Below are 144,179 nucleotides of genomic sequence, written 5' to 3'. Positions count from 1 at the left end.
TGGGCAGTAAACAATGATCAATTCTGGTATGTCATTTATTTATTACAAGGACTATGTAAAGCCTTTTTCATTAAGATGTTTTTAATCCTCATGGTTCTAGCTACATACAAAATTACATTTTAGTGGATTATAAGCTGATGTGTGTTTCATTATACTATATCAATCATCATAAATGACTAATGCATAAAAGCAAATTTAAATTTGCAATATGAGTGTCATGCTTTTCTTTGGAAAACATAAAAAGTAATCACTTTCGTATTTCACTTGATAAATGGTCTCAGTTGAAATGAATGTTTTAATGATTTCAAATATGAAATATGTACTAGAGTCACGATTCACAGTTAAATATATTTTTACTTCTGATAAACTTCTGGACTTCTCAGAGTAAGTGAAGACTGTATTACAGAAACCCATAATTACACAATTTCTCACTGCAAATATCCCACTGAAGTGCAAGGTACTTCTATGAGGACAAAAAAAAAATAACTAAAGGTCGCCTTGGACTGGTAAATTGGTAGGGTTTATAAACACTTGGCACATTTCCTATGGGGCATTAAGAATAAGGACTTTCCAGACTAAATTTTCTTTCCAGTGTTGGTTCTGATATGGGATATAGTTTACCCATCTCTAATTTAAAAAGAGAAACATGACTGTGTTTGGAGGTGGATCTCTAAGGATGATATCAAGCTTAAATGAGGCCAAATATTCAAACACACACACACTATATCTATATCTATATCTATATCTATCATCTATCTATCTATAGGTAGATAGATAGATAGATAGATAGATATGAGATAGAGAACATATTTCAGAGTTCCATTCTGATCAGTCTTGTCTTCTCTGCCCGCTCCTCTCTCGCTATGTCTGTTACTTTCTCTCATCGCCCATCCCCCCACTCTATATTTCTCTTGCTTCACTCCCCACATGTGAGGAAACATGTGTGAGGAATTAAGAAGGTCTAACGATAAAGAAATCGCTCACCTCATGTGACCTTGCCCACACCCACATTGGTTGTAGATTCTTCACCTTCAGAACAGTAAGAAAGGCATGTCTTTGATTTCAACAAAACAGTCTATCTGTTGTGACAAACAAGATGATCGATAACAGGTTTTGAGTAATAAGTTTCTTGTAAACCTATTAATTTCGTGAACAAGAATTAGTTTCTATGGAAAGGAAGTTCAAGGACATTTGTTGTAGTTAATGTATGAAATTTTAACACAATGGGGTTAAATTCTCTCCTTGCAACCATTATCTTCTGCTTTCTAAAGTCTTCAGCTGTCTCTGTCTTGGCGTCTTTCCAGGAAATGTTTTATCACACATGCACACACACACACACACACACACACACACACACACACACACTATGAAACATTGATTGAAGCCCATGTAATTCAATTCTGATTATTCCTACATAGCTATATAATTTTGTAACTACTGTCTCCTAAAACATCATGTGAAATTGTTTTTGTTGAGCTATATACTTTTTTTCTCCTCTCCTCCCTCCCCTTCTACCCTTGCCCATGATCCCCATGCTCCCAATTTACTCAGGAAATCTTGCATTTTTCTACTTCCCACGTAGATTAGATCTGATGGATCTAGAAAACATCCTATTGAGTGATGTAATTCAGACCCAGAAAGACAAATCTACTATGTACTCACTCACGCAAAATTGTAACATCAAAACAACAAACCTTTGACCATGAACCCAGTTAAAAAGAGAATGCATTATGCATTTGAGAAAAGCAAGTTTAATATCCCTAGGTTCTTCCGATCTCAACTTTTAAAGAGCCCACAGGTGTCCTGAATCATTTAAATTGTGACTTGTTTATTTACAAGCTCATCCCCTTTAAAACAACAAAACACTTCATGTTTTCAGGCGAAGAAATTTAATCTCTCTCTCTCTCTCTCTCTCTCTCTCTCTCTCTCTCTCTCTCTCTCTCTCTCTCTCTCTCTCTCTCTCTCTGCCAGGGTTTGTTTCCTCTTGATTTGCTGTGTTGGCCCTGGGATTTGTAGCTGGCAATGGAAATATCTCTGTGCTGTTGTGGTGCATACTATGGCTCAGATTCTGCCATTGTATTGTTCTCTTGGATCTCATGGGATCCTGGGAGCACGCCTTTGCTCCCTGTCAGAATGCTTGTGGTCAGAGAGTCACTAGTTTCCTCAGCCTTCCCACAGCAGAACCGTGGGAAAATTAGGCCCAAATAGCTCACTGCTTACCATACCTATAAATGAACCTAGGCAGGATCAGTGGTGGAACCCCTGAGTTTGAAGAAACTCTGAACTGAGTCTAGAACAAACTGCTCAGATGAGCTGAGAGCTACAGGGGAATTATGTTAATATTCAAATTTAGGAGTGACTAAACCGAAAACTACACTGCTGTTTTCGTTTTCTATATGACTGACAGACGTAGTCTCTCAGAATCATCACTAATGGCTCTCAGGTCAATTTCCTGCCTGGAAAGTGATCAGGAAAATAGGTTGTTACTTCCCTAACACTGTCAGAATCTCTATGCATGGAATGAAACTTTCCCACCACCACCAAGCAACCAGAAAACCAAAAAAAAAAAAAAAATCCACTAGAACCCCACAGAATATAAAGAACTGCCAAACAGAAACTGCGTGCAATATTCCTGGAGGAACACTTTGAAATAATCTTGAAATCGAGAAGCAGTGGGTTACACTCCAGCCCCTACTTTTCTGTGTGTCAGCCTGGGCACGCTGGTGTAATAACACTCTGGGTTTTTGTTTGTTTTGTTTTCCTTCTTTTGTAATTACATACTGACCACGTTTTTCCCTCCCTCATCTCCTCCCATTCCCCCTCCAATCTACCTCCTTCCCATTTATTCACTCCTTCTACATCTCCATTCAGAAATTCCACCAGAGCAGTGGAATTCCACTAGATTTAGGGGCAGGGACCAACTATTAGAGATGGGGCAGGTAGGACCACTGAATGTGCCCTGGAGCTTAGGGTCTGAAGGTTGGGGTAGTTCAGTTGGGAGGCCAGTCACTCACCTGTTCTTCCAACTTGTGTGGGTTGTGCCTCTGCCTGTGGAGTCTGCTTGATTGTAGGGGAGGACTGGCCAAGGAGAGGATAAAGAGGTGGGTGGGTGAGGTGAAGAATCGTGGGGAAACCTAAATAATTCATTTTAAATATATTTCTATTTTACATGTGTATCTTCTTGTATGAATGTATATCACTTTCATCTTATGCCTGTTGAAGTCAGAAGAGCACATTGGATCCCCTTGAACTGTAATTACAGATGGGTATTAACCACCATGTAGATTCTAGGACCACATCTATCTTTCCAGTCACAAATTAATTTTTAGAGATAAAACAGCTAATGAGTTTAAAAAGTAATTGCTAATATTTTCCTGGACTGGAAAGAAACATCATTGGCAAAGTATTTTCTTAGCATGTATAAAACCCTAAGTTCAATTTCCAGGAGAGGAAAAAAAATAATTTCAAAGCACAAATTATTGCTGCATATAATAGAGATGTCAGAAGGAACATTAAGTACAGAGCAGCTTACATTGTCAGAATGTCACAGGTGAATAAGATGAGACTTACACATCCCTTTGTCCCCGTCATTATATATTGAGGCAGAGATGTATCTAGGAATAGACTTGACACCATAAATAATCACATTAGCCTTTTTCTAGTGATTATAAACTAAACACAATAGTAATGATAACTCTTCAAGGAAGGCCTTAAAATTGTGATAAAAACCTTCACGTTTCATTTTTTTAAGTTTGCAGTAGTTTTCTTATAACATATATCCAGCAATGGGATACAGCAATGTTCCACCTGCTGAATAAATCTACTAAAAATGAACTAGAGAGAAGGAAACCCTTCCATTTCAATGATTTTTACACCCATCTATTGAGCATAATCACTGAATAATTTCTGGAGTTCTCTGAAGCTAACTGAGTACCTGAAATGACTGATTCATAACTTCTAGAGAAAATGGACTCCCCATTGCAGATCTGAAAAGTAAATTCTAATAAAAATGTCCTGTGTCCAGTCATTCAGTTTCACTGAGAGAAAGAACTGTGTTTGGGATTTTTTTGTGGGGTCCCACCCCTAGACAAATGTAGGCAACTAATTTCTACTGTGAGTAGAATTTATCTCTCCCAGGGATGAGTCCTCCTTTTTGGCTCTCCAATGCAGAAAGGTCAGTCCTGAAGCTGTATACACACAAACAAACAGGTAGACTCAGTGGTTTGTATTTGTGTGTGTATATTTATAGGCATATATAAATACATATGCAAATATAATATATATATATGCATGCCATTTATACAAGTAAACATATACATGAAAATAAATATGCAAATATATCCTCATATGATCTAGCTTCTTCTATAACCTCTTAAAACATATCTATAAGGTTTCTGAATTTATCTGTAATAAAAGGCATGGGATATAAAGCATACCAAGGGAAATAATTTCAAACTGAAGATGCAAATACAACAAACAAAAGAAGAAAGGGAGAAACTTAAAAATAAAACCTTCCATGTGAGCCAGAAACATCACATCTGCCAAATCTATTTCTTTCCAAAAGATCCCACAGAGTTAATGCCTCAAAATTAATTCATTCCCGTTTAGAAAAGAAAATGCTGACTCAATATTGGCTGGATACCTTAATCACTCTCAACATTACTTTCACCAGTACAGAAGAGAACAGCTCAGACATGTAAACCATGTGTCATACATGAACACATACACTAAATTGTCATACCTGACATGGTAGTTTCTAGTATTAACCAGTCTGCAACTTGGAATTACAGCAAAGCAGAAATCAATTTTTACTGAACTTTGTTGGTTCAAAACTTGTAATTTGCTGTCCCACTTTACTATAAAATTATTAATAATATTAACTTTATTTTTATAACAACATCATCCTCAATGTCATAGACATTGTGAAACATCTCAGGTATCACATTTTTTCTTTCATGAATGAAAACTTCTGTTGCACATTGATTTCTGGTTATAAAAGGTTATTTACTTTTATAGTCATTTTGAAGGACCAGTTCAACATTTATATGTGCACATGTGTGTGTGCGTGTGCACTCTCATGCGTGCACACACACACACACACACACACACACACACACACCTGTGGTGTTGGCTATTCCAGTAACCGAAGTCCTAAATTCTGGGATTATAGGTAAAAGATGTGACACATAAAAGTTAAATTCTATTGAAAAGAAATTTCTTTATACATTCTAATATCTCCCAAATATTACAGAAACATTGCTATCTACCTCACTTGTTATTAAAATTTAAAAGAAAGCATTGTGTCTGGAGAGATGGTGTCTTAGAATTTCTATTGCCATGAAGTGACCCAATGACCACAGAAACTCTCATAACGAAAATGATTGATTAGGGCTGGTTTACAGTGCAGAAGATTTAGTCAATTATCATGGTCAGAAACATAGCCACATGCAGGCAGACATGTTACTGGGCAGGTAGCTGGGAGTTTTGTATCTTTATCTGAAGGCAGCAGAAGAAGACTGTGAGACACACTGAGTGGGTGGCACTTGAGCGTGTAAGACCTCAAAGCCATCCTCTACAGTGACGCAACTTCCTCCGACAAGACCACACACTAATATCGCTGCTCTCTATGAGCCACGCATCCAGACATATTCATCTGTTGGAGGCATTTCTATGCAAACCATTACATTTCCCTCCCTGGCCCCCATAGTATTACAGCCATATCATAATGCTGAAGTGCATCCAGACCAGCTTCAAAAGTCCCCCTAATCTATAACAGTCTCAACGCTAAAAGTCCAAAGTTCAAAGTCTCTTCTGATATTCATGCAATATTTTAGCTACATTGCCCTGAAAAATCAGAATCAAGAAGCAGATCACAGACTTCCAACATGAACAAGCAGAGGATAGTCACTACTGTTCGAAAACAATGGGAAATGAGCATAGTGAATACTGGACAAAAGCAAGACCAGAAACAAGATGGACAAACTCCAAACTCTGCATCTCCATTTGTGATGTCAAAACACTCTTCAGACCTCCAACTCTTTCATCTTTGTTGACCTCAACCTGCTTATTTCTCTTGTTCTGTTTCCATTCCCTGTTAGTAATTTTCCTCAGCATGTATGCCATAACTCCAACATCTCTAACATTTTGAATTCTTCAAGTCAATCCAGGCTTCATCTTTACAGTGTCATATAGTGACTTCTCTGGGCCTTGATACAGGAACATGCCTACCCCACACCTGACCTCAGCAGCTTTTCTTAGTATAGGAGGGAGATTCTGCAAACCCTTTTTTCTGTCCTTGACTCTAAAGCCAGAACCACATGGCTGAAACTGCCAAGTTGTACTGTTTTCTGGGGATATAACATGACCCCCACGTTCAATTACATCTTCACCAGCTTTCTAATTGTGATGGCTTACTTCTCTGCCTAAGCTTTACTATTCTGGAACTTACTCTGTAGGACAGGCTGGTCTTTCACTTAGAGATCTGCTTACTACTGTCTCAAGAGTGCTGAGATTAAAGGAATGTATCACTACCTAGACCTATACTGTTTTTTATTTACTTTTCACAGAATGGAAGCTTAGCAGGGTGGGATCATGCCCTGAGACCATCACTATTTTTTTTCTATCTATCTCTTAATCTTCGTACCTCCTTGAACACAGGATGTAGCTTCACTCTACTTCCTTGTGCCCCCTCTCTCCTCAATCTGTACATTCTGTTTTCCTTGCTCAGCTTGCTCCTTTTCATTATAGATCCTCATAACAGTGAACAGTAACTACAACACAGCAAAGTCAATAGTAGGCTCTTTTGAGATTTTTTTTCTGCCAGCGAATTTTTGAACAAGGATAAAAGGTAGCCATATTCTTCAACAAAATATCTTAAGAACAGTCACTCAGCCACATAGTAATGTTCTTCTTCTCTAAAACCTCTTGATCCAAGACCTCACAGTTCACATAAATCTTAGCACCGTGTTCCATGCTCCTACTGGTAGGGCCTATTAAACCTGGTTAAAGCATTCCACTTCTTTTCTAGCCCAATGTCTGAAAACCATATTCCTCCAACCAACAATAAGGTCAGGCCTATCACAGCAATAGCCTAGTTCTTGGTACCAGCTTCTCTCTCAATGGGGGTTTCCATTGCTGTGAAGAGACACCATGATCACAGCAACTATTATAAAAGAAAACATTTGTGCAAGCTATCACCATGCACAAAACTCAAGTCCAAATGGATCAAAGACCTCAATATAAAGCCAGCCTCACTGAACCTCATAGAAGATAAAGAGGGAAGTACACTTGAATGCATTGGCACAGCAGACCATTTCCTAAATATAACCCCAGTAACACAGACACTGAGAGAAACACTTAATAGATGGGACCATCTGAAACCGAAAAGCTTCTATAAAGCAAAGGACATGGTCAACAAGACAAAAGCCTACAGAATGGGAAAACATCTTTACCAATCCCCACATCAGACAGAGGTCTGATCTCCAATATATACAAAGAACTCAAGAAATTTGTCATCAAAAGAACAAATAATCAAATAAAAAAAAGTGAAGTACAGACATAAACAGAGAACTCTCAACAGAGTAATCTAAAAAGGCTGATAGACACTTACTTAAGGAAATGCTCAACATCCTTAGTCATCAGAGAAATGCAAATCAAAACATTGCATCTAACACCTGAACGAATGGCCAAGATCAAAATCACTGATGACAACTTATGCTGGAGAGGTTGTAGGGTAAAGGGAACAACACTCCTACATTACTGGTGGGAATGCAAGCTGGTAGAGCTGCTTTGGATATCAGAATGGTGATTTTTCAGAAAACTGGGAAACAACCTTCCTCAAGACCCAGCAATATCACTTTTGGATATATACCCAAAAATGCTCAATCATACCACATGGACATGTGCTCAACCATGTTCATAGCAGCTTTGTTTGTCATAGCCAGAACCTGGAAACAGCCTAAATGCCCCTCCACTGAAGAATGGATAGGAAAATTTGGTAAATTTACAATTTCCACAATGGAAGATATACACAGCACGAAAAAATAATGACATCTTGAAATTTTCAGGCAAATGGATGGAGTTAGAAAGCATCACATTGAGTGAGATAACCCAGACCCAGAAAGATAAATATCATATGTACTCACTCATAAGTGTTTTTATACATAAAGCAAAGAAAACCAGCCTACAATTCACAATCCCAAAGAACCTAGACAACAAGGAGAACCCTAAGAGAGACATGCATGGATCTAATCTACAAGGGAATTAGAAAAAGACAAGATCTGAGTAAATTGGGAGCATGGGTACCATGGGAGATGGTTGAAGGGGAGGGGAGAGGAAGGGAAGGGAGCAGAGAAAAATGCATAGCTCAATAAAATCAATAACAAATAAAGGGAAATATTTAATTGAATTTGGCTTACAGGTCAGAGATTTAGTCCATGGTCATCATGGTGGAACATAATGGTGGCAAGCAGGCAAACATGGTGCTGAAGGAGTTGAAAGTTGTATATTTTGATCTGCAGGAAGCAGAAGGAGACTGTGAGCCACAGCCACACTGGGTATAGCTTTAGCATATGAAACCTTAAAGCCTATCTCTCCAGTGACACACCGCTTCCAACAAAGCCACACTTCCTAATAGTGCCACTGCCTATGACCAAGTAATTATTCAAACACATGAGTCTATGGGGGCCATTCCTATTGTGTTATAGATGGCTCTATAGTTAAGAGTATTTATTGTTCCTTGCAGACGACCTGGGTTCATTTCTCAGCACCCATGAGGCAGCTCACAGCCATCTGTAATTCAAGTTCCTGTGGAACTGATGCCCTCTCCAACCTCCATGGGTACTTTCACACATGTGGTATTAACTCATGCATACATGTAGGCAAAAGACTAATACACATATAATAAAGTATACAAGTATCAAATAAAAGATAAACAAAAGACTATTATTTGCTTGTACTAATAATTCATATACCTAACACTTGGAAATCTAGAGAATTAATCTCTAAGGCAATCAAAGTTCAGTTCCTCCTCGTCTTTATAGATCAGAATGACCTATTTGAATTAATTGTTCCAGAAACAAAGAGGCAGATTCTTTGCATAGAACGTTAGCACTGCTCCCTGCTTTCAGGGCTGTTACCTTGAGTAAATTGCTTTCAAAAACCTGAGTTCCTATGTTATTCTGTTATTTTTTCAAGCATCTTTGAGTGGAAAGGAAAGCTATGTGCTCCCATGGGCAGACATGACCACAACTTAAACAGCTTCACATACAGAGTTTGAATTCAACGCCTTTGCCATTTGCTACTGACAACTGACTTAACCTCCTATGGCTTGATTCTGTCACCTATTAAATATAAACAACATTATATTCATAAATATAAATACAAACCTACTACAAATTATTTATCTAATATTGTTATAATACATCTTTGGTTATTTACAGTAATGCCTAAGAACCCACATATATCTCCTGACTTTAAACAGAGATATTCTATTACAGAAACGCAGCATAGTTCCTATATAATTACTTGTTTCATATTGCTCCTCTGCTTCACTCTGCTGTGTTGTTCTGTTCATGTGAATGGTTTAAATGAAATAATTAAAACAACAAAAGAAGTATTTGAGACATGCCATGCATGTGTTTTTGTCTATGAATATACAGATTCTAGAATCCACTAACAAGATGATGCAGAATCTTAAACTCATTTTAAAAAAAATGTGTGTTACCAATCTGAACTCAATTGGTTCATCAGAAATTTAATTTGGTTATTGGTTGTGTGGATAGGAACTGATGTTGGCAGTTGTTACTGTTACCATTTCCTCCTTTTACCTGTCCAGTTCTTATCAATTGCATTGGAGTTCACACTTTTTAAATACCTTTTGCTACTTGGAAGGCTCAATTTTGGAAGGAAAAAAAATCCTCATTACCTTGCTACTTCAATTCAGGCTTATTAGGGAATGTAACTATCTCTGATGGTATTAAAGAGTGAATACACTAGGATTATATATGGTTGTACTTGGTGGTTTTGTGTGTCAACTTGTCCCAAGCTAGAGTCATCAGAGGAAGGAGCCCCAGTTGAGGAAATGCCTCCACGAGATCCAGCTGTAAGGCATTTTCCTATTTACTGATCAGTTGAGAAGGAGTTAGCCCACGGTGGGTGGTACCATTTTTGGGTTGCTAATCCTGGGATCTATAAGAAAGAGAGCTGAGTAAATTGGGAGCATGGGGATGAAGGGAGAGGATTGAAGTGGAGAAGAGAGGAAACAGGAAAAAAATGTATAGCTCAATAAAATCAATTAAAAATTCTAAAAAAAAGGAAAGTGAGCTGAGCAAGCCTTAGGAAGCAAGCCAATAAGCAGCACTCCGCAATGACGTCTGCATCAGCTCCTGCTTCCAAGACCCTGACCTGCTTGAGTCCCTGTCCTGACTGCCTTCAGTGATGAGCAGCAATACTGAAGTGTAGGCCAAATAAACCCTTTCTTTTTGAACAATGGAAACCATAACAAAGACATGTATATAAATTCATTATACATATATGCATGGATTATATACATATATATATATATATATATTCCTTTTATAGTTTTCTTATGTAAGATCTTAATTTAGTTCAATGATAAACCCATGCTATTTAGGTGATGGGCAAAAGCACATTATAAGAGGTCTCTGAATTATTTTATAATGAGAGATTAAGGTACAGTTTCTTAAAATGTTAACTGTGGCCTATTTGTTGCTGTGATAAAACACCAAGCTTAGAAATAAGTTGACTTATTCTCTCACACAGTTAGGTCCATGATAGCAGAACAAAGCCATGACATAGGAATGACTGAGCACTTGCATCTTGATCCTCAACTCTGTGGCAGAGAAAAACACTGAAAAACCACACCAGTCCTTTGAAACCCCAACGCCCAACCCCAGTGACACATTTCCTCTGCGAAGACAACACCTCTCAGTCTTTCCCAAACAGTTGTGCTACCCGGAGACCAAGCATTCCGACATGTGAGCCTATTGGGCCTGATCTCTTTCAAACTACCGCAGGAATATTATTATCAGTTATTACCCACAATATTTCCTCATGAATGCTGCAAAGTTTTCAAGCAGAAATCACTAATTTATTAGCCCATTTCTTGAAATTAAGTCATTTGGGGAAGTATGTAAATACTTTCCAGTAAAACTACAATGAGCCAAGGACATTTTGTCATGATAATTCTGGGCAAAGTATCAGAATCAAGATGATTTTTAGTACAGTGCGAATGACTCTAAAGCTGTCATTATTGAAAATTGCCAGGGTTATCTTCACACTGTTTAGTGCTGTGATGAAAACAGCTTGTCAGGAGTTCCCAATTAAGGTAAAATTAGTTGCATTTCAATCCAAGAACGTCAAGGAAGTTGGGATAAATGCATCCGATTATATAAAAGCACGAATTGTCCTTTTTTAGTAATAAGGTACTTTTATTCTTTATCTTGACATAAAATCTTATTTAAATTATGAATATTTTAGAATGGGATATAAGATAATATTTGGGATGCAATTTCACAGGGAACAGTAAACCTAGAAAATATTAGAGTTTTAGTTCTTAATTTTCAGTGTGTGTTTGAGTGTGTGTATGTGGTATGTGTATGTGTGTGTAAAAGTTTGTGTGTGAGTTTGTGTGTGAATGTGAGTGTGTGTGAGTGTGTATTGTCAGGAGGCCACTTGTTCATTTCCTGGACACCGAGGCTCACGATATAATCACACAGAAACTATATTATTTTAATTACTGCTTGGTCAGTCACTTAATTATATTGCTCTTACATCTGCTATTAACCCATTTCCATTATTTTATATTTTACCATGAGGCTCGGGGTCTACTGACATAGTTCCAGTATGTCTATCTCTAGTTGTGACTCCATAGCTTCTCTCTTGACTCTGCCTTCCTTCTCCCAGGATTCAGTTTAGTTTTCCCTTAGCTCTGTTCTACCCTATCAGGCCAAGCCAGTTTCTTTATCAACCAATGGTACTAACAACATACAGAGGGGAATCCCACATCAAGTGTGTGTGAGTATGTGTGCGTGTGTGTATGCGTATATGTGTCTGTATGTATATATGTGTGTGTGTCTTAGCTGGTAAGAGCACTTTCTGCTTAGTCGGAGCTTTGAGAGCTCCAGCGCCAGGAGATCAAGTTCCCTCTTCTGGCCTCCAGAGTTCTTAGAATGCACATATGCACACACACATACACATCATTGAAAATATAATTAAATATTAAGCAAAAAGAACTTGCCAAGTAAGGTAAGTTCTTCCTTGGTTCAAAGAAAAAAATAGTATTTTGAAATACACTAATCACTGTAAATTACTGACAGTTTGCCACTGTGTGAAGAAGAGACCAGAAACTTCTCAAAATACCAGGGAAATTATTGTTTTTAAAGAAGATACTGTTTCTATTTTGTTTTTTCTAATTTCCAGTAAAATCAGAGTGACTCTCCCACGCAGAATAAAAACCATAAATCTAATATACTATAAAATATTGGCTGATATGAATATTTTATTTTGCTGAAGTTGAGGAACAAAGAAGAGAATACTAGTAGTAAATTAAAAATTCCTCTCCACCCAGACCCAGAAAGACAATTATCATATATTCTCACTCATAAGAGGTTTTTATACATAAAGCAAAGAAAATCAGCCTACAAATTATAATCCCAGAAAACTTAGATAACAATGAAGACCCTAAGAGAGACATACATGGATCTAATCTACATGGGAAGTAGAAAAGACAAAATATCCTGAGTAAATTGGGAGAATGGGGAGTATGGGAGAAAGTTGAAGGGGGGGAGAGAAAAGGAGGGGAGCAGAGAAAAATGTAGAGCTCAATAAAAAATCGATAAAAATTACTCTCAAGACAAGCTAGTGGTATAGTCTGATGTGCTTCAGGTGAGGGCCCTGGACTGCAGTCATCCTTCATCCCGACACCCAGAGCATCAGAGACAAATCTTCTCTGGGGCATGGTAATAGCATCCTAGCTGGAAAACTACTATATCTTTAAACACAATTTGACAGTGACTGGCAAGAAATAAACAAAGCAGAGACATTAAATAGTTGTATGGTGAGATATGCCTAAGCAAATAGAGATCTGCAAACAGAGATACACACGGGTCACGAGAGCCAACTATCAACTTCACTGGTTTTCACATACTCAGCTTTGAATGGATAATCAGAAGATTTTCTTTTTTTTTTCACACAAGTGGCAGCCCTTTATAGCTTGAGCCATCTTTATTTATACTTCAAAAACAAACATGTTTTTCCCACCCCAAAGCAGCAACCTCAGGCAAAAACAAACATGTGTCGCCCAACTTTTAAGTCAAAACAACTTTTAAACCAGAAACAATGCTCAGTGTTTTGTTAGCTTGGCTAAACATCTAGGCAGGCACATCCTGTCCTAACAAAACTAAAAGGTGGATAGACATAGGCCCACGTTCCCAAGAGCAACAATATCATTAAAAATAAAAAACCCCCACATTTACAGAAATAGGGTTGGTTTGCATAAGCTGTTTGTATACAGTTAACTCGCATTTCTCTAACTGTTCTCCTGTTCTATAAAAGCATGCCTGAACCTCTCAATAAACTCCTCATTGAAGTTTACCGATTGCTAAAGAAAATACATACAAACTCACTGATAGAGAGAGAGAGAGAGAGAGAGAGAGAGAGAGAGACAAAGAGAGAGAGAGAGAGACAGAGAGAGGGAGAGAGGGAGAGAGAGAGCCCAACAGCTAGCATTGCTGCCTAATCATGTATACTGCATCAAAGAAATGTGTTACAGACTCTCTCATCCAGACCACAGGAGCACATTTCTCATATTCCAGTGAGTCATTTAACTTGAAGCCTAATCACCAGATGGTGAGAAAGAATGGACATGTGACTAGTATAAAAAAGTACATTATTAGCCGGGCGGTGGTGGCACACGCCTTTAATCCCAGCACTCGGGAGGCAGAGGCAGGCGGATTTCTGAGTTCGAGGCCAGCCTGGTCTACAAGAGCTAGTTCCAGGACAGGCTCTAAAAAAGCTGCAGAGAAACCCTGTCTCGAAAAACCAAAAAAAAAAAAAAAAAAAAGTACATTATTAGCACCGAGAATGGAGATATTGATAAGAGGAAGCTGGGAGGTAGGCTTGATAGGTTTGATTTTAGTGAGTCATGAATTTATTGTAGCATTCCTAGTCTTTTTGAAATTTATTGGATTATGATAAATTATTAAATGCTTGATTAAATGTTCAATAAAATTTTTGTAGCTATCAATAATACATTTATTCCACTTTGCATAATGTCATGTAACATAAATGACATTAAATTAATGCATATGTTATTATCTGGCATATAGAAAATCTAGAGTTTCTTTGTACCCATGATTCTTCTTTTAAACCTATTTAGGCTTATTCAACCAAAATACCAAGTTCTTTTGAATGCTTGTTATAAACTGAAGATTTGTCTTTGTGTCTGAGCACATATAACTATGAGTCTCTATTTTCTTCCTGACTAGATTGTCTGCACCTTCACCCTCTCCCTTAATTATTTTTTATTGTCTTGATTAAAACTTTTGTTGATATTAAAAGTACAAAGTCATTTAGCTTTCTTTGAAAGTTGTTACTGAACCCAGTCTTACTTTCATTTTATGAAAACATCTTTCTTTTGTAAAAAAAAAAAAAATCTCCTCACATGCTCACTTCCCTGGAGCTTGGTACCCAGAGTGAAGGTGTTGATAGATGATGAGGAACTTCATCACAGAGGAAGCTACCTTAAGAGAATATCACAGTACTCTCACGGACTCTCCAAAGTAAGCTGAGAGTAAATTGTCAGTGAGTCTAACTTCTTGTTCCAAAAGTTCAGCTATGGTCTGTTCTTCTCACAGGTTTAGCCATTGTTATAATACCACTTACCAGTATAAAACCTACCATCATAATACCATCCACCCCTATGGCAAAACCCATCACCCTAATGCCACTGTCTTAGTTAGGATTTCTTTTGCTGTAAAACAACAAATCAACAAACAAAACCATGACCCAAAATAACTTGTGGTAAAAAAAAAAAATGCTTATTTCATCTTACAACTAACCTTCAGGTCATACTTCATCACTGAGGAAAGACAACGTAGGAATCGAGACAGAAACCTGGAGTCAGGATCTGATGCAGGGATCATGGAGGAGTGATGCTTACCAGCTTGCTCATCATTGTTTGTTCAGCTGCTTTCTAACAGCACCTATGGCCCACCTGCCCAGGGCTGAAAACTGTCCCCAGTCCCAGAGAAATCAGTCATCTCACATCAATCATTAATCAGGAAAGGCACTAAAGATTTGCCTAAACAATGTGACAGAGGCATTTTCCCAAATGAGGCTCTTCCCAGAAAACTCAGCTTATAACAAGAGACCAACCAGGACACCCAACACATTAAAATAGCATCTGTGATCTCTCTCTCTCTCTCTCTCTCTCTCTCTCTCTCTCTCTCTCTCTCTCTCTCTCTCTCTCTCTCCCGCCATAACACCCCCAACATTCTAGCACCACTTACATTCAGTACGAATCACCTTGCTATACCACGTACCTGTTCAAACAAAACTCACTCTCCTCTTGTCCACCCTGCACAAGTACACATAAGCACACACATACAGACTCAGAGGGCTGAATATTCATTACCCTAGGTCTAAAGTCAAGTCTTGCATTCACATTTATTTTATTTATTATGGTGCTTGGGTATGGTGTATATGGGGAGACACATGGAGGTCAAGAGACACACTTTGTGGCATCAGTTCTGTCCTTTCTCCTTTACCTGGGTTCCAGGAATGGGATGGAAGTCAGGTTGTCAGTCTTGCTCAACAAGTGCCTCGATGAGCCACCAAATCACCTGGTTAATTCTGAGTTACTTACCTCATGAAGGCATTTTTCACAGACTGGCCCTGAAAAACCTGTCTCTATCCTTGGCCTCATTTGAAACTCTTGCTTTGCTTTACCATGGAACATTGGTCATTACATGAATTGATACTGTATAGCAAGGTTTCTATTTTCGGTCTCCATTAGTAGAGGGTAAACACCAAGATGTTCTGGATTTTCTGAATGTGTTCTGGCATACACATAAATCTTCATCTACTGGAAACAAATGTTTCCTACTATTAGCTCATGGATAAATGTCAATGGTGAATGTTTCACTAAGGGATTTGTAAGCTTGCTGGTGCACTCGTGTGAGTATTCTCCGTCCACCTCGTGTTCACCGACATTCGCAGAGCAAGACCCACATCTTCCACTTTCCCTTCCCTAGGAAGCTTTAACTAAAACATGCTTAGAGTCTCTTACCTCTTCCAAAGCCTATCTGAAGCTCTGACTGTGACTGCTGTTGTGGGCTGAAGATCTTCTACACTCTAGGATTTAGGATTTGTTGTTGCTGCTGCTAAGATTAATATTTGGCTTGACTTTCCCCTATCATTCTGGCTCACAAAAGATATGGATAGAAATAAATGGTGAATAGATGAGAAGCAAAATATACTCTATTAAGATTTATTAGAGAGCACATCTGAAACTTATTCTGTATAGAGTTTATTTCTCAAAGAATTTGAATAATTTTCTCTCTGTGGGTTGTGGAGGCTTTGATGAACACATACATCTTTACTCTGGGAATAAGAATTTAGCATTTCAAGAAGGGGTTGTCCTGTCCTTTGCTGAGAGAGGTATGTTTTCATCATTTTAAAATGCTAATGTCTGTCTAGAGATGATTCTTGAATAAGATAAAGTACCTTCATATACGTTTGGGCCAAGCAATATGCCGAGATTCCATTAAGCCTGGGAGTAAATAAGAAGTGCTTTCCAATGCACTGCTTTCTCCCTGGACAGGAAATTAAGATCCATGGAATGTGTATTGATAAGTTGTCTGCTAAATATTAAACAACATATCCAGGCTTGGTGCTGCTGGCTTGTAATCCCAGCTATGTACGAGAGGTTGAGGCAAAAAGATGAAAGGTTCAGGGATAATCTTAAAGAGAGTTTGTAGCCATCCCAGGCAAAGTAGTGAGAACTTGTCTCGAGGTTATGGAAATAGGTTAGTGATAAAGGGCTTGTCTTGCATGGACTAGGTCCCAGGTTCAATTCTCAGTACCACAAACAAAACAAAGCAATTCATGTTCAACAATACAAAATGGGATTAGGTGAAATTCTCAAGAATGTTTCCTCACTGTGACGTCAAATTGTAATGCCTATGTCCATATCACAAGATAGCAAAGGTGGATTTGAGAAGATCAAGAGGTAAATATTGAGCTGGATTATACAGAGAAGAAGTTAATTTCTTGTCTGTTTGTATTGCAGTAGAGTTGTGAAGATTTTACTCAGTATGTTTATTTGATCTTTCTCTTACAAAGCAACTGCTTATGAGACTTAATATTCGGAGCAGTTTAAAGGAGAAATCTGTCCCAAATAGCTCATTTGACTAATCGTGGGTGCCTTTCCTGTCATTGTTCTGAGAAGGAAAGAGTGTGTCCCTGTCTAGCAATGCTGCCTTGTGAACACAGATTGTCTCTCATGGCTCATCTACAGGCAAGGTGGTCTATGTAAATTTCTTTTAAAGCTGGACAAATGTGTAAGTAGTTGTTTGCAGGTGACTGATCTATTTGCTGGCTACTTGGTTCTGCTCTATAGTCCTCGCTTTTGTTTCAAGTTTGTTTATGGTGTATACTAGCTACCCCCGCCCCCCCCCCCCACTGTTGGTATTGATGAAGTCACTGGGAGATTTAGTCCTTGTTTAGATTTTCATTTTTTCTTTTAGCCAACATGGTCCAAGAGAAGATGCCTGGGTCATGATCTGAAGACTGTCAACTGAGATTCTAAACGGGTGTATTCTAGTTCCAAACAGCAGAGATGGAAGCCACAGCCATAGAATAATTACAATTCAGGACCAAAGGACACGGTTTAGAAGCCAGTACCATGGCCACCTCTGGGGAAGTCCAATATTAGGGCACTCAGCTACATAGTCACAAGGAGCTCATTAAAGGGGAAAACCTAGAATCAAGAATCGTCTAGAGGCTGGATATATGTCTCAGCAGTCAAGTGTATAAACTAATCTTGCAGAGAACATGGGATCATTTTCCAGTATTCTCATCAAGTGGCTCATAGCTGCCTATAACTCCAGGTCCTGAGTATCTGACACCCTTGAACCTCCAAGGGCAAGGCACACATCTGTGTACATAAGCTCAGACAGGCAAATACACACACACACACACACACACACACACACACACACAACATGCAGAATACATCTTTAAAACAAAACAAAAATGAGATGCTAGTACAATCTCAGAACATCTGGTGGATCTCTTCTAGCATGATCATTTTTCTGATTTTTTAAATAAAAAAAATAAGTTTTTTACAATATATTTTGATCACATTCTTTTCCCTTCCCCAATTCTTCCTACATACTCCCACCCAAATTCATATCCTATCTCTTGCTCTCTCTCAAAAAGAATAACCAAAAGTATACAATTAACAAATATTAAAACAAACTAAAAATACTCAGTAAAAATTTTAAAACTAACAAAATTAATAACTGTTTTTTAAAAAGGAAAACAAAACAAATTAAACAAAAGAATACACAGAGAGAAAATTCAGTTTGTGTTGACCAAATTCTCCTAGGCCTAGAGCCAACCCAGAGTGTCCTTGATGCACCCACTGAGCTATTCCAAAGGAGCTAATTTTCTGTTTTCCATCAATTATCAATTACAATTATCAATTATCAATTACAATTAGCTTCTTAGTTAGAGGTTGCACTCTGTGTCCAGTTTCCTTCTCAGTGCTAGGATTCCATCTGATGTGGATCTCTGCAGGTCTTGTGCATGCTCTCACAGTGTCTCTGAGTTCTTACACACACGAGTCCTGTTGTGTCTGGAGGACTTTGGTCTTTGACTTCATCTGTCACCTCTGGCTCCTGCCACCTTTCTTCTTCTTCTGTTTAGGTCCCAAGGCTTGAAGGGAAGGCTTTGATGATGACCTCCCAGTTAGGACCAAATGCTTCAAGGGTGCTCTCTGCATACTGCCCAGCTGTGGGTCATTTTTATTTTCTTTTGTTTGAAACACTTGTCTTTATTGGAGTCTCATGATGCCCTAGTAATGAAATTATATAGAATAAGCAACTGTTGTTAATACTAATGGAATGATGGGCACAGATGAGTTTTTAAAAGCATTTTTGATATGCAAAGCTTGCCTAGGTGGAGTGGAGAGGCAAGAGGAAATTACATTTAAAGAATTAGAAATTTGATTTAGCTCACACTTGCTTAGAAATGATAAGGATGAGAATGATGGTACCTTTGGGTTCCACATGAAGACGATAAGATGTTGATTAAATTGCATCTGTGAACTCCCGGCTTCCATCTGTAGCCTGATCTAATAATTCACAAAAGCTGATTACTCTGAGAATTGTGGGACGATCCATGTGAAGTCCCCTTGGTTATCGGCTGCTTCAGAGTCACATGAACCTAAATGTTACTTGAAGTTTACTAATCATTCCTACCGTCTTCGTGACCCATACACGGTTGTAGAATAAGTATGGTTTCGTGTGGGAATTCAGTTGATTTAAAACCAATTTGAAAATAAAGTACTACTTCCTAGAGAGATTGTTTTTGATGTTAGATACATACTGTGCATTTTAAGTGTGTTCTCTTTGTTTCCACAGAGTTTAAATGTTTGAGGCATAAACATTTTCTCTGAATTTTTCGTTTAGGGCTTTGTCCTCTGAAGTCCTTTGATGAATATTGTATTTATCGCCTCTGATGTCAGCCCATTTAAAATACAGTTCCTTTAATGGCCTCTTTCAACGGTGGCATTAGGGGCATTCTGAGACAGGCTGCACAGACCGGTGCATTTCACATCCTCTGCACAGTTTGTACAGTTAAACTTTCAAGTCCTAATGAAAGGTCATAAAATTGTACAGAACTGACCAAATAGATTTCCTAGAACGTTAAATCCCCCATGAATCCTCCCGCACCACTTTAAGCACAGTTAAAATTGCAAATCATAAATACTGAACGCTTTCTTCCTTAATGTACGCTCACAGCTGTAACCTTTCCTGGCAGGAACTATCACAGAAAGACCGCCAACATTTCCATTACCCTCCATTTATACAAGGAGCGGGCTGTGCCGTTCTTCTCTTTTCTAGATGCTGAAAATGCTTGTTCTGATTTTCACTGAAATCAGCTGCTCTTCCAGCTTTTGGGGATTCCATATCACACACATATATGTAAGTGGTTCTACATGTATTTACATGGGCATGTGGAAGACAGAGCTCAGTGCTGGCTGTCTTCCTCAATCACTCAGTCAGGTCCTTCCCTCATTGAACTTGGAGGTCACTAATTCAGCAGCCTGGCAGGATAATAAGCTCCAGAGATCTGGATGTCTCTGCCCGCCCAAATCTGGAATTACAAACATGTACTAGCTCACCCGGCATTTATATTACAGGAATTCTAGGGGACTGAACTCATGCTTGTGTGACAAGCCCTTTAAGGATTGAGCCACCCACCAGCCCTACTTGTAATTTTTATGAACATGCTAACTGTGCAGCTTTAACCTGATCATATACTTCGTTAGATCACCGTGTGCATAGCTATATATGTAGTTCTGTACATAAATGGATATCTATATGAGAGAACAAATACTATTTCCTCAGAGCTTGGTTTTCTTCATGTAAAAAAGAAAAATATTGCATGGAAAATTCCTGGAAATACCTCTACAAATTTAACTCCTTTGATTGCCCTTGAAATCTACTGTCCCCCTAGTATGGCAGGAACTTGAAGTATATTCCAGGTTGTATTGTTCTGTTCTGTTTTAAATGCATTTGATTCAATTGACGAGACTATACCCAATGGCTTTGGGTGTGTTTAAAGTTAATGGCAATCCACTTTACTACCATGTCTTTCAGTGTTGTTTAAAATGTACTTGTTCTTTGCAGTGTCTTGGTGACCTAGGGTGGGGCCAGTTTATAGGAACTGCCTTTCACTGTACTTGGCAGTAGGAGTGACTTCCCTATATTGAGGCAGCAGAGGAGAAATGCGGGTAAAGTCCAACTGGGTACAGTCTAGAAAGACTGCTTAGTTTTGCAAACCTATCCCCTCCCCCTAAGTCTTCTTACATTTAAACCAATATCTCTTGTCAATATTCTGAGCATTATCAAGATGTTTCATTCCCATCACCCTGACATTTCCATATTGGCCAACGTTCTTTCTTGCCCTTTTGCCATTATTCCATCAACTTTCTTTGGGGTGAGTGGCTAGATATGACTTGCGATCTCCACAGCAAAGCTTCTAGTTTAGGTTTTTGAATACAGTTTCATCTCCAAATTATTAAGTGTTTAGTGGAAAATATTTGTGATTAGGGATAATAAACATAGCCCCTTTTCTTTGATCCTTGTGTACTGAGAGTAGTTGGAAAGAAGACATGGTATGATCTGGCATAATACGTTATAGCATTTTCTCAAGCCTCTCTCTGTTCCATCTGTGTTTATCATAAATGCTATATAGTTGGGGAAATTGCTCATGATGTCTTAATCCAACTCCTCCCTTTCCTTTGATACTAAGAAGTACCTAATAGCCACAAACCTTAGAAGGATTTTCACACTCCATATCATATATTTCATGGTAGATGGTTGTAATAATTATAGATGGGACCTACACATATAGGACACTTTCTTTTTATAGCAACTGTATTGAATGACCTACTTTATTACCATTAATATTGATTTTGGGAGGCATCATTATTGACAAAGTCTTGGCAATACTTGAAATATTCTTAGTTACATGCCAAAGGGGCTGTATTTATTTTCAACTATTTCTGAAATAAATAAAATTTAAAAGTTTGTTTATTACTCTTTTATTAAAACCAGATTATTTTCTCATATGATATATCATGATTACAGTTTCCCTTCTTTTATTTCTTCAAGTTCCTTTCCACCTCTCCTCCTAGCCAGATAATCTTCCTTTCTCTCTTTTATTAGAAAAGAACAGGTTTCTAAGAGATAAAAATGAAACATAACAAAATGAAATTCAATATGATAAGGCAAAAACCATCACATTGACATTGGACAAGGCAAACCAACTGAAAAATAAATGTAGAACTAGGTCCTAGAGTAATGGCTCTTAGTTGGTCTGGGGTCTATAGAGGGGACAGAAAGAGATGATGCACAAAGGATGAAGAATTGGAGGAACCCTTAGGAACATGTTCAAGAGAGACATTTAACAGCATGCTGACTGCAGCCAGTGTCTATATACTGCGCTCTTCATATTTCCACCAGAAGATATAAGGGTTATTTTCATATAAATCTTTAGTAAATACATGATAATTAGCTCAAATCAGCCATTTCATGGCACATATAACTTCAAACATGTTGAACTTGTGATGCATGTATAATTTTATTTATCTATGATTTTCAGAGACTGGGCAAATGGATAAACACGTTAAATCCTTTTACGTGCTATGCAAGATTCAAAATGTTTACCATTATCAACTTTGAAATCAAACAAATTACTCAGAGAGTTAAAGGATTGTGTAGGTAAGTGAATGACCCCCTGCGGGAGTAATCCATTCTTGGCCGTCTTCCAATCTTGAGCAAAGGTGGATCCTGAACAACTGAACACTGCACAGCATAGTTGAGCTGTGTTCCAGCTGAGTAGATTCAAACAATTTCCAAGCATATCTGCACGTTTGAAAGTTCAGCTGCAAGCATCTGCTAAAACCATGTTTGACTGATGGACTTTGACAATCGACAGTTGGCAAATGGTTTTCTGCAGGTGACCTCTGAGTTTCTAAGGTGTTCCCATCATTAATCTCTGTCAATGAGGGGCTGAAATTTATTAGGACATAGATTGCCATGGTCCCTCAGAGTTCATAAACCTAAAATATGAAACAGGGTTTGAGAATTTGCTAAGAGGTGCCTAACTGATGTTGCTGCTAGTACCTTGTCACAAGACTATTTGACAACAGGGATCCTTAGATCATTCTTGTGAAGGAATGGACAGAAAGCAAACACCTTCTCCCTTAACAATGAAGTTACCTTTTAAACTGAATATTTAATAATAGATTCCCTCCTCCTGTGGAAGCCGTTGACCTGGTCACAGTCTTTCTTCAGACTCTCCTGAGATCTTTTCAAGAACTAAGCCTATTGGGGCTTGTGGCAGCACACAAATTAGTTCACTATGTTATTTAAAAGGATGAATCCTTGACTTTTAGTAAATAGTACATATGTGTATAGCTACCTATTTTACTACATATCTATGATATGTTTTATCCAATTTTAATTTTGGTAGTAACACATGCTTGGAAATTATACTATTATATATATGCCTCTCTGTAGTCTCAATGTTGGACTCAGTGATTTCCAATGATTATTGATTTTGTAATGTTGCTGAATTTACCTTAAGCAATTTTCTAATACTGCTGATTCTGAGCTGTGAAAGTTCCTAGAAAACATAGCCCTTTTGGCATGCCTTCCTAGGTTTTGCCCCTTTAACACCTTCTTTTCTTTAACTCGACTGCAAATCCCAGACATCTCAGACCTTGTACTTCCAGTTTTACATTTATAGACTGTATTAATTGGTTTTCTGATCAAAGTCTCACACGCAGAAATACCCAGCAGAAGCAGCCAAATGGAAAGAGAGTGTACTGTGGTTCAGAATTGACAGGCAAAACATGCCAAGAAGAGCTGGTCAGTGTATGATGCAAGGGTAGCCGAGGACAAAGAACACAAAATGGAACTATAAACACTCAACACCAAGGACATTCCCCAGCTACCTAGTTCCCCAGCACTGTAACGCAGCCTTAACTTGTCCACCTCTTGATCGAATCATTGGGTTCTGAATTCAGTAAAGGACTCATCTAGTGTTGGGTCAGAAATGGCCTTGCTAAAACATCCAGATGGAGTTTAGAATCCTGTAGACACTTATAAACCCAGTAATGCTGAGGGTCAAATTTAGCTATCACCTGTGGTAAGTCATCTCTAAAGCATAACATATTTTTGAAAAACGCAGTCAAAAAGCAGAACTGACATCCTGTTGTCTTCTTCACGTTTCCCTGTAAACAAGAGAGTTGCTAGCAACATGTTTACGTATTTGAAGTAAAAAGTTCAGAAAGCTATCCATGGGAAAGATACAATAAAAAGGAAATGTAAGAAAGTTAACTTTAGCATAAATTCATTAAAATTAATATTATATAAGATTTCTCTTAGCAAAGGAGATGCAATGGGAGCACAGCGCCCTTCTTATTCTACAGAGATATATATATCGATGCTATTTTAAGCCTGCAGAACCATTATGAAATAATTAGCTTAATGAAGCCTATTTGTTGTAACACTAAGGGAAATATTTCACAAATTAAATATATAGTCTACAATATACTACACTTGCATCCATATAATTAATATGTGACTATGTGAAACAGAGACTGAGCAATGATTCACCATAGCAACTGTTAAGCCCAGACAAGTGTAACTGGCTTAATCAGGCTTAAAGAATGGAGAGCTGAAACCCCCACTACCACACGCTTATAATTCGCCATTAGTTTATGTGTAAGACTAACGTTCTAAAATTAGACTGGAGACTTCCTGCAGGCATATGCTCTTGATTTTATTGCTCAGTTTTGCTGCCAGGTTTGAGTCATTCTTGGAAAACCATTCGCACATGAGGATGAACTAGCTAAGTCGCGATCACTCTCCACCACCTCGTCCTGCCTTTTTGCCTTAACGGCGTCATCCCAACCTTTCCTGTCTAATTCAGATGAATTAACAGTGTTCAGCATCTCAAACCCGATTTCACACTTCCTCAGGAGTTCTGTGAAATTTCCACGCCTCATCATTACAACAACTCACAAAAGTTAAGTGTGAAATAACTGTGAAGGCATGGCAGAAAACGTGAGATTCAGCATTCAGCTACGAATAAAAAAGACACCTGTATACATGGTATAGAGACAGGATAGACTTGTTCCCTTGACATTCAGTTCCAGCGCAATAGGCTTCTCTGACTGAGAAACTGAAAAACGAATTCCCCAGGGCTGCCAAACTGAGCTGACACTCTAATTACCAGTGCTTTCTAAAATTCCCCAGCTTTCTCCACTTACTGACAATGGCATAAGCATAGTATAATCATGTCTTATCCAGCTGAATTATATGTTTCTCCCCTTTAAGCTTTTCAGCAACCCTTTGTTAAGCAGCAGCTTCAAAATAATTTTAAAATCTTATAATTTATCGATTTCTACCTCCTTACACTTAACTTTTTGACAAATCCCAGGCACGCAACTGTAGGCACAGCTTTGAGAGGCATAATTGGCACAGTTATTTACGAGCCTTCATGCCATACAATTTGCACTCCTGTGAATGACGTAGACATGCAGAGGGAGCCATCCCTCTTCCTTGTGATTCTTTTCAACATCTTTGAGGATGTCATCATAATTCAAGCAGGTTTATTGAATGCTACTCAGAGAGAGAACTGGAAGCTTGATTCCAACTATTAATAGAAATTTTCTCCATTCAATTTCTATTAAAGTAATTTTGATTCATCAAGAAATAATCACACTTCATTTTCTATTTTTGACTTTTTGTACGGTCAACACCTACAGAGCCGTTGAGGTGTACGATAATCAAAGACTCGTTCATGGCTGAATAAATTCAATACCCTCTTTCATCAGTGTACTGCATTAAAAAGTCCCTCGGCATATTTAGCTTGATTGTTTTAGATATTACAGCGGATTTCTAATATTACAGTCCTCAAATACAGCATGAGCAAAGTAAGAATCTGTTTTTAGCCATCTCTTACATGCCATGAAAATTGGATCAAAATAATTTTCTCTCTTCAAAACAAGCAAATGTATTAGCAAGCCTGTAATCTAATCTTTGCATGATAAAGGGAGAGTAAACATTAATTTTTCTTTCGGGTAAAAAGAAGCACTCTGATTAGGTTTTTTTTCTATGTCTTAGACAGGTACAAATTCTACAGGGGTGGAAGGACTGACTGAATGCTATTGGGGGAAAACACACCATTGCTCAAATACCATCTACCTAGGGTGATTTATTTTATAAGTTTAACTACTACCAATGTTCCACATATAATCAGGGTGTATAAATATAATTCGGTAGTGCTATGTAAGAAGATGAGTACCGTTTCTCAGAAAGCTCATGTTAAGTATGTATTAATTATAAATATTAGAAAGACAATGGCTGTCTAAATTAACACATATTTAAGTACATATTCTTTCCCTCTATACCCTTTCATAGAGTTATACATGCAATGTATATTTGCTTTGCTATGTGTTTTTACCTCAGGTGATCGAAGTTCTTTCAAGTATAAACTGTATTTTAAAAATATACACAATTCCAGTGGAAAATTAATATGTTCGCATAGGAAATACTTAAATTGATAGCATACTGATACTTAAGAAACTTGGGAAGGGCTAGAAAAAGCGAATAGAGATTTTAAAGTCTAGGCATTTTTGGTGGATTGTACTTGGCATTCTAAATATATGCTGTGATTAAAACTCTTTTTAGGAATACTTGGAGTGACACCAAATCTGCCCAAACCCATGTTTAGGGTGTCTATCTTGCCTATCATCATCTAGTTGACTAATAGTCATTAAATGTATAAAAATTGACATGCTATCTACCAACCAATATTCATATAGTATATTTGAATATGATGCTTAATATCTTAAGCCAAAAATCAGTAAAAAAAAAAAAAAAACCTAGTTCAATAATAAGTAATTGGATAACTTCATTACACTGAGGACTTGGACATCCAGGACTTAAATGTGTGTGATGTCTGTCTGTCATCACAGGGATATCTAATGATACTTTACTGGGAACCTAAAGCTGGGGGGCTCAAGAGCATGTCCCGCGCATGGGCTCACATCCCATTTCATTACAGTCTTGGTACTTAAATGTTCTTGGAATGAGGTAGAGAGACACCTGGGGGTGGTTGACTCTTCTTTCTAATTAAATCTGCCCAATATTGACTACTGATCTATGACACAGGGATGGGCTCATCCCTAGACATCCTGCTTTGTGACTGTTCAATTGGTCCCCTGCACCCTGTTAATGGTACTGTTTTCCAGAAGCTCACACCTTCCTACTGTGAGAAAAATACTTTTGTTTTTATTTTGGCTGATTCTCTACCTATTACTTTTTTCAAAAAAGCTCCTTCTTTTAGAGTGAAGACTTGTCGAGGTTTAAACACATGTGTGCTTTCTATCTACAAAATACCCTGGGGTCTGGAAAATTGCATCATAATAAAAGAAATCTATAAAACTCTTCATTCTCAAACTGACCCATACATGATAAAGTCAGAGAGAAGGGGGTGTTTGGACTTTGAAGAAGGACCTTTGTGATAGTGTACCCTTCATCCTGGATTGGGTTCCTGACAATTTCCTTGTATATCCATTGGACTGAAGAGTTTGAAGGCCTGAGCCACATGGGGAGATCGGTTGGAAGGAAGTAGAGGAGAGAGGGAAAGGAGGAGAAAAGAGGAAACTCAATGGAATTAGAATACGATCTGACCTTTGTCTACCAGGTGATAAAACGTTTGCCTTTCCATTGACTTAAATTCTAGCTGATTCACATTCTTTCATCTAAAGTGAGTATTACGAGACAATTCATGACTTTACTTGGGCTAGTCACATAGATAAACCATTTGGATCAATATTCTAGTTAGTATGATTAGCATATTAATTTATAATTTGTTTGTGATTGATGATCAGAAAAGCAAGATCCCATTTACAGGCTCACACTTTAACCTGTTGCTGTGGCTTGATTACTATAATTCTCATCATTGTGTTGCTCTTCAGGGAATCTCTGTAGGCAGGAAATTTACCTTCTTAAGCTATGGCTTTTCTCTCTGTGTCCAGCTTCTTTCCCCAGGATGGAAGGGATTGTAGTCTCCTTTCCCTCTGCAGACCGTTCCTCTTGTCTGCCTATCCCTGCCTCACCTGACCGGCCATATTCCCCACCCCCACCTTAAGAAGCTAAGAGGTTTCTCATCGTGAGCCTCCTTTGCTACCTATCCTCAGTGCCTTTCTATTCTGTCACTTTTTATGATATTACACATCTGATCCCGCAGCACCTCAGTCATCAAGCCCTTGAGCTTCTCCCATTAAGGATCTTCCCCCATTCTCAGGTGTGACCACGTGATCCTAATTTCACTCTTCCTTTGTCAGAGGTTCGCACCCTTCATGTCACCTCGCTTCACACAAAAGTAGCGCAGTCTAAACCTCTAACTGTTGATTATAATACATCTGCCTTTCTTTTTCCTCATCCAGTAAAGTCACCCGCCCATGTCCAGACACACCCATCCTACCTATTCTTCTCACACCCCGGCTCTACATCTCCCCCACACTGAAATTTGTGGTTGATCATTACACGTGCTTCATTATCTTGTGCCCTTCACTTACTTTATTTGCTGGATAACAATTTTTTTTTTTTTTTAGTTTAGATAAATTCAACTTTCTGCTGAACTGCTATTCACTGTTCTATTCTGTTTATGGCTTTAAAGTTTGTACTGATAATTGAATTTATCCAATTACGACTGTCTTAAAAACTTAGCTTCAGTCTTCTCTCCCCAGAGTCTCTTCCATCCTTAGTCTGTCTTATCAGGGTTTCTCAACTTTGCGACCATTGACTGTTTGAACTGGAAAATATTGGTTGTTGGAGGGTGGACAGCTTAGTACCATCTTTGATCACTATCTACTAAAGACCAGTAGATACCTCTTCTAGCTGTAGGATCAAGTAAGCTACCAGCGACAGCAAATGTCCCCAGGTGGGAGTGACCCATGCTCTCGCTTGTGGAGAGTGACAGACCCCGAGGAACTCCCTTCATTCCTTACTGAATCTGAATCTCTCCTCTCCTCTCAGACAGTTTGAAGGTTAACTAAGGAGAAGAGGCTGACATATTACTCTCCATTTTCTTTTATCACCTATTTTTACTCCCATACTTTTCTGATACTGGGGACTGGACTCAAGGACTTGCTCATGCTAATCCAGGCCCCGGCCACAGAGCCGCACACAGTGTATATTTACTTTGATTTTTGTAAGCATCTCACTCAAGTTGGAAAATCTTAATTGTGGGTTATCTTCAAATATTTACTGAGTTTTTCTTTTAAAGATACAAAATAAATGAGAAAACGGGGGGCGGGCAGGAGAAACCAGAGGTAATTATGTGCCAGTTTAGTAGTGTGTGTAGAAGAGATTCAAACCTTCAGGCGTCTAGCAGTCGCTTCACAGGGACTGTTTAAACAAAATGGTGTATTGTTTAAAATCAGAAAGTAGTTCTGCTAGGGTAATATTTTGGGTCAGTGTTGACTGAAAAACCAAATCTATTCTTAGCAAAAACCACAGGGGTTATTTTTCTTTTGGATGGCTCATCCCAGGATGAAATATTTCCTTTTCTCTTGGAATGTAGGCTGGGATGGAAAAATCTTGCCAGAGTAATGAAATTTACTAGCTTGGCTCAAAGTACTGTCACTTTTCCCCCCTCTGAAACAAAAGTTCTTGGAACAAATGCACTGCGAGCTGCTTGTTATGTCAATTCCTCCCCTTCCTTTGATCCCTTCCCACCCTTACCAGTCCACAGAAGCTGCTCTCCCTTGGAGTCAAGTATGTTGTCTACTTTAAATCAGTCCTTCTCAGTCCCTGCTTGCTATGGCCAGCAGCAGCATTTGAAACCTGATTTTCTGCACAGTGCTTTCCTTACAGAGTTAGCTTCCATTAAGCCAACTTGGTAGGTTTTAATCTCATTTCCTCAGCTGCTCCCTGGCACTCTGCACTGTAGGTCAGTCTCTTTTCCATGGCCACTAAGTACTGTAGACTCTAGAGCTGGTTGCTTATTCTTATCCTTTTTTCTCTAGCCCTGTTTTATTAGCATCAATAAATTAGTGGCTCTCAAACGCCTTTCTCCAGAACAGCCTCTCCTAATATAAATATGTTTAGGTATACTGGGCCTTCTATCTGTTTGAAATATTTTTGCTTGCTCAACGTAGATGAGACTCATCATGTTGCTTAGGTTGTCCTCACAGTTCTGGACCCAAGAAATCCTCTTTATTCCTCAGTCTCCAACATAGCTGAGATGACAGTGTGCACCAACACCCATAGATCCTCTTTCTTGATATCTCTGCTTCAATCTCTGACCCAAGTCCTGAACATATCACCTCTAAAACCAAACTCATTGACACCTTTCTTCTCAGGGAAAAGATTGAGGAAAAACTGAGTGCCGAGTGTAACATCTTCCCAACACTCCTGGCATTATCTTCAAATCACTGTAAGGTTTCCACTTTAATCACTATCATTGATTTGAGTTAGCAGCACCTATATGTTTTCCAGCAATACCTATTTTTTTTTCAGCTGTATTAGAACACATTCTTCTTCATCACCCATGTATTCCACACCCTCTCTGAGAGTTTTAGTCATGTCTGCCTGTTTGCCCAGGTTTGCAGTGGGACCAGCTCCAACACTGTGCAGCCCCATGTGGTTTAAGTGATCCTAGTTGCTATCTGCATTTTGATTATAATCTAGGCATCTCTGGTCATACAGTCTGCCCTGCTAGCCTGTCCCCTCCTTGTGGCAAAAGCCTTGCCTGAGGAGAGCAAGAGCATAAGGTGGTATTCCTAGGATGAACATAAAAAGAAGACTTGAGGTGGCTACATTTGTTTCTTTGGCGTGTGACTTGAGACTGATGAATCCAGATGTGGCATACTCACTTATTCGGAAACTTACATGATGGTGATTCAGAGACAGCACTGTCGTCAGCCAACATATAACATAATTGGGAAAAATATCCTTTTTTTTTTTTTTTTGGTTTTTCGAGACAGGGTTTCTCTGTGGCTTTGGAGCCTGTCCTGGAACTAGCTCTGTAGACCAGGCTGGTCTCGAACTCACAGAGATCCACCTGCCTCTGCCTCCCGAGGAAAAATATCCTTTTTATACTAACAATCAGACTAAGGTATTACTGCCTCAGCCTCAGCTGGTGGGAATGACTGACAACATTTTATGTTTTACTCTCATGCCGCTGAGGATATTAGAGTATCTGCAATATGTTTAATTTGGGGGATTAAATCATAATATTCTATGCCTAAAACTAGACTGACCTTTCCTCCAAATGAAAAGCTGAGATGCTCTCAATGCAAACTTGAGTTTCTTTATTTGCTGGCTTCGTCTCTTCGCCCCTCCCAGATTCCTTCTCACCACAGTGCATGCATCACCTCCCATGATATTGCTTGAATCCATAAGGCACACGTCAGTTGCAGTGGTTACACTCATTCTCAGTGACACTCATATTTTATTGTGCCTTTTATCCATGCCCTGTTTTCTTCTATTAGAATGGAAATGTCACATAGACACAGATCTGTGTTTCACTAAGACTTTCCATGAGGTCATGAAATATTGTGAGGTAATTGGCTCTGCATAATTGTTTATTGAATAATTAGTTCATTTTACAAAGACACAATTGTAACCTGGTACTCCATCTGTCAAATCTCCTGCTCCTCTTTTATCTCTTCTCCGTCTGAGTTGGCGGCCTATGTCTTAAGACTCACCTTGTCTGTTCTTTGAGTAGCCATGGTAGCTGAATTTTCTGGAGAAAAGCAAACAGGCACATTGAACTAAATGATCTAAAACCCAGGGTTGTGAAACTGCAGGGCCTGTTGCTTGTCTGAGCAGGTGTTAGCCATCTCCTGTTTCATCTGCTCTCCACTGAAGATAGATTTGTTATTTTGCCTTTTGTTCTTTTCCTATGCATCTAAGCACTATTTCTTTATCCGTAGGATTGCACAAATCCTGTTTTCCATTTTCATTAACAGAAACTCTTGTAGGAGTACCACAAGCAACAGCAGTTAAATCAACAATAATTTTTTTGTGCCCACATACTTTGCCTTTCCCACTTGTTTTACTGAATAAAATTCCCCACGCTCCTCAAGACCACCACCTCCAATTAGTCAGTACTCAGTGAGTACGGTTCGTTCTTGGATTCTCAAGGATATCATAACTCAGGCATCCTCCTCTTCTCTTCCCTGGTACAATCATGTTTCCAGTCCTTAGAGGTTACATTCATCAGCTTATACCAGCACTGCAATTCTTCCAGAAGATGAAATATTTGTACCCAACACTGCCAATGAGTTACACATCTCAGCTCTCCATTTTTCCTTATAATGAAGCCACTGAGGAAGGTGTCTATCATGTGATGTTTTATTCTTTTGGATTTTTTTTTTTTTTTTTGGTTTTTCGAGACAGGGTTTCCCTGTAGTTTCTAGAGCCTGTCCTGGAACTGAGCTCTTGAGGCTGGCCTCGAACTCAGAGATCCGCCTGCCTCTGCCTCCTGAGTGCTAGGATTAAAGGTGTGCGCCACCACTGCCCGGCCTCTTTTGGATTTTTGAGGGACCCAACACCCAGCTCCCAGAAAAATTACACAAACAGGCTTATTCTTAGTGATGAATGGCCAACCTTAACTTGGCTTCTTTCTAGCCAGATTTTCTTATCCTGATTACCTTTTGCCTTTGGGCCTTTATCTTTCTCTGTTTTTGTATACCTTTCTTTACTTTGTTCTCTGTGGTGCCGTTCTGTAGTGTGGAGCTTCGGGCTGCTTCCCGCCTGGCTCCCAGCCACCCGCTAACTTATGCCCCAAAATAACAACACACAAACTGCATTCATTTAAACACTGCCTGGCCCATTACTTTCAGCCTCTTACTCACATCTTGACTAGCCCATATCGAATAATCTGTGTAACACCACAAAGTGGTGTCTTAACGGGAAAGATTCAGCATGTCTGACCTGGTCGCTGGCTTCATGGCGACTGTCCCAGAGAGCAGAGGCGAGGCAATTGCCCTAGGCATCTACCTCACTTCCTTCTTCCTGTTCTGTCTACTCTGCCCACCTAAGGGCTGGCCAATCAAATGGGCCAGGCAGTTTCTTTATTAACCAATGAAATAAACTCAAACAGAAGACCCTCCCACATCAGGTACCAAGCCACCGTGGCTAACACAGACAAGAAGTATGGGTTAATATGTAAGAGTTAGTTAATAAGAAAGCCTGAGCTAATAGGAGAACCAGTTTATAATTAATGTAGGCTTCTGTGTGTTTCTTTGGGACTGAACGGCTACAGGACTGGGTGGGACAGAAACCTCTGTCAACAACTCTCGATACAGTCTCTAGTATCTACCCAAAAGACTGAAGCTGCTGCAAGGTGAGATTGCCACTCTAATCTGCTCACGTGTTTGGTTTGCTTGTTCTGCTTTTCTCTGATATTCTGTAATCAGAAGCCTTACTGGAGAGTTGAAAGCAGCACCTGACTCCTCATTTTGAGACATTGACCCACCTCCTCATTTTTCAGGTGAAAGTATGTCCTTAATTCTTTTACCTTCCTTCTGCCCTTTACCTTCAGAGCATTTCTCATTCCTAGAACATGGTAGCAAAGAAAGAAAGAAAGAAAGAAAGAAAGAAAGAAAGAAAGAAAGAAAGATAGCTTGATGATATCTCACTTTTTTTTTTTAACTGTTAGTTATCAGGAGGAGTCTCCAAATCAAGTCTTTTTAAATAAATTAAATAAAAAGAGATTACCATTTACTTATTATTAGCAGATTAACTGAAGAAGGGGCAACATAACATTAAAATTCCGTCCCCCCAATTTATAGCACATGGGCTGTTCTGTTGTACTTTTTCTCCACAGTCAAATGTTTTCCTCTTCCTGTAAAATATTTCTTAAACACTTGATAGTGAGTATGGACTCTACACTGTGCATGTCTCTGAAATATATAGAATACAGAACGTTAGTACAGTAGGAGAAAGAATTAAAAAATAACAGTACTTGAAACAGACTGCTTTCTTTTTCATATCCCTCCAGGAAGCACTGACCCAATATATTAAATATATATACTTGGGTTGTCACATTCTCTCTGTCTCTCTCTCTCTCTGTCTCTCTCTGTCTCTGTCTCTGTCTCTCTGTGTGTGTGTGTATGTGTGTGTGTGTGTGATTTTATGTATCAATACCCAGATATAAAATTGAAAACATTTTCTTTTAGTAAAGAATAAAAAGGGAAAATGTTTTGTATGCAGCAAAATTCTTTACCCAATTCTTTGCCCCCCTCTGAAGTTCCTGCACAGTCAGCTGCTAACAGGGATAGGTGCTAACTCTTAGAATTCTACGGATTTCAGCATTTGATTTGATTTTGCAGCCGTGTGGCTGACCCAGAAATGTTTGCTCTGTTTTTCCTCAAAAGGATTTGGAACTATACCAAGTAGGGCTGAAGACTGTGGTCTTGTGATACCTGACTTAATGGCTGACTATAGATCATTGCATAGATCATAAATTTGAATGGAGACAGATAAATCACACTTGAAGATATCATTTTATCTAGTGGTACCATAAGCTAGGATTTAAGAGCTGAGGGCAGTCAGGAGATATTTCATAGAAAAATCATTATTTTACAGATTTATCCTTTAAAATGCACAGAGGAAAAATGATGGGAATCAGGTCCCGCAGTGAGTTCTGAGTGGTCTAGGCACTGTAATAAGATGCCTCGTCTGCATCTTGTGATGGGCAGGATATAGGTGATGGCAGCGGGATGTCCATTCTGATTCAAACTCTTGCTAGGTCTCTGCTAAATTGCCTTTTAAGCCTCAGTGTGTACATCCACATAATGTGTACCTAACACTCTACTGCCCTACTATACGATGAACATGACAGAGGGCAAGCAGCCAGCACTGGAAATAGAACGTTTGGGAGCTGTTTTTTAGGGTCCAGAACTCTTAGGTTTTATTCATTTAAGAAATATTGTCTTCTTATTGTCCTATGTTAGTGTCTACATCTCAGGAAAATAAGGAGCAGAAAAGTGTTTATTTTAAACTACAAAATGTTTATTATTAGCTTAATCATAAAGTATAGATAGGATTTTCATAGATTCTCACAAACATACTTTTCATTGAGAAATTCCTTTTGTAGCACCCAGATCCCTGTGCACCTTAGTCAGGTATAATGATGTTTTCAAATCCCCATGCAGGAATTTATAAGCAGTTACAAATGACAAATCATAAATAATAATAAAGAAAGAAGTATAGATTTTTGAAAATACAGGGGTAATCTGGTTTTCAGTGAATTCAAAGCAAGCTGTTTTACAGTCTCAGGTTATACGGAAGGAGGGGAGGCTACAATGCACTCTCTAGCACCTGACCCTGACACCAATAATGAACTAACTATGCCAAAATACAGCTTGAGGGGTTGGGGGGGGGACAAAATGGCATTAAAACTGGGGCATCCGCTCCAATTTTCAGGCTTGCATTGCTCAAGCAAATATCAAGGGTCTAACAATTTGATAGGCATACACAGCTCAGAACCCTCCAATTATACCATGTGTCATGACACCTTTGCAAATGCTACCCTTGACTTGATGAGAGAAATGAAAGTTTAAAAATATACTCTAATGTTAGTGCATTAACCTGCTCTTGTGGTCCAGCAAGAGACAACCTGTGTGTCAGTCACGTCTGATAGAAACCTCTGCTTTTGTGCTAAAAGGCCTATTAGGTTAAATACACTCATCATAAGGAGTTATTTAATGTTAGTTTGAAGCCTGTTACTGAGCCATTACTCTCAGTTAATGAATTCTGTTACTGTGCGAATGTCTTAGGCATGTAGGTACTGCAGAAGACTTATCTACGGGACCTAGATTTAGAGGACAACATATCAGAACAACTTTAATTGGTATTTTCTGAATGGCCTGGGTGTGTCCCTTATCAGGATGTTGTAGTTCCTTGGCAAATCTCAGGAATACAAAAAGACCCCCTCAAAGGTGAAGAAGGAAGCTAAAATAAAATCCCACACTAGCTCAGAATTGAGTATAATAAAGGGTGTTTATTTAGGGGTAGACACAAAGATCACAATCCTCTGCTGGAACAGGAAACAGCAACCAAATCCTGCAACTGGCAAACAGGCCAGATGTGCTTTACATTGGCATACATAGTATAAGAGGCCATGCCCAAGTGGGTGGGGGATAACTTAAAGGCTAATGACAGTAGGAATTCCTACAGCACATCCCCCTTTTGTTTAAATAAGAAAGTTCTAAGCCTAATACAAAGTTATATACAATAAGAACAAATATCAGATATAAAGATTAGAATTACAACCATCATAAACAATATCAAGCAAGAAACATGTAATAAATATTAAAATAATTATCCTATCCTAATGAGTTTAAGTCTTGTATAATAAATAACTTGGCCAAGTCATGAGAGGAAAGCAACTACAACTATCTAGTCTTCAACCCCAACAAAGACCCCAGAAGGGAAATAATATTACTTGAGTGAGCAGGAAGTGCAATCAAGCAACATCCAAAATGTGCAGCAAATGACAGAGACAAAGACACATTTGCAAAGGTGGAGCAACCAACTTTGGCTAAGGTCTAGAGTAACTGACAGAGCATTTTCAGTGGCAGGAAATGTTCAAAACCAACCTACCCTGTCTTGGCAAGGTTTGGCAGTCTTTTTTCTAGTATCCTGCTTGTCCTGTCCAGACATCATGCATTTTCTCAGTGGTCAATGCATAGGCAGTTCCTTGCCCAAAGGCCAGTTTTGACAAGAAGAAAACAAGCTCTAAGTGGAGTATCTTCAGTGTTCAACATTCTCTCAGGAATAGATCAGTACTGCCAGAAGCAATTGTGTCTCTCTTCAACAGAACCCAAAGTTATTTAAATGCAATATTCTAAAGTTCTTTGAAGTGGTTGAAGATTACCTATCTATGCAGAATACAAGCTCTATGTATCTAAAGAACCTGAGTGGTCTAACTGTAAGTGTGACAAACATGGATGACTATTGACCTATGAATCTTAATACCTAGATAACTTAAAGACTAAGACTTCATATTAGAATATTAAATAACCTTTAAACAACTGTGCAACAAATGAGGACAATGATCTCAAAATGTAAACAATATATATCTTGATCAGACGTATAAATGTATATTGTAATATAAGAAATATGTCCTAAAATCCTATCAATATAATAATATCTTAAGTAGAGATAGGAGCATGCATGCATACAATATGATAAAATAACTTTGCCTAGTTATACAAATATTGTAGATAAAAATATGAACATATTCAATATAATTTAAGCTTGTGTCAATATACGAGAATCTATACCAATGTAAATTGCCTATAAATAATAGCTCACAAGTATTCACTCTATTACTCACTATTATTATTAGTGTGAGTAAGCTCACACTAATCTACTATCCTATCCAATTTCCCTTTTTTTTAAGAGATACCTGATCCTACATAATTTCAAACCCAACCCCCAACCCTATACCAGTTTTATAATCAACCCCTCAATGATGTCCCTAACCCTGAGGACAAACTTTGTGGGAGAGGGGATGTCCATGGCTCTGACAAGAGCTAGAATACTGTCCTTCTTTTTGCTGTTTCTCATTTTACTTCTGTGGCAGTCAGGGTGCTTAAACTGCCTTCTTCTCATCTTCCAGGCTCGCCATTATTTTCAATAAGAACCCTTTAAGATACAGATTCTTGAAAATCAAAGAAACATTTCATTAAACAGCTGTGCCCTAATAGAAGGCTGACTAATTTCAGATTCTCTTTAACATAACTAAGTAGGGCATCTTTGCTGTCTCAATTGAAAATCCTTTTCTTCTGTCACCAAATTGGCATTTATCTAATAATCATAATGAAGGCAAATGCTACTTGTTAATATTTCTGTAAAACTGAAAAGAGCTTAGGAAAAAATCAAAGTAGTTTTACTTAACTTGGAAGAAACATGTTTCTGGAAGTTTTCTCAGAACTTTAAGGTAATTCAAACCTATTGAACCTGAGTTACTATCCTTGTGGTTTCTAAAATAGCTTGTGTCTTAAAGAAACCACAAGGGAGTGGAATTGCTGTACTGTAACAGGCCATTGTTCTAGCTAGTCCTATGTTTGCTCTGTAGTCAAACAACTTTCTTTTTCTCTCTCCTCCCCTTTTTTGGGTTTTTTGAGATGGGTTTGTCTATGTACCCTTAGCTGTCCTTGGCCATGCTCTGTAGACCAGGCTGACCTTGAACCCAGCGATCCACTGGTTTGTGCCATTCAAATTAAAATTTAATTTTATTTAAAAGAAATTTTTGGAGGTAAAAAGAAAGCAGTATCTATGAACTAGATGTACAAAAGTAAATTTCTTTCCAATCACTTTCTATAACATAAAGCTTATACTTTAAAGAATTTTGACAATATATGAAATGATGCTCAAGATTTCTGTACTTGAGGAGCTGAGATGACTCAGTGACTAAGAACTTCCTTGTCTCACAGAGGACTCAGATTTGATTCTTGCTCCCCCATATGTTGGCTGACAAATGGATGTTACTCCAGTTCCAAGGAATGGGATGCTCTCTCCTGGGCTCCATTGGCACCAAGGCATTCAACCTTAGACATATACATATGCAGACAAAACATCCAAGCACATAAAAATAAATAAAAAGTAAATAATAAAAAGAAAATAGAGGCAGAAAAATAAATACTTAAACAAGCAATAAGAATTCTGCATTTTGGCAGAGGCAGGCGGATCTCTGTGAGTTCGAGACCAGCCTGGTCTACAAGCTAGTTCCAGGACAGGCTCCAAAGCCACAGAGAAACCCTGTCTCGAAAAACCAAAAAAAAAAAAAAAAAAAAAAAAAAAAAAAAAAAAAAAAAAAAAAAAAAAAAAAGAATTCTGCATTTTCTTGGTTGTATTTGGTGCCATGATTGCTAAGATTATTTTAGATACTTCAACTTTTTTGAGCCTACTTTGGCTGAACTTGGGTTAATGCACTGATTTCTAGAAAAGGTATTGATAATCATGCCATATCTTGTTTTAACCCTTCCTCCAGAAAAATAAGCTAATGTGATATAACATTGTATACAATATGCTAGTGAGCCTTTTTAGCTTTGTATATTGACAGTTTCCTCATTTATAGTAATATCATGTTCTCTGACATAGCTGCTCCAATGTCTCTTAAGTAACCCCGTGTAAGGTCCCCACAATGCAAACATCTTCTGAAGAGATTATAATTACAAACTTTAGTCTTTGCATCTTTCAGTCTCTAGCCATTCCTTCCTTAGATGCAGATGGCCGAACCTGTGGTGAACAGCTGCACTTTTTAACTGAGTTTACACACAAGCCCTTGGTGCTCTCGTTATCCCAGGAGCACGGGACCTCATGCTTGTTTTGTCTTTCTCTCATCACACAGAGACTGAGACTCTTCCTGGATGACAGGCTAAAGTCATTCCTTTTATTGACCTAACTGTTTCCAGTTTGATACAAAGTCATTGATGGTCAAATTCCTGGCCGTGGAGGAGCTTTGACCACCACTCTGTGCAAAGTGGATAAGGACTTCCACTTCTTATGCATCACAAAGTAAACTAGAAAATCTTGGTGTGATAGTTTGCATTTTCACAATAGACTGTGCCATGTCTCTAGGGATCCACAAGGCCCTTGTAAATCTTCTTAGTTCCTGAACATTTTGCTGGATGTTCACAGTTTTACATATCGCTACGGTTTTGCTTAAGCAAAGTCCACAACATCACCCAAGTGTGGCAGGGATCTCTTGTATAAACTAGACACTCATCAGTCAGGATGCTCCTCATAGTCAGGCCATATATTACTCTGCCAGTTAGAGCAGCCAGTAACGTACTCACTTCTCTGTGCTCTGGTTTTGTAGCTCATTTTTCCTATCATCTGACCTTGAATTTTAACCCCAGAAATTCTCAGTTTTTCATATAAAATGGGGTAAATATATAGTGTAGTGTACAGTATGAAATGAAATGACTTACATGAGGGTTTTTCTAGTCCCTAATGAATGTCTATGTCTCAATTCTTAAACATTTATAAACAAGTATATTTTTCACTATCAAACACATACTTTTAATTTATTTTATTAAATTATTTGGAAACGATGTCAAACATTGATGGACTCACTGATATTATATTTAAGATTTAGAAACTGGTTTTCATTTTCATAAATCTTCACTGAGATACTCAGCATGGATGTAGTTTGATCAATAAATTAAGCATTAATATTTCAATTTACTTGATTGATATCTTTGTAAATATGTTTTGATTAATAATTTATTTTGTTTGTACTATTCTGTTCTTGAAAGATTCTCTTTCTCCTCCAACCCTGGTGCATACTACCAGGGCTATTTACTAATAACATAATTGCATAATGAAAATATCTAGACTCACCAAATTAAATTTTATTCACTATTCATGTTTCATTATGTAGGACTGACAGACTTGAGAAGGTGTTATCAGTCTATTATCTCTCCATGTATCCATTTATTTTTATTTCCTCCAGCGTATTCTATAGGAAACAATGTCCATGTTTTCTCAGACACTGAACAATCCACAGTTTATCTTCCCTGTTTCGAGTTTCTTTTCATTGGCTTGACCTCTAGGAACTCTTTCTCTTCTTCTACAACTCACAGATGATTTTATTTTCCTCTCTTCATACAGTGTCCACAGTGTTCACATTTCTGCCTGGTAATTATCTTCTTACATTTGAGGTCTTTAGAATTATCCCTTCTAATTTCAGTTTGAAGGATGCATGTCCAATTCTTACATTATATTTTCAAGCTCTCAGTATCACACGGCAAGACAAACTCTTTAGCTTAGAAGAAAAAGTGACCTTTTATTTGTGGTTCATTGTAAATAGTAAGGGCCGAACATGAAGATGTGTCTATTATTGTCCCAGATGAAGACACTAATAATATACCCTGAAATTGAAATACAGAATTAATGGTTTTTGAAACAATTTTCTATTGTCAGAGTTAGCCGATGAATATCAGAACCTATATTTAATTCACTAGGATCAATGGACATGTGTGGGCTCAGCGTGACTTCACAAATGTGGTGTAGCCTTGCCAGAAGTTTGTTCATCTCTAGGAACCATTCATAATAAACATTAAGCCATTATTGAAGCATAGGCGTCTTTTCTTACAACATGCATTTGGCCATTCGATCCTTCTCATTTCTCTAAGCCTGGATTCCACTTGGCAGGCTAATCCCATCTTTCTTTACCTGTACTTTTCTGTAGCTGGTGAATTCTCCAAGGAATATTGCTCCATGGAGACCAAGCCAGGCAGCCCAAGTATAGACTCTGTTCTTGAGATCCTGTTTTCAAGTAGTGATTCGGATAAGCTGGAGATTGGTTCCCTATCCTGTGTCTCTGGCAGCTGGGATAATTCTCCAAAGACTCCTCTTTGGAGCAAACAGATGGTCTGTAGACACGTGCTTTCCTTTTGATTGTACCAGCTTTGAATAATTTAAACTTCCAAATCTCTATAAAACTCCTGTATTCCCATTTCCCAATACAATTTTTTCCCTATTTTTGCCTCAGAAATTCCTTCCTTCTATTTTGACATTTGGCTAAAACTTCAGTTTTGTGAGGGGCTTCATTGTCATGTGCCTCCTGCTGCTCTTTGTTACAGTTTTAGATAAGTATGGCTTTAGAAAACTAAGATGCTTCGAGAAACTCCTGTGCTGATGATTTTCTGGCTAACCATTTGCAAAGCACTTTGTATACATAAACAGCACATTAGCCAAGCAATGCTGTTATCACAGCTCCTTTTGGTCTGCACTCAGCTCTTGCTTTAGAATTACCCCAAATAGCTTCACAGAATTTTATCGTTGCATTATAAAGAACTCAATAATATGTCTGAACTTTGGTGATGATTTCTCTGCCATTTTACTTGAGAAACAGTCATCCAGTACCATCCCTGCTGAAGGTTCACTTCTATTCCTTGGGAAACACAATAATCCAGTCATATTCAGATTTTTCTCAGGTTTTGGACTTTTACTTCCAAATCTGAGGTTTCCACATCCTCAAATTAAGACTGTATAACTTCAGTCCACATGTTTCCATGTGATCCAGTGACCTGAGAGCACACCTTAGTCTCCTTGTCCAGAGGCACAAACCACGTCAGCTTCTACTGCAAACAGAAAGCCCTGACATCAGAGACATTAGAGTCATGACTCAGTTCTCGTGTATCTTCTGGGCTATGCTCAGCTTTATTGGCACTTTCTTTCTCAGTAGTTGCTGAGAGGCAAGAATAAAGACAACAGAGCTGTGTACATAAGCCATCAAGACCATAATCAATTTAGAATAAGATGTCAGTCACCTTGCCAGAGGAGATGAAACCAGTGTTCTCTACAGCGTGCAATTAGCTTTCACCAAATGATTTTCTTGCTGCCTTGTGTTTCAGTCATTGCTTAAGAAAACAATACTATCTTTGAGTGTAATATAAAGCAGAAACTGAAGCACCACAGAGACTGTGTCATAAAGAGATTCACCCAGTCCTGGGAGCAGAGCAAAGTTTGTGATTTATGGCACCAGAGACTCTACTTTCTTACATGAAAAGAAAAAAACAAATAGCAGGCTATTCAGGGAACAACCAGAAATATGTCATCCAGGATACTACTTTTGCATTATGTTCTCATCAGTTTAAGAAATAAGATATGTAAATCATTATTCTTCTGTGATTTATGTGCAAAGTTTGAAGAATAAAAACTCAGAACAAGTGAACAGGACTATGAAAACTCAGGTGTTTTACAGAATGCTTCTTTGTGGGATCTGATGCTGAGAATGCAGAACAAGTTAGCAGATCACCTTTACCCACATCACATATCTGCTGCTTCAACCATCCATGTGTGCGACATCGCTCATGTGTTTGGCAACGTGCATCCACCATTTAGCAGATTTCCCTGGCTTGGTGTTTGCCAAGCATTTCTTCCAAGAAATCATTCTTTGCTTCATCTCTGCTTCCCTTTGAAGGCTAGATATTCTAGAGTCGACACAAGCTAGCGTCATCAGAGATGAGGCAGCTTTGCTTGTGAATGTGCTCCAGAGGAGCAGTCCGTAAGCAAGCCTGCAGAGCATTGTCTTAACAAGTGATTCATGTGGGAGGCTCAGCTCACGGTTGCAGGGCCACCCCATGGGCAAATGGTACTGGGCTATATTAAAAGACAGGCTGAATAAGCTATGAGGAGCAGGCCACTAAGCAGCACTCCTCCATGGTCTCTGTGTCAGCCACTGCCTCTGTTTCTTTGCCTGAGTTCATGCCCTCACGTCCTTCACAGATGGGCTATGTGGTCAAACTGTAAACAGAAATAAACCCATTTCTCTCCAAGCGGCCTTTGCTCATGTGTTTTATTACAGAAACTCTAACTTCTCAGAGCTCACAGAATCAAAATACATCACTAAATTGTTTCTCATTCTACACATTTTAACTTTTGGCCAACTGGCACTTTCTTATTTGATTCTTTGCTTTCTCGGGAGTCACATATGCATAGATTGCTATGGCTCAGCACAAAGCATATTCTAAATACACCATTTAGAGCATTTTCAAGGTGACTTTTGGCTGAGAAGCTGAAACTCACTCCTGACCGTATCTTACCCTTTTCCTGAGCTCCTCTTAAGCCAGTACTGAAACCTCGGTTAAAGTCTCCTTCAAGCTACAGCTGTGTTTTAAAGTATCAGTTTCCATGCTTTTCCGTTCAGAAGAGAATGATGTTAAAACATGAAAATGTGAATCCCAAACAATTAAAATTACACAGCAATTCTGTCTAGGTGGCCCCTTCACTGAAGAATGTGAGAGAGGGTGGAGAGGTGGCTCAGGCGAAAGAGAGGTTTATTAACCATGTATGAGCTTCTGATTTCAAATCTCCAAGGCCCAAGTCAAAAGCCAAGTGTACCATGGAGTGCTCATAACCTAGTGCCCTAGGTATGCAGAGACAAGTGGATCCATTTCTCAATAGCAACTAGCCTACAGTAAGATTCAGTCTGAGACTCTGTCCTAGGGGAACAAAACAGACAGTGATCAAACTGGTTACACACACACACGCACACACATGCACACACACACACGCACACATGCACACACACGCATCTGTGCATAGTACACACACACACACGCACACACATGCACACACACGCATCTGTGCATAGTACACACACACACACATGCACACACACGCATACGCACACATGCACACACGCACACACACTTGAGAACTGATAAAGAACATCTAATAAAGTGCTGCTTTATCATGAAGAAACTTTGGAGCATTACTGAGGCTGTCTTCGAGACACACCCCATTAAGAAGGAAAGGTCTGCTAGTGAATTGGGAAAGGCACAAAAGGCTTGGTTCAAGAATAGACCTTAAAGCTTTTGCCTTGCTTTAAATGTTATAACCGAAACCCAGAGAATGTCACAAGCTGATGATTATTTTTCCTGTTTCCTCCCCTTTCTTAAATTCCAATTTCAGTTCTATTTCATTTTCCCCTTTTTTATGACTTCCAACTTGTTTCATTTGCTGTCTCCTTGAACTCAATATTTTCCTCTTAGAGTTTAAATGATTATATTATGACCAGACATGACTGACATTATTTTTAGGATATAACTTGAGTGGTAACAAACAATATCATGTGTAGTTCAGCTATATTAGCCAAAAAGTTTTTGTATTTAATTGAAATAAAATTTATTTATTTATTTTTCCAAAAAAAGTAAATTACTTTTTTAAAGGCAAGGTTGTAGCTTCACTTATCCATAGTTGGTAGTGACATCTATAAATATATCTTTATCTGTGTATTTACAAGTAAGTGATAGTATACACAGGTAAATTAAGGTACAGAAGAAAGACATGAGTTCATTATCAAGTGCCAAGAAAAGATAACAGAAGTGCTTGCTGGGCATGATACATACACCTGTTCTACTCAACCAAGAGTTCACCAAACACCTGTAAGCAGCCACTGGATTAGTAGCGTGGATGAGAAGCCACAGGGCATAGTCCCGGCTGAAATGCTCAAGGAACTCTGTGCTACTGTGTCTCTGCAGAGCAAAGTATGGTGCAGGATCACGGTCAATATCATGGAGAACATGGTACAGGGGTAGGGTCGATACTGTGGTGTTGGGATTAATGAGTCCTGGCCTTCAGTTGCTTTTCCCTCCTAGAACCTTCTAATATATGTTACTAGAAGTTGTAGGCACTCAGATCAGGGGATTACAAGAAATTCAGGATCTGGGGTCTCACTGCTCCCAACGTCTGTCTGTGTTTGGTGAGCTTTTACCCTGTTACTGAGCTTCGGTCAAGGGGGCTGGAGATTAAAATACACAGACACACACAGACAGAGAGACAGCGACACGGGTCATCCTTGAATTCCCCAAGAACGCCCCCTTTATTGTATTCAGGGGCAGGATTATATAGAGATAGCCACGCCCCAGCCCAAACCCACCAGAAACCACTCTGCCATCAGGAACTCCTGAAGGTCTCATGCTCAGAACAGCTGTAGACACTCAGATCAGGGGATTACAAGAAATTCAGGATCTGGGGTCTCACTGCTCCCAGCCATGTGGAGAGTATGCTGCAGGGGCAGGTGATGCGGGATTTCCCTCTGCATGCTGTGATTACCATGAATGAATAAAGAAGTGCTTTGAGCCTATAACAGAGCGAGGTGGGGCAGAGCAGAGCTTGGAAGGAAGGACAGGACTGAATGCTGGGAGAAAGAAGGGTGGAGTGAGAAGAGGCCATGTAGGCTTGTCAGAGCCAGACTTTAGCTCATAAGCCATAGCCACATGGTGATACACAGGTAATAAAATTGGGTTAAATTAATATGTAAGAGTTAGCCAATAAGAAGCTAGAGCGAAGGGGCCAAGCAGTGATTTAAATAGTACAATTTCTGTGTGGTTATTTTGGCTCTGGGCAGCCTGCTGCTACAGGTGGGGTGGATACTGTGGAGGGTTGTGTGTAGAAGAAACGGCAGGGCTGCGTCCCGCCACCCGGCTAGCTTTGCCCAAAATAATTACACGGAAACTGTATTCTTTTAAACACTGCCTGGCTCATTATCTGTAGCCTCTTATTGGTTAATTCTCACATCTTCCTTTAACCCATATTTAGTAATCCGTGTAGCACCATGAGGTGTGGCTTACCAGGAGAGATCTTAACCTGTGTCCATCTCAGAGAGGAGAATCATGGTGACTCACTATGGTGACTGCCTGAAGCATCTCCCCAACTCTGCTTCCTTTTTCCCACAATTCTGTTCTGTCTATTCCGCCTACCTAATTTTCTGTCTCTTAAAGGGCCAAGGCAGTTTTCTTTATTAATAATGAAAGTAACACATAGACACTCCTCCATCAGGTGTGGTGCAGGGGCAGGTGATGTTGTGGCGGGTAGGTAGGAGATGCTTGTGAGGTGAATCGGACAGTCATGAGCCACATGGAGTTCACAAGATTCTTATTAAATTTCAATGTGGCTACTGTGCTAATTCCATAGTCTTGGTTTCTAAAGGGAGTTTTTATGCCATTGTTCACAGACTGTAACAGATTCCTTGCTTAAGCTTCAGAGTACTCTATTTGAGGCAGAGATGGCATCGCTTGCAAAGTTTGGATTGTTTAGTTTTTTCCCAGATTTCTAACTACTATTCGAGTCTCTAAGGAGTGACTGAAAGACTTGATTCAAAGATAAGATTGTTTCTTCTATCATTTAGAAAGTCGGACAATAGCACCGAGTGTGCCTAAACTAACTCTGGCAGGAGACAAGTGTTTGGTACTGTAGTTTCTAGGTCTTTCCCTTTCTTTTTTGTTCATTCTTCAACTAACACTCCCTTGCACTCTAATGCCTCCTAACATTCTGTCCTCTTTCCCAATATATCAGTTGTTGCAATGTGAAACCTAAAAATATAAACGGGGGAAAGATGCTTAATTTGAAAGTGCCGTTTCTGAAGTTAATTCATAATTATGGTGTATGCCTGAAGAAGCTTTCAGATTAGATACATTTTAACTTAACTACATTTACTGTGTACATGTTTATTATTGGTGGAATGGACACACCAGATTACAGAGCAACCCCAACCCCATATAAAACACGTAGAAACAGCCATGGACATTCGCAGATACCCTGCAACCGCATGGGCCTTCCAAGAATGCTCGGTGAGGAGAAGACCAATCATGTGCTTTCTTCCCTGTAGGATCTAGAATGCATCTATTCTGATTAGAATCACTTCTCTACCCTGACACACTGAGACTGCAGGACCTACCCCGTTGAGACTGATGGGTTGGTTGGTGCCACTGCGTCTATTTCCCTCCTGGAAACTGAGTTCATGTTGTGATATCTTCAACTCTTGCAAAACCTTCCTGATGAAATCAAGGTGTCAGATTGCAATCGACTCCTTTTTACATTCTCCCACTGTAGTCTGTTGACCTTTTCAGTATTCGAAGCAAGATTTCCAAAGAGCTGCCCACTCCTTTCTCCTCCTATTAAAATGTGCAGTGACTTGTTGCACGACTGAGATGACTGGCCAACTGAGATGGAGAATTTTAAAAAGGTCAGTATGGTTCAATGCACCGCATATTTCTTGGGATTGGTAAAGTGCTTTAAATATGCACTTTAACTATTTTTAAAAAATAAAATTCAAACAAATGATTCCAAAACAGAACATACTTTTGTCGATGCCTTTTCTAAACTGGATCTAGCTTGTTTGTTGTCTTTTTAAATTTAAATCAGTTTTGCTTGTGCTCCTACTTAGAGAAATGAATGTGCACAACCCAGGTCATAATGATAAGGTTCCAAACAGTGGGGCAGTTATTGTTAATCTTCATGAGCCTGGGCGCATGTGTACCTCTGAGTGTCCACTCAGCCAAACCAAACTTAAGAACAGAAACATAAAAATCATTCAAACAAAAGACACTACTCTTTCTGCTTATTCAGGGACACTGCAGGAATTCTTGTACAGTGAGTCTTCAGAACTGGTGACGTCATTATGCAGGGACACCTGTGCCTTCGCATACAGCAATAGGAAGCATCACTATGCATGGATCCCGCATTGCATTGCACACAGCAATAAGAATAGAGTTTAAGGACGATTTGGCCAATGCAGGAAGTAAACATGTTTCAGAGGTGTATGAGTGTCCACAGGCCTTTTTGGGTCAGAACTAAACTTCTAATTCCTTGCACAACTAATGTCAATCATATTAGAAAACAAGGCAGTCCTTACACAGGGTAGTAGCACATACTTTCAGTGATACATATAAATTCCACAAACCCTTGAATAAAATTCACGTAAAACAATTATTTCTCCATCTTATTTGGTACAAAGGGATATAGCTATTGCCTAGATAGTCAACTGGAAAAATACTGAATTGGGCAAGGAATGGGAATTGGGTACAAGTATATAATCTTTACACACAAATTGTGAAATTCTTCTAAAGTGTCATGGGAAGAACTGTGAGAAGGGGTAAGCAAGTGTAGTGTATACAAAAAAAATTATATCAGCACATGATAAATGCAGAAAAATAAGATAGACTACAGTTGCTATTATTGAATTCAAGTGAGATTTTTTTTAATTATGAGGGAATAACTAGGATCCTCACACTGGAACTATAGAAAAATGAATATAGACAGTGCTTATTTTTTGTACTCAAAAGTTCAAAATAGCAGTCGCAAAACCAAGCTTCAAATTTGAATATCTATTTATAACATCAGTTGTGTGTGTGTGTGTGTGTGTGTGTGTGTGTACCTCTCTTTTTCTGTCATTTAGATAGACAGATATAGATAGATATAGATAAAGATAGACCCATCCCCTGGGAAGACTTTTTCTATAAAATTCTGTTAATAATAATCTGTTATATGAAGAAGAACTGGTGATGGGTGTAATTGAATTAATGACCTTTATTTTTATACTTAATACTTGGAATTATCTTGAGACATAAAAGGCTTGGAAACCTACTCACTAAAATAGTCTGTTTTAAAATATCTACTATAAAGTCATGTACTAAGTTGAAAGGAATAAAAACTATTATAACAGGTAATATCTGCCATGAAATTATAGCCGCAAGAAGGGATTAGGACCAAATGAACATTCCATTCTCTAAAGTAGCATCTTTTTAACATGGTATTCTGTTACTAGATCTATTTCCTATTTTATTTTAGTTATGGGAAAGATACTCTGCTTACCTAGGATAATGCTAAAGTGCTCTCATTTTGGACACATTAGCAAACTAGGAATGGGCTTTGTAATACAACTCAACCTGAGAAATTAGCAAATAAAAATTAAAATTTGATGAGCTACAGGTCTGATAGACTTGTGTCATTATAAAAATTTCACATGTAAGATATTTTCCCAGTATTTATGTTTGTGCTTAAAATTAGAAGACGAAAACTAATATTAAAATAATTGTTCTGATTTAAAACTATCCTTCTAGCAGGTTTTAGTTAACTTCTTTTAATCAGTCCATTGTCACTGCAAAGTCGAGTAAAAGTACATACATCTTTCCTTATCCAGCGTATGGAACAAATACCAAAACATCCAACATCTTGTGTCTGCGTGGGACTACTGTGGTACTCTGTGACCCTGTGTTGACACGGTGACACATAATAACCACAGAACACGAAGGCTTACTCTTAGGGCAGGTGCTATAATTTGGTCAGATAGTTACTGGAATGAGCCGTCATTGACCACAGAGACGAGCCTGACTATCCAATGAACCATGGCTTTTCGGTGCTTGCTGTTAAGCATCCCACCTCTGGTAGCAACCTGTCTCTATGGCTGATACACCCTTTTGTCATCCACTGAACACCATAAGGAAAAGAGTCATCCAGTCCTATGCTTCTCACCGTGGCTTCCTTCCCTGTTTGGTTTTTCATCCACAGTCCCTCCTTGTCTTTGAGTGACTTTCTGGCCCACTCTTTGAGGGTCCTCCTCTTCTGAAGAAGGGTTCTCTATACTCCTATCCTTTGATAATCGAGTTTCAGTAAAAACCCCCTTAAAATGTGTAATGCTCAGGTATGGAAGAGCAAAGGCTTCTGGGCTTTGTTGAAGGGATGGTGATTTTTTTAATATTATTTATTTTCATTAATATGTGCATTGGTATTATGCCATGGGTGTTGAAACTGTGTGGGACTGGAATTACAGACAGGTGGGAGCTGCTATGTGGGTGCTGGGAATTAAATCACAGTGTTCTGGAAGAGCAGTCAGTGCTCTTAACCACTAAGCCAACTCTCCACCATGATAGTGTTTTAAATTAATGAATTAATCAATTAACCGGCAACTACCAAGCACCCATCAAATCCTGATCCGCAAAGACTGCTGTCCAGAACACAGGGCACAATCGTGCCGTGCTTACGGTGTAAGTCCCAAAGGCTTGGGAATGCTCCACTGGAACCTCACCATGATGTACCTGGGTTGGTTCTGTTTCCTGCCTGTAGTCCCCTTCCAGAGTTTTTGGAGCGCCTCCCCTGTCGAACATCCTGGTTTTCATTGCAGGTTTGACTTCAGTCCCATAGCTTCACACACTGCCTTGTCAGTGGATGCTTATGGGAACTTGGTACCCAGACTACCCTTAAAATCTCAATGGAAACTTCTGCCACTCAGTTACCTCCACGTTTGCATGTCTGCAAAAATGACGTCACAGATGTAATGCTGAATCCAGTGACCTATTGGCTGCACCAAGGTTCTCTTCACCACTCTGGTACCTCTGAGTTCCTCTACAACTCAGCAGAACCTAGGTAATCAGGGTGATTCAGGACTTTAACATCACACTCATTCCTTGAAAGCTTTTTAAGCCAACTTGTACCTTCAGATTTTGAACCTAGGATGTGTAGTGTCTAGCTGGTCTGTGACACACCCTTGGAATTGTTTTTTGGAAATGCTGGCTTCTTTTAGTAAGGTTAATATCTCTACCAACTGCCTTCCTTCTTGGTATCCATTTAACACACTTCTTTTCTGGCCAAACTAAATATTTTCTTTTAAATACTACTCTTTTTAAACCTTGTTTCTCCCCCTAAGTCTGGCTAAGCACAGACATTAATGCATATGTTGAGTGCTCTGTTTTGAAGTTACGTCCTCTAGATTAACCAGTATATCACCTCTAGACCCAGCTTTCACAGTGTCTCAAACATTATAATAATGTAATTAAAATTTCTGTCATGGAATGAAAAGGACATCCCTCAGTCCAATCCCCAAGAGCCTCCATTCCCCACAGAAGCATGCTTGCATGTCTTCCAGCTCCAGTGTCTCAATGGCTAGCACAACTGCACATTGTTTGCCTTCCCCTGCTTTGATTTCTAGTCTGCTCCTCCAAACTGCCCAAGCACCTGCAGTTCCCACACAAAGATCCTTCCATATCATATAGTGTAATGAATTCTGCAACCTGTTTTTCATTACCAGATCTTCCTGTGAGTTGCCGCTCTGTCACAGTTACTAAATGTCAGATGTTCAATAATTAATTTACAAGGATGAATGTCTTATTTGGACTTCTTTTAGAGGTTCAGTTCCACGCTTGTTTGATGATTCTCTTTGGTTATGGAGCAGTTAATAATGGTGACAACAAGTGTCCCTGGAAGCTCCTCACATCGTGGAGTGGAAGGAGTAGAGAGCTGAGGTTCCAGTGAGGTTTTAGTGATCAATTTCCTTCAAATGGATTCCACATTCTGATGTTTCTTCTGTCCCATGAATGCTAAGGACAGAGGACCAGTCTTCAACATGTGGCTCATTGGAAGATAAAACTTAAGATATAAATAATAAAAATAGAACACCCCAAATTATTGGTTATGATATATGATATACGAAAACACCAACAAATTTTTCAGAAATATTTTTCTCTTTCTTTTGGCTTATCTCATTATCATCTATCTTCTACCTATCTTTCATTATATCTATCTTTATTTAACTATTTATTTATCATCTATGATCTATTTATCTATCATTTCTTTATCTACCCATCTATCTATTCTCCTCTCATATAGAAAGAAAGCCACTGCATTTTTCAAAGAAATTACATTTTCTTATAATTTATGAAATGTTTATTCCCTGAATTCACTGCACATTGAAAACAATGTTTTTAAGTGACATATAATATGATATTGTCCTACATAAATGACACTAAAGTTGAAAATTTAGCTGTATAATACTGATAGATGTATTGGTAAGAATTTAATATGATGCTAGCATTCAATCCAAAACGTGAAGCAATGGATAACTTGTCAGGAAGTTTATTACTTAGTCTAGTGTGATTGATAAATTTGTTTCAGATAACAATGAGTTCCTCCAGGATATCAGCAGATGAGGACTGAATATACCATATTTGAAATAAAAGTGTGAGCTACTTTCAAGCTGTTTGAGTGAGTGCTAACGCAATTTAATATTAATCAAAAATTTTTATGAATTCCTAGATTAGTTTTGAAAACCAATACATTACTCAATCTTGACTTAGTATCCTAACACCACAATAAATAATGCAAATGTTCTAAAATAATTAATTTTCAGAGTTTCCATAATTGATTACAATTGATAGAAAATACCCAATGTGAATTTTATGAAAAGCTGATTCATTTAGTAGAAATAGGGAGAATGGGCCAAAGTTTATCATATTATTAGTCAGAGGAAACAGCTGAGGATATTCAGGAGAAATGTTCTTACTTCAAGTCCACAGGGGAACTATTTAATAAACTGCCACTTTGATGTGCTAAATGGCATCCCAATGGACAGAGGAGATGTCTCTCAAACTCTAATTTGCACTGTGGGAGCAATTTGCTCACTGGCAAGTTCAGGCCTGATGTATCAGACTCAAGACTGCCTGCACGTTCGTGTAAATATAACTGACAACAAAAGAACACTACAAAAAATTGCCTTCCTCCTTTTTTTCCTCTTCCAAACGTGAGTTCCTTGATTCACCAGGGTATGGTTTAAAGAAGCCGGCTTCTTATTGAGCTGTCGGGACCTCACCTGATGTTTTTAACTCAATGAGATCTCCCCAGGGTCTCAGGTGTGCTAAGACTCTTCTCAGGTGTTTCCACTGGCTGTGAATGAAGTTTCGGGAAGGCTCTTCCCCATTTGGTTAATATAGCTTTGGTACTGAATCAGTTTCCTTAGTTTATATGACTTTTAGATATTTTGCCAAGTATTGGGAACCTGAAAAACTACAGAAGTAGTGCAGTGTTTTGTGAAATGCTCTTGGCAAACACTTTAAGAAGCTGTTTTTGAGTTTTCGGATCGAGTGAAAGTGTGGTGCTGTGAGCATGGCCGCAGTGCTCGTGCACAGCATCACGTCCCGAAGTGCACAGCATCACGTCCCGAAGTGCACAGCAGTGCTCCCTACCTGCTTTACTAAAACGGACTTTTGATGTGTTCTTTCAGGGACATTCTACAAAGTATAAATGAGACTATCCAAAAAGAGGTAAAATAAAAAAACAATCTTCGGATGTAAATACATAATCTGGATGAATTGTATAAACCAGGTTAAAAAATAAAAAGGATCATTGATGAGGTAGGGGTAAGAGAGGAAAAGGGGCAATAGCATGGTGCAATGATTCGATGGGAGAAATATCACACACACACACACACGCACACACACACACACAGACACACACAGAGACACACACACAGAGACACACACACACAGACACACACGCACACACACGCACACAGACACACACACACACAGACACACAGACACACACACCCACACACGCACACACACACACAGACACACACACAGACACACACAGACACACACACAGAGACACACACACACACAGAGACACACCACACGCACACACACACACACACACACACACACGCACCCGCTTACCCCAAGGCTAGTGAAGTTCTGGATCTTGAAGGAGAACCTACAACCTCTGCTTTACTAAGCCATCATAATCTCTATATTCTTTTTTGGGGGGGAGGGGTTGAGACAGGGTTTCCTTGTAGTTTCTAGAGCCTGTCCTGGAACTAGTTCTTGTAGACCAGGCTGGCCTCGAACTCAGAGATCTGCCTGCCTCTTCCTCCCAAGTGCTGGGATTAAAGGCGTGCACCACCACCACCCGGCTTCTATATTCTTAATCTTTGTCCTTATACCCATAGTGAAATGAATTCTTGATACCTCATTAAGGAAATGTCTCTTTGCAACAGAGACCATTACAGAGAACTACTACCAACAAAAATACAGAGTAGTGGAGCCCAGTCACAATGGACTCAACTACAAAACAAGTTCTGTGCCAAAGACTCAGGGGACATTAGTAGAGACGGCATGGAAAGACGAAGGCAATGAGATCAGTGAGCTCGTTTGTGAGGCTTGTGTCTGCAAGTATCACTAGAAGCTATACCAATAAAAATTCACCAACACAATCACCTAAACGTAAGGTGGACAAGGACAACAAGAGATGTATTTCAAAGTGGGTAGGAGAAAACCCATAAATCCTCAATACTACACAAACACCTAAGACTCTTAAGGAACCGTGAGAATAGGAGAAATTATCAGTCCTGAAATAATACATTCAACTAAAATTATACAGAGTAAAGGGACTATATATTAAAGTATATGTATATATACATATATGCTATATCTTGAAATATATACATATACTTTCACCACAAGTATATACATATACTTACATGCATGTAAAAAATAATTAATGAAAAAAGAGGTAATAATTTGAAAAAGAACAGGGAAGGGCATATAGTGGGTTTAGAGTGAGAAAAAGGGAAGAAAGAAATTATTTATTATTATAATCTCAAAATAAAAGAAATAAAAATATGGTCAAGATACTCCAAAGGTCTGTTCTGGTTGAAGGGGACATTGACAAAAAAGTTAGTTGGAAAGGTAAAATGGCAGATTCATGGGGTATTTATTTCACCTTGATCTAAACCCTGGGGTTTTTAATGCCACCTTTTAAAACCTCATATTCTATGTACTGTTAAATTTTGAGTGAATGACTGAACTATGAAATCTTAGGGTTAGAAATAAATTTGCAACCTGTTACAATCCCTTCTAGTAACAGCTGAAGAAGTCGGATCAAAGGAAAGGACACGGCTACGTTAGTATAGAGTTAGATAATGGAAGAAGCAGGCTAGAGCCATGAGCCCTACCTGCTAAGACAATCTATTTTATAGAAGAATCAAAGTAATTTAAAGCTTTACATAAGGTTTCAAAGCACAAAGCAAAATGAAGAAAGAAATCATTATCTTTTAATTGAGAAGATCCTGTTGTTTATTTTGATGTTTATAAAACTCACTCAAAGGAAACCGAGAGACAGTATCATCAGGCTGCCTCAGTAGTCCTTTGAGAATGATGAACTTGTGAAAGTTTTGGGATTGTATTAAACACTCCTTACATGCTTAGATAATGGGATGAAACTCATGTTTTAGAATGAAGGACTAATACATCTTGTAAAACATTCACTCTAATTTCTTCTGAAAAATTAAGGATAATTTTGCTATTCAATAACAAAACTTGCCAACTCTAAGAAAAAAGCACAGAATAAGATATAGGGGAATTACCATCAATTTGGGTTATGAGAAAAATTACTATCTTTCAGCTACCTGCGGTTTACAGGGTGAGGATGAATCAAATGAGGGAACCAAAAATTGATATTCTGAACTCTGTGCTCTGATTTGTGCATGGTAGATCCCAGGGTTGAGGAGTGCATCACATAATTTGAGGAAAACCTAACAGCAGGAGGTCTTTGTGGTCTACAGAAGAACAGATGTATGTAAAAGGTTGGGTTCCTATTTGAACAAGCATGTATCTTCCATGTGTTTTCTCTTATCCAATACATGTAACTATCTATCTATCTATCTATCTATCTATCTATCTATCTATCTATCTATCTATCTATCTATCTATCATCTATCTATCTATCTATCATCTATCTATCTATCTATCTATCTATCTATCTATCTATCATATATCTACTATCTATTATCTGTTATCTATCATTTGCTTTTCTTCATCTGTCATCTACCAAATATCTTCTATCATGTATTGTCTATGTATCTATCATCTGTCTATCCACTATGGATCTATTTTACATCTACCTATGGCTATTTTGTCCCTGTTTATCTCCAGCGTATCCATCTGCCTGCCACATTGGTGTCTGTTTTCTTATGTAGATATCCTGATAGAGAATCACTGAAGACTTGCAAGGATATACATACCACAGCATCAGCAAGTGGGAGAAGGGTTTGTAGATGCATGTCAGGTCTGCCCCTGGCTTGCCTTTTTCAAATGCTACATTCAACGTATTGAGAAGTCATCATACACTCATGGAAGGCAAAACAGGCCAAAGCAAGGAACGTGGAGCCATAAATATTCACAGACCTAGCAAACACCTAACTGTTCACTGACAACTGGAAGTAATCCCGGGGGTGAGCATGATATTGCCAAAGGCCAGTAAAGTAATGCTGCATGATTCTGTCACCAGCCAAGAAGCTACAGACGTGGGTGTGGGTGATGGGGCAGTATGAGCAGTCCGGCTGCTTTTCTATTGCTACCTAGGACACACCTGTTTTCCTTAAGATATCAAGCAGAAAAATATCAGGGAGAAGATAATTATCATACTAAAAAGTACCCTCAAGTGAAATGTCTAGGCTGAAGCTAAAAGGAAGCTGTTTGTGTGTAAGCTATCATTTTATTTTAATCATCTTTTCTCCATAAAAACAACCCATTCTTTCAAAGTAGAATGCAAACATGTATAAAAAGATGGAACTATTATAACCCAGGCTCTATTTGAGAAAAAGGCATTTTAATAACAAGAACAAGAAATGAGGAAAGAAATGTCTTAAATGGTAGCAAGAAAATGAATCAACTCAAGAGAAATGTACATTTCTACTTTAATGAGTTAAATAATAAAAGGTGAAAGTTCCAACTTTAAGACTTCTAAAAGAGAATGTAGGAAATACATATTGTTTTTATTTGAGGATAGCAAATAGATTTTTCAACAAAAAGAAATAACCCTAGAAGAATTTATCAAAGGAACTGGATTAAAATTATAATCCTGTTTTTCATTTTTATTGTTTTTATTGAGCTATATTTTTTATTCACCTCCTCCTATCCTTGCCTCTCCCCTTTTACACTCTCCCATGTTCCCCATACTTCCAATTTACTCAGAAGATATTGTCTTTTTCTATTTCCCATGTAGATTAGATCTATGTATTTCTCTCTTAGGGTCCTCATTGCTGTCTAGGTTTTCTGGGATTGTGAATTGTAGGCGAGGTTTCCTTTGCTTTACATCTAAAAACCACTTATGAGTGAGTATAAAAGATATTTGTCTTTCTGGGTCTGGGTTACTTCACTCAGTATAATGTTTTCATAATTTATCCATTTGCCTGCAAATTTCAAGATGTCATTATTCTTTTCTGCTGCTTAGTACTCCATTGTGTAAATATACCACATTATCCTTGTCCATTCTTTGGTCAAGAGGCATTCAGATAGAGGGCTGATCTTCAAAATATACAAAGAGCTCAAGAAATTTTGTCATCAAAAGAACAAATAATCCAATAAAAATAGAGTACAGACCTAAAAAGAGAACTTCCAAAAGAAATATCTAAAATGACTGAAAGACACTTAAGGAAATGCATAGCAATCAAAGAAATGAAAATCAAAACAACTCTGAGATTCCATCTTATACTTGTAAGAATGACCAACATCAAAAACACTAATGACAACTTATGCTGGAGAGATTGTTCAGGTAAAGGGAACACTACTACATTGCTGGTGGGAGTTCAAACTGTTGCAGCCCCTTTGGATATCAGTATGGTGATTTCTCAGAAAATTAGGAAACAACATGCCTCAAGACCCAGCAATACCACTTTTGGGTATATACCCAAAGGATGCTCAATTTTACCACAAGGACATTTGTTCAGCTATGTTCATAGCAGCATTATTTGTCATAGCCAGAACCTGGAAATAATCCAGCTTTTTAAACTGCTTCAAAAACTAAAGTTGACAAAGGAGGGAGGGGATGTATGTAGCACAGATCAACCAACTGATTATTAGTAGATCCCATGCATTCAGTATTCGTTGCAGTCTTTAATGAGGAGACAAGCATCCTCACATGAGTTTGGCTGAAGGTGTAACCAGGTATTTGCTCTGACATGAAAATGGATTAACATTTGAAAGTGAGGGAAGATGTTATCCTTGTCAATAATACAAGAAGTCAAATTAACTCCATAATAAGATACAGTTTTAATAAGCTATGTTGAAGGAACTTAATGAGTTTTGGTGTGATAAATGAAAACACAAGATACTAAATTTGGAGGTATGCATATAAATATTTTCAGGAACAATTCTAGGCTTGCTTATAAAATTATCAATGTGTTATGTACTGCTAATGTGACACTCCTTTTCAGTGTTACCATTCTATGTACTGGAGTGCTGCATTTTTTATATTTTTTCTAGTAGCAGGTTCTGAAGAAATGATAAAAGTGGGAAGTTACCAGTGTTAAACTGATTGCAGGAACCAGCACTAGGTGATGGGAGACAGAATATGGACGGAGACAGGGAAAGTCAGGTACTTATGCTTGGCACCACACTGCGGAGTTGAACATAACCATACTGAGTAGCTCTAGAGCCTGAGAGTGTCCAACTGGATGTGCCATGGGTGTGATTAAGCACACGTAATATGTGTATTGCCTTTTATCAGTCACTGAGATTCTGACTGGATTAAAGCCTTCAAAACCTGAGGAACTCCTCAAACATAAGTCTGCCTCAGATTGCACAATTGTTGCATTCTTCTTGTTCATCTCTTTCTTCTATCTATACTTTATCATCTATATCTATATCTACATCTATATCATATATATCTAGTCTATTATCTATCCCTATCATCTATCTATCTATCTATCTATCTATCTATCTATCTATCTATCTATCATCTATCTGTCTGTCTGTCTGTCTGTCTGTCTGTCTGTCCGTCCGTCCGTCCGTCCGTCCGTCCATCCATCCATCCATCCATCCATCCATCCATCTATCTATCTATCTATCTATCATCTATCTATCTATCTATCTATCTATCTATCTATCTATCAATCAATCATCTATCATCTTTCTATCTCTCATCTATCATCTATCTATCTATCTATCTATCATCTATCTATCTATCTACTTATCTATCTATCTATCTGTCATCATCATCATCACTATCATTATCATCACCATCTATCTATAGAGGGAGTGGTAAGATATTCACTTATTCATTGATAACAATCCTTCTTGCAATTGCTGCTAAGAGTTGGGTTAAATTTGCAAGGGTATGAACTTTTATATCATTTCATTATACCGTGAAGAAAGAGGTATTCTTTCTTTTATACAATGAAAAACATTACCTAAATAAATCTTTAAAAGTGAGCCTGTGATTTGCATAACATGAAATGAAAACAAGAGCCTTTAAAAAGATTACTTGGGTTTTTCCAATACAGGATTTCCATTTCTGTCTGATTTGTTTTACGTGTGCTCTACTCTGAGCCACTCTCCTCACCTCAGCCTTGCTTGCTTCCATGTTTTTTACATGGAACAGGAGAGTCATCTGCTATGCCAATGAACTTCTGACCAATGTTCTCATTAGAATGGACCATACACAGAAGACAATAGTCCCCAAGATAACCAGCAAGTCCCAGAGAAGGGTCATATTTGAGCTGGGAACCCCCTATTTCAAGCCTTTCTATTAGGTGTCTTAAGAGAAGCTTGCTGGAGATAACAATGTCTTCCTTATATGTTCTCAGAAAAGTGATGTGTCTTGGCTCTTCCTCTTCTCAGGCATGTGGTGTCAGGTGAAATTCTTTCCTTGCAGAATATTCCACTAACCTAGGACATTTAAAAAGCCTCTTCCTGTATACAAATGATGACTCTCCACATTTTATTCATGGGAAGCTTTAGAAATAATTTTTTTCTTCTACTCTTGTAAGAGAATACATGAAGCAATACTGTAAATATTTACATTGTCCTCCATTTTATTAACAAATCTTTCTATGCAATTAAAATATATTTTAATTGATTAAATTAGGTGAAACAATTTCCATGAATTTTTAAAACATGCTTTTTATAGCTTTATCTAGTGTTTGTATATGTACATGCTTGCACGATTGTATACTTGCTTGCCATGGCAAGGGTGTGGATTGTAGAACAGATAGCAGGAGTTGATTTTCTCTTTCACTGTGTGGGTCCCAGGGGTGGAGTTGATGTCCTTGCGCTGATAACATGCATCAACCCTTTGAACCATATTTCTAGCATCTCGTGGGTCAGTTTCAATTTTTCGCCATTCCTGTCCCGTTTCATAAGCAGCTGCAGACTCCCACTTCAGTTGTTTTTAGTTATTCCCCACCCTGTAGGTTAACAGTATATTAAAGTTCTTGATTCCAATGCCTAATATTCCAATTCCTAATGTGGGAATATCAGAACACATAAAAGTACTAACAAGCCAGTGCAACCGAAAAGGTAATAGTTCCCTTTTTATGACCTTTGGAAATGGATCAGTGGGTAACAGTGCTGTCTATCCAATCAAGAGGACCCAAATTTGAATCCTAAGTACCCACAAATAAAACTGTACACACCTAGTCCCCCATGAGTGGTAGACAAAGACAGGTAGGTACCTTTCTGTCCAGCCAGCTGAGCCCTAATCACTATGGCCAGCTTTTTACTCATAGCCCTAGTTTCAAATAGTAATATGAAGAACAATAGAATGAGACACTTGACATTATCCTGTAACCTCCACATGAGCACACATGGGAGCAGACACACCGTATGTGCACACACACCACACACTTACACACTCAAAAACAAGTATGTGCATGCACACAGATGAGTGCACACATACATAAACTTGCAGCACACACAAGCCTGCTCGCATACACACATGGGTGCACAAACCACACACACACACACACACACACACACACACACACACAATTCACTGTATAAGCTCCTTACTAATCAGAACAAGGCATTATTCAGCTGTGTTTCAACGTGTGATAATGATTCTTAAATGGATGTAGTATTAATTCCCACTTTCTCTAATAACTGAATCAGTGCAAAGCTTAATACGCAAAGCTCAGCAACATATAAAATGAAGTAACCTGTTTCTTCCATATGATTTTCAATTATAACTCGGAAATTCTTTGGAATCATCTTATTCCATCATCCTGCCAATTTGCGTTATTTACAGTTTGACTTTCCCTTTGGAAGACACAATTCTTTACAAATTCACACCTCATTTTCTGTTTGTAGAAAACAGCCATACTGCCAGCAGTATTTTCTGAATTCCTTCTGTAAACTGCAACTTAAATACTGGCATGGCCAAATGTTCATGGCTCTGGGCAAAGGCAAGAAGCACTATGTATACCCTAAAATAAGTTACATTTAAATTGCTGTATTCTTTAATATTTATTTATAAAATAATGATATTTTTTGATTATGAAAAACCTCACAATATTTTTTCTTAATTCAATATTTTCTTTGCATACAGAGAAATTTATTAGATACAGATGTGATAAAAAATAGTGGGCTAGCTTAGTTTGAATAATCCAATTAATAAAAATATCAGAGTAATCACTATTATTTAGATAATACATAACAAAATTATATGAATATTGTGTATTTATCACCATTATATATATACTAAAACAAATCTTCAATTTTCATTACAAACTCTTTTTTTAGGTACATTGAATTAAGGATTATAAAATATGTTATTAATTTAGTATTGTTATACGTAGAGTATACTCAAATAAATATGTATAAACACATGTATGTATGTAAATTAGTAAATCAAATATGATATATAGTTTTATTAAAGTTGTTTCCAAGAAATATAGCATAATATCTTCATAAAATTATCATTTAGCAAGCTTTATGTCATTTCTCACATAATGATGTAGGGATGGTTTATTTAAGCTGATATTATAACACTTAAACTTTCATTGTTGTTGTTAGTTTACTTTCATATATGTACAATTGGAGAGAACGGCCGAGGCTACAGTTTCCATGTGGAAGTCAGGGATCACATGTAGAAGTTCTTTTCCTGGTCTGTGGGTCCCAGGATAGAAGCTCAGGTTGTCAATCAGTGAGGCACACATCCTCACCTGCTGTGCAGCTCACTGGAACTTTAGAACTCTAGGAATGTGGATCTTTTGAAACTTAGGGTAATCATTCTCACACTTAAAATATTAATAAGCCATTGGCCTTTTTATACTGTGACTTCCATGAGTGTGTGAGTGACTTCAAAGCAGCCTTAGCATTCATGTTTATGTGTGTGTGTGTGTGTGTGTGTGTGTGTGTGTGTGTGTGTGTGTGTGTGTGTGTGAAGAACTAATGATGCATTGCAACTTGAGAAGATAGGACACAGTAGTAATTAAATTTACGATTATGTGTCTTAAGACACTGAGGGTGTATCACCATCACCATGGCAATAAAGCAGGCTCCCTCACCATCAAGCTATATTTATTGGCAAGGACAGGTGTTAATTCAGTTGTTTTTATATCTTTGATTTTGTAAAGCAGCACGGATTCTCACCACCTTAAGCATTTCCAATAATTACTTCATGGTGTTGAAAGTTACAATACTATGGTGGATCATTTAAGATAAGACAGACAAGGTACTGGCCAGCCAAAAGTGTTCTCCCCATGCCTGGGTAACAGGGAGTCAGAGGTTGTGAACCTACCTGTGGTTGGCTGTACTTTCCAATTTAAAACCGGTAAGTTACTGTAGAAAGCCACATTCTGCTACAAGTTGAGAAAAATATATATTTTTTTAAGAATTTGGATTTAAGCAAAGTTTATCTCTTAGCTCCTTTTTTTATATTATAACATTTTCTATGTTATCTGTAGCTATTAAAGAATACCAGAGACATAATAATTCTTTAAAAAATTTGCTCTCATAGTTTTAGAGGGTAAGAAAATAAAAATGAAGTGGCAGCATCTGTCAGTCTTGTGGATAAGTCCTGCCAAAATCCCCAGCATTCATGAGCAAGGGTAAGAAGAATTACCATGAGCTTGAGGCAAACCTGGCCATTGTAGGGAATTCTCAGCTCTCCTAGACTTTAGAGTGAGATTCTCTGCCTAAAAACAAGACATTCAAAGGTGTTATGCTCTCCTGAGGGCCTCCTGACTGTGTCCTCACAGACCTGAGGAGGACATGCAAGCAGTGGGATCAGACTCCCTCACATCTCCTGACTGCCCTGCTGTCAGGGCACATTCCATCCTGTCCTTCACGACTTCTCTCCACCTTCATTGCATTTGGACCACCTCATCTGAAAACACCTCGTATGGGTACATCTGAGGATTAGGTTTCCAAAAACCCAGAATTTGCAGGTCACATTCAAACCACAGCAGCTTTCCTTGAGTCCTTAGAACTGGACCGATGTAAATTTGAGAGTATAAATATGTCTTGTACCCAGGACAGAAGCTAGAGTTAGCCCGTCTGCAAAGAGAACAGCAAATAAAACACAGGAGTGGGAAGAACAGAGCACTGTAGGAGAAAGGGACATGTGATGAGCAATTATTGACAGAACCTTTGCTAGTCTAGTTTCTTGGCAGCTTTTAGATTTTGATACAAACATTCATGAATGCTGGAAATTTGTTCAGCCTTTTTGATACTTTAAGGCAGCAATCTCTTCCCAACATGATCCTAGCTTTAGGGAAAATACTATGCTGTAAGTGGTTATAAATAATGTGGCATCCTGAATTCAATGAAAAAAAAAAGTTAGGTATGTATATTTTCACCTGAAATGATAGAAAATAAGACTCCACAGATTACAACTGTAGAATATTTATTTTAATCATATATAGGAAACTAAATGAATCTATCCATATATAATATAATAGCTGATATTTACTGAGCACCTGATAGGCACCAGATTTTATTTGTATTTTACTTAACATGGTCATGCTTTTCCCTGTGCTAGGGTGATCAACTCCTGATGGTTTTGAAAAGTATATTTTAATGCCATCATCTCTATAATTTTTCAAGGTGAAAACACCACAGGGACACATGATTACCCATCGAGCATTCTTTGCAATTTAATCTAGAATGCGGAATGTCATTCCCAGAGCTCCTATTCCTGAGCCTGTACTGTTGTTCATGTAAGTTTCTTTTTCAAGTGTGTTCTGGGTTCCGTACAGGAAAAAGTGTAGTCCTATAAGAAATTTGTACACTGTGTGAACATGTTTTGCTCTGATTGGTGTCATATAAAAGTGAATGGCTAATAGCTAGGTAGAAGAGTACAAGCAGGACTTCTGGTAGAGAGAACTATGGGAAGAAAAAAAGGAGGAGTTACCAGCCACACACAGAGGAAGGAAAATGGGCAGTGTGGAGATGAGGCAATGAACCACATAGAAGAACATAGATTAAAGAATATGGGATAATTTAAGTTATAAGAACTAGTAAGGAACAAACCTAAGCTAAGACCAAGCTGTCATGACTAATGGTAAATCTCTGTGTTGTCACTTGTGAACTGGCAGTCATGAAAGAAGAATCCAGCAGCATTTAGCATCCAACATTTGGCACAAACACATGGATGGAAAAGTCAAGCAAACTGGCTTTGCTGGGGCCTCATATCAAGCACTCAGAGCAGGTGGCTGCCTATTGCAGGGACTCCAGAAGGTGGGTTCAGCAACTTCCCAGAGCTAAGGTGGTAAACACACCTCCCAATGGTACCTGTTGGCATGAAACTAAGCCCTCAGGGAACCAAGAGGGTGGTGCAGATCAAGCAACCAGACCACCAGACAGCCTAATCCTTGTCTAGCAGTTTAAGGTTTGGCTCATGCAGTCAGAGAAGGTTGCAGACATCCAGAAAGCCAGGAGGAGGATGACAAAAACTCTGAACAGATATAGTATGTTTAAAAGTGTGCGTAGGTACTAAAAAAAGTAATAGAAAATAAAATAAGTAAAGACAGTCAGGTAAAAAAAGTTTAAAAATAGCAAAGTCTTTAAAGTAATATAAAATGTATAAGCCAGGTAAAGATAAGACATACACAGGGTGTTTGGATCTTGTATGGTGCTTAATTAACTTTGAAATTTTTTAAATGCCAATGAAGAAAATGGAAGCTGATGAGAGACACTGGATCATGAAAACTGTTAAACAAACCTATATATTTTAAGGATGTCTTAACTTCAAAATGAAGGTCAGAAAATAATATGTTAGACGACAGATTGTACTTTGCTTCCACAGGGGGAAAAAGCTTTGGGATTTCTTCAAAATATATAAAGATGAGATTTCATTGGTGGAGGCTTCCTGAAAGTTTTGACTACAGACATGAAGAAAAAATAAACCAATGAACAGGACAGGACAGGTGATGCCTATGTTAATCCCTCAACATGGAGGCAGCTCTGAGACAATAAATCTTTGGTTACAGGGCCCTTATGACTTACTATATTACAGCTTGGAAATGTATAAAGTTGATCAATGCCTTTTGCCTACATAGGATAAAAAAATCTAGAGGTGACTTGTGCACACCAAATTCCATACTTGTATTAATGTCACCTTGTAATATGTTACCTTTAAACGTTTATGTGTTTTCAGGGACAAAAAGACCATATGCCAATAAAGGCAAGTAGCCCAGGTGATTGAACCACTCAGTTCCTCAAAATTCCTGCTACTCAGAAACATCTGTCAGATATTCTAGTTCTATAGGCTGAAGTTGGATGCCCCAATATTTCAGAGGAACTTTGGATGACTGTCCATGCAGTCGGCCTGGATTTGTCATTTCTATAGTTTTGGGAGTTGTCTGCTTTGCATTTCTTCTTCACTCAGGTAATATTATATTCATCTCAGGTCTCTAAAGCAGCTGAAGAATAGAAAATTAAAGTTTTGTAATTTGCCTGTTGCAAGATTCAGAAGAGAAACTTAGAAAAGAGTTGCAAAGTTTATAAAGTTGAGAAACATAAAAGTTTAAGTTGTTTATCTAAGAAGACATTTAAGATCGAAATGATATTTTTAGGATGGTTAGACAAGCTATTACAGAAAAAATGGTTTAGGTATAAAACTTGGAACTTACAAAAGATAGGATAGACAATATAGTACTTTCTCCTAATTTACCAAATACACATGGGCTGGACATTGTAAATGTAGTTCTACCTGATAATTGTACTTTTTATACACATTTTTACTGTTTATAAGTTAAAATTTTTCTTTTTTATTTAGACAATACCTGACTATTGTTCTTACTGTATATAGCTTTACTGTGTTAGAGTTAAGTTCTTTCCCTCCTCATTTACACAAAAAGTGGGAAAAGGTTGTAGAATACTGTGTATACCATAAAGATGTGTCTCTGCCTAAGGTACTTTCTGATTTGTTTAATAATCTGTTATCTGCCAATTACCTATGACCTGGACATTGGTATGTGTTCCATTCTTGATGTTGTTCTTGTTGCTTGTAGTTCCATTTTTGTGTATGTTATTACCCTTTCTTTTTCCTGGACAATACTTGATAATTGCTTTCATTGCATATAGTTTTGCACTGGGTTTAAACCTTCTTATTTAGACAACAGAGGGAAGTGTTGTGGGAACTCATTCTGCCAATAGCCTTGGGGAAACAAGCTCTATGGCAAGTTCTTATCTGCTATGTGACAACTGCTAAGCAGTATGTGTGTAGGGGGAGGGGTGTCTCATTCTCTTGCTCTTGCTCGCATTTGGTGTGCTCATGGTGGCCAAGAGGTGATATGGGATCAGCAGGGGCATCTGCTTTGCTTCATATCTGTGAACTTGTGTTTTCATTGCACTCCTTAACAAATTGGTGATTATACTTTTATGGATTCTTACATCACCAAGATCTAGAGAGGAGAGAATAGGTGGATATCCAAGGAGAGAGAGAATCCTGGGAAGAAGGGAGGTAGAGAGACAATAGCAAGACTGGAAACAAATTAGACATACAGAAGAGAATAGAGGTAACCGGGCCGAGTAGCAGAACACAGATTAATAGAAGCAGGTTAATTTAAATTATGAGAGCCAGTGGGACAATGCTAAACTAATGATTAAGCTTTCATAATTAATAGGAAGCGTCCATGTCATTATTTGTTGGCTGGCAGTCCTGACAAAAAGTACTGCTACAGTAAGCCTCAGATATAAGAGACTAACTCCCTAATATCAGCGAAAAGTAGACAACCGCAAGCAACAGAAACTCGCATTCTCAATATTTAATTATTTTAACATTTAAAAATTACTAGAAATCTTTCAACACTTAAGTGTTCTGACACAATCAGAGAAGTTAGATTTGGAAAGAAAGTTTATGGTTGTGGAGGCATTACCCCTTTGGTGGAGTGTTTACCTAGCTTGTGCGAGGCCCTGATTTTGATTGCCCATTCGTCCCTAAACCCCACACGCATGAAGGAATGATTTTTACATTTGTAACAAAGACACTGATTTTAGTTGGAAGCATTGAGTGATTACATTTTCAGCCTAATGTGTATTTCTGGCAGTTTCTGTTTACTGATATGTGTGCTTTGTCTACTCAAAGATGCCTAAAGTACAGAAAGGGATCAATCAGTTATTAGGCAGCGAAGACAAAAGCCACCTCCCTTGATGTTTAAAATAATTACCCATAATGTTTGTGAAGCCAGTAGAGTCGATGCCCTGTGTCATTTTATTTCTTCTGATTAAAGAGAGAACCTTGTCCTGAGCACACAAATCAATACACGCCGCAGGACTGAGCACAGCAGCGTGGCCTTCTGGGTCCAGGTGTTGGAGGCAGTGGTGGTAATTCTCTGACAGACTGTGAGGGGAGAGGCCCTTTTTTGACCCTGTTTTACAGACAGACTTCCAGGACAGTGTGGATCTGGGAAGTTTCAAGAAGGAGAAAGGCAGCTGATACCTGTATAGGAGGCAAAGAAGAGGGTCACAGAGCCCCAAGTAAGGGGCTTCATTCAGAATTTCATGAGAGCACAGGGGCTCTGATTATATATAATAAAATGGCTAATGATTTTATTATAGATATTGTGTCATATGTTTTTTTGTATCAAACAATATGAATCTATGACTGAATTTTCCTCTCTTGGGATCTCTAAAAACTGTCATTGGAGAATGCTTCACAGACTTCTTTTTTTTTTTTTTTTTTTTTTTTGGTTTTTCGAGACAGGGTTTCCCTGTAGTTTCTAGAGCCTGTCCTGGAACTAGCTCTTGTAGACCAGGCTGGCCTCGAACTCAGAGATCCGCCTGCCTCTGCCTCCCGAGTGCTGGGATTAAAGGCGTGCGCCACCACCGCCCGGCTCTTCACAGACTTCTTAAATTGAATTTGAAAATATATAGGATATTTTCTGCAGCCCAAAAATATTCAGATATATTTATTTTTATTTGAAATAAAATTTGACTTTGGATTTTGCATAAATTTTAATTTGGCTTATCAACATGCTTAGTATATATCTTTTCTTTTCTTAGTAGTTAATTTTTTTTGGTAATGTGTAGTTACCCATTAAACATTTGCTTTAAAGTTCCCCTTGACCTTGAATGAGATATGCTGTGATTACATTAAAGAACAACCACTGCAAGGATATCTTTGTTCCTAGATACTCCTATTCCTCTGCCCCTGCTGCATTCTGTCATGTTGATTCTGTTTGGTTCTGTTCTATTCTGCTCTACTCAATATGACCCAACCCAGTGCTACTCTTTCCAATCATATCCTATCCTCTCGTCCTCAATGTGACATAACATACTGTCTAAATACTTCATGCTTGAGGTAAAGTCTTAGAATCTGTAACTATTTTATTTGGAAATGAATCCTTGAGCTAACTTTGTGCCAACTAGCTGAATTATGATTCTTACGTCATAATCCTTGATGATGTTCATTGGTTCTTTGGCTTGATGAATTTGATTTGATTTTTATAATTTTGTATAACTGAAGCATTTGTATCTATGAATTATATGTGCTTTTTGTTCTTTTAACAAATGATATGAGACTTTTTGATGTTTAAATTTAGTAACAAGCCTGACAGTAATACTGTGGAATAATGCTGTTTTACACTGTAGAGATTTGTTACTTATATTAGTTTAATAAAATGCTGATTGGCCAGTAGCCAGGCAGGAAGTAAAGGTCAGGCCAACAGACTAAGAGAATTCTGAGAAGAGGCAAGACAAAGAGTCAGTCATCAGCCAGATGCAGAGGAAGTAATATGAGGTGCTTCACTGAGGAAAGGGACCAAGTCACATGGCTAAACATAGACAAAAACTGTGGATTAATTAAAGGTGTAAGAGCTAGTTAATAATAAGCCTCAGCTAATAGGCTATACAGTTTACAGTTAGTATAAGACTCTCTGTGTTTGTTTGGGACTAAACAGCTGTGGAATCAAGTGGGACAGAAACTTCCATCTATAAGCTCAACTAGTTTCTCTGTATTGGCTGGCTTTTGTTTATTACCATTAATACATAGTGTGCTGTGAGACAATGGTCTGTATCCTGTCAATTGTATTTTAATAAATTCTGATTGGCCAGTAGCCAGACAGGAAGTATAGGCAGGGAAACCAGGAAGGAAGTATAGGCAGGGTGTCAATGAGAACAGGAGAATTCTAGGAAGAAGAAAGATTCAGTCTGCAGTCACCACCCAGACACAGAGGAAGCCAGACACAGAGTAAACAAGAGGTGGCTACCTCACCAAAATAGATACCAAGCCACATGGCTAACACTGACAAGAATTATAGGCTAATCTAAGTTATAAGAATTAATAAGAAGCCTGGGCTACCTGGACAATCAGTTTATAATTAATGTAGACCTCTGTGTATTTCTTTGGTGCTGACAATCATATGTACTTCAAAGGTAGTTATTGATAAACAGGAATCTTCTATAAGCTTTCATAAATCAGAATATGACACTACTTCTACATGCTTTCAGAAATTTGAATATGATAAGCAATGGCCAAAGGAGAATCAACATCTTTAGTAAAGAAACTTCTCTACCACATGCCATAAACAGAAAGGCAAATGCTTTATAATAGTTCATGTGTCTAAATATAAAAATGCATCTGTAGAAATTATCAATAATAAATTCCTTGCATGTATTTCAGTTTGAGAAAATTCCAGTATGTCCACAGACTCTAATACGCATCAATAAATCAGTTAAATGGAAGACATCATGATGTTGATTTATGGGAGTGATTTATGAGCCCCCCCCCCCTTTTGCTTCTTATGTAGAATGCATCTCAGAGTACAATTTTGCACACAATCCATTCCTGCCTGCAACGGGGGAAATTTAATTAGAAAAGTTTATAGTTCTGATCTAAGGATATTTATGTTCACCATTCATTAGAACCTGATGTGGGAGTGTCATCTGTCTATCTGTTGTTTCATTGGTTAATTAATAAAGAAAACTGCTTGCCTGATAGGTCAGAACATAGGTATGTGGGGAAGACAGAACAGAATGCTGGGAAGAAGGCAGTGAGGCAGATGCCTCAGACAGTCGGCATGAAGCCAGCCACCAGGTCAGACATGCTCAATATCTCCCGGTTGTGGTGCTACACCCATTATTAGAAATGGGTTAATCAAGATGTGAGAATTAGCCAATAAGAGGCTGAAACTAATGGGCCAGTCAGTGTTTAAATGAATACAATTTGTGTGCTGTTATTTCGGGTGTAAAGCTAGCTGTGTGGGAGCCAGGCAGGATGAAAAGCAGGCCCGCTGTTCCTTCTACAAGAACCGCATTTCATATCCCTTACACTTCTCTATCAACTCTGCGTTAGGTACCTCTAAAATAACTCATGGTGGGGAACACCTCCTGACACCCGTTGCCTCGGTCTATGTCATCAGCCTGTGTCATTGTTGAGGAAGGCATGACTCAATGCCCATGGCATTTACTGTAGATTCGTCTCACATTCCTCTGAGGATCTCGACCTTGACCCATATTCATGTCATTAGGTTTGGACTTAGATTTAAAAATCTGCCTCCCCCAAAATGGCTCTTGATGGTGTGGAATTGCTATCATTCCACCTCATGGTTCTAATCTTGGCTTTGTGTGATCAGGTCCTTGGCTGTTCTGCCCTGTGTAGTTGCACTGTGCAGCATCTGTTTCTGATTCTGTTATCCAGAACAAGGTTTTAATATTCTCAGATGCACACTGACCTCCATTATATTTCCCAAAGTAGATGGCTGATTTGGCTATAGCTGTAAAAGACAATCTAGGGCTAAGGACTCCTCCAATCCAGCACTTACATATGCGTGTGTGATTGTCAGGGCTCATCAAAAACTACACTTTGAAGTGAACAATTTATTTTCTCTAAATTAGAATTAACTTTGTCAGGTATTGGGAAGAGTAATGCCCAAATCAACAAGTGCAGACTGCATTTCCTACATGAATTGAATAGAATATATATATATATATATATATATATATATATATATCTTATAGAGTAATTTTATGTTTGATATATGTATAAATTTTTAATGCTTAAAAACTCAGTACATTTACCTTGTCAGGGCCTTTAATATTCCTACTTGAAAAACATTTTTAAAAATTCTTGCTTTTAGCTTTGTATAATGTGCAGTAAATGGTCGCTTTCTCTGAATTCACCCTGCTAGAAGTTGTTCTATAATAAAAATAGATTGTGAGATACTGATGAGTACTGTAACGTTTATCATTGATATCTATCAGGTTGGGGGAAGCATACATTCTTTGAGTGGATGGAATTGGTATACCCATGTCCTGTTCCTGTTTTATCATTCAAAGAAAGAGGAGTGATGTCTGAGGAGAAAAAAAAGAAAAGGTACAGTTATACTGGGTAGAGTTCTCAGTGATTGACAGATGGCTCACTGGGGCTCATACCCCCTCATAATTACAATCTCTCTGCTTTATCTGCTTGTTGATAGCCATCTTAAGGTAGTTAAGAAGCAACTAAAATAATTATGACTTCCTCAAAATTATTCTTTTGTTATATACATTATAGTTAAAATCAAATTTATTGAAAGAATGTGCTCATGGATTCTTTTTTCAGCTTTTGGGATAATAGAAAGTGAGAACTGAGAAAGATTTTAAATAACAATACGAATTATAATTCATAAATCATGCATTTTGAAGGCTAGAAGAGGCAGAATTTTAAAACGTGCTTTTCTGAAAGATTACAAGCTCTTTGTTCTGAAGTCTGGTGAAATCAGTTTCTTTGCAGGCTTCATTCTGGTCCTCCTTTCCCATGAAGGATCAAGCCTTCTGCTGTCTGCCATTCACAGTGGCTGTAAAATCTCTGTAAGTCTCATCACATTAGAAATTGTTTTTCATTCATATAACCAAGTTATGAGAAAAATGATATAGCATAATCATAGCCACAATAGTTGAAAGGAGAGCATGGGGCAGAGAGAACAGGGAAGATCCTGGTCATCTAAGGAGTCCTCTGCTGCAAACAAATTTAGTTGTAGCCTTATCAATGGAATAGATGCATCTTATTTCAAACATCTTCACTCAAAATGAAGCCAGGTTAGTACAGAAATGGAAGAACAATAGCAAAAATAATTCATTTTCGTGACTTCTGGGCTGCATTAGGAACCTATATATGATACAATGATATAATCACAATGGAAGCATATTTTTAATAAATGATCTTCAACCCTCAGAGAGTGACACCCTTAGGTACTAACACATATAAGACACTGGTGCTAGATATGAATTCAAAATGCTGTAAGACACTGGGCATTCAAATATTTTTGTACTTTCAAGCATATGTTTATGGTATAAAATTGAGGTAAAAAGCACCAAAGAAGACAAGTACGTCCCATTTCAGGTAACATTATAGAAATAACAGTATTTTATATTCAAACCCACTATACTTTCAGCAAAAAATAAAAGGTCAGAGAGAATCGACTAAATTAGAGTTCCTTTTCCTTCCATCTGAGCACTGAAATTCTTAGAGATGGGTTTCTCTGAGAGATGGGTAAATACTGAAGGATGTCACAAAATTATAATGGGAAGTAGAGTCAGATGATATTCAGAAAATTACCGAGGTATAATGGAGGAGTCTTTGTGTGTGAAAATGCATGTTGTTTTTCGACAATGCACACAAATGTTGATTCTTATTTGTAAATTTCACTGATCATTAGAAAATTGCCAATCTAAAAAGAAATCATTGGAATAAGATAACCAGAAACACTGAAATGTGGCACGATCTACACTTATACACATACATATAAAATGTCTCTACAAAGAAGAAAGGGCTGTGTATTAATAAGAATTTAGCTCCCCTGAAAATTATCCTCTCATTTTACACCATAAATTAGATAAATTTCTAGCTAAACAATTTCAGTGAACAACAGGCATGGGTCTTTAGACTATGCTGTAATTTAAGTAAAGCTGGATCTTAGCTGTAATCTTCCTTTAACTTAAAGAATGTTTGTAAAATTGGTCTTTAATGACATACAATCTCATGCAAAGAGAGCTATTGTGTGCATAGGGTACAATGCCATCTTACAAAACAAAACACTGAACATCAAGCTTTGTAAAGCCTACACCAGTCACTGTCACTCTTCCTGAAGCAAGCAGCTGTTGCCATGGTGAGGATCTGACGGAGATACAAGTTGCTCGTATTTCAAAATCCTCTATGTACCCAGAACAACCGAACACTCTCAGAGGATTTACCAGCTGCATAAATACCTTCTCTGCATGTAATAGCTATGCAGTATTTAACAGATGATTCCATAGCCAAAGGTACCTATTAAAGCTTCATTGTAATTGTGGTAACATAATAGGCTACTTCAGAAGGACGGAATGGAACAAGACAGCACAGGGCATGCCTTCAACAGGGCTAGATGGCATGTAACACGTTAGAACTGAAATTCAGTATTGATGGGAAATGTGACGCATGATCCCAGAGATGTCACAAAATATAGCTTATTCAAAGACTGATAAGAGGGTTTGTCTAGAGAGATGTGGAAATAAATGTGGATCGTACCAGAGAAGAAAGATGTTCAGGATGTAAGGATTGAAGGATCTGGATGACCTTCACAAATCAGAATGTGATCCCCTGAAAATATCTCAAGGACCCTAAAGCTTGAGGCCCTCACTGTCCAACTGCCTGAAGGTACTCTGAGCAAGATAAGAGCTGAGGCAGCGAAGCCCTAGGACAAAAACAGAGCCTCATTTTCACAGTCATGCCGAAGCTCTGGGCCAATATTTAAAATAGATTATTTGAGTTATAGACTTGCTCTGTACCCCTTGGACAGTCTCACTCATGGGTTCGGTTTAAGCTGTGAGTGAGTGAAATCTGCAGATGCTGGTGCTAAAGGCTGAGAGAGATGCTTGTCTCCTTGAACACACTACAGATGCTTTACAGAGACTGTCTAATTGTCTTTCCTCATGGTGTGTTCAAAGCCTCCCAATCGTGATGGCACACTGGAGAGGTTGGATCCCTTTCAGACTGGGCGTCGGTTTCTTTGACAGATTGTTGTCCATGCTTGACTACAGAAAACAGCTCAAGCTCCCCTCACGACAAAGTGCTCAGCACAACCTCACCACTCTGGTCTGTGTTTTTTTGAATGTGTTCTGTTCACCCTAAGAGCCTGTTTACAGTTCCTTTCGGTTAGATTCACCCAAGAATAGGCAACTGTTTCATCAAAACTTCCATAGACTTTCCTTTTCCAGCCATATTTCTACAAGTGAAAGACTTTGTCCATTGTGCTCAGCAGTGATTTCTTCCTTACCTGGACCAATGCACATTTCTCCAGTATGGGATCTGGGTAATTTTGCAGACCTGTGCTGTGTAAACATAGCCCTCCTCAGGCCCCTTATGCCATTTTAGCAGGCCGTTTCTGCTCCTTAAGCTTTTTCTTCTGATATTTTCCAAATAATGTTTGGAGTTTCTTTCTCTCCAATTTAACTCTTGTCATGCGCATGTCCGTGGATAACCTTCCCTATTGAAGGTTTTGAATGACTGACATATCTTCATACTCAAAATTGTGTATAAACTCATATTTATAGTTTTTGACTAACGTTTCTATCCCACCTGACCCCACCAACCATTCAGTCTCAAGGAAACACACAGAAGTATATATTAAAGATAAACTATCTGGCCTATTAGCTCAGGTTTATCATTAACTAGCTCTTACAGCTTAAAGTATCCCATAATTCTTGTCTATGTTTAGCCACGTGGATTGGTACCTTTACTCAGTGAGGCATTCTCATCATGCTTTCTCTGCATCTGACTGGTGACTACATCTCTAATTTTCTTTTCCTCAGAAAAAGTCTGGTAGCCTTGCCTATGCTTCCTGCCTGGTTACTGGCCAATCAGCATTTTATTAAATCAATACGAACAACAAATCTTTTACAGTGTACAAAATCATTACCCACAGCATATATTTGCCTGTTATTTCTCTGTATCAGTCACATCAATGCTTCAAGTCAATTTTAAATGATTACAAAATCTTCCATGGTTTTGTCAATATGCTGCCCTGAGCTCCATTTTTGTAGATTTGAGAGTTTTACAATCCCTGTATTTTCTTTTAAACTCAATGAGTTCATTTAGTGCTGCCTCTATGTGTATGGGTGCAGGTCCCCATCTTTGAAATCAACGACTGTTCTCCCTCTGCCAGAATCCAACAGCTTCCAATAGCTCCTCAGTTTGGCATGAGCCTTTGTGAGAACCTCCCCATCCATGATATGATTTATATGGATTGATACAATGAAAATCTTGTACACACAGTCACATATGCTCCAAACAGTCCTGTAATTTTCACTGCCCATTTGAGTGTGTGTGTGAGGGGAGGAAGGAGCATGTAACTCACAGTGTTTTTGTTCTGTATATCTGCTACATTTCATCCTGATACAAGGTAGTAACCACCCTGTATTTACCTATCTACACACAGAGGATTTGCTTGATTATGTCATATTTAAATTCTCTTAATCTCAGCAAGTCTGTATTGTTCCTTTTCTATGTATCTTCATAATAGAAAAACACCTCAATTTCCCATTTTACTAATGACTATTCCCAGGCTTTTCAGAATTTGGAATAGCTGTGGACTAATGACTGCCCAAATGAGTTCCATGATGCACAATATTTTACTTTCTCAAAAATAAAATTAAAACTATGTAGATTCCTGCTTTTATGAGAAAAGTAAGTCCATATACCAAATATGTTGGAATATTGATCAATGTTTATTGAATAGTGTAAATACACACTACTTACTGGGTAAAATAATGTTTGCACTCCAGACATTACAAAACATTGCCGTATTTGGAAAGTTAAATGTTGTGACTGTGGGCACGCATGCTGCCATTCACTTACACATATCAAAGCCAGGAGTAAAAACGCAGAGCGCAAAGAAGACGAAAGAAACACAGATTTAAAACAGTTTATTGATAAATTAACAAAGTTTTGCTATTATTCTATTTTTAATATAAAATGTGGAATTATTTTTCTTGAATTTAATGCATGTATTCAAAGCATTTTGATAATATCCACCCCTACTCCTTTCCTGCAATACTCTTCATTCCTCCCAATATATTCTCTATTAGTCTTAGGTCTTCTTCTTGTTATTTCCCTTTGTTTTTATAACCAAGTTCAATTGGTGCTTCCGTTATACCCATAGGCATGGACCATCCACTGGGACAATAGCAGCCTGCTCGTAGCCACACCTCCACAAAAATCCGATTCACCTTCCTCCAAGAGGTATCAACAGCCAATAGTTCATCTGCTATGGGTGGGACCCCATGACCCCCCCCCCCCCAAATCCATGCTGCAGTTTTTGCTGAAAGTTTGAAACAGGTCTTGTGAAGATCACGGCAGCTATTTGTTTATGATGACAATAGACATGTGATGTCCAAAGGACAGCAGTTCACAGCACTTCCTACCATGCACTAACTCTTGTTTTATTTCTGCCCACTCTTCTATGATGTTGTTGTTGGGAACAGAGACTGATATCAATGTCTCATTTAGAGCTGCTAATTGAAAATTATCATAGAAATAAAATACAGCAAAGCAAAACATGGTGATTAACAGGCTACCCATGGAAATTAGTATTAACCTGTAGAATTTTTATACAAATTTTAAACATATAAACAACATCGATCATAACTATATGTATGAAAAAATAACCAAAATTCAGACATCAGCAGATAGCAGATAGATTAGCAGACGTAACTGCACAGGAGTATAAGAAATGAGTTATAGAATGAATTGGGGTGGGTTTTTGCATACTGTGTTTGAAGAAGTACCTAGACCAGAAGAAACAGAAGTAATAAGAACCATGCATTAAATCTATTAGATAAAATCTTTGATCATGTGAGCTATCATTTTACTAGGAGATGAGGAAGGTTTCTACACTTTGAGAAGATGCTGGAAAAGCTCTTCATAAACTAGGAAACCTGGAAGGATGGAGTCAAAATTCTCAATAACTCCGAAGCAGCTCAACTTCCATGAAAACTGCTGGAGAAACTTCATTATCAGAGTACAGAAAGACAAATAAGGAGATAATAAAGAGGTTCCTGGGGGCTGGTTCGCGCAGAAGCAAAGGATCACTGAGACTGAATACACGGGCACAGGCTTAAAGGAGTGCAGAAGATGATTTACCTCTACGGAGTGGAAAGGAAGCGGGTACTAAACTGGAATTATACTCTATGCAAAGGATCATGTCCTTTAAAAGCTAAGTGAACCCAGATTCAGGTAGACTGGCAGTAGGGGGCTAGGGGCTGAAGTCCAGCACACCCACTCTAGGAGACACACAAGAGCTCTGCGGGCAGAAGAATTCATCCTTGAGAACAGAATGACATAAAAGGCACAGAACTGAAAGGACACACAAGGTCCAAATGTCTATAAACTTCTCCTGGGCTGAGTAGAGTTAACCAATGCTGTAGTTGATTATACAATATGTTTTTTTTTAAAAAAAAAAAAAATCATACATGACACACGGAGTCTAATCCTCTATTGCACCATGAAGCAAGTCTAATTTTATCTACTCAAGTGGGCTTTATCTGAGTCTTTAGTATTCATCCACAGACTGATGCTGAAGATGAGCTCATGCGTTTGTTTCTAGTGGTCACTCTGCCATATCTCACTGTCAGCTCTGTTCTTCATGGGGCTGCAGAGTCTGACTGGCGTATTTGTTCCAACGTCCAGAGCATTGTTCCTGAGGGATGCAGAGTACTACATCCTAGATTCTTTTCAGTGTTTATGCTATTTAGCGTATCATAAAAGGATCCTTTAGCATCAGTCATGGCAAGAAAATGCTCCACTAAAATATCCGGCCTGAAAATTTTTGATAGAAACTCACTGAATTGAATCTGAAGACATACTAATTAGGAACTGCTATGTTTTGAGGGGAACACTCCATTTATTGTGTAGTCCCAGTCAGTAGTCAATATCTACATCCAGGAAAATGGTAAAAAAAAAAAAATACGCAAGCAAATAATAAAACTACAGTGTGAGCAGCCGGCAGTGAAAATGGGATTTGCTTACAGCACTCATTGACTCTTCTTTACTTTGTTCATCTGCTCCCCGTGATACCTAAGAGGGAGTAAGGTAAATCTGCATGCTCAGCACACAGCCTCCCACCCAGGCACAACTTCAATTGCTATATGCCTTTCTTTAACTTTTTTGCTGTAATATTTACAAATTTTTTTTTAAAAAATGAGTGATTTTATTGAAACTAACCAAATGCCCTGAAAACAAACAGCTTGTACTAGAAAAATCTTCTCTATAGAGATGAATTTAATATAAATTTAATATGATATACTGGACAGCACTCTTAGAGAATGCATTTGCTAGACACCAGACTTCAAGATTTCCGACTGTCCTCAAAATGGGGAAGTTTGAAGGCAGAAAGAACTTTATTCAATAGTAACTATGCCCTTCTTTTTTTCCAGGCTGAAAAGTTTTTTTTTTTTTAATGCATAGACATTCATTTGCTTTAAAAACCTGTCAAAGCTCCTTTGAAAATAAAGGGCAATTAGACAATGACACATCATTATAAGAAAATGCATGAGTGTGTCCATAATGTGTTACATGGATATAACAGAAACAGAATAAATGCTGAATATCTTCTGAATTAGAAGCATCCACTAGTAGCTGGAGTTATGGCTTGGTAATTACAAACACTGTTTATTCCTTCATTGGACCTGAATTCGGTCTCCAGCACTCACATGATGGCACACAATGGTCTAAAAATTCAGTCTGAGAGGGTCTGATGCTTCCTTCTGACCTCCAAAAGCAACAGGCACATGTGTGGTACACAGACATTAATGCAGACCAAACACTATAAAAGACAAAAGTAAATAAATGTTTTAACAAAGAATCCACTCTATGAAGCATATGCCTTTTATTGTATGAAAGTCAATCATGAAAAAATCTGGAACTGTGTTTACCTTTGTTATTATTATTTGTACACAAGATAAGCAATGTTAATTTTTCTCTTACTGAATAAGCCCCAAAATTCTCTCAAAATTAACTCCAAATCTCATCAATGTTTTAAGCATTTAATTAGTATATATCTGACTAAAAATGTGCTTTAAATTTTTAAAGCTTTCCAGGGAGCATCGGCTAACTGATTTCATTCTCTCATAAATTCACACCAACCATACAGTTTCCTCTCTCATTATTCTGTCCTCGCTGAGCCTGCAGATTTGAGGGAGAAGGCAATGAACATGACTTGGTGGTATTTGATCCTGTCAGAATAATGCCGACATGGACATGGGCATCTTCTTTGCTCTCCACAAAGTCTTCAACCCAGAAGAAAGGACTCAGAACATCCCTTCTCACCCTTTGCACAGGGGCCTCCCTCCACCAGCTGTTGGTGCTGTGAAAAGGAAGCTCTGGGTGTGGCCGGCTTTATTTGGAGAGAATGTGAGCATTGCTGTAAGAAGAGAACTGGATCCCCTCTATTCCAGTCCCTGATCTTTCCCGTTTGATTAGGGAAACTTTTCCTTCCACAGCTTATCGATCAAGACTGATAAATTATTTTATACCACACGTCAGTGACGTCACATAAATGTGTATTTGTATATGAAATAATTTGGACTAAGCAAGTGTACCATGGGGGAATACCTAGAAACTACCTACATACAGAAGGGCAGAGTAGGAACAGAGACCATAAATTACATGCATCTCTCTGAATTTTCTACACCGTGTTCAGAAATAATAACCTCTCCTGTGATGAGCACCGAGTCTCAGACACACGATTACTGTGCCCTAAACCCAAAGCACACATATAATGGCATGTGGTATGTTGACACTATCAGAAGCCTGTAGGTCTTTAGGTGATGGGTGGGAGAGAACTGGAGAGGTCTGAGTGAATTACCGAGCTGAGAATCTGCCATCAAGGGGTCCCTGCTGTCTGCCTCAAGGTGTTTGACCATGGGGATGGACAACAGAAGCAGTCAGTGATGAGACAGCTGTCTCAGAGGCATCGAAGTGAAAGGAGAGATGCTTGTAACTGGGGTCCTGTAAAGCAGGCTTTACATCCTTCTCATAACCCAAACAGAGTTGATATTTAAGCACATGATGCTTTAGATTGGGTCTGTACTTGAATACAAAGAACTACATCTGGGTGTAAATACACACAAGAATGATCACGGAGATGTCTGTGCTGTACATTTCCCACCTGGAATAGGTTCCTTCTGTTATAAAGGTGATGGCTAACACAAAGCAAAGCAGGGGTAATTGTGTGACAATATCTCAATAAAACTAAGGAAAAAAATCTCTGACCCATAATCAGTTCTTGGTGTTTGTGTGGCTGTTCTCATTAAGTTTTATACAATGGAAAGTCTGAAGAAAAGCCTGTGCAATGTTAGGGAACGATGATTCATTTCTGATTGAGATAGGAAGGCATGGAGGAAGTCACTTGTCTCTGATGGTAACTGACACTCATCCTTAGTTTATGAACAGTGACTCAGGCCAGTAAAACATTACGTATAGCAGGAAGCTGACATTTTTCTTGTCTTAGCAATGAATTGCACAAATAATGATCACACTGATGGAAGAGAAAGAATCCTATATTGTAATCAGAGGAATATTTTTACAAGTTCAGCATTGAACCACTGAAAAATGCACAAGAGAATATTTTCAGATAATAATGGTCTTCATATTTTTAATAAGGACATTGTTTATTATAAAACATATATTAAACATACATATATTTTGAAATGTAGCTTCCAAAATATTTCAAAATAATAGAAAAATTAGAGTTTGAAGAAAAATTTGTCATTGATACCTGGTTTTACTGCTCAGAAAAAATGTGTGGTCCTCAAGTCTCCCTTTATTTTAAACTACTGCATTTCTTAAAGATTTGCCTTTACTGTGAAAGGTGATATCACCCTTTATAATAGCCACAAATAGCATAAAATAAATCAGAGTAACTCTAGTCAAACAAATGGAAGACCTGTATGAAAAAAACTTTAAATATTTGAAGAAAGAAATTGAACAAGACACGAGAAAAGGGAAAGATCTCCCATGTTCTTGGGTAGGTAGAATTAACATAGTAAAATGGCAATCTTACCAAAAGCAACCTACAAATTCAATGCAATGTCCATTAAAATACCAACAAAATTCTTCACAGACCTTGAAAGAACAGCCCTCAACTTCATATGGAAAAGCAAAAAACCCAGGATAGCCAAAACAATCCTGTACAATAAAGAACCTTCTGGAGGCATCACAATCCCTGACTTCATACTCTACTATAGAACTACAGTACTGAAAGCAGCGTGGATTTGTCATAAAAATAGATGGGAGGACCAATGGAACCAAATCAAATCAGATATTAATCCACATACCTACGAACACGAGATTTTTAACAAAGAAGCAAAAAAATATAAAATGGGAAAAAGAAAGCATATTTAACAAATGGTGCTGGCATAACAGGATATCAACATGTAGAAGAATTAAAATAGAACCATATCTATCACCACTCACAAAAATTAAGTGCAAATGAATCAAAGACCTCAACATATAGCCATACTGAACCTCATAGAAAAGAAAGTGGGAAGTACACTTGAATGCATTGGCACAGGAGACCACTTCCTAAATATAACCCCAGTACCACAAACACTGAGAGAAACAATTAAGAAATGGAACCTCCTGAAACTGAAAAGTGTGTGAACCTTCTCTGGTGTCTGTTGCTCTTGACACCTCTCTTTATTCCATGATGGTCAGACAGAACATAAAATGAGACTTCAATTTTCCTATAGTTGTTGAGCCTTATTTCATGTCCTAACACATGCTCAATTTTCCCCTATATAGTTTAGTTTACCCAAAGAAAAATAAACATCAAAAGATTTTTGTAATAATATTTTTTATTCCTAATATTATTTAGCAGTGCTTAACTTTTAATAACCTTAGGGAAGGTAGGGTCCTTTTACCTATCTCCAGTGGGTGGTTCTGGGTCTTGTTATGTCTTTTTTTGCTTTTTTAATTTTATATCTCAATAAAATCAATAAAAAAATAAAATATTAAAATCATGCTCAATTTTAAAGAAATTTAAAGCATGGGATGGTGAGAAGAGTATGTATCCTACAGCATTTGGATGAAACCATCTACATATTTTGGCAGGCTCCATTTGATCTATGATGTAATTTAACTTCAGAGTTTCTCTATTTTCCTAATGACCTGCCTTTGGTGAAAGTTGGTACTGAAGTCACCCACTATTGCTGTGTTTGGATCTGTGCATTTGTGGTTTTAGGTCCAGTAGTATTACTTTTATGAGTCCCTTTCTTTGGCAATACAAAATTAGGCTTGTATCCTCTTGGATTTTTCCTTTAGTGAATATGAAGAATCTCACACTCTATCTTCTGGGGAGGACCACTTTTCCCCAATCCCACCAGCAACTGTACAGCTGCTACCCTTGATGTGAAGTCAGTTTGTACTAACTGTGCTCCTCTTCCCAGCACAACCTTACATTCAGGTCTCCTAGCTCCATAACTGCTTACCAGTGATAGTTTTCCCTTACTTCTGCATCAGAGAGTGTATTCTGCCATCACACTATCTCAGCAAATGAACAGCTGAATGTCTCTGGGGTCTTCCTGAGTGTGCTTGCCCAACTATGGGTTATCTTTTATGCACAGTTAATCCTAGACACTGTGATAAGATCACTCCAACCTCAATTTTTTCAAGTTATATTATCTGTCTAATTATGAATTCAACTTTATGTAAAACATAATTACTAGACTGTGGTTTATTGCTTTGATAATTGTCAATGCTTTTAGCTAATTGACCTGAAAACTTTATCTATTGTGATGGGTAATATCTGGATAATTATAAATTAATGGGGTGGGTTACAATTTATTTTAACATTTTATGAAAACATAAAATGTATTACAGGAAAATATTGAAAATAATGGAGAAATAAAGAACATTTATAATTTAGATATCATTTATGAAAGAATGTTTTACATTTACATCATTTTTATATTTAATGAATATATACAAATGTAATATCTAAATTATTCAGAAATTAAGACATATTTACAGTAGTTTAATATATATGGAAATCATTCAGTGTGCTAGAGTATAGAAGGAGGTGATTTCTGACTTTGTATAATGTTTAAGCCACTCTAAGTGATATTCAGTTGCTTATGCGTAGGTCAGAAAAATACATATCTTCAGCTCTAATTAATTTTCTGAGTCCATGAAGGATGCTATCATTTCTTTCTTTAATAAAATATGTTTAAGTTGAAATATAATTATATCAGTTACCTCTTTAGTCCATGCCACCCTTCCCAGCTAATTTCTCTCAACCCCTCCCATGTCCATGTCCTCCCCCAACTCAAGTTGATTGCCCCTTTTTCTTTGATTATTATTATTGCACATATATTTGTGTATGGAAAAATAGATATACATGCATCTTTGTATGTGTATGTATGTATGTATATATATATATATTGATATTTGTGTTTGTTTATGTGTCTGCTGCTTGTGTATATGGCTTCAAGCTGACTACTTTCTATTGGACTAGTAAGGGACCTCACCCATGGGAGAGGCCAGTTATCCCCCCCCCCCAGTAGTCATTATTTGTTTTTAGTGCTATGAGTGTAATCTCACAAAGCTCTCCCTTCTGTATCAACATGTCCACTAATATTGCCACTTTTCTTATCTTATTTATGCAGCCATTTCAGGAGAGAATTTTTCACAGCAGACTTCCTCAATGTTACAATCTTTCCCTGTTCTTGCTGTTGCAATCTTTCCCTTTTCTGGATGTTACAGTCTTTCCCTGTCCCGGCTGTTACAATATTTCCCTGTTCTGGCTGTTACACTCTTTTCTTGTTCTGGCTGTTACAATCTTTGTCTTTTCTTGCTCTTACAATCTTTCCATGTCCAGGCTGTTACAATCTTTCCCTTTTCTGGCTGTTGCAGTCTTTCCCTGCTCTGACTGTTACAATCTTTCCACCTCATCCTCTTCAATATTCTCTGGGCTGTAGATACAGGAGTTTTGACATAGATATATCCCTTGGGGCTGAGGTTGTACTACCCATATTCTGTTGATCTCTGAATTGTAAATGTTGTATTTTAAATAGTTAATAAGGCAAATATTATGGCTTCTGGTCCAAGATGTTGGCCTTATAACTAAACTACTTATGGCATGAATGAAGCAATAGCAAACTTCTGATTTGACAATCTGAGAAAATCAAGGAACAGGAATGTGCCTCCAAGAGACTTTCAGGTCTATGCATGCCCATCATCCCTTTCAGATTGGGTGGGATCCATCATAGAACATGAGCACAGCATTTCAACATTTTTTTCTGGGCATCAGTGACCATGTGGTCATTTCCCAGTATAGACTTAATACTGACTCACTAAAAATGAGCCCTCCTATGTGAGGATCTGAAAATCAGAAGTATTTTCAGGGTAGCATTTTCTATATCACACAGAGGTAGAAGTTCTTCCAAAACTCAACCTTGAATTCATACTGTCCTCATCTCTTATTTTTTTAAGCTTTTGTTGTTACTGAATTTCTTCCCAGTGGCGCAATGATAGCAGGTTATTGCTAAAGTACTACTACACCTTTTCTTGGTATCTATGTTAGTGAATGATACCTTCTTCAGATCATAAGATTGAAATTGTTTGCTTGCACTTTTTTTTCTACTTATGAAAAGCATTAAGCTGGGTATTAAGATCCAGAGTTACTCTTTGTAGAATTCTCAAAGCTCTATTGGTTTGACATTAGCGTCCCAGTATCTGCAGATGTCCACCTAGATTCCTGTCATCTCATGAGGATACCACAAGAATTTGCAAAAGCATTCCATTGCTGTGGTTGAGAGTAAACACACAGCTTGTGGACAGAAGACAACCTAATACAAAAAGAAATGTCTTATTTGACATCTTGCTGGAAATTACAGATGTGTGAATGTCAGAAGACAAACTGTTACAGTTTATTTTTCTCTTTCTAGTAATCAAACTTGGGTTTCCAGGACTACAAGTACTGAATCCTCTTACCACCCCACAAAAATTTTACAACTGAGGCTAAAGAGAGTAACTGCACCTGGTTTAACTACAATGCTCTTAGAACATATGGATCATTAAATGAAAATCTCAGAGCCAGGAATGGATTAACTTTTAAGATCCATGAGTCAAAGAGGTCTAAATGCCTAGCAGTTATAGTTACATAGTGTTAAAAATATAAGAAAGAAGCTTTGGTGTAACACTATTCTGAAGTTCCAAGCATTGCACCTAAATATCAACGTTTTGAAAGCTATAAATTACAGTGATATTGATGATTGACATGAACAAAATATATCATTATTTGTTAAGAAAATCTTATTTATTTTAGCTTTCAAGATTAAAATCGTGACATATTGGACTTTGGCTTTTAAATTCATATTTTTATAAATGCATTTGACTGCCTTTATTTACAGTAACAGTATTCTATAGAATATCTATGATCTATGAACATTTTGTCAGCAAATACCAAGTGATTATTCGTCTAAGATGTGCAGGTATAAGCTTGGGTGAAGCTCTGGTCACATTTTCAGCAGCAGACCTCATGTAAGCTCTTTTGTCTCCACTTAGGTACAATTTATTTACTAGGAATTGTTAGTTGATATTGAATTCATGGCCAAAAGCACTATAAGTAGGGTCTGTTTTTGTTTTTTTTTTTTTCATGACAGGGCTTCTTTGTAGCTTTAGAGCCTATCCTGGAACTCTATATAGCAAACTGGCCTCGAACTCACATAGACAAGCCTGCCTCTGTCTCCTGGGTGCTTAAATTAATGGCGTGTGCCACCACCTCCTGTCTTTTCTTGAACTTTTTGTTTTGTTTGCTTTGTTTGTTTGTTTGTTTTGGTTGTAAGTGGAGTCTGAATTAAAGATTATCCATTTCATGTAATTTCCAAACCATATAGCTCCTTTCTTACTCTAGGAACAAGAGGCAGGACCACTTTAGGTTAGAGGTTCCTTCAGTGTGAAACTATTATAAATACTGGACTGGCTTAATGGATGAGTAGTGAAAATACCTGCTTCCATGCAGTGCAAGTTGAATTTCATTCATAAAACATACCTACCAATATTACAGAAGGTGAGAATTGCCTCTCACTAATCCTTTTGACCTCCACAGGTGACACAAAATCAACTCTGAGCCTGTCCTACATGTACACATGTGCACACACATTGCAAGCAAAATAAATATAAAGTAATAATTTAAAATGTTAGTGTGGAAATCTCCAGTATAAAGTACACATGTGCAGCAGAATAGAGAATAATCAGGCTTAGCAGAGGCTCCAGGCTGACACCAGGCAACCGAGGGAAAGGAGCAGTACATGGTGCTCTCCTCTACTTGGAATAGGTCTCCGGTATGGCACATAGCATTTCCCTGGGCTATCTCTGCACACATCTCCAAAGAGTCCAGAAAGCAACCACAGGGATTGCTGTAGGTAGCACATCTTACTGCACAGGCACATTGGTGAATGTGGTCCTCCTGACGACGCAATGCCGCAAGAGTCGGTGCCTTCTGATGTTTGATGAGTAAATTCAGGCTTGAGTGACAGCAAAGTGACTACATTTGTCAGATTCTCTCTCAGGCCTATATTTATAGATAAGTTCTCCATGGCAACCACGAATGCTATGGAACAGTAAAGGTACAAGGTGTAATGCCTGTCAGCTGTTATCTCGTCTTCAGACAAATAAATTATATTTTGTTCGAAGATTTATTTCCTTATTTAAACACAGATATTGACATCTGATAAGTGTGTCAAGATGACAAGAATTGAATGGGCGTAAATACCCATAAGCAGAGTGGGCAGTCACGTTGAATTTATCACAGTGTTTAGTCTTTCTAGCTTTCTCACGGTCAGAGCTGATTGTCACTGAGGAGATAGAGGACTTTGTCATTCTGGTATCATGTCATGAAGTTTTATTGCCACCATCGTTAGGAAGCATGCTTACATTCCATAATCTTATACTAGCATATTTCTGTTTCTCCTATCGAGTTAATTAAAATGATAAATCAGTGTAATTCTTTTTTACTATTTCGAAACTTTCTAAGGGTGAGTTTCTAGTAATTGTCAGTTGTAACTCCCCTCATGATATTTATTGCAACAATCTGATACATTTTAATGTGTGTTCTCTTTAATGGAATTTTCAAGACATCATTTTGCTACAATTTCATGTAGACGTTATTTATTATATAATGTGGTGATTTGGTTTTAATGAGCATTTTTTTTTGTTTATTTCCTGGGCTTTTGCGTAGAAATGAAATGGCATTCTAAGCCACATGTCACTGCCATCACCCTTTGAATTCTCAAGGGTCATTTTAGATATGCCACAGTAATCTGGTTTCTGGACACTTTTCTTCCAATTCTTGTTAATCGTGGATTTTACTTAATACCAGGAGAGTTCCTGACCCATGCCAGGTGCAGAGCAAAGCAAAGTGCTTATCGCTGCCATTGTCTGCACAGATCTCAAAGAATCAATCAGTGTAGCAGATTTATCCACTAGTCCACAATTTGGGTCTTAGCCAGAGGATCTGCCACTCAAAGAAATAATTCAGATAATCCTCCCCATGCATTTGAAAGTTTTATTACATTTATTAAAGATCATATCATTAGAAAGGCAGTGGGCTAAAGGCAGGAGACAAAACTCATGCTACTGAACTTCCCCCAATCTACTCAGTCATAGGGACACACATGTGGCAGATGCACACACACACACACACACACACACACACACCTATAAATATCCATCTACCCCCTCACAGTGCACAAACATACTCACATGCACACCTCCAACACACAGTCTTCTGTACATACATGTACACCCACACACATACCTGGTCCCTTAAACAATTACACACACACACACACACACACACACACACACACACACACACACACCTCTTCTTGTTGCTTAAAATCTGAGCTAACAAACAAATGTTAATGCAAGCAGGTGACAAGGTCCATTCCCTCAAGCAAAGTGTCCTGTGGGGTCTTTAACAACCCTTCCCAGTCTTTGCCTGCGGCCTGCACAAGAGGTGGACCTGATCTAGTGAAGTCACGTGAGCACAGTGACAGCAGAGTAGCTACATATGTTCTCGGGAATTTAAAGAATACCCAAGACTCAGTGTTAGGAGGTGACACATTCACACTAGTGGCCAAAAACTCTTCAGATCCAGGGATTTACAATAGAAATGAGTAGGTTTACCATGAAGTGTGTCCAGAAGAAACTTAAACTGAGGACAGATGAATAGGGAAGACTATATAAGCAGAATGTAAAAGAGGAAGCTTGAAATGAGGTATACAGAGTTATCATTGCTGAACAATAAATTTAATAAATCAAAGCTCTCTATATGATTAAGTGCATAGTCAAGTCATTGCTAGAATAGTCAAGAGAACCTTCTAGCTTCTTCTAGTTTTACTCTTTGTAATCCACATTCTCTAGATTTACTAGACATCTGCCTTTTGGTTTCAACGATCATGTGTATTCACATTCAGGTTTGTATGAATGGCATAAACTTCACTTTCTCCATATGAAAAATGTCCAACAACATGACCATGAGATGCTTCACATGTATTGTAGATATGTGGCTTACATTTTATAATTAAAAACTGCTAGGGACAAAAATGTGTATGTTATTTATGGTCATAAACATTCAGCAAAACAGTGATGGAATGAATTACTTTCCACTGTGGTTATTACAGGCTTTTAAAGACTACTACAAAACTATTTTTACAAACCTGTCATAATACATCGTACTAAGAAATCATGAGATTCTCCTCCACAGCCTTGTACTGCTGACATCCTGTGATTTTTGTGAAATTAAGGACAGGGCTGGTGAAAGATTAAGATGGCCAAGGTCATGTTAGTAGAAGCCCATTTTTGAAAGCTTGTGCATTTTAAGTGTGTGTTAAAGGAGAAGGAAGGAGGTGTAGAGGACAGGGCACAGGAAGGAGGGACGGAAGAGAAAATAGATTATAGGCACACATATGCACTTCCTGTTTCTTGCTGTGCTGAGTGTGAGTATGGAGTAAGTATGTATGTGTGGAAAGGGTCAACCATCACACAGCTATGCTAAGAAAAGCAACAAACACACCACTGCAATAGGTTCTTACTTTGGCTTCCTGCATTCCATGTGCCCAAATGAGTTTCTTTTTTTTTCAAAAGCACACCTTGGCATATTTCATTATAACAGTTATAAATAAACAGACATGTTTCATTATAACAGTTATAAATAAACAGACATACTCACTTTAATAAATATCTGCCTGATCCTATCCCTTTTTTGAGTCTAGTCTCAGTATTGAGTTTCTTGGTTCCATGTTTGAAGATAATGGGGCAATGTGTCTATGGGTATATTTATAAATTATATTCTGGTCCATTTAACTACATAGTAAGCCTCATTAATAATACATAATTGTCTTGATCACTGAGTCTCTATATCCAGTTATCAAATAAGATGAAAAATTTATCAATTAAAGTTGTAATTCTTTTTTATTAGTTTATAAATAATACCATTCAAAATTTCCACTTCCTCCTCTCATCCCACTTCCTTCCCACTCCCCCACTCACCCTTCCCCTTCCCCCTCCAGTCCTAAGAGAGGGCAGGGTAGCCTGCCCTGTGGTAGGTCCACGGCCCTCCCCCCTCAATCCAGGCTTAGGAAGGTGTGCATCCAAGTAGCCCGTTGAGACAGTGTACCTGATCTAATGGGAGTTCACCAAATCCAGCTGGATTGGGACTGAATGGAATGGGATCAAACTGGATGTGGCTGACAATTGGGGCAGACTGAGAAGCCAATCATAATGGCACTGGGATTTGTCCCTACTGCATATAATTTGTAATTCTTAAACAATTTCCAGGTCCTTTTTGTTTCCAGATAAATATTCAAAAAATAATGTATAATAAAAATTCCAACTGGCTTGTAGAAGTTTTTCAAAGCCTCATTTTATTAATGGTTTGGGGCCCAGATTCACAGCTCCATTTATGTTAGAGTATTTAAATAGTTTGTTCACGTAGATATTGATAGGAGATACGTAGCTACATAGCTAGCTAGCTAGCTAGACAGACAGACAGACAGACAGACAGACAGATGATAGATAGATAAATAGATAGATAGATAGATAGATAGATGATGATAGATAGATAGATGATAATGATTTATATATTTGATATATTTATATGTATTATATAAATATATATTTTATATATTAAATATAAAAATATTTAATATAAAAATTTCCTGCTCTTATGTTCAAAATAGCCACAGAAATTCATGCACATGATTCACCTTAGATTTACTCATGGACTTGGTTGCTTACATTCAGACTCATCTCTCCAATAAGTTTTAATGTTTTGACAATGTTTCCTTTAATCTACTGTTACTTTCATTTTTCTTCACTCTTTGATTTTATTGTAATGCAGTGGTCTTACAAAGATCCTTATCTGTATTGATTCCTGTCACCAATATTTACTTTCATCCCTGGTGCTTGAAGTTTTGTTGAGATGATAGAAGTCTACTCCTGAGCTATACCCAAAGACTTGTGTTTATGCAGATATTTATCAACTTCTTATCTCATGATTTTATCTCATATCTTAAACAGTTTACACTCTTTGAAAGAAAACACTTCCATTTTTAAAAATAAAAAAGATTAGTATCTAATAGTTTTGCCTTATTTAACTGTTAAGTGTTAGAACACAATTATTATGTTGGTAATTTATTTTCTTGCTATCATCAGATGCCGAGAGTTGGGATGTAGAAGACTCATACAACTCTAACCCTCTTGTTTGTTCTGGAGAGCGCTGTGTCGACTTTACACAAGCTAAAGTTATCTGAGAAGAGGGAATCTCAACTACAGGAATGCCTCCACAAGATCCAGCAGCAGGGTGTGTTCTTAATTAGTGATTGATGAGGAAGGGCCCTTCCCTTTGTTAGTGGGGCCATCCCTGGGCTTGCCGTCAGCCTTAATTGTATACTAAAGCTGGCTGAGCAAGTCATGATGAGCAAGTCAGTCACAGCACCCCTCCATGACCTCTACATAAGTTTCTTCCCTCTGGTTCCTTCCCTGCCTGAGTTCCAACTTCCTCCAGTTGTGAACAGTGCTGTGAAGTGTAAGCCAAATAAACCCTTTCCTCCCCATATACACTGCTTTTTTGTCCTGGTGTTTCATTACAGCATTAGAAACCCTAAGTTAAAGCCTTGAGCATAACCTTGTTTCCTAGTTGCTTCTAGCAAAAACTAGCTTTTGTGCTGGTCATTTCATAGTGTACTATCTTGTGTTGTTTTTGGTAAAGTCTTTTGAGCTGTTTTGCTTCAAAGAGATTATATTTTTAAATGTGTCAATTAAAATAATTTAAGGATTTTGGAAAAGTTCTGCTACTACATAAAATGTAGACATGTAGGTATTCCCTTGTAAAAAAATTTAACTTCATATTAGTTGGTTGTTCTCAAGTTCTATTTCTTACCAGTTGTACACTGTTTAATTATCCATATGTCATTGTATATAAATATGCCATTCAGGAAAATCTTTTACATACTTTAAAACCCTAACACATGATTTCCTGTTTAATTCTTTTCTATTTGGGGAATTTTGAGCATTTAAAAATTATTTTGTTCCTTGAATCACTTCTTCTACTCAGGGCATGATAATTATAGGACATAAACAAGGTCGTTTCTGACCTTCTTCTTGTTTGCGTATGGATGAGAACACTGAACATCTATCACTCACATGGGTCTGTTTGCATTGAGCCACAGAAACTGACTAATATTAAGATGTACCTGCATATGTCTAAGACATACTTTATTTATTTATAATCAGTTTATACACATGTCTGTACTAGAAATAGTCATATTATGTTTATATAATATTGGTGAATGTATAAACAGATGATAGATAACAGAGAAATATAATACAGTAATAAAGTAATCAATAGAGTTATAGGGTAAATAAAAATACATGATGCATAATAATGTATAAAAGTAGTAAATATATAGATAGATGGTGATAAATGGTAGATGATACATACATACATATCTATATTTTTATTTTATAGAATATATATAGCTGATATATATTAGACAGAAGATATATGATACATAGATAGTTGATAGATGGGCCCTAGGAGGTAATTTGACAAAATATACTAAAACTCACTACAATTTCCACGTGTTTTGGTAATTTTTTCATTTATGTGTTTATTACAATGAAACAATAAAGAATCACAGGAAATTGCAAGTGTCTTAAATGTTTCCTTAAGGAGTTTGAGCATGGGATGTTTTGTATTACTGCAAACTGATACTGTAATTTTGTTAAAATAACATTTGCAAGATGGCAAACATTTTCTAAGCATGTCACGTCTAGTTGCTCATTTTCTTCCAAACAGCACTATTGAGCTGTTAATGAAATTAAAGCATGAAAAATTTGAGAACATTCCCTTCACTCACTGCTGTATTGGGGGCAGCAGTGAGTTCCAAGCAACCTTGTGGTCCACGAGCCTTTGCCCATAACTGCGTCTATTTACCATGGTGCCAATCGTATTTATTAAAAGCTTAAAGCATTATCTTCTTTAAAATATTTGACATATCAAGTTATTAAATTAAGAACATAAGACAGTATACAATAAGAATACAATGTAAGTATTGTCATGTTGTCAAGTATCAGTAACAAGGATTCATACCAAATTGACCTTTGAGGAATAGACTTATTGATGATAGTAGGGATGTTTATCCCTTGCTCTTTTGAATTTCTACAACAAGAGAGCACTGTGAAAGTTATTACACAAAAGGTATGTCTATGTAAACAAGCAGTTAAATTACAGTCTGTATTTAAGCAGGAAATGCAATAAAGTAAATTATTCCAGAACTCTAACTTATTAATGAGGCTGGAAATATGTAGGCTGCTGTTTTGTTTGCTCATGGGACCTGATATTGCGCAAAATCCTTATTGGAGGAAGCGCAACTTAGAATAAGCATTGGGATAAAAACAAGATAGTAAATTGTGTGTGCCTATCTTTTTTCAAAAGAAGGAAATGAATGATGCCTAGTCACCTGACAGAGAGAAAAACAGGTACCCAACCTGGCGATTCTTGGCTACTCCATTAGGATCCACTTCGACCTGAGCTCCTCCTCTATCCTGAGCATTGCATAGGCCCTAATGTAGATGGAGACTCTTCTTTCATTTCCCATTCACCTAGACTTGATTAATTACAGAAAACTACATTAGAAGAAAACTCTTGAATATATAAGCATGAGTTGCTACTGTAGAAACAGACTCTGAGATGTGCAGATGATGCCCTAATATGCAAAGTCAATTTTTAAAAACTATTTCAGAATTATAACCAGGCAAATATTCTTGGAAACCTTGACATTTCCTAAAGAGACAACAGAGGAAAACCTAACATGGATTGATAATTACATGTTTGTGCTTTGAGTATTATTGTTCTTTAAGAAGGTGAAAATATAATATAAAATAGGAGAAAATAATTGCACAGAGTAAGTAATAGTACTTAGTAATACTAATTAAAAATCCCTAAAGTTATCTTTCAGGTCTGACTGACTGGTCCACATGTTCCTGAGAAGGGAAGTGTGCATTGAGGAAAGAAATAGACAAGAGACGGAAGATAGAACCAGAGGGCTTCCAGTGAATAGTGTAACAAAAAGCCCTGAGTCTATTGCTCACAGTCCTTATAAACCCCAATCAAAAGGGAGGGCACAAGACTTCCACGATCCAAAGAACAAGCAAACATAATTACCTCTCTACGTCTCAAAACATCTGTTAAACCACGCCCTAAGTCAAACATCCTGTTGTCTGGCTTTTGAGGAGCAAGAAAGTCTCAATCTCAAATGTCCTCTAATGTTCTGTGGAGGAAACAAATCTCCTTGGCCATTTACACTAGAAGTAGAAGCTGTAAATATTGATTATGGACGATGACTGAAGGCAGATTTTTGTTTTTCTGCTTTAGTCTTCTTTAAGTTGGCGAAATATAAAGAACAGTGATTTCTCCATTGAACACGTCTGTGGTACCTCCCTTTGAGTCTCAAGCTCATCAGTGTTTCCGTGGCTGATGTATCTTCACAGAAGAGCATTCCCGTGCACATGGAATCCTATCCGTCCCCTTCTGTGGCCAGAGGCAAGCGTTTCTCTCCATGTCAACCTGGAAGTCTTTCCACAGAGATGTGGCTGGTTCACCAGCTGTTCTCTGAGGCAGGGGAAAGGGTTTATTTAATGAGCAGAACTTCACTGTTGGGGATTCACAAAGTTAAAAATATAAGTGCCAAGAAAATTCAAACTGCCATACTCCTTCATCCCTAAAATTATCGTAATAAAATGTTAATAATCTGTCTATCCCATGTAATATAAGTGCCTTAATATCTCAGGATGGGAGATAACAGTGAGCAAATTCATCTCTGCTTTTGGCCAGGGGCACTGTGAAGAATTAATATCTGAATATTTTCCTTTTCAGATGAGAGATGTTAGAGCCCCCGTGACAGGAACTATGCTACAAAACAGACTTCATATTCCGGACAGGCTGCATTGTTGGAAATTTCTACTCTTTTGGTCTTAAAATTATTATTTATGTCAAAACTTTTCCTGGCTGCCTTTGCTACGCGTCATAAGTACAATGAGTTCTTTTTAAAACTCACTTTGAATGTTTAAAACAGTTTTTTATTTTATTTTTAGTCACAATAGACTTGTTTCTACTTGTGGGGCATAATCTAGCCCGCAGCTTCCTGCAGGCTCTCGGGTACCCTGCGGAGCTCCACACAAACGCCATTATAACTGTGCTGCTTGCTACCCGCGGCTTGTTTACTTCATAGTCTCAGCCTCGTGCGGTTCACTCCCCAACCATGGTGGTAGCTATTTAGCTCCAGTGACTTTTGTCAGACTACTAATCCATATCACGATGTATCTCCAGGTTGAGGTGGTAGTCATCACTGCGCTCCTGGTATGTGTGATGGAAAACAGAAACACAAAACAACACAGTAGCATTGAGAGCTCAGACAATGATCGGGCCCTAAATGATTTCTAGTCAACCGAAGACGCTGGTGTGGAAGGCCAGATGTGACAGATTAATATTAGAACTGATGGTTTTTCTGAGGGGTGTGGGTACTTCGTGACTCCAAGGGAGTCTGGCTGTACTCCCTAACACATTGGATCTGTTTTCCGAGGTAGGCAGGCAGGCCATAAGAATGATTTCCTTTTCCTTTTCCTTTGGGCTAGATTGGTATTTCTTCCTGGTTGTATCACTTACAAGATAAATCCCCAAGCAGAAGGATTATGAAGTCATTGAAGTCACCCATCCCAGGATGTGGCTTCAGTAACAAAAGATGGCAGAACAAAGCACTCTCTAAGTGCAAATTTCCTGGGTTGTTTTCCTTCATGATAAGAACTGCAGACTGATTCCAAATGTCTGGATGAAACTCTTCACATACTGGAGGATGGGAATCAGCTAGTGCCGCCTTCCCTACATAGAGTCAGGCCAGACGAATCGCTGCCAGACGTTAAAAAGTGCACTTTAGATAGAAACTAAAAAGAATAAACAGATTACCCATAAATCAGAACTTTTTCAGCCACCACTAACTGCTGTGTGTCACACTGGAGCCTTCCACCTCCTGTGGAGTCTTACATTAGAAGAATGAATTTCCCAGCATTTTTTCCATACACTTCTCAGCTGTGTTAGGATAACAACCCCACATTTTCAATTCCTTACTACATCAAACAGCTGTTGTATAGTTTGGGATTGGAGGGCTTTGCTTCACCCACATTCCTGGAGCAACGCCTGCTCCTCGCATGGTGCAGCTTCAGAGGATAACGTGAAGACACGTATCACCCTAGGATGATTTTATCTGAAACAACGTTGGCCACCGAATCTTCTGTACACTTAAGTTACTACTAAAAGTATGATACAAGTAGGAATTTACTACAAACCTCATAAGCAGCAACATTTATCCCTGTACAAAGAAGGCAAGGCATGACTTTAAAAAAATACTACAACCTCTTAAAATCTCAGAAAATAAGGGTTCAATGAGTTAAGAAATCCTGTGCTTCTTTTCCATTACCATGGGTCAGACAGACACACACTGAATTTGAGAAGCATTGAGTTGATGGGTAATGCCCATCCTCAGGTGTCTCTTATACAATACAGCATGAGCCCCCTTGTGCATGCGTATAAAGAAAGTGTTTGCAGAAACCTGGTTTCTGAAGATCTGCTATTAGAAGCATCTCTGTGTTTTCCTGTGAAGTGGAGTCTATTTGAGATTTGCTAATTGATAAAATCAAACTACAACATGATGATAGTCATAGGAAGGAAATTATGAAGTAAACAGAGGTGAAATGAGACTTGAAGAGATAAGTACTCAAGACTAAACAGTCTGAATTAGAAGCATTGATGAGTATAATTTAAGATGCACAGTATTAAATCTGCACTGTGGAGAACTGCTATAACAGACTTAAGTATAGGAGAAAAGGTAAATGAGATTAAATAAATATAAAATGAATACAAGTCAGAAAATAAATGAAAATTTAATATTAAGAGAAATGAGACTGGTGAGGTGGCTCAATAGTTAAGAGCACTGGCTTCTATTTTAGAGGACCGAGGTTTAAATTCCAGAATTTACATGGCGGCTCACAACTGTCTGCCACCCAGTTCTAGAGGATCCAGTGTTCTCCTCTGTCCTCCACAGATATGGTTAGAGACAGACATGCAGACAAAATGCCCAGTCACATAAAATACAATATTTTTTTAAAAAGAAAACTGATAATCCAAGTAAAAAATATGAGAAGAAAATACATGAAAAATAATATAAATACGATCTTTGATACACCTCCTGAAAAGAAAAACTAACATGCACATTTTTCAAAAGTTGAGAAATGAAATTAGAAAGTTCCAGTCTCAACAATATGATATGCATATGCCAAAGATCTGCATGTAGTCTGAATTTGAAGAAATGATTTCTAATATCCTGGAGGACACAAGTCCGTTTCAATCTCTAGTTATCACCGTGGCCTTAGACATCTCTGTGCTTTGAGAAGTGTGAGCCATTAGAGCACTGTGTGCTGACTGCTTGGGAAACTATGCTCAGACATCACTGTTTCTAGACAGCTCACCTCCTTCTCACCGACAGCGACCGTCTTGCTGCCTAACCAACCTTCGGAAAGCATGCCAGATGCACTTTTCCTCTAAGGTGATCCAGGAATAAGAGTTTCCCAATTCTAGTAGTGACCAAGGGAGATCATCACAAAGATACTAACAAAATGCATCAATATAAATATGAAGACTGCAAGTCATGTGAGAAGAAATTAAAGGAGGCCCAAATCTCACTTTTGACAGCACAATGCCTAATGCAACCCGAAGACAACAATATGTAAATAGATGTATGGAATCCAAATTACTTTAAATGTCATAATATTTAGAGTAGTTTTGAATAATGCCGACAATCCTTTTCTATATTACATATATGCATATTTATGCATATGACTTTATTTGTGCATGTAGCTATAAATGTGTGCATATGGCTATATGTGCATATGAATACATCTATATGCATGTGTATATCTATATACTTAACATACAGCATTTGAAAAGAATTTAAGGGCACATTATGATGACATTGTAATGAAATTCCTTTCACTTGAAGGCATATAATTTATTAAATAGTTTTCTACTGAATTATGCCACACTGACTTAGAGACAGCCAATATGAGGAAGGCATATAAGTTATTAAATAGCTTTCTACTGAATTAGGCCATACTGGCTTAGAGACAGCCAGTATGTAATAGGACACACTTAATCAGAAGATCTACTTACTTCTGGAAGTATCTACTCATTGTTTAAAATACTAAAATAATTCTACAATTAACTACAATCATTAATTCCTAGTTGTTTGAATTTGAAATGTCCCTCAGAAAGAGAGAGCTGTATGTTTGAAAGCTTGTTCCTTCACTAGTAGGGGTGTTTTGGTTGAAGGTAGATTGTTTTTAAGAAGCATATGGAATGCAGATGAAAATTTCTGGTCTCTAGGATCTATTATCCCTGGCTCTTTTCTTTTTCTGTGTAATGCAGTCTGTGAAGAGCATCTAAGAACATCCATGACAATGAAGAGACCATGGAGTCTTGGGTACAGAAAACTGAAATAAAAAAAAAAAAAAAAAAACAACTGTGGGCCACGAACCATGTTTCTGTCAAATATTCTGCCATTTGATGATGAAGGTCTCAGATACAGAATGCTGGTTGTATTGGCTGGCTTCATTTTTCTTTGTTGCTATCAGACACCTGACAAGAAACAACTTGAGGAGGGTTTCTTTTGATTTTATGTTTGAGCAGATGCACCTACCCCTGTGGGGTTGGAGTTACAAGGCAGCAGGATTGTGAAGCAACTGGCAGCCTTGTACCCCCAGTCATGAGCCAGAGTCTACGCTGGTGCCCAGCTCACTCTCTCTGCTTTGTATATTGTTTTCTTTCTTTCTTGTTCTCTTTCTTTCTTTCTTTCTTTCTTTCTTTCTTTCTTTCTTTCTTTCTTTCTTTCTTTCTTTCTTTCTTTCTTTCTCCTTCCCTCCCTCCCTTCTTTTCTTTCTTTCTTTCTTGCTTGCTTGCTTGCTTGCTTGCTTGTTTTGTTTTTATAGACTTTTTTATAGACAGGTTTTCTCTGTGTAACAGCCATAACTGCCCTGGAACTGGATTTGTAGTTTGGGGAGCAGGGTTGAAATCACAGAGATCAGCCTGAGATTAAAAGCCTGTGACACCAAGCCTGGCTCACTTTCTCTGTTTGATTCATCCCAGGCCCCAAGATCTCTAGGTGGTGCCCTTCACAGTTAAATCTTTCTAGAAACTTCCTTGTGGATAAAAATAGAGGGTTATTTCCACGGTGATTCTAAGTCCTGGTGGGTGAAAGGCCTAATCGTAAACTTGATGCTGAGGCAGGCTATTGCTGTGACTAATTTGGCCCATCTGGTTCACAGACATGAGGAACCATTGCAGAAGAGAGTTTGGAAAGCTCTGGAATACTGTAAGCAGAAACAACAATTGTTGATTATGGTGGAGACTGGAAAGATAAGAAATCTTAAAGAAATTTGGGCAGCAAGACTCTGCTCAGCTGTTGTCAGTGGGGACTGTGCTGCTGAGATGAACCAGTAGCCAAGTTTGTTAAATGCTAATGACTCAGATCCCTTCTCTCTGAGTTCTGAAAATCCAAAAGAAGGTGAATTCAAATGCTATGCATCTTGGTTACAGAAGAAACGCCATCATTGCTCTTGGCTCCTTTTAGTGCAGGTTATAATCAGAAGTCTGAGCAAGAAACAGTAAGATGTGAACATGTGAAGTTTGGCAGAGAATAGCATGGTGTATGTTTGTACAGAAGCAGACAAGTCAGAGAGAGACACAGTATCTGTGAGCAGTAATAAACAATAGGAAAAGCCTATTGTGGGCAAGCAGGACCCTATCCAGCAAAAGCTCCAGTATGTAGACTGTGAGCCCATTTGAAGAATGTTCATTAAAATATGCTTTCAGTAAGACAGGTATTCCCAGGAACATTGCTTATTTTCCCAAATTTTTCCCAAGTTCAGCTGTGCAAGCAGACTCCAATATCTGTCTGATCCAAGGAGGTAGATATAAGACTTGTAAGAGTTGTAAGACTTGTCATATACATATTATGATGGTTTTGGAGACACATAGAAATCAAGCATAATGCCATCATGAATTCTTGCACCAAATATCATGAAATCCAAAGAGACTAAGAAATGTGTGGGACGGTCAGATTCCTTGTGAAGGTTACACATTGGGGGAAAATGTGTCAAGCTTAGGAGGCAGAGCTAAGTTGCAGTAGATAGTGCAGGATGCTGGAGTTACCAATGAAATGGCCTTTTGCTTTACAGGATGTCAGGGCACACACTGATGTAAGCCCAATCCACCTTGTCTGTAGATCAGAGGGTCTGAGCTTAGTTTCCTCCCTCAAAGCTGTTAACAACAGATGTCCTACAAACAAGCAAGTCTGGCCTAGGCTGTGGTTAATTAGTATTCTGAGTGTTGAAGTAGATCCCCTCCACCTGGACCAAAAGCAGGAAATTCCAGCCTATTCCTTGTGTCACGCTAATGAAGTCTGTTGCCTCCCCCACCTCCCCTTTCACAGTGAAGTATATAAGTCTATGGGCGAATAAACAGGCAGATTCAGTATTCACTGAATCTCCCTTGTGATAATGTCCTGTATTTCAGTCTCTTATTTCTCTTATATCTCTGGTCCTTTTCCCTACTAATTCTAATCTTTATGCTCCTACCCTGGAATTTAGGAGTTTTGTTGAAGCTGACTTTCGACAAGGAAGATAGAGAGCTGTCCAGAGCAGACAGGGAGAATCCTAGCCAGAATGCCTCGGCAGAGAGTTTCAACCTTCAGTGTATCATTTGGACATACATCTTTATTAAAATTTCTTTATGGCTTTTAAATGTTCACTGAATGTAGTTATAAAAATGATGTTCATTGTAAAGGCAGCAAAATCTTCAAAAATTTACTTTGCATCAACATATCATATTTTATTCACTTGTTTACTGTTAGTTAGAAGTGACATTTTGCTAAGTAAGTCATCAAACTTTTGGGTGCCAGAAACAAATTCCTAAAAAGTTAAAATATCACCTCCCTTTTCTCATTCTTCCTCTTTGTGTTTTTATTTAACTTCAATCCCTCCTTTCCTCACTTTCCCCACTCTGTCTGAAAAATAGCATACTATAGTTCAAAAATTATAAACAAGTATCTAGGATAAAATTTGATAACATGACAACTGATTGAAATACCATCAGTAGGTTGACCCTTAGGGCCTGTGATTTCCTCATTCACGGTCTCATAATGTTTATAGTATCAGACATTCCTCCTGTGAAAAAGGCACCAATATTTAATTTTAACAGCTTTTAAGAGTGGTTGGTTACTCATAAAACTCTTATGTCACTATTACAGCAGGGGGCACAACTTGCCTGGAGGCCAGTATTGTAGTAGGTAGCATCTGATTTATCCATATCCTGCAAACAAAGTGGGAAGCATCCTCATAAATCTAGTCTTATTATGTCCTTATTGTGGCCAACCAAAACCAATACCAACTTTCTTAGAGTTCATATCTGTATCATGTAAAACATAGCCAATATCTGTTATTGGTTAATGCAATACAAATATACAAGTGTTAGATGAATTGAAACTAACATCTCATTATGTGACTCAATTCTTGCCAGAGAAGCTGAAGCAGGAGCAAGGGAATGAGTTCCAAATGCCTAAATGCCATCATCCACTCCCAAGTATTTCTCACTTAAACACAGAAGAAATGATCACAAATGTCCATGCTTTTAGTAACTAAAGGACCCATTAATGTTGCTCAATAATCATTTATGAACTTCTAGTACCTTTGGTTTGGGTGGAGCTATATGAATAATTTAGGGAAATTAGTTGAGAATGGAGATAGCGCTTATGGTATTTGCCTAAACTCTTTGGTTGTTGGCATGAGATCCCCTCAAGTACCCTTCTACCTGCCATTTCATTATTTTAGACAGTGGCTACTTCATGAGCCTGGATCCAGAAGGAAAGACAAATGAAAGCAAAGTTCTTCATCTGTGACAAATACCTTATGCAAGTGTTTCTACAGAAAACAGGACATGGGTAGAGGACATTAGAAGACGATTTGCCAAATGTCATCATTAGTAATTGTTAGGCTGGAAAATTATAGTCTTGTTTTGTTTGTGTGAATTTTATAAATTGTGCTTAATAGGTCTAACATACTTTGTATTATAGATCACAGCTTAAGTGTATGTGTTTTATTACTGTAATTTTAAATGCAACAACTTGATAAATTGAATGAAAATATGAATATGACATTTATTTATATAATGTGATCCTTTCCTTGTAGGAATTGTCTTTTATGCACTTCAAACCATTTAAATCATTTCATGGGTCTTTAGTGATGTGACTTCTTTTTCCATTACCATAAGTAAGAAGTAGATAATATTTTTTTTCATAGAACATAAACATTGTGCATGTGTAGGGTGGGTGTGGGGGAGGTGGGTACATGTGTATGAAGACTTGAAAGTCTACACCTATAGGCAGGCAAGGAAGCACGCTTCAGCTGAAGTCCAGGTATCATCTAATGGCCAAGCTTCTTGCACAGTTGTTCTCAATTACTTCTGTCATGGTGCATAACTGTTTAATAGGCATGGCTAACTTTTACTAGGGCAGTCCAACAGCTTTGCCTCAATTCCACTAATTTAAGAATTAATCACTTTCTCAATCCCCTGTGTACTTCTTCCAAGAACAACATTATCTAAAATAACCAGAGTAGAGTCATGAAAATCTAGAAGGTACAATGTTGATATACGGGGCTTAAGGCTTAAGAGGGAGAATGTTCTTCAAACATGCATGGATTTTTGAATTTTATCTGAAGCACCACATATACTGGGCATGCTGGTACAACTCTGTGGGCAGGCGAGTCAGTAAAACTAAAGGTTCAAGTCATTTATGACTACATAGCAAGATTAAGCCCAATTTAGTATGAGGCTCTTATGTAGAAAGTAAATTTGGGCTGGGCGGTGGTGGAGCATCTCTTTAATCCCAGCACTCAGGAGGCAGAGGCAGACAGATCTCTGTGAGTTCAAGGCCAGCCTGGTCTACAGCATGAGTTCCAGGACAGCTAGATCTCTTACACAGAGAAACCCTGTCTCAAAATGAGACAAAACAGGAAGGAAGAAAGAAAAAGATAAAATTTGGTATAATTCTACTCTACACTTTGCATTTAAATTCCAACAATATTCAAAATATGTATACTATTTTCTCCCACAACACAATTTTATGAGTTGTATTGCTTGTTGTACAGTCAATCTCTAGACTTGTTTATATGTATATCTCTACTCTGCCACTTCTGAACAACATTTACCTATTTTCTTACATACCACTTTTATTGTTTAATTCTCTATTTTCTATTCCACAAATACAGAGTGTGGCACATATGAGAGAGACCCAGAATGAATCCAGACACTGAGTACACAATGGGATTAGTCTTCCCAATAGTGCTGCTAGGCAAACAGGAATTGTACGTGGAAATAATTGGACCTTTATATCAGTCACATAAAATGAGTTCAAAGTAGATGTAAGAATTATATAGCAAACCCAAAACTGCAAAATTTTCTATTAGATTGCTATTTTTAGAAAGGTCTTTTGCATAGTGAAAGTTTACTACTTTATGCAATGAAACATTCTTAATAGATGTTATATATCACTTAAATGCATGTTTTTGCTTTGTTTTTGTTAATTATTTACTAATAACTGTACATTTTATATTTATTTTGTACTATGGAAATTGTTGTAGAAAAAAGCAAATTTGAACTATTTTTTGTTTGAATTTAAAGTGGGTTAGCACTCAGCAGAGACATCTCATGACATCAATAATGCATTAGCCCAGGAACTGCCAATGAACTCACACTACAGTGGTAATACAAGCAGATTTTTCAAAGGATAAAAGTGGGATTGAAATTGGTCTGCAAAGTGTTCGTTACTGGACAATGGAAACCTGACAATCCCAACTTGATTAGTAGAACCCATGTAAATGTAATGAAAAATATTCTATAAAGTTGTCCATGTTCTACACCCCCCCACACACACTTTCAGAAAGGAGATTAGCACTTGAGAACAAACAGGGCTGCAGATGGCCACAAAAACTTACAATGACCAACAGTACAGTCCTGGAAGCTGATCACCTCACAACCTCAGGAGAATTTCCCAGGGGCTCAACACAAACTATTCATCAGTTGTGTGTCATTTGAAGCAAAATCAAAACGTGAAAAGGTTCAGTCGGTAGATGCCTCATGAGTCTACCAGTTATTACAGATTTGAACTGCTGACCACTCTTCATCTTCTCTTATTGATTACACCAACACTTTTTTGCATTGCTTTGGGAGGGGACCTCAGTGGTTATATCAAAAAGAAATTTATTTCATTTACTTCCTGAAACAAGAGATGACAGCAAAAAAAAAAAAAAAAAAATTGGTGCAGGACAATTGTCTCTATTCTGTCAATTATGTTTAAATAAATGCTGATTGTCCAGTAGCCAGGCAGGAAGTATAGGTGAGACAACCAGATAGGAAATAGAGGCAGGTCAATGAGAACAGGAGAATTCTGGGAAGGAGGAAACCCATTCCTCCTTAGTCCTGTCCCAACCACAGAAGTAGGAAGATGTGATTGCCTCACTGAAAAAGGTACTGAGCCATGTGGCTAACATAGATAAGAATAATGGGCTAATATAAGTTATAAGAGTTAATAAGAAGCCTGAGCTAATGGCCAATCAGTTTATAACTAATGTAGACTCTCTGTGTGATTTTCTTTGGGGTTAAAAGACTGTGGTACCTGGTGGGTGGACAGAAACCAGGCAGGACAGAAACCCAGACAACATAAAGTCACAATTTTGGTGGTCTCTGCTGGTCTGAGTTACCCCCCGGTTTCTGAACCATCACTTATGAAGACAATGGACAGCACATCCATGAGATACACCAGGAGCTTTACTGTCTGAGTTACCCCAGATTTCTGAATGGGAACAACAGCATCACCTATGAAGACAATGGACAGCAGATCCATGAGATACATCAGAAGCTGTAAAGTCTGAGGCTGGCAGGTGAGCAGAAAGGACTTGTTTCTTCTTGGGAAAAACCCTCTCTAATAAACAACACTGTAAATTTGTAGGAATTGGGGCACAGAATTTACCTCATCACCATGTTCACCTTAGTTCTTCATCACCGATTACCATTTTTTCAATCATCTTGACAACTTTATACAGAGAAAACACTCCAACAACCAGCAGAGTGTATAATATGCCTTCCAAGAGTCCATTAAATCCTGAAGTGCAGATTTCTATACTATAAAATTAAGCATTCTTATTTATTATTGACAAAATATGATGAGTGTAATAGTTCCTATCATGTTAAGTAGAGATGTATTTATGTCTAGTTATAATAATTTAAATTTCACAGTCCAAAAATTCCTAACATAAGAGAGTTCAGGAAGAAAACAACTAGATACTGACTTTGGCAGAAGCTAAAGCCAGGAAGGTGCTACAAATGATCAGCTTTTAATAGAAAATTAAAACCCCCAAACAACAGAGAGCCAATGAGATGAAGTAGAAGTTGAAAGAGTGGGATAAAATAGCCATGTGGTGGTTGCATGCACTTTTAATCCCAACACTCAGGAGGCAGAGGCAGATAGATCTCTGTGAGCTGGAGACCAGTCTGGTCTACAAAGTGAGTTCCAGAATAGCCAGAACTGTTACTTAAAAAAACCCTGCTTCAAAAAACAACAACAACAAATAAAACAGTGAGATAAAATATTAACAATATTTATGTATCATAATGTGGGAATATTCAAAACTTAGAAAGAACTATTTAAATCAATAGTACCAAAACTGATAATTTGATTAAAAGATGAGCAAAATATTCAAATTGTCATTTCTTCCAAAAGTTATCATACTTGCATACAGATAAAGAAAATGCCTGTTGCCTGAGATTTCTGTCCTACCCAGCCCCACAGCTGTTCCATTACAAAGAAATGCACAGAGGTCTATATTAATTATAAATTAAATGTCATATTAGCTCAGGCTTCTTATAACTTACATTAATCCATAATCTTGCCTGTGTTTTCCATGTGGCTTGGTACCTTTTATCAGTGAGGCATTCTCATCTTGCTTTCTCTGTGTCTGGGTGATAACTGTAGATTGAGCCTTTCCTTTTCCCAGAATTCACCTGATCTGGTCACTCCACCTATACTTCCTGCCTTGCTGCTGGTCAATCAGCATTTTATTAAAGCAATACAAGTAACAAATCTGTACAGGGTAGGAGATTATTGTCCCACAGCACTTTGTCCCTCCACCCCTTTTTTTTCCAAAACAAGAACTCTGAATTGAATCTCCTTTGTTTAGTTTTTTTCCTGGCCATTATGCATAACAATTTATAACCAACATTCTAAACAATGCAAACATCCATAATCCACATTTGGGAGGGCATAGTTTTCTAGACAAACTGGGAATTCTGAAAATCTTATTGTTGGTATGGGAGGTACTTCTGTATATGTATTGCTTTTATTGGTTAATAAATAAAGAAACTGCCTTGGCCTGTTGATAGGACATAACTTAGGTAGGCCAAATTAACTAAACTGAATGCTGGGAGAAAGCAGGCAGTGTCAGGGAGAAGCCATGTAGCCCCACTGGAGCCGAATGGAACTTTACCTGGTAAGCTACAGCCATCTGGCAATACACAGATTATTAGAAATGGGTTAAATTAAGATTAAGAGTTAGTCAATAAGAAGCTAGAGCTAAAGGGCCAATCGGTGATTTAATTAATACAGTTTCTTTGTTATTCTTTCAGAACTGAGCAGCTGGGAGCCAACAAGTGGCCTTTTCCTTACAACATATGTGGACCTAAAGAAAACTGAGAACTATGATCAAGCCCTGACTAAAATATTATGTGAGGCTTGATCATCTCAGCCAATAGTCTTGAAGCTGGTCTGGATGTAGAACTCAAACATCTGGGCCATCTGCTCCTATCAGAAATTTTTCAGGTGATCTTCCTTGTTTAAACCTTAATTTTCTTAACCCAGAATGAATCCACAGTTTCTCATTTCCCGTGGAAACAAAAGCAAAACTTTCCTCCAAAGTAACATATCTTTTGACTTAAATTTTGAAGTCAAAGCATTTTCAAAATATATAGGTTGGATTAATGCAGCAGCATTTATAACCAAATATCTTTTAGCAACTCTTGCTCCTTCCTCAGGTGTCAAAAAATTCAAAGACAACACAAAGACATACATTATTCTGACTCTGTGTATTTTCCATCTTTATGTGGCTTTATTTTAAACTTTCTTTTTTCTTTTTCTTTTTAATCTTTGGATTTTGAGACCGGATTTCTTTGTGTATCTTTAGCTGTCCTGGAACTCACTCTGTAGACCAGGCTGTCCTTGAACTTACAGATATCTGCCTGCCTCTTGCCTCTGCCTCCAAATTGCTGGGATTAAAGGTGTGTGCCATCACAACCACCCCCCTCTCTCTCTCACTCTCAAGACTTTTATTCCTTTTATTTTCTCTCCCAAACTTTAAACACATTCTAAACCATTTAGAGTTTTTTTTATTTTTATCTGAATCTATGAAATGTATACCTCTCTTTTTCTGACCACATGAGTATTTAATTTGCTAAGCAATTTGGCTAGGATTAAAGTCGTGACTTTGAGGGCTGAATCTACTACATTCTTTAGCTTTCTGAGAGTCTAGCCTCATGGTGGAGGTACTGGCTAGAGACATGTTTATTGCCACAACTCTATTGAGTTTCAAGGTACCTGCCACCACCAAAAAGCATGCAGTAGGCTACTCATCAATATCATTTAAGTGTTTGGGGGCAGAGCCTCTTAAAAGATCTGCAAGGTTTTTGCAGCTAAAGCTGAGTCAGGAACTCTCTCTTAAATGAGATGCACTTACCTCTAATAAACAAAGCCCATCTGAGAAAATGCTGCTATCAAGAAGCCATGCTTACTCTGTTCTTTACTGTCTAGAATTCTAGAATTACTTCCCAAGCTCTCCCAGGTTTTAAGTGGATGTAGTTTTCCACATTGGCACCATTTTGTTGCCTGAGATTTCTGTCCCACCCAGCCCCACAGCTATTCCATCCCAAAGAAATACACAGTGGCCTTTTAGCTCAGGCTTCTTATTAACTTACATTACCCCATATTCTTGCCTGTGTTTGCCACGTGGTTTGGCACCTTTTATCAGTGAGACATTCTCATCTTGCTTCCTCTGTGTCTAAGTGATGACTACATATTGAGCCTTTCCTCTTTCCAGAATTCTCCTCACCCCACCTCTACTTTCTGCCTGGTCACCCCACCTATAGATACTTCCTACCTGGCTACTGGTCAATCAGCATTCTGTTAAAGCAATACAAGCGCCAAATCTTTACACAATAGAAGACTATTGTCCCACAAAAATACCTTTTCAATATAATTAATTATCAAGGGTTGAGATATATAAATTTCTATGAGATACCAATTCAATTATTACTAAAGTCAGAAGACAAGTGTGGAGAATGTAAAGAAAAGAGATTCTTGTAGCTGGTTTTTGCAACGAAGATGCCTGAATGAATTACAGTAGGGCTTTCCTTTATTTTGGCACACCCTTGTCAGAACATGTGTGTGCAGAGATGAATTCACCATGCTGTAAAGACACCTGCAGTCTCACAGTCATCAGAACTTACCCTAAGTCATCATGTTGCTGGAATCTTGTGAGTGCTAGCAAAGAAAGAAGGGAGGTATTGGGACTAGAAAAGGAAATCTCTGCATGTTGAAGATTGAAGACACTCTGCAAAGCAAAGTAAGCTGAACAGAAAGGAGAAGGATGTATTTATATGTGAAAGCCAAAAGTAAACACAAATAATCTCATTAAGGAAACAAAAGTAGCCTCCAGGAGAAAATTTAGTCAAATATTTGGGCTCCATTGCCCATTAATGCACTACCTAAAACTAGCTTTGTTCTTTATTTACTCATCCTTGGGAATAATCTGAACGTTAATGTTATCATATATGGCAGCTTGTGAGCTCTAAATTCCATTTCTCACCTTGCACAAGAAATGGGAACAGACTCCTAGAGCTGAGCTCACCAAAACCATATTTAAATAAAGATTACCTTCTTGTACATATGTCAGCTTAATGGAAGTATGCTGGATCTTCAGGTCAAAATCTAGGATTATACAGAGATACAATGGACATTGTTGCCTATGCCCTGAGTACTGTCTCAAAACCTTATTTCATAGTAAATTTTGGAGAAATGGTATGTCTTCAACTCTCAGCACTAGTCGTAGTATTAACATCACTGTGATCTGCCATGTAGTTCTGTTGTTAGGCACACAACACTCCAGACAACGTCTACTTTGGAAACAAGTGGCTTATTGATTCTTTCATTACATAAGATGTTCTCATTTCTCTTAAAGAACAGATCATAAATTTATTTAGTTTTGTGTTTAGCATAACTTCTTATTATTCCTTGGCAACACCCACATATTCTGTGTCTTCTTAAAATAATAGCTTTGAAGAAATGGTATGTTGTGACTAGTCTACAGAAGCATCTGTATAACAGAGCCGTGGCCACCGCCGAGTTTGAGAATTAAAACACAATATGCTCTCGGTGTTCACTGATTTAGAAAGCAACAGGTCAGTATTTGCCAATCATAAAAATAAAACACAAAGCACAGCATCCTGCCAGACCACCATGGGAAAATTATTACAAACAAATTGAAAAGGGGAAATGATAGAGTATGGGTGGCAATAACAGCAATAAAAGTCTTTGGATCAACTCAGTCATGCTAATGCACTTCATTAAATTTCATTGTCACAAAAATTAGGTTGTTTGTGCACTAAAGACGTTTTTACCACACATAAGAATATACACTATTTCTATTTCCACCATGGATTGAACCCATCTGTACTCAACACTCCAGCTTTAAGGAAAATGTCACAGCTGATGCTAACATTTTAGTTGACAATAGGTTGCTCCCATTCACTGTCTCTCCCATCACACCCTCTCTGCTTTGTGCTTGTCTCTAAATCTTCCACTTTCTCCTGTATCCTCATGTCTTTACGCCTCAAAGCTTGATGGATATTTTCTGTTTCCCTGATGATTCAGCGACAACTCTCCACATAGTAGATTGCCACAGGGTCACAAAATAGATTAAGGTGCAGAAATGTAATGAAAATGATGTCATAGCATACAGATCAGCTTTAAGTGCCAGCATTCCTCAGTGTGAAGATGAAGAATAGATAAATGTCTCTCCCTTTCTCTCCTCTTATGTGGACTGCAATGCCCGGGATAAAATGAGGACTCAAAGGGTCACAATTTCCTTTTCTACTACCTAACTATGTGATGAAATTCAATTTAGCTTTCAGTATTTCTTGTATGTAAGATTTATTTTATAATTTATTTATGTTTATGTCTCTGCATATATTTATATATATATATATATATATATATATATATATATATATATACACACATGCAAGCAGGAACCACAGAGGCAAGAGGCATCAAGGTCCTTGAGATGGAGCCAAAGGTGATTATGAGCCACTTGACTGATACTGAACTCAGAAGTTCTCTGCAAGAGCAGTACGAACCCTAAGCACTGATCCATTTCATCTACCCTTCATGATATTTCCTTTGTATTACTTTTCATCTATAATACCATGATCTATGCATTAGATATGTTGCTTGTATTTTGCCCTAATGAATTATCTTGAATTATTTTTGCCTGATTCTCCATTAACTTAGCCAAGTGGTATGCCAAATCTAGCTTCTTAGGGCAATCCACTACCTAGTTTAAATGACAAATTCAATGCTCTCTCTCTCTCTCTCTCTCTCTCTCTCTCTCTCTCTCTCTCTCTCTCTCTATCTCTGTGTGTGTGTGTGTGTGTGTGTGTGTTTACACATGCGCACAAGCAAGCAAGCGCGTGTGTAGCTGGAATTACAGATAGTTGTGAGCTGCCTAATGTGAGTGCTGGGAACTGACCTCAGTTCCTCTGCCAGAGCATCAATTACTATTAAGCAAGAAGCAATTTATACAACCCCTGAATTGCATATATAAATACAAAATTTGCTGCTTGTATGAATATGAGTTTTAGAAGTCCTTCTGTAATAAAATATTAGAAACATGTAGTCAGAGAATTTTTCTCAGTATTATTCAATGTGCATGCTCCTTAAAATGCAAATGACATGGAGTTAAAAGATAGCCTTAATTAAAAGTGAATATTATTGTTATGGAAACAGATAAAGCACACAACATGATACACTTTTAGAATTCTCCATAGAAATAAGTTATTGCCTTTCAAAAACAATACAATTATTATTGCATATTCACTTTATCCATCAAATACAAATCACTTCTATTTTAATTATTTAAGAATAATAACGGGATGAAAACTATACAAATAAAATAAACCTCTATAGACATTTTCTATGGCCAGTAAAACATGTTTAAAAATATGTCAAAAAATCCTCACACTTCTTATCAAAGCCTAAAAATATTTTAGAAATCTTTTCTAACATCATGATATGTATTTTATAGGAGGATATTATAACCCCATATTTATAATCTGTTTTCTAGAAAAGGAATACTCTAATACCTAGTTTAAAATTTTTCCCCTAATTTGAAGCCCAAATCCATAAAGCCTATTTTTTTTCATTTTTTTATTTCATGACAATATTTCTAATATTTGGTAAAGTTCTTTTTCTCAAAACATATATCTATTTGTAATTAACCTTGAATATGTTATTCTTGCAAAAAAATTTTCTTGATTTTTAAGACTAAAATAACTATTTTGCACCCTGTTTCAAATGTGTGCAATAAATTTTATGGGTCCCAAAGTATGTAGATAATAAATTCCCCACTAGTCTAACTTCATCCTCACCATATCATTTGGTCCTGAGAAGCACTTGATTTTCATGTACGTGTGTAGAGCTGATAGTGTGATTGAATGGTCGCAGAGCTGTAGGACCCTTACATGTGACCTCTTAGCTTCTGTAACGGGAAGGAAACTGTGATTCAACTTTGAGTTATCTTCATTGTATTGTATCTCTCACACTGGTTACTGGCTCTCCCCGGTGGATTCTATAACGCATGGCTGGAACTGCAGGACCCACTTCTTCTTAGCCTGCTTCTGTGTCTGGCATATTCAGCAACACTAGCCTTTGAGGTGTCATGAAATTGTAGTGAGAGAACCATGCATGTAGTATATGTCTGGCTGAAGAGCATTATTTTGTTCAAAGAAGTAAAAGTTTTCAAGTGTTGATTGATATCTACCACATGCCCACAGTTATGGAAGGGTGTGGAAATACATAATCACAAGTTTATAGGAGCCATGCTGCTGTCTCCCAAGCTAGACAGGGTGTTGGGACAAAGGATATGGTTTCTGGAAGCCTTAGAGAAGGAACTTCATGAGAGACTCAGTGGTGATGTCATTAAGATAGGGGTCCCAGGCAGAAGTCAATGTTTCTCTTCTCTTCTGAATTAAGAAATATTTCCCTTGTAGTGACTTGATGAAAGTTCTCTTCAAGTTGGTGATGGGTGATTCCTTATATTTGGGCTCATAGGAGTACTAACTGGATGATGGAAACACAATCCCAGGAAACAAATAAAAAATGAAGGTGTGTTTTAGCTGTAACTAGAAAGAAATTGAAACACAGTGCAAGGGGAATTTTACAATAAAAAGTCTATGTTTCATATAGCACAGTCTGTGTACTGTTGAGCAACATCAGAAATATAATGGATATTAAAACATTTTATTCACATAACAAGGCAAATTTTCTTTAAGGATATTAATTAATTCATTCTATCGAGATATCCACAAACCATTTTTTAATATAAAAATTGCAGATTTATATGTGTGGTAGTTTATTTCCATTCACATACATAGAAATATCCAATACAAATTTTACTGAGAGAAGCACAATAATAACGAAAAGGATCTCCTTGGTTTTGTTTTCTTTGGTTGTGCTGTTAAAACTGAAATTAAATTATTTGGATTGAAGTCAGATGTTTTTTATTGCATGCTATAAAGCATCTGAAAATGTTTCTACTATTGTCTAAGATAAAATATGAAGGAGTGGAAATAGAATGATTGCTTATGACAGGGTGTGGCCATGTGTTCAGAAGTGTGATTATATTTTTCATAATTATTGATTGTATTAACTCATAAAGTGGTATGTTTCATCATGACATTTGCATTCATGCAAGCTATTATACAAAGGGCTACCCCTTCAGGCTTCTCTGTCCCCTGCTGCTGACCCATGGCCTCCTTTCTCCTTTATTTTTCAAGTTATCTAATTCCTGCTAAAGACAGACAGTAGGTATCCTCATGCTAAGTTATAATTTGATATATTGTTAGCTTTAGGGAAGAAAATAATCACATGCTGAACCCAAAGAAACTTTAAACCCAAATATCAAGATTCGAATTGTCCTACAAAAACAGTAGGTTCACTCTCAGGCACCCACACTCATTGATTTTCTGTACTTCACTAACGGTTTTAAAATACAAATAAGTTTTAAGATCTCTGCCAGATCTTATTGCTAGCAACAATATTATTTCTATTAATACATGGCCCGGGAGAGTGATGAAGGAACCTTCTCTCTAGTCTGATCTCCTGTCTCTAGGTTATGAGAGCAAGGAGGAGAAAAATAAGCCGGGTATTTTCGCTGTCAAAGCAGTTTCTTAAATATAATTTTGTGGTTGGGTAACTCAAGAGTGGATTAGACGCAAAAGTCCTGATTCCTGCCACTAGTTCCTCAAAGTGCTGAAGAGCAAGGAAGAGCGGCTGGATTCACCACGTGCATTTAAACAGCGTGGAGCCAACAACCTCCTGCCTGTAGCCTTCTCATTGGGATTCTCGTCAGCGCTGCAGCCCTGTTTAAACAGTACAAATCACAGAGCCATGGATGTTTGTGTGGAAGGACATTTGCTTTCTCCGGCATTTATTGACCACAGGGGATTCCCAGTTGGGTCTGGACAAAAGCAAACTCAGGCTTGTGTCTCTGCAGGTGCCACACAGCAACCTCCAGAGCTCCTGGGCTTTGCGTGTAGTCTGCCTCTTGCTTAACCAGCTTCTCTCGGGAGAAGATTTCCTTCGTGTACTCAGATAGTTTGCAGAGTAAGGCAATAAAATGCTTAAGTTAACATTATTAGGAAAATGTAAATACCGTTTTGATAGATGTCAGGAATGCGCTCCAAGTACAGGCTCTGTTGTAAGCAGACAGCTGGCTACTTACTTATTTTAAATGAACAGGGATACCGAATGTGGAGAGTTTTTATCGCCTTCTTTCTCCAGTCAAGTCTAGAGTTGTCCCCGGAGAACCAGTGCACTTGCTTGTATAAATAGAATACCTTTGGTGTGATTAATGGATATTTAGATCTTAAATGCAAGTTCTACATAATAAAGTCATTCTTTTAGACTGACTTTAATCCCTGGTCCATCTAGTTCTTTGATGGAACAAATTATTTACAAATGCAATCTTTTTACATGTCCTATTTCATTATAATACTAATATGCACATTCACCCCTGTTTTAGGAGACTTTTCAAAATGTATTTATCATCAGAAGACTGCTTTTATTTTTTTACGCACATTTTCACTTTAATTCTTATAGTTGCCCTATTTTTTGATGCTTTATCAATTTTCCTTGAAAGACTTTATCCTAGCAATGATTTCTTTGGTGAATTTTATAGCAATTTTTAAATATTTTAGTTATTGTTATTGTTTTTGAAAGTCAGATGCAAAAATCAAGGGCAGGTAAACAGGATTCTAAATTTCTTGGGCAGGATGCAGCAGCAACTGTGTTGCCCACAGTGTGCTCAGAGCTGGCTCCGGGGCCAGTTTTCCCGCCGGAGGGCACCTGGCATTCCTTCCCTCTCAAAACAGCTGACAAAAGGTAGAAGGCTTATTCGGGCTTGTGTTCTTTTTTTCCTTTTTTTCTAAAACTAGACAATGAGGAGCACAGACATAAGTTCTCCTTTTCATTACGTGGAAATAGACAAAAAGGAAGCAATTCAAAGCTCCGTGAGACCTCACGGCAGAGGTGATGTCTCTTCACTTGGCTACTGTAAGTCTTTATTCTTTCTTTTGTTGGCCACCTACACAATCTTCAGATAGCATTCTCTGTACAGACAATTTTATTGGCTGCTCCTACTGAATGACTCCTACTGGATCCCTTTAGAGCTTTAGCAGTCCAAAGCAATGGAAACCATTATAGGTCAGAAACTATTTCATTTTTTTTGAGAAGGCTGATCATCAGGAAATAGAAGAAGCCAAAGAAGCCATCTTGACAGCTCTCACTGATATGCATCTTGCTAGAGTTGGGAAATCTGAAAACAGAACGACACTCCTGAATCTGTAACTTAACCTTGGTCAATGCTCCTTTGATAAAGCTAAACTACTGGATTCTCCAAAACATATAACATGCCTTCCATCTGGCCAGATGGCATTCACCACAGGTGCACAAAGGATTCCAAATGTAACACTGCCACACCCATGGACTGCTGGGTTGCTCGTCTTTGTTTAAAATTGTCTTCAGGCATTTAGGTTTTCATGGATACTATTAAATTACTCTTTGATAATTCCATTCAATGTATTTTTACCATGTTCATCACCCCCTACTTGCTTCCAAATTCACCCGCCATTCCCTCAACATCCAGCTTCTCATTCTCATTTTTAAAAACCAAGTCCCATGTGTGCTGCACACACACACACACACACACACACACACACTTCTGTGTGCTTTCTTACTGGAGTTTAGTTGACCTACCACAGATCCCAGCTTAAAGAAAACTGACCTTCTCTCTTCCAGCACGTATCTGTTATTGATATCTTCTCAGCTAGGGGTGGGGCTCCACACTCATCTCCGGCTTCTTGGTGGGGTTTTGTTTTACCTGACTTATGCAGGTCAGTGTATGCCTCCACCCCTGCTGTAAGTCTGTAAGTGCTTTCACCTTACTGTGTTCCTAAAAGATCATTTGTTTGTAGTCATTAATCAGTTTTGGTTCTTATTATTTCCTCTCTATCTCTGAACCCTCATGACTACTGATGGAACTGAAAGATAGCAAAGTGGATTTTTTTAAAAAAAATGTCTAACTCATTGGATGAATTATAGATATTTATTTACCACACTGAAAAGACTAAAACCATAACTTTGGAATACACTATTTCATATTAGTTTGTAAATTTTCATTATAGTAGTGTACTAACACAGTGATAAATACAGAGTTAAGTCTGAGAAAGCTGACATGATAGAAGACCCCCTGATTATAAGCATGCTGTTATTTATTTTTTTAAAAAAAATAGAGGAATATGTGCTTGAGTAGGTCACATGGCTTTCTAAACAGTTTAAATGTGTCCCTTCCAAAATCAGGTCTTGTCCAAGTGATAGCATCTAAAGTATAACATCAGAAGTTAAGTAGGATGCTGAGTGTGGTTCACATATCTTTAAACTCAGTGCCCTGTAGACTGAAACACACGGATCTCCATGAGTAGGAGGCCAGCCTGGTCTACAGAGCAAGTTCCATGCCAGTCAGGGATGAGCAGTTTGGTCTGTCTCAGAAGAGAAACTAGTTAATCAGATATGAGGGTCCCAGGAAGCAAATGACCTTTCACGGTCTACCCTCCATCAGGTTGGAATGCAGTGCTGCCCCCGTCAGCATATGCAGCAACAGGAGATGTCAGACAAAGTTTGAACCTCTGACACTTTGACTTTAGAAAGCCAACTTTCAGAAAGGCAAGGGAATAAACAAATTTCTTCTTTTCATAAATAACTGTGTCTTAGGAATTCCTAAGATCATAATGCTAAAAGGATAGCTGTCACAACCTGGGTTGCTAGTAACAGTGTGGAACATTACAACTATGTTCTAGACATGACTTTAACATAATGATTCCCAAAAAGATCTTAATCTCATTATAATGCTACATCATAGCTGTGGATAACTTTGAGATCTTTTTAAAACTGGTATGTTTAAAAATAAATTTTATTGACTTTGTTTTTGACAGCCTTGCACATGTTTATACCTACAATAATAATCATTGCTTTTTGTGTTTAAGACTGAGTTCATTTTTTTCTTCCAAAACCTATAACATGAACAAATTCATCAAGCACTTCTACCAGATCAGAGCTATACCACCCAACAGACTGCAAATAGCCAACTAAGTCTCCTTGTCATGTATTCAACAGTTCAGCTTCACTAATAAATACACAGTTAACATGCTAATATCTGAACAGTGAAAGTAACTATAAAAGCTAATGGAAATGCAAACGTGGTGTGCTAATGAACCCCTGGAATGAGCAGTGAATTGCAATCCAACATTTGATCTTAGGCTGGGCTACAGAGTAATAACACACCATAACATTTTTTAAAAAGAAAATTAATAATGATAGAAAATTAAATGCTGATAACTTTTATGTTTTTAAGCCTTATATTTTTCTTTATACAAGTAGATGTAAATGTTTGTGTGTATTCATATGCACATATGTATAAAATACATGTAAGTCTTATGTATTTCATATGTTCTTTTATGTATTTTTATTTTTAATCTCTTATAACTCTTATGATAGAGATGATGAGAAAATCTGATGAGAAATGACACACCCTATGCTCTACATTCTTTTTTTTAATTTTTTTTTTTTTTTTGGTTTTTCGAGACAGGGTTTCCCTGCAGTTTCTAGAGCCTGTCCTGGAACTAGCTCTTGTAGACCAGGCTGGCCTCGAACTCAGAGATCCGCCTGCCTCTGCCTCCCGAGTGCTGGTGCTCTACATTCTTAACTAATTACTTTCCAGTGATGTTATTTTCCAACACAGGATGTATTGTGACTAATTCTTAATGTTGTGTGTTGTTATGTGAGCTCCACATTGTAGCAGCATCATATAAGGTAAATATAACAGAAAGCAGTCCTATGGATCTGTTCATGTTAACCCCAGCAAAATAGTTTCCCTTATTTCAAAGTCAGTGATAGATTGCAAAGATAGCCCAATAATATTGTGTCTCAAAAATTCAGTATGAAAAAATCAGATCTTCTGAACCTTATTATAAAAGGTATGAAATGGGTGGTAAACTCAAAATAACAGGTTTGAAAATAAATTAAAGATTAAATGGATAAATAAACAGTCCCTCTGATACCAGAGTAGACCTGATTGCATCTTTCAGAGATGGCTATTGGTGCTGACTTTTACACTGACCTCTCAGGACCAAGGTAGGAGTGTGATGACTGATAGACACAAATATGATGAAGTTGGAGAATATGAGTTTAAGACGTGCTACAGAGGTCCTCTCTTGTGATCTCATGAAACATCTGCCAGAAATAAAGGCCTGTCGAATAAACGTATATAGAAGAAATGTCATAAAACAAAAATAGGATGTAAAGTTAAGAAATGAGAAACCATCTAATGCCTTAGCCCCCTGTGCTCTATATTAGGTTTCCTCAAAGAAAAGTGAGTCCATTGTTTCAGACTCTTCCTAAGTGAAGATACAACAGGAAAACATTTGTAGGAGCTAAGGATGTTAAAAGACGAAGTCTATAAAAACATCAGTTCTTGAATTCATTCTATGCCTTTTGTCCTTTCCTGTAGACAAAACCTTCATGTTTGAGATGTAGTCTATGGCAAATAAGAGGAGGAAATTCAGACGCTGTTGATTTTGTACCATGTAGAAGTGATAGGTAAGATCTGGGATTCCAAAACCCAACTTCTCTGTTTATAGACTGTTTCATATTGTTCTGTTCTATTTCTAGTTTTACTTTACTTAATTGTATTTTGAAACCTGCTTTGAAAGTCTGGATAGAAGGAAGATTTTCTGAAGCTCCAGGGCTAACTATGTTCTATTTAGAACCAACCAGTGCCCACTTTCTATGGAGTACGTTGTGTTGACCAACATCATCATATAATTACCTAGAAGAAAAAGAGCCATTCACTTCGGCCTTCTGCTAGAGCTGCTCATATGTGCCTTAAGCAATATGGCAGCCAATTGGTGAATTCAGGTTCAGCAGACACCCCAATTCTACAGGGTGCTAGAAGAAAGAATGTTGAATTCTTAAGCTTCAGTTGTTACTATGTGAACTTCATTTGGTATGATGGGGAGTGAGACTGGATTTACCTGGTTAACATTCATCTTGTAGATTCAGAAGAAACTATGATATGTGTGGAAAAACCCTGACTGAGAAGTCACAGCTTTGATCACTTTTATAATGCAAGCACAGGTTTAAAACTATGATCAATAATAGTTATGAGTACAATCAATATTAGGCTATTATTTCAGATAAGCACTGATTAAGAAATCAACAAATGTTGGGCTAAAGAACATTACCATCTTTGGTCTAAGGTATATGAAAAGTTAAGGGCAAGTTAAGAATTTGTTTGGCATTTTCTGTACTTATCCATTAACAAAACATATCCCATTGTATTGTGGTGGCTAATCTTAGGTGTCTGCTTGACACTTCTGAGCATAGGGGACCACAGCTGAAGGAATTTTCTCCATCAGACTGCTCTGTTGAATGCTTGGGAGACATTTTTAACTGCTAATTAATGTTGGATCACTCAGCCCATTATGGGCAATATCACCTCTGGGAAGATGGTGTTAGTCTGTATAAGAAAATAGGCTGAGCAAGTCATGGGGAGCAAGTAAATAAGCAGTGTTCCTCCATGGCTTCTGCATCAGCTCCTAGCCCCAGGTTCCTCCTAGAGTCCCTTCACTGATAAGTTGCAAACCAAATAATCCCTTCCTCCTCAAATTGCTTTTGGCCACATTAACAGAGAATCAAACTGTAACAATATGCTTTAGCTTGCAAAAGATATAATATGCAACAAAAAGGTTTATAGAAGAAGTAGAGGGATCAATGCTTATTGATTCCATTATATACTGGATCAGAAGCAGGCAATTTGATATGTTCTTTTAAGTTCATCTCTTGAGAGTACAACATTGCTTTTTCTCATGATACGTACACTCAGTGTACTGGGAGACTCCCCCTTCAGAAGGTGGGACAAACACAACTCCTCTTCAGAACATGTTGGCAAACACAAACAGCAGGAAGTTTGTAAGGCAGAGCTGAATCTCAGTTTTTCTCTGTGTAGAAGGTAGAAACAAGCTTTAGATGACATGATTAAAATTGCCTGAGAACTGGAGAGAAAGCTATGCCTGCAGAAAGACCACAATGATATTTCAGAGTAGGTTTTGAATTTTTTGCTGAATGCTGATATGTGTATGTGTGAGCACAAGATACAGAGATCAGATGGGCTCTACCAGAAACTAAGAAGATGAAAAAAAAATAATAACCAAAACTCACATGTGCCTGGAAACACTTTGCCTTCCCATCAGACAGAGCACAGGGAGCTTCTAAGCCACAGGCATGAGTTAGAGTCTAGAAAAGCATTGCTAGTTCAGGTCCTTTCTGTAAGAGCCGCTGAAAGTCAGAACTGAGGTGAAGGCTCTGCTGAACACTTGCTAAAGAATAACTCTCAGGGGAATCATACTTGGAAGATACTTAACTACATGACAGAAAAGAAAAGCGAAATGTCCACACAAGCTAAAGGGAAAGAACAGAGTTCATCAATCAATAAAGTGCATGCTTTGTACCCAATTAAAAATGACCAAAATATAAAAAGGAAAATTGCATAGCAGGAGAAAGATCAATCGATAGAAACTTCTACACAAGCAATAGCAGAGAGTAGGAAATCAATAGACAAGATCCTTAGAATGGCTGTTTTAAATATTTCTATGATAAGAAAGTAAAGTGCAAACATGAGTGGGGAAGGAAAAGATTGTTTATAAAGCCCACACTGAAGCATTAAAAGGAGGAAATACAATGTCAAGATTAGTGAAGTACTAGTGATCTTCAGAATCGATGTAGAGTATATCATAAAGCCAACAGTGAAAACTGAACAAAGCTTCATAAGACCCTCATACCCACTTTGTGCATGATTTGACTATCATACAAGTAAAGAGAAGATAGAAACATAACATATAAACAATGGAAATATTTTTTTTCAAAATATCTGATTACATTTCTCTATTTATTTAGAGACAGGACCTCCTAGGTTCCGTAACTCAGACTGGCCTTCAACTCGTGACAAATGTCCTTCCTCATTCCCCCCAATCCCAGGATTCCAGTTGTGAGTCATCAAAACCAAATGCATTGAACTTGTTTGAACATGTACATTTAAAATTGAAATAGCCCAAGCACTGTGAAGAACTCAAGGGTGTGGCCAAGGGTTTATTAAAGGTGAGGAGACAGACTGAAGACAGAGACTGTGTCGCAGGCAGTGAAGTGCTTCTCCTGTAAAACCTGAGGCTCCAGCCTCAACGCCTGAGGGAACACTCCGTCTTGAGACTAATTCAATAATGCCATAGGTCTCACCAAGAGGATAGCACTGGGATTAGGGAACAGTATGGACCAGCAACTCAGCTATATAACATGTTCCAGACCACTCTGGGTTACAACAGCTCCATGCTATGAAGAAAAACAACAACAACAACCAAATAACATAAAAGCAGGACTAACAAAACGGATAATTGTGCTGATCTGATGCTCTAGCTGCTCAGCAGTCATTCTCCAGGCAATCCAGGCTTCACTCCCACGCTGTTCTTCATAATCATGCTCTGCATCTGTTCATTTGCATGACCTCTCTCCACACCCAGGTTCCTCATGAGCTGGCACAGGTTCACTCTGTCTGAAGTGCCAATGCCTCACTGGTATTCCATATTCCAGCTTCTTGCATTTTTTATTCTTGTCGGTCGTTTCCACTATCTATTTCTTTCAGGGGGATTAGTTAAGGGATTTGGAGCTGATCAAGGAAAAAAATATGACTACCAGAGGCAATACCATATAATTGATTTATCTGGGCTGTGTACAGACAGGTTTGAATGAAAAGGAAAGTTCCCAGCAACAGGAGTCTGCCTAGAGACCAAGGCTGACATCACTGCACAGAATGAGCAGAAAAAGGAACGGGTGGAGAGAGGGACAAGTCAGAGCCGAGAAAGCACATCTGTAGGCTGCATTTTAGCCTCTCTGGGTGAGAAGCCTCCTCTGTAGCTAGCAGAGTAAAAGTCCTAGTCTTATCAGTGATGTGGGCGATGGTATGAACGTGCGAGAAGATGTCTATAAATTTCAGTTTAGTGCCAGTGGGGTTTTAAGTAACCAGTCCCAGTCTATAGCAATAGCAGCAGCCCAGACACTGTCACAGAGATGTGACCCTGGCTTCACATGCAACAGATGTTTCCGCATCCCAAGTTCAAAGCTCCTTCCTGACCGTGAGCCTAATTAGAATGCAAGCCAAATAAGACTTGTTTACTTTGCTCGCTATTGGATTTTTGTATCTTAGTATTATTGTTAGCATTATCTTTTTATTGATTCTTCGGGAATTTTGCAATCACGCACCACAAACTGCTCATTTCTTGGCCCCTCCATGCCCAACCTTCACCCTAAGAAAAGAACACAATAAAAATAATACTTAAGTCAAACCCACTGGGCTCCTCTGACTTGTCTGCCCCTCCATCACTTATTTGTTGTTCCTAGCAGCACTGGGAGCTCTGGTGTATCACACAGTGAACCCTTTTGCCTTTTGCTATCAGGGTTAGCACTGCTGTGCCCACGGCACTACCAGCGCCACCTTACTATAGTCAGCAAGGGTGAGGGTCAGTTTCCTCAAGTGTGGAGACAAGTGAGTGACTGGGCCAGCTCTCCCATGAGGGGCAGGACCAGCTCTCCTAGGACCATTGAGCAATAAGGGTCAGCTTCCCCATGCCTATATCATTGGGGTAGTTCTCTAGCTGTGGTAGCCACTGAGAGGTGGAGCCAGCTTTCTGTAGACCAGCAAGGGGTGGGACCAGCTCAGAACACCCTGTGGACATCAACATATCTTCAAGCAGCAGTCCAGACCAGGGGCCACCCACAAATTCTTTGGGGTAACATGGAACACAGACATCAACACAGACCCTGGCTGCAGTAGAACCAAGGATCCAGACATGGCCCTAGACAGCAGCACAGAGGCAGAGAAATCACTTGACCTCATGTTGCAGTGCAGACCCTTCACAGCAGCCTTTCCTCACTGCCATCCTGTCCCCAGTTTGGCCTATCTCCACAGCAGATGAACCCCTCAGCTTCTCTTTCTCTCCTATTTCTCCACAAGACATTTGCTTTTTGGAATAACACCTGCCTGTCTTCCACCCACCCATGCTGCATGGTGGTGGGTGGTATCTTCATATTTTGCCAGCTACCAAACAGATGTTTAATAAACAATATTTATTTCATTGAATAAGGAGTTTATCTTATGAATGGGAAATGTAACTCAGCCCTTACACATGGGGGTAGGGGAGACAAATAAGGGGATATTAATTAAAAGTTATGAATATTTAAATATTGAAATATGAAAATAGCATTGTAATTGTGACATGATTTTAAAACATTCAAGTCTTTCTCTGTAAAAAGCAATCCCTTCTTGTAACTATTTATCATAAAAGTAATATCAAAAACATTGTAAGAACATACAATATTCTCATATCAAAAATAAAGCTATATTTTTTCAAGCTGAAGGTATGGCAACAAATATTGTTGGCATACAGCTGCTCAAAATAATACTCATAAGCTTATTGGTGAAGACTCAGCTGAGCACGGGGGTTATGAGTGACACCAAGCCTGGCCCAGTGGCCTTGAGGTATGTCAGCATAAACTGTAGTGTAGCTCTCATGGGGATATTCCTATTGCTATGAACAACTAGAAAAGCATAGAAAATATATATAAAGTGATCATTTTAGGAGGGGGATGGCTGCAGTGCAGGCAGGTGCTCTGAGAAGGGATGCCAAGAGGCTGAACTTGTGACCACCTGGCTTTCATCCTGAGTCAGAGGTGCTCAGGAGGAGTGCATACCTTCCTGTGGCCCTGCTGCACTGGAAGAATGCAGTTTAAGGAAAATGATACGGCTGGAGTTCTAGATAATGAAAGAACTGTGTAGACAGTCATTCCAGGAAAACCTAGGCAATCAGTCTGCACATTTGACCAATCACAGACATGCATAGATTTCAAGTGCAAGGCAGTAAAGGTAGCACAGAACTACTACAGGGGATGCAAAACTACTAGAAGCCAGAGGACTAGGTCTGTAGTATGCTGAGGCTTTGAAAGTGTGACTACTTCGAGTTGGATGATCGCTGACACCAGGGATCATTTGGTCCAGGTCTGAGGGCTGTGCTGGTTCTCACATAGAGGAGGGCTGGTGGTACTGAAAAGCAGCTTTCCATCAGGCAACTGGATTTCCTACTCAATGAGCTGTCTTCTACACAACATAACCACTCAGGATCAAATTAGAAAGTTACTAAGGTGGAGTGTTGGATATCAAGTCATCTCTGGGAATGATCTAGTTTGGAAGTACATGAACAAGGATTAAAATGAAGCACTGCAAGACATTCTTACTTAACCATTAATCAGCTACCAGCCAGACAAAACTCTACATCACTAATGGAAGAAGATATAATATGAATACAGAACAATATAACAAAGACAGCGTTGGTAACCCAGTAATACTGTGATCAGTAATGGGAACATAGAAGTTACACCCCATCCATACCTGGGGAGGGGACAGATTTAATAAGGAAGACCAGACCATGACAACAATGCTGCCTAAGCCATTAGGAACTTTGAAGTGTTCTTACACATATATTCAAAAAACTAAAAGGGAGTGCGAGCATAAAGTGAATGGGAGGCATACCAAATAGAATCCCTAATTGAACTACAATACCTGAAAAAAATATTTAATTAAAAGAGATATACTGATAAGGAAGTGTTGAGTTTTATACACTTCTGGGGGGAAAAAAGCAGGAAGAAAAGATACCATGAACTAAGTGTTCATTGTTCCGTTTACATGAAATCCCAGAAAAGAATAGAGCCTCAACTAGGATTTTTTGGGAGACTGGCTGTAAGTAGTGTGGGGGGAGTCTGGGCAATGATAACGTTCCTTAATCATGATGATACTTACACAACTGTATATACTATGCAAAAATCCAATGAACACCACACTTAAAACTGGTGCATCTCATGATACGTAAATTGTTTTTTTAGAAAATTGAAAAAAAAAGATGAAAATAAACAGGAAGCAACAGCAAGAACAGAGAGGAAAACGAGAGTGCCAAAGAGTGAAAGGCAGACAACTTGCAGAAGGAGGAGAGGAGAGAGAGGCAGGGAAAGAGAGAGATTATGAAGATACTCCATAGACTACTCTGTTGGGTGCCTATTCCTGAAGATGTGGGAACAAGCATTTGGTGACCCCAGATCGAGCATGAACTACACCAAGCAAACCAGGGAATTAATTTATCAGGGCCATTTCCAGGAGCACAGGTGACTCAAAATCACTTCTTCAACCCATGAGCTCAACACCAGTGGGAGCTGACAATGACTGTGTAACTGGATCCTCCTGTCTCTTGAGTGATCAGCGTGACTTCTCCCTGCATCCTTACTGTTGAAATGGCCGGTGGGAGTATTGTGAGCCTTAGCCTCTGGAGCTCATGAGTTCTATTTACTCTCTGACTTTACGAGACTCTCTGCTTTCACCAGAAGGGAATCGTTCAGGGCAGGTGAAATAGCTACAAACTGCACCCATCTTCCAGTGCAGGAGAATGTACATCAATCAGTTCAAATAACAACCCAGGAAGTAGTGAAGTAGTTACCGGGCTAAGGGATACCTCCATAGTGGGGGCCCCTGTCTGTGATTAGCAGATAAACACAGTCAGAGACACAGTCTTTCCACGTTCCATTGTCTTCCCTGCCAACTACAAATAGGGGCTTTTCTCTCTGAAGTTTGCATCAGACAGAAATACCTGCCTGATAGTTATGCAACTGCCATTTTCCTCACCCTGAAGTCACAATAAAGGCAGATTGACCTAATGGAGTAGAAGTAGTGGGGGAAGCCAAATAATTCACCATTACCCGGTAAGCTCTTGTCATGGCCCTGACCTTCCTGCCTGTCTGATTAGAGAACCAGACTTCAAGTATGACTGTTTTTCAGAGCTACTCGACATCCGTATCAATGCCTGCCTTTCTGGACTTTGCAATCTCTCCATCGCCATCTACGCTTTGAAGATTGCAGAACAGCTGCCTCAGCCCATTTCACGTCTGTATGTCTATTTTTGTGACTTGTCTCCTTCAGTACATTTTTGAAAATTTCCAGGAGACTTCATAAAGATTTTGCTTGCTCTTCCTTGATCATGCATATCTTCTTATATTCTCTGGAAACACATATATGAAATCTGAGTTTTCTTAAAATTATACCACAGGTTAGTGATGTGGGATGTCCTTTTCTATATGTGTTGCTTCAATTGGATAATGAATAAAGCTGTTTCAGCCAATGGCTTAGCCAAGTAAAGTCAGATGGGAATCCAAACAGAGATAAAGAGAGTAGGCAGGGTCTGGGAGATGCCATGTAGTTGCCAAAGGAGACAGATGCCAAAACATTACCTGGTAAGGCACAGCTTCATGACAATACACAAATTAATAGAAATTAGCTAATTTAAGATGTAAGAGCTAGCCAATAAGAAGCCTGAGCTAATAGGCCAAACAGTGTTATAATTAGTATAGTTTCTATGTGAATATTCAGGTCTGGATAGCCAAGAAACCAAAAAACATACTCTAGCTACAGGTTAAATAAATCCTAGAAAGGAAAAATGTTTACAGAGTCAACAAACTATCTAGACTGTATTGTTGTAAAGAAAAGTTTGCACACAAGCAGCCACAGGCATTCTTATTGCTATTTCTGCAAAAAATAATGCTGCAACATTTTTCGGATAGTTTGAGGGGTGTGTGTATACATTTGTGCATGTTTATATATGTGCATGTCTGCATTAACATGTGTGCATGCATATACATGCATGTGGGAGAATGTTTGTGTTTGGCCCAATACCGTTAGTATAGCTGTAAATTTTTCTTGACTCAATTTTATCATAACGACATTATCAGCTTTCATTTCATGTTCTTCAAATTTATCAGCCTTAATGATGTGTTTAAATCAAAAACGTTTATCAGAGACAGACACCATAGCAGGCCAATGTATCATTGTCAATAATACTAAATGTCTACACAAACCACGAAATTAAATGTCTGGGAATGTTACAAAGTGCCGCGTTTGCATAGGCATAAATAGAACTTAGAAAGGAGGTCCAGCGGGGGGTGCATTTGCATATCATTTGCATTGTCACTACTGTCAATTAGCTTACACACATGCCAACTCAGTAGAAACATGAGGCCAAGCTGAAGACAGTATGCCAGATTGGTTTAGAGTCCATAGCTGGAGGTACACACAGAGCAATATGATGGAAAATGAAGAAATTCAAACCACTGTTTCCAGTATCTGTAGTATGTGGGAGCTTTAATCATGTGCATGTGTGTGCATGTGTGTATGTGTGTGTGCATGTGTATATGTGCATGTGTGTGTGTGTGTGTGTGTGTGTGTGTGTGTGTGTGTGCGTGTGCATGCAGTCATAGATGTTCCTTTCTAGCCTAGAACAGTGATTTGGGAAGCACTAAATGTTTGGACTACAAAACCATGCATTCACATTTTTGAGGAACAAAATGTCCCTTTTGACAATTTGAAACGAAACATTTAATGAGGCTGAAAGATTTTGAGAACCAGAAGGAATTTGGACACCAGGGAAATGAGGCCTTTTAGATACTACAGGACTGATATGCACATGAACTCACAGACTATGTCTTCCTGCAGAGATCTGGACCTGATGGGGTTCTGACCCTGAGAGGGGAAGTAAACATCTCTAACTCAGTAGCTACCTCTAACTGATAATGAGTTTTCTCTAGTGAAGCCTCACTGGGGGTATAGACCACACTTCAGGTCAGGTCCCACGCCTAGGAATAGATAGACAAAGCAAGATCAACTCAATGGGATTTTTGTAGATTTTTGTTGTTGTTGTTCTATGTTACTTTGTTTGAGCATTTTTTTTTTTTATCTTTCTGCTCTTTTGGTTGTACATTATGGTATCTAATTTTGTTTTCTTATAGGTTTTGTGTGTATGTGTGTGCTATTTTCTTTTGTTATTTTTCCTGTTTTAAAAGTCTGTTTTGTTTTCTTTTGTTTGCCTGTTTATTTCTAAAGAGAGAGAGAAGGCAGGGTGGAGTTGGGTGGGTGGGGTGATGGGAATGCTATGGAGGAGTTGAGAGAGAATATATTGAATATAAAAACATTTACAATTAAAAAAGAAAAGTAGACACATAAATTTTCAAACAAATATTTGGTAGCACCCACACACATTTATTTTCAGTCAGGCAAATTTCATATTTAAGAAGTTTCCCTCCACATATGAACCTGTCATAAATCTTGGAGCTGCATTTGAGAAAACTGGTAAACAACATTTTGTCTGTTTGTTTTAGTGTGTCTGTGTCTGTCTGTGTGTGTGGGCATGTCTGTGTCTGTGTGTCTGTGTGTCTTTGTCTGTGTGTGCATATGTCTGTGTGTCTGTGTGTGTAGTATGTGTTTGTCTGTGTGTGTACTTGTGTGTCTCTGTGTGTGTGTCTTGTGTGTTCTGTGTGTGTATTTGTGTGTGTCCGTGTGTGTGTCTGTGTATGTCTGTGTCTTTGTGTGTGTCTCTGTGTATGTGTGTCTGTGTCTGTGTGTGTCTATGTCTCTGTGTGTATGTGCCTATGTCTGTGTATATGTCTGTATGTGTGTCCGTGTCTGTGTGTGTCTGTGTATATGTGTCTGTGTGTGTGTCCGTGTCTGTGTGTCTGTGTGTGAGTCTGTGTCTGTGTCTCTGTGTGTGCATGTGCCTGTGTCTGTGTGTGTAGTGTGTGTGTCCATGTGTGTGTCTGTGTGTGTCTGTGTGTGTATCTGTCTGTGTCTGTGTGTGTCTATGTCTGTGTGCGTGTCTGTGTGTATATGTGTGTGTGTCTCTCTGTGTGTGCCATGTGTGTACTAAAACCAGTAGAGGTTAAAAGAGAATCTCAGATTTCTATCAGCTATAGATAAAGACCGTTGTGGGCTGCCTGACCCAGGTGCTGGAAACTGAATGTGGACCTTCTGCAAAAAACCAGAAGTATTTGTAACCATACAGACATCTCTCCATGACATGCTCTTTTTAATATTTAGAAGAGAAAAGCAAAATATATCACTTGAGAATGAAATATAAGATTCTAAATCTTTTTCAGCCTGTTCATCTTAAGTATTTTATCTTCCTAATAAAACTAGGACAAAGGTTGTAAAAAACAGATGAACTGTGGATTAGGAATCATTTTTTGTGTTTCTGCTGCCTAAAGGAAAATATAATGGCACCATGTTCTCTTCTGTTCTTAATGTCTTTCTGTATGCCAATAGTGTCAAAATAGAAGTTTCCTTTTTATGTATGTTTATTAGAATGTACTAAGTATCAATAATAATATGCCTTACTCTGGCATTTTAATGGATGTATAAAATTGATCACACTTATCCATCCCCTGTTATCATACTGCTTCTTTGCCCAGCTTTGTCTTCCTACCACGTTCATGTCCTTTTCCCCAGTAAATGTCCTTAGGGTCTGTGTACAGGGCCTGGGCACCTTATCAATGACTGTATCACTGAAGGCTATGACTCTCCCCCCTCATCAGTGATTATCTGCCTGTAGACCCTCGAAAGTGAAGCTTGTAGCCTCTTTTTCCCTCACTAGTGCAAGCTGGCTGCAGAATCCTCCCTGTTCTGGGCCTTCTCTTTATATATCATCTACCCTACTCATCCACCTTATCTTTATAGAGGCATGGCAGGAAAGACTTTAGCTACGGGTGTGTGAAGCCCTTTACTTTTACGTAACCCTGGAAATGAACTGAGTTAGCAGCTACCTGAAAATAAACCTGAAACCATGGGGCATTGTGGCTACTGTAGGGGATGCCAGCATCTCTAAGCACAGCCTGCAGTTCAGGGTTGTCTGTCCTGTAAGGTGGCATCTTAGCTGGAGCAGAGAGAATGTTTGACAGTTAAAACAATAACTAAGAACTTAATAAATCACTAAATAAGTCTAAATGTTGTAGGTGCCTGATGTGAATCTCTGTTTGCCAAAGGGTCCCCTGAGACCCACAGAACGATATAGGTTGCTTTTGCTGTTCTCAGTTGCCTACCAGATTTGATGGTAAGACCCACTTTCTGAAGACACTACAAACACTGGTCACAGGACATGAAGAAGTCAAGCGATAATCACCTGGATGCTTCTTGGCCTCTGCTATGAATCCCATGACCTATAATAATGACAGAGAAAGCCGGACAATATATACATCTTAGTGCAACCAGGGCATGAAGGAGTGGGTGGTAGAAAATCACTTTCTGATTGGATTTAAGGGCCCCTAGGTCTGATACTGGGTGCTGTAAACTAAAGAACTTGTGGCTAGAAGGTCAGAAGCCTATGGGAAGACCTATTCCTACTAAGCTATGAAATGGTATCAAACTGCCTTCACAATATGTATCATTATCCTTATAACTTAGTGCACATCTCATTTTCCATCAGAGAAACTTGTCTTTTGAGCAGATGCTGCTTAGTACAGAGATGTGCAACTGTCCCTAGTGAGTGCTCAGTCTTATATGGGGAGGGGGAGACTGAATCAAAAGGAAGTAGAAGAACAAAGAGCCAGAGGCAGCAGAGGACTGAGGAGACTTTGTCTTCCAGGCATGGCAGGAAAGTCTTGCACCTAAACTCGCAGCACCTACTGTTGAATACACATGGCCTGTTGAAGATCAAGCCAGACAACATTCCAAAATGAATTGTCTGTTGGCAGTTCATGGCTACCGGGAAAAGGAACGTTGGTTCTCTCCAAGGATTGTATCAATTCGAAAGCATTAATAGTAGCTTCAGAATACCCCAAATGTGTCAGTTGCTCATCAAAGAAATTAAAATACAGTCTCCCTCGGTATAATTTAATCAAGAGTGAGATAAAATTGCAAGATTGGAATTATTTACTTCTCTGCTTTCTTCCACTGCCCATGTCTGTCTGCTGCATGACTTTTAATCTATCCTTCCCTAAATGTTGTCTTGTGCGCCCACTCTCGTGTGTGTGTGTGTGTGTGTGTGTGTGTGTGTGTGTGTAGAAAGGATGGGAGATACTAGCACCATCCAAAAGATGTCTTCATTGGGTATTTATTTTATAAGCTTTCAACTTGCTTGTTATCTCCACAATGTATTACTGTAGCACACACACACACACACACACACACACACACACACACGTTATTCTGGGTCAGCAGCATAAAAAGCACATCATCGCATTAGCTTGGGTCGTAAAACTGATTACATGGGAAATCCAAGGTTAGTGAGGATGATTGCTACATTGTCCTCTTAGAGGCAGGTTAAATGAACAGACTGAGTTCCCAGTAGCCTATCAGTACTAAGTAACCTCAAGATGTATCCCAGCCCCTTAGAATGTAAGTGTTGTCTTCATCGTAATGCATGGCTCTAGCAATACTGCTCCAGGTTGGTTGCTCATGTTTCAGGGAATGGCCTTACAGCCAGGAACATCTTGCAACACCAGTTGATCTCAGTGGTTTTAAAAAAATCCTATGAAGATGGAGAAAAAATGAGAGCGGTCTGGGGAACCTGGAAGGGGAGGACTTGAGGGAAGATTTGACCAAAACATGTGGTATATATGTATGAAATTATTAAATAATGAATAATGCTATATTTTAAAATACTTGAAACTGACAAACATTTTCTTCACGGTATTTTAGACCATCTATTTTTCAACTGCTCTAAGAAATTTTTGTTTCTTAGTTCAAAAAAATGTTTGTGTCTATCTCCTCTTAATCATTGACACACCTTTTCAGCCCATTTTAAAAAGAACTGTATCAAAAACATTTATTATTTATACAATATTTCATGGTTTAAATAGGTATTGTTTATATGAAGATTCCAGTACAATACAATGCACATTACTAAACACTATATATTAAAGAAAATTCATACTGAAAAATTTGTTCTATTTTATTTTTAAAATTGCTTAAAATATATAATGTAGATAACTATCTGCCTGACAGTGTATTCTAAAAGATCCAGTCCAATCAGAGCCAGCCCACACTGGACTTGTAAAGATTGTCTTTTTACTTTCTTTCTTTGTCTTCTCTGCTTTCATTTTATTTCTTTTGTTACTGTGGGTTTAACTTTCTTGTTATTTCTAGGTTCCACAGAATTCTTTTTTTTTTTTTTTTTGTTTTTGTTTTTGTTTTTCGAGACAGGGTTTCTCTGCAGCTTTTTTAGAGCCTGTCCTGGAACTAGCTCTTGTAGACCAGGCTGGCCTCGAACTCACAGAGATCCACCTGCCTCTGCCTCCCGAGTGCTGGGATTAAAGGCGTGCGCCACCACCGCCCGGCTTCCACAGAAATTCTTATTTTTTAATTCTACCAACTACTTTTTAAATACATGTTTTTATATTTTGTTCAACATTAAAAAATTTACTGTAGTTTTGCAGTGGTGGTGGTGCATGCCTTTAATCCCATCACTCAGGAGGCAGAGGCAGGAGGATCTCTGAGTTTGAAGCCAGCTTGATCTACAGAACAAGGTCCTGGACAGCTAAGGATGCATAGAAAAATCATGTCTTGAAAAAACAAAAGAAGAAGAAGAGGAAAAGAAGGAAGAGGAAGACGAAGTATACATAAACAGATTGGTTTTTCTGAGCATTTAAACCTTAATGTGCAAACTATGGAGTTTTTTTACAAGGAGGGTTTAAATATCTGGCATTTTGTGGCTACTGAGAATCCATACTATTCTATCTTTGTTAGTGTTTACCTTCAGCTCTGTCTGAACCACAGTGAGACGAGCACTGGAAAGCCATAAAAATCCTACAAAGTCCTAGTTCCTTTAAGAAATAATCAATTGGAAAAGATATGTCAAAATGGATTATAAATTTAGCAGGTATATAGGGAATTTCTGAAGGCTTAAGTGGATGCTATTGCGGGTTTAAAGGAGAAATGGAGATGCTTTGCTGTATGAGAGCAGAACCGTAATATCTTAGAGAAGAATAATCTGAGAAGAGATATTTCTGGTGCTCAATTTCCTTTCTATATGTCCAATTAACCTTTATTAACTTAGAAAACATCACATTCTAATTTGATTGGCAGCATCAGAGCTGGCGCCAGGAAGAGGAGTGGAGAAGCCCTGCTGTAAAATCATGGTTTATTAATACATCATTAAGCACTTTAAATGGATTCCAATGGTGTACTTCTAAGGGAGGAAATAACTCAGTATTTGTTAGTTATGACAGAACAGAATTGAAATTTACATTATAAACCTTACGTTCAAAGTCCTAATGTGCCAGCAATTGGATTACATTTCATGAAACTGTAGTGGGAGCGACCCGCCTCTTTACCAAATAGAGCCATAAATGCTAATGATTATATACTTTTATCCAGACAAAAACATATTATCATCGAGTAATATGATCTAAAATGTTTGAGCACACATAAAATAAGAATTGGATTTATTGCCACCGAGCACGTAATATGATTTCATCTATTGGGATCTGGCTTTGGAGAAAACTGAGCATAGTCAAAGATAACTGGAGTTGTAGGTGCGTCCTGTGAGCCAGCCATCAGCCATACCACGGCAATGTCAGACCACAGTTGCGTTTTCCTGTGTGGGAGCAGAGTAAATAAAGCCAGGAAAAGTAGAGTATTTTTTTTTATTAGACATTTGCACCTTTACTTTCAAATATCAGATTAAACAAGGGACACATCAACACGTGGCATTTATCTTCTGTGCTGAATTTAAAGATTTAGGAAACGTTAAAAGGTAAGGTGCGTGGATGTGGAATATACAGATACATTTATGGCCAACACTGCTGTGAACTGAACATAGCAGCTCAGAGGAAGGCGCCAGGTGTCTTCCTCTACCATTCTCTACCGGATTCCCTTGGCCTTGACACAGAATCTCTCAATAACACTTCCAAAAGCCCTCCAGGCGGAAAGCCCCAGGGGTCTCCTCTGCCTGCCTTCCCACAGGGAGGGGTGTAGGCATGGCTGGGGTTTTCATGTGTGTTCTGGGTATCTGAACTCAGATCCTCTTACTTCTGCAGCAAGAACTTATCCCTACTGAACCATCTCTCCCTGCCATATACTCTGTCGTCATATGTGAATAATTTAAGAAAAATTAAGGTGGAAGATTCTCGTTTATTTATCATTGCACAAAAGGCACAAAAATATTTCCATCCTTGGAAATATTTGACTTTTCCAAATCTTAGGAAGTATTAAGCAGAGAAAAACTAGCAAATATAAATTAGTGCACTTTCACAGTATTAATGATACATGTGTAATTTAATTAAAGAAGTGTTCTGAGTCTCCTGTTATTGTAACCTCTTATTGTCAGTGTTTATCATTACACATTAATATTTTAGATGTTTGGCTCATGTGCCAAGAAGAAAGAATGACTACAACATATTAGGGCAGGCTGACCCTGTTGAATAAACCACTTTACAGAAATTATTTTTTTTATCAACACACAAACAGGCAGATACATGTGCACGTACATCCATAGACACACTAAAACATAAATAAATGTAATTTTAAAAGCTGAATAGCAATGGACACTCAACCTTTTATTATCTCCTGCTCTAAAGCAAGTCACAGATCAGAAATTGTGGTAAAGTCCTGTGGAAACATCAACACACACAAGCAAGAGAAATTAACTTGGAGGGGACAGAAGTACTGGGCTGCTTCTGCAGCAGGAGTAGGATTGTCTTTGGTTTAAACTGCGTGAATGTCTTTCCACATGACCCCTACAGAACTGCAGTAAATGGCTGTTTCTATTGGGCTCTCGGGACTTTCAAGAGAAAGTGGTATGGAGGCTGTTTGTAAAACAGAACTGTGACACTAGGCACAAAGTCTTGTTGGAACTCCAATTTGTGGGAATTACATATGTGATTCCTTAGATTGTGATTTACATATGAAATGCACACAAGAAAATGACATCAAGAAGACTTCAGAGAACAACACAATGTGTTGGTTTAAATTAAAAGCAAGAAAGGAGACAAAGAGAGGACAAAAAAATACAAAGGTTGTTTTGCTGTTGGTGTTTTTTTGAGACAGAGATTCTCTGAGAAACCTTGACTGTCCTGGAAATCACTCTGTAGATCAGGCTGGCCTTAAACTCACAGAGATCCACCTGCCTCTACCTGCTGAGTGCTGGGATTAAAAGTGTGCACTACTACTGTCTGTCTACCTTGTGAACTAGGGTGCATGCCTGCAGTCATGTTCACACAGCTCTGTTAGACCTTAGGTAAGCTATTGTGAAATCAAGTAAGGCTCGGTAGACAGAGAAATGAATGGCATCACAGTAAGAAACAGTTATGTTAATTGTGGATTAGTTTATTGTTCTACTTTTGTTAGTTATTTGAGAATTCCATGCAAAATATTTTGGTCATATTCACACCCCCCCAACTGTCTCAGAGATGTCTCCCCTCCTTACCTACCTACCATTTTATTTGTTTATTTATTTATTCTTTAATTCTATCAAGGACAATTTGTATGTCCCAAATATTCTCTGATATGCGGTCCTCTACACTGGAGCATTCTCAGCTTAGCAGAGATGACACTATCTATCCCAGCATCTAGCTCCAGTATCTCCTCAGCTAGGGGCAGCACTCAATGTCCACCTCCCCTCTCAATCTGAGATCTGATCTAGCTCTGACTAAACAATGGCAGCACCAATAACACAAAGGAGGTGCTCGTGAGAAGAAATTATATCGACTTAATTCATTTACTTGCTTGAATGATTAAAAAGAAAGGGAATTCGAAGTGTTCTCAACTTCAGGATCAGACATAAGCATGTGTAATGCTAGTCACAAGCTCTGCTGACAATAAGGGCCCTATTTCTACAGGGCAGCAAGATTTGCCAAAAGGGTGAAAGAATGTAGAATATCCTTTATAGCAATGGTTCTCCTCCTTACTAGTGCTGTGACCCTTTAATACCCTTCTTCATGTTGCGGTGACCACCAACCATAAAAGTATTTTCATTGCTACTTCATAAATGTGATTTTTAAGTTATGAATCATAACCCAAACATTTCGAGATAGAGGTTTGCCAAAAGGGGGTCATGAACTAATGGTTGAGAACTGCTGATCTAAAGAGAAAGAAGCTACCGGGTTGGAGGTCCAAGGAGATATTGGCATTGTGGCAGCAAACGGAAAATGAAAGAAAACAATGCTAAGAAGCTCCTATATCTTAGGCGGAATGAAACCACAGATCTATACACATACATGTGGTAAGAAAACTCAGCAATCTGTGAAACATTAATTTTGGAAGTTTGAAATTGTACCTGTGCCAAGTGGACACAGTGTGTATTTATATCTCTAAAGAATTTATCTACCACAAGTGGAGTTGCATTTACAAACAGCATGGCAGCTTTGATAAGCATGGTTGGCATAGCGAGAATCAATAAGGTGAAAATGTGTGGTGAGTTAACTAACACAGCAGCTTCACATAGTTCAGCAAACCCAAGATCACCACTCCTACAGCAATGGATGACTGCAATAAATACAGTTCAACACATGCAAGATCACCCATCGCTAGTACAGTATTAGTGGGTGACTACAATGAAAAAAAAAAAAAAAAAACAACTCTCACCCTCAGAACCTACAGTCTGAATTTAAGGAATATTTACTGAGATGTTTGTTAATACACACAAAGTTTAACTTACACTATTCTATTACTATCTTAAAAAACATAAAGTCTTTTATCTTTATCTTTGATCCAAACACTAAAACGTGCCTATTTCCTGTATTAACAAAAATGTGTCACGTTGTGTAGGAACATGGGAATGCAAAAGCACATCACAAAACAGCATGGGAAGTTTCTATTCAGGGCTGGAGATGTAGCTCAGTGGAAAAGGGTACTCAGGGAGGTGGTCAGATGACTGACCCCTGGTACTGATGTAAAATTTGAAGGAGAGAACCCACCCCACAAAGTTGTTCTTTTACAGCCAAATGTTTGCCTTAGTAAATGTGCCCACTCACATGCCATGCACATACACACACAGGAAAAGATTAAATAAAAGTTACAAGAAAAGAAATTGAATCCTAACATGAAAATCCAAAACAAAACCAGCCAGCCATGCCCCTGTTTGGAGCTGTATACAAGTATGGAGATTTTGTTGTTGCTTATTGTGGTTTATTTTGTTTTTCATATAGTTGGAAAAGACACCGTTATTTGTGCTTTACTGATGGTTCCTCATTAGCTAGAGCTGAACCCTTGCTTTGTATTTACTGTCTATAAATAAACCATGACTAAAACTGGGCAAGAAACATCTGTCTCACAGAAGATGCTCATCATCACTGGAAAAGGAGAAAATATGTGTAAATAATTAAAAAAACCTTCCTTTCCATAAAGGTGAAATAAGTGCTCACTCTATCCCATATTTCAAGTTACATCTGTAACTGTAGATTTTTACTTAATGTAATATTTTGTTACTTAAGTAACATACAATTTTATCCAAAACTAACCTATGATATTTAAAAATTTATATTAGATACCAAAAAAGAAATAGACCAATAATCATAAAACAATTAAGAATAATTACTTAGAACATTTGTGTAATTAGATTATATTTCCAAGTTATTTTACAGTACAATTTAACCTGCTCATAACATTTAAACCTTCACCTCCACTTCTTGTGTTTTAGATATTTAAGGCCAGGCTAACTACCGCAGATCTCTGTAGAAGTCAGAATCCTTTAATAGAAAGATGAGAATCGTGTGTGTGCATACATCCTCAGAGAGACTAGTGCTCTCATGCAAAATGCTACAATGGTTTGGACCTCAGCAGTGTCTGCAGAAATGCCAGTTTTATGTTCTGAGTCAGAGCATTTGAGGCTGTGTGGATTCCTGGTCTTCACATATTCTATTGAAATTTCACAAGCCAGAATCTAGCTGGAAGAAACGCTTCACTGGGGGTAAAACTCTGTGGTAAGTTTCTCCTACAGTTTCCTGTTTTGCTTTCTTCTTTCTGGTCTGCCGTAATGAAAACACTACCCACTGCACATTCCTTCAGCCATATAGAGCACTGCTCAACCACCTGCACCAGCATGATGGCCTTCAACTCTGAAAAACGTTAGCCAAAATAAACATAAACCTGTGTTCCCTTAAGTTTGTTCTGTTCCTTTTGTGGTTATAACATTATAAAAGTAACACATAATTGGCACAGACATAGAAGCCAAGATATAAAGTTGTCTTTATTTCCACGACAACCATTTTAGACCTTCTGGGTGGAAAGAATTTGGAAGGATTTGGAGATTCACCTGAAGAAAAATTAGAATGCGTCAATCAGAGTTTAAAGGGTGTTTTTGTGGGAACCCAGAAGACCAGAATGCAGCAACAAAGATCAGGCTTATGAGGCTTCACGTGAGAAAAATGTAATACTGATATATAGAATGAGTCTGGCCAACATTTTTTTGTGTGTGTGTATTTTGTCAAATGCGTGAAATTTTAGTGATGCTAAATTCATAGTGATGGACTAATTAATTAATTTAATGGAGAAAAATTCAGGTTATTATCACATTCAGGATGTTGCATGTTTACTGCTGTTTGCTTTTGATGAAGGTCATAGTGGAAACATCCAGAAAAAGACAAGGAAATTACATGTTTTGGGGGAGGCAGGAAACCAGTGTGCTTCATGGGGCAGAGAAAGAGGTCCTTGTAGCTAAAGAGATTTCTACTTACTTACTTACAGGAACTGAGTATTTTTCAAGCTGCCAATAGGAAAAGACATTCAGGGAATTTCAAGAATTTAGACTCTACATGGAAAGCTTGACAGTGGCAAACCGAAAACTCATTTGATTTTCATTTGATAACAGCCAAAGATCCTCCAACAAGTGTTGTTCTGGGATCCTGGAGCCTAGGCACCTGGGATCCTCTGCAGTGTGCCTCAAGGGGAACCTGGTTATTGCTCCAGCTGGCCCCAGAACTCGGCATTGTCCCTGTGGTCCCGGCTTTGCAACTATACAGAATGCAAGAGTAAAAGGAACAAGGAAGCTTCTCAAGATTCCAGAGAAAAACACTTGCTCTTAGGCGTTTATAACTAGGTCATAGTCCCTGCTGGAAGCCTTTCAGATAAAGATCCAAGAAACTGTGAGTATGAAATCTATGCTTCAGAGCCCATGCAGAGCACAAAATCCTGGGGATGACAGGGGTGTGAGTTAAATTAAAAAGCTACAAGTACCTGGTGGAACCAGTTAAGTCAGATGCTTGCTCTTCAGGAGAACAACCTGTATTGATAGGGCTGTGAGTACAGCTGATGTCACTCTATGGCACACAGGATGGGGCCATGGTTATGGGAGTTCTTTTCTCTGCTTGGATTTGCTTCCCTCCCTTCCCAATTTTTTCCTTCAATCTCCTTTCAGATGGGAATATTTACATTATGGCTTTAAATATTGAAATTGTGTAACCTCCTTTCCCACTTTATAAGAACAAGCAACAAAGATTACCTTTTGTGTTTTGAAGGCAAGGATTTTAGACTTAGGAATAGTTTGTGGACTCTTAATCTTATGGGACCTTTGCAGATGGATTAAATATATTTTGTTTTATGAGATGGCCGTGGTCTTCTAAGACCAGTGGAAACCTGTTTTACCTTGATTGTGAAATGTCTCCACAGATCTTTGTTTTAAGTGCTTGGTCCCCAGCTGGTGCCACTATTTCAGTAGGTTCCGGAAACTTTGAGAATCAAGGCATAATTAGTGAAACAGGTCTCTGTGAGCACAAACATTCATGGGAGATTGTCATCCTCATCCACTCACTCACTCTCTGGGGTTCTGATGCTCAGTGTGCTGTGATATGAGCATCTTCAACTATACATTGACACTACCATGAGCTGGGCTTCTCCCCAGTCCTCCCTGTCAGGATAGGCTACAACTCCGAGACTCTGGGGTGAATAGACAGGTCTGTCTGCCCTTCAGCTCTTTCTGTCAGATATGAAAGTAACTAAAACCCAAAGCCACAGAAAAGTTTAATGTTGTATCAACATCATACTATATTACAATAAAGATGGCAGTTGGTAACGTTTCTAAGCAGCTAAAATAAATATATTAAAATTCCTTTTCTCATATCTCCCTGTTAGTAGCAACTTTGTAAACACACATTTTTTTTTTTTTTTTTTTTTTTTTTTTTTTTTTTTTTTTTTTTGGTTTTTCCAGACAGGGTTTCTCTGCAACTTTAGAGCCTGTCCTGGAGCTAGCTCTTGTAGACCAGGCTGGTCTCGAACTCACAGAGATCTGCCTGCCTCTGCCTCCCGAGTGCTGGGATTAAAGGCGTACACCATCACCGCCCGGCGTAAACACACATATTAATAGTAGCAGAAAGACCCTTCACTTTGGAAGAAGACAGACCCACAGTTCCTTTACCTTCTCTTCATTATTTTTAAGTTCCTTGATACCTGATCAAGTGCATATAGTTTATCTTTGTAATGAAATGTCCACTTTTTATCTATCTATCTATCTATCTATCTATCTACCTATCTATCTATCTATCTAATTTATTTATTTATTATGTATACAACATTCCTTCTATGTATGCTTGCAGGCCAAAAGAGGGCACCAGATCTTCTTACAGATGGGTGTGAGCCACCATGAGGGTGCTGGGAATTGAACTCAGGACCTCTGGAAGAGCAGTCAGTGCTCTTAACCTCTGAGCCATCTCTCCAGCCCCCAAATGTCCACTTTTTTCAGGATAACCTCATCACAAAGATTTGGGCACCAAAATGGGACAGGAATTACAGTGTATTCTCATAGTTTCAATCTTCTGGGTTTCAGTCTGTTTGGGCTCATTCCCTTTGGCTGCTTTCCCCATGAACTTCAAGCTCCGGAATTAGAAATAGAAGCAACAGCTTTATGCTCTGCTAAAATAGCTTTCTGTAAGCCAAGAGCCTATAGCAAATCCCTAAATGTATGTGATTGTGTACTGTGCATTGTAAATTGTATACTTATGCATAAGTGTGTGTTTTTATGCTCGTTCTGGGAATTCTGTAGTTTATTCTCTAACAGGAGCTGCTTTAAATGCAACACAGATGCTGTCTCTAGTGATACAGAAAACAGAGATAAGTGACAGCATGATATACCAAAAAGTTAATCGTATTGTCGCCTATAGATATTTGTAATCGGGCACCTAAGATGACAGAAGTGATAGCTCTAACTTTGGAAGATTTGATTAAAATGATAATATGCTAGGACTTTTTGGAAATTTCTAACTATGCTGTGAGTATAGTTTTTAAAGTCAGAACCCAAGATCTTCACAAAAGATTGAAAAACTTGGCCGGGCGGTGGTGGCGCACGCCTTTAATCCCAGCACTCGGGAGGCAGAGTCAGGCGGATCTCTGTGAGGTCGAGGCCAGCCTGGTCTACAAGAGCTAGTTCCAGGACAGGCTCTAAAAAAGCTGCAGAGAAACCCTGTCTCGAAAAACCAACAAAAAAGAAAAAAGAAAAGATTGAAAAACTTTCAACTACTCAGAAATCATTTCCTCCTAGAGTTTCAAGGTCAAGACTTCTTTTTTAAAAAAATAAATTTCAGAAGTGATTTAATTGCAGTGTGAATGGTATTTGCATTCTGCAGCATTGCCTCTTTATAGTTAGACTCTAGATAGGAAGTCCTAGGTTTCTCTCCTCAGTGGGCCTATGAGGTTGGAATGGAGACATGGTGGTGCTGGGTATATATACCTACAGATATAGTCAGAAAGTGTTACAGACCCAGATGCTGCCAGGTCTTGGCCAGTGGAGGAATGTTTCACACATTTGCTGAAATGGTGAGAGCCCTGGGCTAAAAGAAAAGTCAAGAACAGAGACTCTGTCCTCAAGCCATGGCCGTATTTCTTCAGACCACCTGCTTTCCCAGACCATTCAATGGATTTCAGTATTCATTGGTGCCCCCAAAAAAATGAGACAAAGAGTATTATAGTCAATAGGAAGTAATTCATAAATTGAAATATGGACATGGTCTTGGTGAGCTAATTTGATTGTGGTAACAGAATGCCAGGAAGTGGTTATACTCGTAGCTAAAGAAACATATTCTTCACTCCTCTGGAGATGTGAAATTCAAGGTTAGGACACTAGAAGATTTGATAGCTAGTTGATCACCCACATAGTTTTAACTATACTTCTGTTACTAGGACAGAATATCCAAGAATATCAGTGTATACGAATAAGAGCTTATCTTTTATTCATATTTTGGAGTTTCCCATTTGTATTTTATTTATTTTTATTGCTATCTACTGGTAACAGGCAATACATAACAGAGAGAGTGTGGAGCTCACAATCCTCACTTCATGGCTACAGCAAAAGTGAGAAAGTATGAGCTTAATGGGCTATGCTCTTTCCTGCCCTTTGCAGATGTGCATCCAATGACATATGGTATTCCATTGGGATATTTTGTATCAATAGTTTCAGGGCAAGGAATGGAGCCGTAAGCACGGGGGAATTTAAGGGAAATAAAAGATCTGAACAATAGAAGGTTCTCCTAAGCATCTTTGTGTGCTAGGACACAAACTTTTCATGAAGAGAAGGAAAGAAATATTTCTGAAAGTAGGCTCCTCATCTCCATCAGTCTCCAAGAGAATTCTTCTATGTATCCTAGAAGTTACAGAACTAACTCACACCACTGAAATACAAGCCCTTTGCAATGGCGTGTAGACTCCTAATGTGGTAAGGCCATGTGGCAGCACAGTTGTCATGTTTCTTAGTACACAGCCAAACTCAAAGTTAGCAATGGACTTTGGCACTGGCTAGCTAATTATGTAGTCTTCACAGTTGCATGAATGGGAAGCCAGCTATGTTTCACATGTAGTTTTCATTTATCATATGGGTTCTGGTATACCAAAGTCTAAAGACCGACTTCAGAAGCACAACACTGGCCACGGAATTTGCAGTTAGTCTGTATTCAAGGCTATTCCTAGATGGGTGTGTTTATGTAGGGGAAATGTCTTTTCTGAGATTCTGTCATTGTACCCCTGTTGCTGTAATAATGTGCATCACTTATATATGAAAATTACACTTATTATGTCCATCAAATATTATACTGGCTTACAGTAGATTATCTTGCTTCACATATGAGTGTATCTTGCGGGATATTCCTCGGGCAGTTTCTTGTTTTAGAGACAAGTTAGCACCTCCCACACCTCTACCATGTGTGGTGATAAAAGGATGTGATCATATGATCACACGTGTACTTCTTGGATAATAAGAAGGGAACCATAAAAGAAGCCAGAAGGAGTGCACAGAACTCAGGATATACACCTGGGTGTACTCTGCCAATATTCCAAATCCAAGGGTAAAGTAAAAGCAGTGCTTTACATGGGAGCCATCTCAGTGGCCAGGAGCAGTTACAAGGCTCTGGGCTCTTCCCTCTGCATTTTCCATTCTGCTTTCTGACTGGTCCTTTCATTTTTTAACAGAAAACATCTCTGTTGGCAGTTGAGTATTTTTGTGGCTGTTCATGCTGCATACCAATTTCCTCTGAATTGAAACAGTCCCCTGGGAAGAAAGCTAGCAAGACACAGGCAGCTCATGAAACTTACAGAAGTCAGGAAGCTCACAAAACTTACAAGGTTAAGGAAATCTCCTGGGTGTATAAGTCATAAACAATTGATGGACAGGAAGGGGTGCTGTGGTGCAGTGACTGCTTTCAAGTCATACGGGAGAATTCAGTGATGTATGCTTCCTGAGAAGCCACTCATCCTGATGGGGCTCTACAGAAATGCAACTGCCTTGTCCATGCTTCAATGAGTAACCCCTCACCCATATCCTTGTAAATAACAATTTACAGAACCTCCTTGGGTAACTCCTGGCTCATTATCCTGTAAACAGCCATTTTCTCATCCCATTTCTAATCCTTCACTATGTTGGTATAAGGATCCCTGTGTTCACCAATGGTCATGTAAGTAACTGCTGAGCCAGGCCGTCATAATTAACCCTTTGCCTACAATTCAATGAGCACATCCTTACTCCTTACATCCTTACTGTACTCCTTTTTTTTAAATTTTTGAGACAGGGTTTCTCTGTAGTTTTTGGTGCTTGTCCTGGAACTAGCTCTTGTAGACCAGGCTGGCCTTGAACTCAGAGATCTGCCTGCCTCTGCCTCCCGAGTGCTGGGATTAAAGGTGTGTGCCACCACCACCTGGCAAAAAAAAGATGGAAATTGGATGGGATAATAGGTTGATTAGTGTGAGTTTACTCGCACTAATAATAATAGTGAGTAATAGAGTTAATACTTGTGAGCTATTATTTACAGGCAATTTACATTCATATAGATTTTTGTATATTGATACCAGCTTAAATTATATTGAATATGTTCCTATTTCTATCTACAATATTTGCACACTTAGGCAAAGTTATTTTGTCATATTGTATGCATGCATGCTACTACATTTGCTTAAGATGTTTTTGGTATATTGATACAATTTTAGGATATATTTATCATATTCCACTGTACTTTCTACCTCTGATCAAGATACTTATAATTGTTTACATTTGAGATCATTGTCCTCATTTGTTGCACATTTGTTTAAAGACTGCTTAATACTCTCATATGAAGTCTTAGTCTTTAAGCTCTACAGGTATTAAGAACTATTGGTCAA

The sequence above is a fragment of the Arvicola amphibius genome, chromosome 14 (genome assembly GCF_903992535.2).
Source record: "Arvicola amphibius chromosome 14, mArvAmp1.2, whole genome shotgun sequence".
Classification (NCBI taxonomy): domain Eukaryota; kingdom Metazoa; phylum Chordata; class Mammalia; order Rodentia; family Cricetidae; genus Arvicola; species Arvicola amphibius.
The sequence above is the reverse complement of the archived record's forward strand: the minus strand, read 5'-3'. Positions refer to the sequence as shown.